At 42.6% G+C, this 144,179-nt stretch overlaps 1 protein-coding gene across 3 annotated transcripts; it reads left to right on the top strand.

Annotated features, from left to right (window-relative positions):
* Positions 1 to 25,567: 25,567 nt before the first annotated feature.
* On the top strand, positions 25,568 to 87,452 carry TNKS2 (tankyrase 2). 3 transcript variants are annotated; one of them, XM_040362134.1, is made up of 27 exons: positions 25,568 to 26,100; positions 39,089 to 39,313; positions 41,694 to 41,789; positions 42,758 to 42,794; positions 43,045 to 43,120; positions 43,424 to 43,518; positions 46,730 to 46,796; positions 48,760 to 48,946; positions 51,971 to 52,092; positions 56,390 to 56,481; positions 56,587 to 56,665; positions 57,906 to 58,077; positions 58,204 to 58,280; positions 59,244 to 59,389; positions 59,632 to 59,797; positions 62,120 to 62,339; positions 65,373 to 65,482; positions 67,430 to 67,618; positions 70,200 to 70,449; positions 72,042 to 72,124; positions 73,030 to 73,150; positions 75,342 to 75,439; positions 77,355 to 77,429; positions 77,544 to 77,649; positions 80,821 to 81,007; positions 82,721 to 82,877; positions 85,822 to 87,452. In XM_040362134.1, the coding sequence occupies exons 1-27, from the start codon at positions 25,905 to 25,907 to the stop codon at positions 85,882 to 85,884; spliced, it is 3,492 nt and encodes a 1,163-aa protein (XP_040218068.1). In that variant the 5' UTR covers positions 25,568 to 25,904; the 3' UTR covers positions 85,885 to 87,452. The 3 variants fall into 3 exon arrangements, with proteins under 3 accessions (XP_040218068.1, XP_040218069.1, XP_040218067.1); XM_040362135.1 differs by having other exon boundaries at positions 43,048 to 43,120; positions 58,201 to 58,280; XM_040362133.1 differs by having other exon boundaries at positions 25,569 to 26,100; positions 58,201 to 58,280.
* Positions 87,453 to 144,179: the final 56,727 nt, after the last annotated feature.

Raw genomic sequence — 144,179 nt, forward strand, 5'->3', positions numbered from 1 at the left:
CTGATCTCCCAGATTTTGGGGACTCGGTACCGGCCGACCGTAGGTCCCCTGGACCCCAAACCTGGCACACATGTAGCCCCACTCTTTCTCTACAAGTGTGCAAAGTTTGTTGTCTGGGGGACCTACGGCGAGGAGCCCTGATATTTCAAACCCGGGCACCCCTTCCATAGACTCCCATGTTAAACGTCAGTCTAGTCATGGACACAGTGAGGCATGGGCACAGTGAGGCATGGACACTGTGAGGCATGGACACAGTGAGGCATGCACATGGACACAGTGAGGCAAAGTGAGGCATGCAGATGGACACCCTAGGCTTATACTCGAGTCAATACGTTTTCCCATTTTTTGTGGTAAAATTAGGTGCCTCAGCATATATTCGGGTCGGCTTATACTCAAATATATATACGGTAATACAGATCTCTCCTGATTTGATGCTAGTATCCGTGAGTGCTGCAGGGCTTTAGTTTGAGTTGATGTTGCTCATGATACTATGAGCAAATACTTTTCAAACTGGTAATGTGGTATCTCCAAAGATGCATCCTTTTTACTAGACTACCCTGTTTTTTTTTTGTGTAATATAATACGTTCATGGGACCCTTTTATTAAAGTATACCTAAAGCTCAAACTTTTCTTTTATACTTTTGGTAAATGTAGACTAAGGCTGGGTTCACCCTTGTATAACACGTCAGTCGTACTACTTTGGATCCGACTTTGCCCTGCAACTTGAAGTTCGAAATGCGTCCGACTTCAATGAACAGGCATCCAACTTTGACCCCGACAAAACCAGGCACTGTGTCTGGTATGAATCTTTAGGAAGAACTCCATGCCAAATAAAAAAAAGTCATGAATTCCCCCTTCAAGAGCATACCAGGCCCTTCGGTCTGGTATGGGTTTTAAGGGGAGCCCCCTACGCCGAAAAAACGGCATGGGGTCCCCCAAAACGCATACCAAACCCTTATCCGAGCACACAGCCCAGCCGGTCAGGATAGGGGGTGGGGACGAGCGAGCGCCCCCCTTCCTGAATCATAACAGACCACATGTCCTCAACATGGGGGGGGTGGGTGCTTTGGTGCAGGGGGCGCCCCCCCACCCCAAAGCACCTTGTCCCCATGTTGATGAGGACAAGGGCCTCTTCCCGACAACCCTGACTGTTGGTGGCTGGCGGAGGGCTTATCAAAATCTGGGAACCCCCTTTAACAAGGGGGCCCCCAGATCCCAGCCCCCCACCCTATGTGAATGAGTATGGGGTACATTGTACCCCTACCCATTCACCTGGGAAAAAAAGTGTCAATAATAAAACACACTACAAAGGTTTTTAAAGTAATTTATTAGGCAGCTCCAGGGTCTCTTTTCTGACTTCTTCTTCTCCCTTCTCCGGCTCTACTGCCCCCTCCACTGACGTCTTCTGCCCTCTCCGACTCTTCTCTGCTCTCTTTCTGGTTCTTCTCACTCTGTCTTCTGCCGGGCCACCTCTGCTATCTTTTGCCCTCTCTTTTGCTTGCTCTTGCCCGGTCTTCTTCCCTCGGCTCTTCTTCTGATGTTGACACAACGCTCTCCCCCGCTCTAATGCCTGGTACGGAGTGTGCCACTACTTATATAGGCATGGGGAGGAGTCACCATGTGACGTCATCCAGAGGCCCCGCCCCTTATGACGTCACCGCCCAGGGCATGATTGGTGGTGACTAAAGCTGAAGAGTGCAAAATCTGGTGCTATTCTGCATTTAGAAACCAATCAGCTTCCAGGTTCTTTTGTCAAAGCCTAATTGAGCAAGCTATAGGTAGAAGCAGATTGGCTGCCATGCACAGCTGTACTAGATTTTACACTCTCCAGTTTTAGTAAATCAACTCAAGTATGATCTGTAGGGTTCAGAGCTCAGGGCATTGGGTTAATCTGTCCCCAGTAGCACATTCTCACTTTTTCCTGGAACTTCCAGGTATGGAGGAGCATGTGACATGAGAAGCACTAAGGTGGTCACTAAGCACTTGTGGTGTCACATTAGGAGAGTCCACATACCTGTGTGAGTTGCAACTTCAGGAACTATCAGCTTACACATTCTAGCCCCTGGATCCCAGCAGCTGTATAGAGCAAGTGGGGGGAGCAAAGGAACGGTGGCTATATGCTGTTAGTGAGGGTAATTAATGTGAACATATTTTCTGCCCTGCATGGATATTTATCTTATTTAATTCACTGGTAAAAATGAATAGAATACAGGGAAGATCATCACCCTAATGTCACATAAGAGCATTGTATGAGTGAAGTAGCACCCTGGATGTATTAACATGTCTGAGGAATGATGAGCAGGAGGGTACATAGTATACGGATGGCTGCCTGCTGAGACACTTTGATTTACTGATTTACTACTGGAGCTTCCTTAATGAGAACAGTTATTACTGTTAGAACAGTTAGTACAAAGCTAAAAATAATTTCAATTGCTATGGAACATCTATTTTTGGTATGTTCCACTTCCAGTGTTGGTAAACAAGTAGTATAATAGCATTATTACATAACATATTACTTTTACTGCCATGTGCAAGCTTGATTATCATACAACTGAAATTTTGGACATTTTATTTAATGTGTAATGGGTTGTACAGTAGATTTAACCAAGAACAGATGTATCACTTTCAGTAAGTTAACTACAGAGCCCATGAGGCCTTGTGCACACTGGATATTTTTAACGTGGCAGTTATCAAAACTCACAGCCAGCACATCAAGGAGCTGTGTTTTAGCAGAAGAAAACACTTGACATGTGTAATGGCATCTAGACACGTCTAAACACCCGTTAACGCTACGTGCATTTAGACGCTTGAGCGTTAATTCATTTTAAAGGTCAGAATAAATTATTACTCTGGGCAATTAAATAAATTAACACCCAATTGTTTAAAGACGCCTAAACACTTTACACCTGTTTACAAGCGTCAAACTGTTCTGCAAAAATGCTGCTCCCACGAGGAAAGGCGTGCATGAGGCGTGCAATCCAGAGTGCACGAGGCCTAACAAGTCTAATGTCATGTATTTGTTAGATGTAATTTTGACAATGGAAAAGAAAAGTGGGACTTTTAAGGTGCAGATTAAACAGAATATATATCAAAATCTGTTAAAAACAATGGGCCAGATTCTCTAATATTCTGCGTTGGCGTAGTGTAAGCCATTTATACCACGCCACCGCAACTTACTGGAGCAAGTGCCGTATTCCCCAAACACTTGCTCCGTAATTTGCGGCGGCGTAGTGTAAATGGCCCAGCGTATGGCCGCGTAATTCAAAGGGGGCGGCTTGTATTCAAATTAAGCGCGCCCCCGCGCCGATCGAACTGCGGATGCGCCGGGCGGAAAAAGAGCCCAGTGCGCATGCTCCAGCTCACGACGGAAAACGTCAATGACGCCAACGTGAGCGTAATGGACGTAAAGTCGTATTCGCGGACGACTTAGTAAAACTACGTAACCGACGGAAAAAGATGACGCTGACCCGACGCCATTCTTAACATGGCATACGGCGGACTGGCGTAAGGTTACCCCTCATATAGCAGGGGTAACCTTACGCTTACGGAAATGACGTAAGCGACGACAACGCGACGCAAATTAGTTCGGGAATCGGCGTATCAGGCTCATTTGCATAGTCAAATGAGAACTGAACATAAACGCCACCTAGCGGCCGGCGTTGCATTACATCTAAGATCTGACGGTGTAAGTGACTTACACCTGTCGGATCTTGGCCATATCTATGCGAAAATGATTCTAGGAATCACTCGCATAGATACCCGGGGCCAAAAACAGAGATACAACGGTGTTTCCTGAGTTACACCGTCGTAACTCTTTTGAGAATCTGGCCCAATGTATTTATAAGATCGCACAAATAAAGATAAAAACATTAATACAAACGAATGTCATCATCCATTGAGAGAGAATAGATGATTGTAGATTACATCGTTGTTTTCCCTGCTCTTATTTCAACATGTTTCGCCGTACCGGCTTCTTTAGGAAAATGTCTTTGTAAAATGGATACTGAACGAGTAAAGACATACATATCAGAAAAACATATACAAAAAACATTGCACATTTTATGACTGTTTGTGAATATATCATACAGCAAATTGCAGTAAAATACTGATATTCACAGGAGGTCTATTTACATACAAAAGTTATTGTAAGAACAGAGTCTGAAGCTGAAGCACACAAACACAATGTGTCAGCATGCTGCTAGGTATATATTCCTTTTAGAAAGAAAAAAATCTTGTTCCTAATGGTAATTTACTTACTACTGTATGAATCAGTCTATAGATGTAGGGAGCATAACGGTTCACTAGATGGCACTGAAAGTGCCGTAGTGAAATATCCACAGACACTGGAAAATATAATGTGTGTGTGTGTGTGTGTGTGTGTGTGTGTGTGTGTGTGTGTGTGTGTGTGTGTGTGTGTGTGTGTGTGTGTGTGTGTGTGTGTGTATATATATATATATATATATATATATATATATATATATATATATATATATATATATATATATATATATATATATATATATATATATATATATATATATATATATATACATATATATATATATATATACATATACACACACACACATATATATACACACATATATATACACACACACATACACATACATATAATGTTTATAAAAAAATTAAAAATAAATAGATTTTTCATCAGTTTAGGCCAATATGTATTCTTCTACATATTTTTGGTAAAACAATAAGCGTATATTAATTAGTTTGCGCAAAAGTTATAGTGTCTACAAAATAGGGGAAGGATTTAGGGACTTTTAATTTTTTCATTGTTTTTACTAGTAATGGCAGTGATCTGCGATTTTTAGCGAGATTGAGGCGGACAAATCTGACCCTTTGGTGACCAGTGGCACCAATACAGTAATCAGTTCTATAAAAAGGCACTGATCACTGTATAAATGGCACTGGCAGGGAAGGAGTTAACACTAGTGGTGATCAAGGGGCTAAGTGTTCCCTAGGGAGGTGCTTTCTGACTGACTGTCAGGAGGATGGGCTCACTGGGAGTAGAGAGATCGCTGTCCCTGATCACTAGGAACAGCTGATCTCTCGCTACTCTCCTGTCAGAACCGAGATCTGCCTTGTATACATACGTGTGAGTAGAGATCGCGGGTGGCCAGCGGATATAGCGGCCGCAGGCCACATGCATCGGCTCCCGCACCGCGAGAGTGCCCTGTATCTATTACACAAAACGACGTACAGGTATGTCATTTTGCGCAATAGAGCCGACCTGCCGCAGTATATATACTGTGGCTGGATGGCAGGGTGCCTTTGGCCAATCATGGGTCAGGGGCTAAGTCCACACCCCACACTATATAAGGCTACTTACACCGCGGCCGTGTATAGTGTTAATGAATGGAGAGAGATTAGGCAGGTTAGTTAGTGGATTGAGCGTGCAGTCAGTGTAGAATATATAATACAGTTCAGTCAGTGTAGAATATATAACCCCCATGGACTCGGCCCCTGGGAAACTGTGACATGATAACATATATGTTCCCACCCGCATTCCTGACTGTGTGTTGTTACTTACTGTATTTTGTGTACTTTATATACTTTTGGGGCCAAATCCTCAAAGATCCTGCCTAACTTATCTTTTCCCATTTAAGTTACACTGACTTAAAATTTCTACCTAAGTGCCCGATCCACAAAGCACTTACCTAGAAATTTCAGGCCGTGTAACTTAAATGTCTCCGGCGCAAGGCGGTCCTCTTCTGCAGGGGGCGATGACAATTTAAATGAGGCGCGCTCCCGCGCCGGCCGTACTGCGCATGCTCGTGACGTCATTTTCCCGACGGGCAGCGCGCGAAATTACGTTACGCCGGGCTTTGTGGATTGCGACGGGACAATAAAGTTGCGTCGGGTAAAAAAAAAAGTTACGCGCCGAAAAAAAAAATTCAAATTTAAAAAAAAATCGCGGCGATCGAAAAAAAGGTCTGTTTTTACATGGTGTAACTAGTTTACACTTTGTAAAAGCAGAACTAATTTTACGTATGCAAGCGTAAACTTACGCAGAAAACACAAAGCTGAAAAGCTTTGTGGATCTCCGTAAGTCCTCATTTGCATACGCTAGGCGGCATTTCGACACGAAATGCCCCCAGCGGCGGATGCTGTACTGCATCCTAAGATCCGACAGTGTAAGTCTCTTACAGATGTCGGATCTTCTGCCTATCTTTGGAAAACTGCTTCTGAGGATCAGTTCCAAAGATAGGCACAGGGATATGCAGGCTGAACAGCAGTTCCACCTGCGTATCCCTTTTGAGGATTTTGCCCTTGATCTTTACTTCCACTATGCTGTAATGTTGTGGCCCGCGGAGGCCGGTTTTTCTCCGCGCTGAATAAATAAAACATTTTAAGAATATATAACCCAGTGCAGAGTATATAGTGCTATCAGTGTAGTGTATATAACCCAGTGCAGAGTACATAGTGCAGTCAGTGTAGTGTATATAATGCAGTGCAGAGTATATAGTGCAGTCAGTGTAGTGTATATAACACAGTACAGAGTATATAGTGCAGTGCCGAGTACATAATACAGTGTATTGAAGTGGTTAAAGGGAACCCTATAAAACAATTAAGAAAAAAATGGCATGGGGTCCCCCCAAAATCTATACCAAGCCCTTCGGGTCTAGTATAGATTTTAAGGGGAACTTCACACCAAAATGTAAAAAAAAATGGACACAAAAAATAGCAAAAATGAAAACACTCCATCTCCATGGGAGGTCTTCCGCCAACTGCTCTCTCTTCGCTTTGACAGCTCTATAGGCAAGGGCAGGGCCACTCATGACAAACGTGTGACCCTGCCCGCTACCTGACAGCCACCAGCCAGGGTTGTCGGGAAGAGGCCCTTGTCCACATGGGCTCTATTTGGAGGGCACCCTCCTCATGTTGAGGGCAAGCGGCCTGGTATGGTTCGGGGGCGCTTGCTCGTCTCCCTCTTTCCTGGCATGCCAGGCTGCTTCCTCGGATTTGGGTCTGGTATGGTATGGATATTGGGGGGGACCTCACGCCAATTTTTGGGCCCAGTATGGACTGGGGGGGGGGGGGGTTCCACGCTATTATTAGAAAAAAATGTATATTGCCAGGAGCCGGCAATATATTACAGCCGCGAGCAAGTTTGATTTACATTTTTTTTGCTTTAGAAATGTCGTCATTGCTGCGGCATGTTCTATACATTTTACAGATGCGCCACTTTGCAGGCAGGCTAAGGGGACAACCTAGGCACAATATTTGACCGCTTTAAGACCAGCCATTGTGATAATACTGTGGCAGGTTGGCCGTCGGCCACTTTAAGAACAATAGGGGCGTGTGCGCCCACAGCGCGATACACGTGTCCAGTGGCCACAATTTCCGCCGGTCACCCACGATCGCTTCACAGAGAGACAGAATGGGGATCTGTCAATGTAAACAGGTAGATCCCAGTTCTAACAGGGGAGGAGAGCCATATCTGCTGTTCCTAGTGATTAGGAACAGCGATCTCTCTCCTCCTCCAGTCAGTCCCATCCCCCCACAGTTAGAAACACCTCCCAGGGAACACATTTAACCCTTTGATCGCCCCCTAGTGTTAACCCCTTCTATGTCAGTGACATTTACACAGTAATCCGTGCATTTTTATAGCACTGATCGCTGTATAAATGTCAATGGTCCAAAAAATGTGTCAAAGTGTCTGATCTGTCTGCCGCAATCCCGCTAAAAATCGCTGATCACTGCCATTACTAGTAAAAACATTTTTTAAAAAGGCTGGAAATTATATTCCCTATTTTGTAGACACTTTCGTTTTTTGCGCAAACTAATGGTCAAACATGTCTGGAGACTCTCTGCTGTGTTCCTGTTGAAGACTTGCCTGGCTGATATCCCTTCTGGTTCCTGATCCTGTCTGCTGCCTCAGACTAAGCTGATCTCTGGCGTTCTGATTTACTGGCTTGTTCTGACTACCCGCTTTGGCTACCGAACCCCAGCTATGTTTTGACTACGTTTACTATTTGTACAATTTTTACAATTTTATTAAAAGGTGTGATTTTTACTGCATTTTCTGTCTCTGTCTGATTCATGGTTCCTAGCACCCACTTTGTGCTAGGCACTGTTGTTTTCCCCCATCCACCACTGGACGTTGTGCTGTTGTACTCCCCACCGCTGCTGGCTGTTGTCCCCAAACTCTGCAGGGCACTGTTGTTCTAACCCCTCACTAGGCAACATTTCCTGCCCCACCCCCTTCACTGGGCACTGTTGTTCTTCCCCACAGCTTGGTGGACATTATTTTTCCTCCCCACTACTACTGGCCACTTTTTTTCCTTCAACATCTTTGCTGGACACTATTGCCCCACCACACAACTACTGACCCTGGATATTTTTTTCTCCCACTGACCACTGTCTACATTTTTTTTTCTTACTGACCCTTAATAATAGGTATTTTATTCCTCCCACGTCACCAAGCATTTTTTTTCTTCCTGTGACCAGCAACACTAGGCATATTTTCCTCTTGCTGGTTTCAGATAATTTTTTCCTCCCAGGGACCACTAACTCTGGGGCATCCCCTCCCATTCATCACAGGCTTTCTTTTGCACAATGGAGGCTTGGGTCATTTTTTTCTTTCATTGACCAGTTGACTCGATATGTAACAGGCCCTAGAATACATACTTCTTACTGCTCTGTACGCTATGTTTTACTACACTATATGTAGATGCGTGATCAGAAGCACATGGTGTCTTGTGTTGTGTCTGTATCCTGTGCCGAGTACCGGCCCTGCGATTTGGGAGCGAAGAATCTCTGAAAATATAGCAGTCCTGTGTGTGTTCCAGCACACTTCCACTTCCACATATAGGGACCATCTGTGCCCAGTGCATGGCAGCAGCCATTGTTACCTTATATATTGATCTGTGGAATATCAATTTCCCATTTTGCACAAGATATTTTACACTCAGCTTTTTGTCCATCGGGATGAGTATCAGTATTATTTTTGTTGATGTCCATGTGGGAAAAGTTTGTGACCATTGAGGCAATAGTACCAACAGGTGCATACATATTGGATTACTAGTTTGGGTTATATAGAGATATATGATGTACGTTAATATAATTGACATAATGTGTGTATGAGATCTGGCAGGTTTGTTTGTGCTGGTAGACTGTTGCTCCCAAACAAACAAAGCTTATCTTATTTTATTATTTATTTTATCCTAAACCATTTGAATTTTTTGGACTTGGCCCCTCCCTAATACCAAGCAGAAAGAGGGGCTTAATCTTTTTTAATATGATGTTGAGCTATTGAAACTGGTAGACAGGTTAGTTATGATAAAGAGGGTATACAACTTGAAATTCACTTATTTCTGTTGTGTGTTGTCCAGGTCCTTCTATCAAACTTGTTTTGGATCTGGATCTGGATTTAGAGGCTGGTGTCCCAGCAAGTTTACAAGTTTAGAACTTTAGTTTGTTTGTGAGTATAATTACATTGTGGGGATTGTGGATCGAAAGTTTGGGCACCCCAGGTAAAACATTGTATTAATGTGCATAACAAAGCCAAGGAAAGATGGAAAAATCTCCAAAAGTCATCAAATTACAGATTAGACATTCTTATAATATGTCAAAAAAAGTTAGATTTTATTTCCATCATTTACACTTTCAAAATTACAGAAAACAAAAAAATGGTGTCTGCAAAAGTTTGGGCATCCTGCAGAATTTATAGCATGCACTGCCCCCTTTGCAAAGCTGAGACCTGCCAGTGTCATGGATTGTTCTCAATCCTCATCTGGGAAGACCAGGTGATGTCAATTTTAAAGGTTTTAAATGCCCAGACTCATCTGACCTTGCCCCAACAATCAGTACCATGGGTTCTTCTAAGCAGTTGTCTAGAAAACTGAAACTGAAAATAGTTGACGCTCACAAAGCTGGAGAAGGCTATAAGAAGATAGAAAAGCGTTTTCAGATGTCAATATCCTCTGTTTGGAATGTAATTAAGAAAAGGCAGTCATCAGGAACAGTGGAAGTTAAAGCAAGATCTGGAAGACCAAGAAAAATATCAGACAGAACAGCTCGCAGGATTGTGAGAAAAGCAATTCAAAACCCACGTTTGACTGCACGATTCCTCCAGAAAGATCTGGCAGACACTGGAGTTGTGGTATACTATTCCACTATAAAGAGATACTTGTACAATTATGGTCTTAATGGAAGAGTCATCGGAAGAAACCCTCTTCTACGTCCTCACCACAAAAATCAGCATTTGAACTTTGCAAATGAACATATAGACAAGCCTGATGCATTTTGGAAACAAGTTCTGTGGACCGATGAGGTTAAAATAGAACTTTTTGGCCAGAATGAGCAAAGGTACGTTTGGAGAAGAAAGGGCACAGAATTTAATGAAAAGAACCTCTGTCCAACTGTTAAGCATGGGGGTGGATTATTAATGCTTTGGGGTTGTATTGCAGCCAGTGGCACAGGGAACATTTCATGAGTAGAAGGAAAAATGGATTCAATAAAATTTCAGCAAATTTTGGATGGTAAATTGATGCCATCTGTGAAAAAGCTAAAGAGAGAATGGCTTCTACAAATGGATAATGATCCTAAACACACCTCAAAATCCACAGGGGATTACATCAAGAGGCGTAAACTGAAGGTTTTGCCATGGCCTTCCCAATCTCCTGACCTCAACATAATTGAAAATCTATGGATAGAATCATGAGGTCAAAGGAACTGCCTGAAGAGCTCAGAGACAGAATTGTGGCAAGGCACAGATCTGGCCAAGGTTACAACAAAAATTCTGTTGCACTTAAGGTTCCTAAGAGCACAGTGGCCTCCATAATCCTTAAATGGAAGACGTTTTGGACGACAAGAACCCTTTCTAGAGCTGGCAGTCTGGCCAAACTGAGCTATCGGGGGAGAAGAGCCTTGGGTGAGAGAAGTGAAGAAGAACCCAAAGATCACTGTGGCTGAGCTCCAGAGATGCAGTCAGGAGATGGGAGAAAGTTGTAGAAAGTCAACCATAACTGCAGCCCTCCACCAGTCGGGGCTGAGTGGCCCGACAGAAGCCTCTCTTCAGTGCAAGACACAAGAAAGCCTGCATGGAGTTTGCTAAAAAACACCTGAAGGACTCTAAGATGGTGAGAAATAAGATTCTCTGGTCTGATGAGACCAAAATAGAACTTTTAGGCCTTCTAAGCGGTATGTGTGGAGAAAACCAGGCACTGCTCATCACCTGTCCAATACAGTCCCAACAGTGAAGCATGGTGGTGGCAGCATCATGCTGTGGGGGTGTATTTCAGCTGCAGGGACAGGACGACCTGTTGCAATCAAGGGAAAGATGAATGCTGCCAAGTACAGGGATATCCTGGACGAAAACCTTCTCCAGAGTGCTCAGGACCTCAGACTGGGCCGAAGGTTTACCTTCCAACAAGACAATGACCCTAAGCACACAGCTTAAAAATAACGAAGGAGAGGCTTAACAACAACTCTGTGACTGTTAGTGTATGACCCAGCCAGAGCCTTGACTTAAACCCAATGGAGCATCTCTGGAGAGACCTAAAAATTACTGTCCCCATTGTTTACCATCCAACCTGACAGAACTGGAGAGGATCTGCAAGGAAGAATGGCAGAGGATCCCCAAATCCAGGTGTGAAAAACTTGTTGCATCTTTCCCAAAAAGACTCATGGCTGTATTAGATCAAAAGGATGCTTCTACTTATAACTGAGCAAAGGGTCTGAATACTTAGGACCATGTGATGTTTCAGTTTTTCTTTTTTGATAAATCTGCAAAAATGTCAACAATTCTGTGTTTTTCTGTCAATATGGGGTGCTGTGTGTACATTAATGAGGAAAAAATTAACTTAAATGATTTTAGCAAATTAATGCAATATAACAAAGAGTGAAAAATTCAAGGGGGCCTGAATACTTTCCGTAACCAGTGTGTGTGTGTGTGTGTGTATATGTATGTATGTATGTATGTATGTATGTATGTATGTATGTATGTATGTATGTATGTATATATATATATATATATATAATCTATAGATGTAGTAGAACATTGAAGAAATTGCAGTGGCGTGGATTATCCACCTCTCCAGGCCTGGCTTGATCACTGCAAACTGTAAGTTGAAAACATTGGTTCACTCACTCCTAGTTGTACGAAAACTGGTGCATATATAAAGGAAACCCATGCAGACATAGCTATATGCACTGTATATTCATTAGTAAGTCGTATGTATTGGTAAATACTTGACAGAAAGGCTCATCCAGAAAGCTCTAGTTAGTAAATGTTCTGATTCAATGAACACTGTACGTTTGCAATGGACCTCTGCCATTAATATTGATATTTTAATGGAATGAGTGCCCTCTAGTGGAAAAAAAATAAGATTTTTTTTTATTTTATTTTTTGTGCTGAAACGCTTATAACCTTTTACATTGTAAACCATTTAGCTCTCAGGAAACCCCTACTAATACTCAATAAATCTACAGCTCACAGTACATTAGCGTGATAAGCAAGTTGTAGTTATAGGAAATAAAGGAGACGGCTTTCTTAACACATTTGACACCCAGCTTGGTTAATTTTTTATACCCTCCTGTTCTATACGATATAATGATACTCTTTTTTTCAGTAATAATTTTTAAAAATAAACACAAACAGTGACAATGTTCCTACCTTCTTATATCATTGGTCAGTGGTGAAGTTCCCCCTTACATTGGTGATCGCAGGAAATCTGCCCCTTAGAGATTTGAAAAGTGTCCCTTTTTATATCTGGTCAGTCTAGAAGGGTTTCCTTTATTAATGAAGGTCAGTGGGGGGGGGGGGCGCAGTCACGTTTTTACTGACATTTCACAAAAGTTACTAAATTTAATTTTTAGGTGCAAATTTCTGTATTTAGGCTACAAACAAATACGCTAGGCAAATAGCAATGTGATTTAAAGTAGATATTAAGGTAAGAAAAACATATTTTTGTTATTTTCGATATAATAAGGGCAAATTATTTAGTCACATCAACCCCTGCCTCCATCACCCCCTGCCTTCACCCCCCTCTGTGGTGCCACAATCTCTCCCTGCCTCCAATCTCCCTCTGCCTCCAATATCCCCCTGCCTCCATCGTCCCCTTCCTCCATCCCCCTCTGCGGTGCCACCAACAACCCCTGTCTCCATCCCCACCCTCTGCGATGCCACCACCCCCCTCTGCGGTGCCACCAACACCCCCTGTCTCCAATCATCCCCTGCCACTAACACCCCCTGCCTCCAATCTCCCCCTGCCTCCATCCCCCTCTTCGGTGCCACCGCAGCCACCCATCACCCCTGCCTCCAATCACCCCCTGCCTCCAATCTCCATGCGCAGTTCCAAGCCGAACCGATCTCGGCTTTTTTTACTGGCACATTTCCGCAACCTTGGACATTTACGAACGGGGGGAAAAGTGCCCGTTTTTACGAACTGTCCCTAAAAATTCAGAAGGTTGGCAACACTGCTCTCTGCACAGATCACCCCCTCCTGTCAATGATCAGATTACACTTTCGCCCTGCTGTGCTGCAGGCTTCAACCCCTCCCCTCCCACCAGCTTTCTGTTGCTGCAGTGGGGAACTAGAGAGGATCAGTTCTAGTAAATGCCCCCCTCTGCACCAATCCTGAAAATAACCTCCTTCCGCTTGCTGCCTTAAAAAATAAAAATAAAAATCACTGTGGGTCACAGCAGTATCCAGTTACCCACAGTAATTATATATTTTTTTATTTTTTAGTGTAGCACTCTTTAGTGCAGGGGTGTCCAAACTTTTTTTCAAAGAGGGTCAGATTTGATAAAGTGAACATGCTTGAGGGCCGACCATTTTGCCTGGCATTCTTTGAACCATTAAAATGTGTCTAAGTGTCTCTTGCCTTTACGGCTGTGTGAGTAAAGAGATGAGCTCTGTGTGTTATTTGGATATACCATATTTATTGGCGTATAACACACACCTTCATTTTAAGGACGTTTCAGGATTTTTTTTTAATTTTAAATAAAGAATCGTGAAGAAAAATAAGGATCAGTGCCCATTTGCAGCCTCACAATTGCCCATATGCAGACCCACCATTGCCATTAATGCAGCACCCACCATTGCCAGGAATGCAGCACCCACCATTGCTAGGAACGCAGCACCCACCATTGCCAGGAATGCAGACTTGCCATTTCCATCAGTGCAGCCCGATTAATGCCCATCCATCTGCAGCCTTGGAGGGGACAGGGAGGGGGCAGGACGAGCGCCAAAAGATTACATACAGGAGGAACTTCTGTTTACATGGCGGCCTCTTTAATAGAAAGTCCCGGCTCCTATGATGGACAGAGCCCTCCTATTACAGTGCCCGCCTGTAAACAGGAAATACTCCTCCTGTATGTATGGCACTCGTCCCGTCCCTGTCACCTCCAAGGCAGCCATCATACAGTATATATCTTTTGTGGCCCTGGTTCCGGGAGATCGTTGGGGGCCACAAAAGATATATATATGTCCAAATAACCAGGCGGGCCGTTCAAAACCGATTGGCCCGCGGGCCGGATTTTGGACATGCCTGCTTTAGTGTGATACTAGTTTTGGAGTACGCAAAACAATTGTTTGGCTCATAATTAGGTATGAGCCATGGAATCTTGGTCAGGGTTTATTTGAGTTCAGGGCTGGATGACTCCTACAGGCAGGTCTCTGGTGCCTTTCCCTGATTTTGGAAAGTTGAAGATCAATCTGGAGACTGGAGGGCAGATCCTAGGAGGGTCATTCTGCATACTCAGGGGAGCTTGGCTATTCCCCATGCAATGGGCCTGGCAGGGTGGTTGAGCCAGCCCTTAAGCATGGATAAGTCATGCTAGCAGGGTAAGTCAAGTGGAATATGGAGTGCTGAGGAGTCTGTCGGTGGCCTTTAGTTCGAGAGGTCCACGGGGTCACTGGTGGATCTGACATGGGGGGGCAGACGAACTGCTTCGGAGAGAGGTAACAGATGGTTCCGGTGCCAGGTCTTGAGTGGTCCAGTACTTCCTTCTTGCCTAACCTGGTATACTGGGAGACCGGGTAGCTACTTGCAGATAATGTATGGCTGAGACTTCCAACGGTCCGCCAGTTTGTGTTTCCCTGGCACACCCAAGTTCCTCAACAATACTCTGTCTCCTGGTTGCAGGTCTTGGACCCTGACTTTCAGATCATAATTTTGTTTATTCCTCTGTCCCCTTTGATCTGAGGCAGCTTGAGCCTTTTCATAAGCAGTTTTCAGGCTTCTCCTAAGTCTGTCCATATATCCCTTATGGGAGGTGGCTAAAGCATTGTCCCGGGAGACGCCAAATGCCAGATCTACTGGAAGCCAAGCTTCTCTTCCAAATATCAGCCGGTAAGGGGAGTATCCTGTTGCATCACTTGTGGTGCTATTGTAGGCATGCACAATAGCAGCTATGTGCTTACTCCACTGTTGATTCTTCTCTACACTCAAGGTTCCTAGCATGTCCAAGAAAGTGCGATTAAAGCGCTCCGGCTGAGCATCCCCCTGGGGGTGGTAAGGAGTAGTTCTGGATTTTTTTATGCCCAGCAAATCAAACAGTTTCCTAATGAGGTTACTCTCGAAGTCCCTTCCCTGATAGGAATGTATACGTTGGGACAATCCATAATGGACGAAAAACTTTTCTACTAGCACTTTCGCCACTGTGGAAGCTTGTTGATCCTTGCTTGGGCATATCGGGTAAAGTGATCAGTTATCACCAAGACATTCCCCAATCCACTCAGATCAGGTTCTAGGCAAAGGAAAATCAATGCACACCAGCTCCATGGGTCCTTGGCTTTGAAGATGGCCCATTAAGGCAGTCCGATGTGGCAAAGTCTTCCTTTGGATACACTGCATACAGGAGTGGCAGTAACCTTCGACTTCAGCCTGCATGTGGGGCCAGTAAAACCTGTCCCTGACTAACTGGAAGGTTCTCTCGGATCCTAGATGGCCATGGTTGTTATGAAGGGCGTTCAGGGCCGTCTCTCTGTATTTGGCGGGGAGGAACAGCTGCCATCTCTCCTCTAAACCATCAGAGGGGCCCCTTCGCTAGACCACCCCCTGATGTAACTGCAACCGGTTCCATTCTCTATGTACCACCTCCTTAGGGGAGTCTGTGAGAAGCACTTCTGGGCATTTCTCCTCCAGAGCTTTTAATATTAATCTTCCCAGGGTGTCTTCCTGTTTTCCCTCCTCAGCTCTTTTTTTGATAGCTTTGGGAGACCCTCTTCTCTCACTTGTGTTACTTTACAATAGCACTTGGGTACTCCAGCAGGTGAGACTCCAATCTCTTCAGCCATGGACCCTCCCCTGGCTTTGAGTTCAACCCCTTGGTATAGGGTCCGTACTCCTTCTGGGGTCAATTGAGTCCACTCTTCAGTAGAATCACCAGGACCATTAGGTCTTATGGATAGGGCATCTGCATCTCTGTTACCAGCACCTGGTCGATACTTCAGGCTAAAGGTAAATCCAGAGGGCGATCCATCGGGGTACGGGTAAGGACCTCCCACTGACAGACTCTATGAAGGCCACTGTTAAGGCGTGGGTGGAGGTGGAGAAATTGGCTCCCCCTCGACTCCCCTGTGGATGAACCCGAAGCTCCAACATTTTTATAAATTTGACGACGCTGCTGGCTGGGCGGTTAAGGGGGTTAAACTGCTTAAGGACATTACGCGTGATGGGGTACTTTTAACGTTTGACCAGTTGAAGGCCAAACATGATCTTGCTAATTCGCAATTTTTCCGGTATTTGAGACTGAGGCACGCATTTCAGACGCAGACAGTTGAATCCTTTCCTTCTCGATTAGAGGACCTCCTAATGACAGAAGACTTACCCAAAACTTTGTCAGTGACGTATAAAGAGTTATTTAAAATCAGTCCTAAGGCCTTAATAAAATGCAGAGAGCGGTGGGCGGCTGAGGTTCCTGGTATACAAGGGGAGGAGTGGGATGACATGTGGGACCGTCCATTTAAATATCTGGTTGCGGCTAGGGACCGGCTAATTCAGTTTAAATTCCTGCATGGGGTCTACTATACCCCGGCTAGGCTGGCATCGATATATCCGTCGGTGCCCCCTGAATGTTGGAGGTGTACTTTTTCGCCAGCGGACGCACATCATGTGTTTTGGGACTGCCCTCAGATTCAGCAGTTTTGGACTGGGGTCACGTCCTGTGTAGCGGGAGTACTGGGGGTACCTGTACCTCGGGAAATAAGTGTATGTTTGTTGGGCTTGCTGGAGGAGGTGGTCCCGTCCAGGGCACATAGGACGTTACTCAGCATCCTCCTGTTCTATGGGAAGAAATCTATTTTGCTTAAGTGGAGGAGTCCGGGGGCCCCAGAGATAGCATTCTGGAAGGGGCAGGTGAATGCTATGCTTCCGTATTACAAGGCAACATACTTGTCTCGGGGGTGTGTGGGAAAATTTGAAAAAGTATGGAGGGCCTGGTATGAATCTGATCAGACGGTTGGGTAGTGAGGAATGGTAAATAATTTCTGAAGTTTCCTGTTTTGTGTATTTGCATTAATTTACTCCAGGTGCATCGGGAGTGGGATCTGGGACGTTTATTAAGCGAGGTGGAGATCCTTCTCCAGAGGAGCCCCGCGCTAGGTTTAGCAGGGGGAAGGGAACTGAGTAGAGGGGGGAGGGAGGGTGGGTGTTCTGTTGGTTATTGCCATCTGCGATGGCTCTCTTCTTATGTACATGGTCATGTTGACCAATGGTATACTTGGTGTTGTACCAAGGGATGTGTGTTTTGTTATGCCAAAAAATTTTCAATAAACAGAAATTTAAAAAAAAAAAGGTAAATCCTGAGAGGGCTGCCAGCCACCGATGTCCTGTAGCATCCAACTTGGCGGTAGTGAGGAGGTAGGTGAGTGGGTTATCAGTTCTCACCACAAATTCGGCCCCATACAGATAGTCCTTCAGCTTATCCACAACAGCCCACTTGAGAGTCAGAAATTCAAGTTTATGTGTCGGGTAATTCTTATCTGCTGGGACCAGGCTCCTACTCACGTATGTGACGCAGGTGACCATTATATTCTTGGTATAACACCCCATCCAATCCATCTCGGCTGGCATCAACATGCAGTTCATACGGTCTCTTGGGATCTGCATAGGCCAGGACAGGAGCCGTGGTCAGGCTTTTTTTTAACTGGATAAAAGCCTCTTTACATTTCGGGTTCCACTGATCCTGGATCGACTCCTTGGATTTCCTGGGCCCTGAAGTGAGCTTCACGGGCTTAATTGCCTCTGGGACTTCATCTTCCCCTTCTATCTTCAGCAACTCATTCAAGGGTCTGGCTATCTTGGCAAATCTTATGTAGTAGGAGCAAAAACCCAGGAATGATCAGAGTTCGGTCACGTTAGTAGGCCTCGGCCAGGAGGTAACAGCATCCAACTTCTCTGGATCCGTAGCAAACCCTTCTGCAGACACAATGTGACCCAGGTAGTGGACCGAAGACTGATAAAATTTACACTTTTCTGGGGACAGCTTCAATCCTTCCTCATGAAGTCTCTTTAAGATCTTTTCCAGCCTTTCATCATGCTCTTCCAGGGTTTTGCCAAATACAATTACATCATCCAAGTATACCAAGACTTCTATCAGATTCATGTCTCCTACTGTCCTCTCCATCAGTCTCTGGAAAGTGGCTGGGGCACCCTATAGGCCCTGAGGCATGCGATTGAACTCGAAGAATCCCACTGGAGTAATAAAAGCTGTCTTCTCCTTGTCTCAAGGATGCAGGGGAATTTGTTAGTACCCACTCTTCAGGTTCATCACACTGAACCATTTGGCCCCCGATAAACTCTGTAGGGCATCTTCTATCCTGGGGGTAGTATACTGATCAGGGACAGTTCTTCGGTTCAACGTTCGGTAGTCGATGCACAATCTTAAGGACCCATTCTTCTTTCTAGATTCCCTGTTTATTCCTGTCCTCTTGAGCTCCGCCAGTTGTTCACGCAAATCTTCCAAGTCTCCTAGAGGAACCCGTCTGACTCTTTCCCTGAATGGTTTGTCTTCCTCTAGGCGGATCGTGTAAGTGGCACTCTTTGCACACTCCACATCATATTCATCCTTATAAAAGATTTTCTGCCATCTGGCCAACTGAGCTCTGGCCCTTCCTCTTCATTCTGGTGGGAGGGCCGTGTCCCCTGTGCAGAGGTTTTCCAGCATTCCTTCGCCCCCTTCTTCCTTCTTCCAATCAGATGGAGCGATTGGGGTGGCTGAGTTCACTTCACTTGAGCAATATCCTGGCCGGTACCTTCACTGGTGCGGTCGTGGTGTTTCTGATGCTCACCGAGACCTTCCCATGATCCCTCTGCAGTGCCTTCAATGGGACCACTTCAGGGACCACTTCTATCCCCTTACTGCTCTGTGGGTCTGCTTCTAGAACAACAAAAGGGCCTGGTTGCCTCCAGGTATGCTTGACAGAAGCCTTTAAGCAGGTCACTTCTGGCTGCAGCATCATTTCACTTCTTCCCAGTCTCCAGATCCTACCGACGCCTTCTGTGGGAGCCTTCTTTTCCAGGACTAGGCGCTGGTAGGCCTGCCTCAGCATTGGATGCACCCTTGCAGGTGGAGTATCCTGTTCTTGAGCTAGAGGTGCCAGGAGCCTCCGCACTAAGTCGGTGTTAGTCCCTATGATGAGAGAACTTTTTCCGGCTCCTGGTGGACGGGGTCAGACTATTGCCAGAGTGTTGAAGGTTTCGGTTTCCCCTGCCACTGAGGGGTCAAAAGTCAATTTAATTGGCAGGTATCCATCATAAGGAAAGTTTTGGGTGCCGATTCCCCAGATCTCCAGCTCTTCCAGCTTGCATAGCGGCAGGTGCTTAAGGTGTCTGTCATAGAAGTCCCTATATAGGATAGTCACTTGGGATCCAGTGTCAAGGAGGCCCTTGGCGTAGATTCCTTCTACTCAAACTGAAACTATCGGGAAGGCAACACTAATTTGGCAGAAAACTTCTTTCTTGGCACCTTCTCATTTGATTCCACCGTCTGTACCTTTACTTCTTTCTTCTGTGAATTCCTATTAGGTTTGAACCTTTGTTGGGCCTGGCGTGCATTGATCTCCCACCTTTTAGCAGCTTGGGTAGTGGGAGGCAAGATATTTGACTGCCCAGAGACAACAATAGGGGCACTTGACGGAGACTTGTACCCCCGACGCTGCTTTTTTTTTGTTAGAGAATGTCTTGGAGTCAACTGAGACCTGCGGACACCCAGTTGTCTCCTTCACCGGGGCCCTCTGAAGTTTTCCGCCGGCTGGCGATACTGGGCTGCGGCCTTCTCAGGACTTGGACATACTTCCATGACAAAGCATCCCTACTCGGGGTCTTGGTTGTTTGACTTGTCAGGGCAGTCACCAATTCTATCAACTGAGACACTTGGGCCTTCAAGAGCTCCACCTGATTGTGCCCCTCCTCAGCACACCGATGGTTCTGACTTTAGCAGTGGGTTCAGACTTCTGGGGTTCTCTCTTATAATCCAGCATAATTTCCTCTTCCCTGACTAACCAGATCAGATCAGGGTATTGCAGGACACTCCCTGTTGGAGAACAAGGGCGATGGGGTCTAAAGGTTGAGCACCCCATATAACTTGTTGTGTACGGACCTCATCGACCTTTTTCGGATCCATCCCGTTCTTCAGTAAGATCTGGTATATGATCCGGTCCAAACCTCTTATGAACTCCGAAATTTTCTCCCCTTCCTTCTGGTGACAGTGCTCCAACTGATAGAAGAGTTCAGTGGCCTTTTCAGTCCGACCGTACACATCTTGAAGGGGGCTCAGGTAATCTTGGGCGGTACAGTTTTTCTTACTGAGCTTGAGATTGCGTATGATCTCTAAAGCGGGGCCCCTTAAGCTCTCTGTGACCCTTTGATTCTACTGGGTTTCAGGAACTTCCCATTCTTCCAAAGCCTGAGTGGCGCAGTCTAACCACTCCTCGAACCCATCTTCCGCTGAGGACACCGGTTGTCTTCCTGAGAAGACCCTAAGCTTCCGGTACCCAGCCATCACATAGTCCGCAGGGTCTTTCTTGCAATTGGCAATAATTTCACCAAGGACAGCACACAGTTCTGGGTTAAGAGAGGCTAAAGGCGGGGATTTTGGTCCCACGCTTGAACTGGGAGTGGCTTGATTAGTGGATGTAGGACTCCCTATAGATAGATCTGGACGTATTAAAAAAAATTCAGTCTGATCAGCTGTTTTCACACTTGGACCCTTAAATTGGTCAGGGATCCCTTTTCTCCATTCACACAAGGCATAGGTGTATGGGACCTGAGTGTTTGTCTTTACATCAATCACCCGGGGCTTCCTACCCAGGGACATCGTTTTCAGAACTAGAGTCAATTCCTCTTCCGTCCAAACTTCCCCTTTTATCTCAACCACCAGACAGGCATTCTCCTCCTCACACCACTTGGTGATGGCAACAGGATCCTTTGTGGTGTTAGCAAGGGTTTTTTTTTTAGGGGGAGGTTAACCGCCAAAGCCCTAGAAATCCCGGACGAGCCCCCATGTGTAGAACTACCCCCGGAGGAGCTGCTGGTTTGTTTTTGGGTCTACACTCTGTGATCAACCCCTTAAAGTGGCTCAAAACCCTCCCTTGACATAACTGGTAAAATGGGAGTTGTGGACACCAGTAACTTGTGGGGAAGCACAATATCCTGTTACACTACAACAGATTATAAAAATTAAATGTTACCTTAAATGGAAGGGATCCTGCAGTATGAAAGATAGGCTGCACACAGACTTCAAGATAACCAAAGTAATACTTTACTTGAGATGGAAACAAAGGAACATGAGTAAAACAGTGATAAACTGCAGGGCCCTGCAGGATCAGTAACAATAATAACACAGGTGTGAGCTGAACTACAATATCATACAGACCTGTGTAAGCACACAGCAAGGGGAGCCCCTTAAACAAAACATACACATTGAAACGTCCCCTTGCCAAGCCTCACCCAGCTCTCTGTCTCTCTACAATGCTATACAATGTAATAGAACCAATTACTCAATCAACAAGCAATAAAATGAATATCAACAATATGCAACTCTAAATAGATAGTCTTCGAGTATTATAGCTATAGCTGATCAATATGGTTTGGCGGGCCAGGCCAAACCGCAATATAATTTATACTAATAATTTGTGCACTTATGCGTTGGAATGCGTTGGCGCGCAAAGAGCAATTTATAATCCAAAAGGGAAATAGTAAACTGGTGAAAGTTTCCTGAACAGTCAAACCGCAAAAATGGATATCAGCAATCCGCCCTCCCGCAAGAAAGTCAGTACTTTGGGCAAGTGCCCATCTCACCGAACCGGTTCAGGCCTTGTCTGTCTGTGGCACTCCGTCCCCGATCTCCAGTCACAGTCCTGTTAGCCGGCAGCCTCCGGTTCTCAGACAGGTGGCAGGGATACTGGAAGCCCATCCGATCACTCCGACAGAGGTTCCGTCTCTTCTTTTCAAAGGCGCTCCGCCCGGGCGTATGTAGGCCTCAGCTGCGGCCTACTCCCCGTGGAGACACTTCTGGCAGTGTCCTCCTGGGTTGAAGAGGCGGTCCTGAGAGAGCGCGCCAAACACGTCTTCTCCCTTAAATTACCTCCCCCAGCAGGCGGCGTGGAAGGCAAAGCATCTTGGGGTTGTACAGCTGCTCTCTGGGTAATGTAAAGGAAAGATAACCGCTCAGTAGTATTCAAAGAGCCTCCTCACTGAAACCAAACCATGGGTGCCGGCAACGCAATGGTAATGCAAAAATACGAAGGGAACTTGGACAGCCGCACTCCAAAAACGTTCCTTTTATTAAAATCGATCACAAAATAAACATGCCACAGCAAAAATTGGAACAAAATCTAACGCGCTTCGCACTGTAGCTTCAGTGCTTAGTCATAGCTAGTACACACACCAAATGAATATATACTTTACCTCACTGGTCACATGATCAGCGGGATGATAATTGGAGACCTAGTAAATGAGCAGTAAACTAGTGTCTCCTGTGAACCCAGGTGAATCAAAACATGTGATTGGAAAACCTCCCCCTCCCCTCCACACACACATACACTCCCTGCAAACCTATATATGTTATTTGTTTGGATGTTATGAACAAATAAATAGTGTGGTAATAAATGTGAATTGTGTGTTAATATGTTGTATGAGTGTTACGAATGAGATTTTAAGTGTTGTGATGAAGTGATCTCCGCAAATGTCATGTGGCAAATGCACGAGTATAGTGAAAAAAGAATATGTGAATTTGACCTACAACATAAAAATACAAATAAAAGAAGGGGGTGATAATAATTTGCGTAAATGTGATGCGGTGAAGTGTGGATATGTATATTGTGGTATCCATGGACCACTGTTCATATGTGTTATTTATGGATTGAGTGATGAAAAACAAAACAAAACAAACCAAAAAGATATACTGTATTTGCTGGTGTATAAGACTACCTTTTACATTTAAAAAAAATGGCCAAAAAGCAGGGGTCGTCTTATACGCCGGGTCAGCTGCTCGCATGCCTGCTGGATGTGCGGTAATACTGTATGTACATACTTGCCAACTGTCCCATTTTTAAAGGGACAGTCCCGTCAAATAGGACCTAGTCCCGGCATATTTAGCCTGCCGGGACTTGTCCCGGCTAGTGGGGAAGGCAGGTGCGGCTTCTGGGTCTCGGCAGGGCCGACACTTGCCTTACGGCGCCAGCGCCGACCAGGGGAAGAGGGCGTAAAACTCAGAGAAGATCCGAGGGTTTGCGCGGGGTGCAGTTCACCCAGGCGCCACAGAAGTGAGGGCGCTCAAGCGCCAGAGTGCTCACTGCTGCCCTCCCTCCTCCTCCTCCTCTCCTTGTCGGCATATGAGTCTCTCTAAGCCTGTCACTGTGAGAGCCGCTCTCACCGCCAGCCAGTCACCGACGCGACGCCGTGTCACGATATTCTTCTCCACCCGGGCGGCGCGGCGGCGGCTCCACACATTCCTCTCAGGCTCTCGTCTCCAGCTGCCGCCCAGGTGGGGTTGTCGCACTTGCTCTGTAGGAGGGCGAGGGGGGGGATGTCATTGTCTCCTAATGATGGAATGCACCAAAAATGTTTACTGCGGTAGTGCGCCGATTTACTCAAACAATATTTTTAAACATACTGAAAAATATATTAAATTCGATTAAATCCGGTAAAAGTGTTGCCCTATTCCTAAATTATGTACAACAAATGTGCAAAATAATATATATATCTATATATAAATATGTGTAAAATCACCCTCTTCAAATGCTGGGATGCAACCACCAAAATACAAAAATATGAAAATATAATGGTAAATATTAACATGCAATGTGCAATAAACCCTTATAAAAGGGAACTTTATAAGGGTTTATTGCACATTGCATGTTAATATTTGCCATTATATTTTCATATTTTTGTATTTTGGTGGTTGCATCCCAGCATTTGAAGAGGGTGATTTTACACATATTTATATATAGATATATATATTATTTTGCACATTTTTTGTACATGATTTAAGAATAGGGCATATTTGCACATTTTTCCTATGCTTATTTTGCACGTAACCTAATATTTATTAAGGATATATTTGCACACTGTGCACATTGTTCCAACACTTTCACCAGATTTAATCGAATTTAATATATTTTACAGTATGTTTAAAAAAATGTTTTGAGTAAATCAGCGCAGTAACATTTTTTGGTACATACTTTTTCACTTCCTTTTGGAGGTGCATATAGTACTGCAGCAGATCGTTAATATCAACTCTCTCTTGCGCCGGTGACATTTATATTATTTTGCTAATGAAGGAAGTCTATACTAATGAAGGGGGGGGGGGAGAGTCTGTACGGATGGGGGGATGAGTCTATACTAATGGAGGGGGCGGAGTCTGTACTAATGGAGGGGGGGTCTGTACTAATGGAGGGGGGGGGTCTGTACTAATGCAGGGTGGGTGGTTTGTCTGGGGGGGTTTCTACTAATGAAGGGGGGTGGTTTGTCCTGAGGGGGGTCTGTACTAATGGAGACAACATTATATCACAAGTAATCCATAATATACCTGCTCTAAACCTGTTGGCCAGCTAGATGGGGCCCAGAACCTTGGGTTCCATTCGATTGCATGCGGTTTTAGATGCAGTCCCATTGACTTCCATTAGACCATGCATTTTCTGAAAGCATCAAAGATAAAGTCAATGGGCTCACACCTAAATCCACCATGTGTAAGATGTGCAGACAGTTACGCTACGCCCCAAACGGCGGCACACCCATGTAAACCTGGCCTAAGCAACATAACAACGTTATTCCAAAAAACACTTCACAAAGTCTAGGAAAACGCACTGCAAACATGTAAATAGCGCAAACGCACCAAAACCATGTAGCAACGCACAGCGAACACAAAGAGGGTGATGTCTGACCCCTAGAGGAATATAAATGGTGGAATTCAGATACCAGGAATCATTTTTAGAACCCTCTTAGCCTGGTGTCAGAGTCTAGGCCCCATTCAGGAGGAGTAATGAGGGGGATGGACACGTCCTGTGTTCTGCCATTCCATCACAGAAGATGAGGCCTGAGGGACGTCGAAGGCGCGCGCGTGCCCATGTGTCGGTATGCGCCCTTGTGCACGCGCCCAGTCTGTGTTTTCCCTGGGCTGACTGCGCGTCACGTGACAGGACGAGGTGGCCGCTGGCTGGACTGCTTTTTCCCGTCGGTGTGGAAGGAAGAAGCGGAACGGTGCGGGTTCTCGCGGACAGGAAGCACGGCGCTGGTTATGGAGTGTGGCGAGCGGAGCGGCGCCCGGGTCTGATCAGCAGCGCGGACACGGCGGCTCGCGGGAGCCAAGCGGACTCCCCCGGGGATGGTCTCTGGGGGTCGGTGATCCGCCCCGGGGGCAGCAAAGCGGAGAGCGGCCTGGGAGGTCAGGCTTTACACGGGAGCCCCGGGCAGTGTTGGTGGAGGATGTCAGGCCGCCGCTGTGCCGGGGCTTCGGGTTCTGCCCATGGAGATATCACAACCGGAGGAGAGCCAGAACGGGAACTGTTCGAGGCCTGCCGGAACGGGGATGTGGAGAGGGTGAGGAAGCTGGTCAATGCCGACAATGTCAACAGCCGGGACACTGCGGGCAGGAAATCTACCCCGCTTCACTTCGCTGCAGGTAAGTAGGCCTCAGTCTTCACCTCATCACTGGGACCTCCCCCATCCTGTATACTACAAGTGGGACCCTCCCCACTCTATATACTACTAGTCTGACACCCTCACCCACCCTATATACTACTAGTCTGACACCCTCACCCACCCTATATACTACTAGTCTGACACCCTCACCCACCCTATATACTACTAGTCTGACACCCTCACCCACCCTATATACTACTAGTCTGACACCCTCACCCACCCTATATACTACTAGTCTGACACCCTCACCCACCCTATATACTACTAGTCTGACCCCCTCACCCACCCTATATACTACTAGTCTGACACCTTCTCCCACCCTATATACTACTAGTCTGACCCCCTCACCCACCCTATATACTACTAGTCTGACACCCTCACCCACCCTATATACTACTAGTCTGACACCCTCACCCACCCTATATACTACTAGTCTGACACCCTCACCCACCCTATATACTACTAGTCTGACACCCTCACCCACCCTATATACTACTAGTCTGACACCCTCACCCACCCTATATACTACTAGTCTGACACCCTCACCCACCCTATATACTACTAGTCTGACCCCCTCACCCACCCTATATACTACTAGTCTGACACCCTCACCCACCCTATATACTACTAGTCTGACCCCCTCACCCACCCTGTATACTACTAGTCTGACCCCCTCACCCACCCTGTATACTACTAGTCTGACACCCTCACCCACCCTGTATACTACTAGTCTGACACCCTCACCCACCCTGTATACTACTAGTCTGACACCCTCACCCACTCTATATACTACTAGTCTGACACCCTCACCCACCCTATATACTAGGGGTCTCCAAACTATGGCCCTCAAGTTGTTCAGGAACTACAATTCCCATCATGCCTAGTCATGTCTGTGAATGTCAGCGTTTTAGGCCCCATTCAGGTCCGCCTGTCATATTTTTTCGCGGACCTGAACTGCCACTCTATACTTCTCTATGGAGCGTCGCATGTCAGCGGAGACATGTCCACTGACATCCGACCCAATCCGATAAGATCAGACGGATGGCAATACGTCGCCATCTGTCCTTATCGGATCGGGTAAGATCCGTTTTCATCAGATCTCTCTATAGCAGACAGCGGTGCTCTCCTATAGAGAGATCTGATGAAAACGGATCTTATCCGATAAGGACAGATGGCAACGTATTGCCATCCGTCTGATCTTATCGGATTGGGTCGGATGTCAGTGGACATGTCTCCGCTGACATGCGACGCTCCATAGAGAAGTATAGAGTGGCAGTTCAGGTCCGCGACAAATATGACAGGCGGACCTGAATGGTCCAACCGTGTGAAAGGGGCCTAAAACGCTGACATTCACAGACATGACTAGGCATGATGGGAATTGTAGTTCCTGAACAACTTGAGGGCCATAGTTTGGAGACCCCTAGTATATAGGGTGGGTGAGGGTGTCAGACCACCACCCTGTATACTACAAGTCTGACCCTCCTCCACCCTATATACCAATTATGGCAACGGAGGAGGAGACAAATGAGTGGAAGTTCCACTTTTGGGTGGAACTCCGCTTTAAGACTGGATAGTGAAGGAAGGGCAGCTCACCAACTAGTTAAAGAGGAAGTAAACCCTCTTAAACATTTCCTAAAAAAAAAAACCCTGCAAGAGAAAGGCATAATGAGCTAGTATGCATAGCACATTATGAATTGCTTACCTCAGATCGAAGCCCTGCATCGGTCCTGGCTGACCTCCTCCGTTGCTGCCATAAAGCCCGGAGTGACTTTGCATGCGCCCCCACTAACGGCATGATCGCCGTTAGAAGCAGCAGCACGCTCAGTATGCCTGCGTCCGGTATTTTCTGCAAATATCTCCTAAACCTTAGAAGCTTGGACAAATCTATTTTGGCCCTACTTCTATGGATCACAGGCGTGCACTGCGTTCTGCACTCCTGTGACTCATTTTTAGGCGCATGCATAGGATGCATGAAGGTGAAAAAACATGAAACTTTACAACTCCTTTTAAGTGTTTGTTACCCCCGTGTTTCAAATTCCTGATATGTGCCTGCTGTACCATGTATGAAAAAGGCATCCTGTTTTTTTTCTTTGTGTGAAATCCTTGGTGTTCCTGCTAGTCCCTCTGATTTCCTGTTAAAAACTGACCATACTAGGCAGGAGAGCTCATCATAATCGGTTCTATAGCTACTTTGCTACTTTGCTCTCCTCCAACGACCAAACTTGTCCTAACATGTCTTCCCCTGCACAGCCTTTCACTATGAAGATTAGTGTACTGTTGAGTCTCCCCCCCCCCCCCCCCCCAGCTATTTTGCAGCCCAGAACAGAGGCAATGTGATCTTATATAAAAAAAAAAGGGGGGGGGGGATTTAGTGGGGTGTTTTACAGGGTAAAAAAGGGGAAAAAGGAGCTGCGCAAAATAATAAATTGAATGTACCGTAAAACAATCTAATGTCAATCACAAATGTGCCTAAAAAATCCAAAAAGAAAACATGAAAACATTTCCAAAACAAATGTAGTATGATAGTCCAATATAGATTGCACAGTGCGATATCCGATGAGAGCGATTCTTGTGTGAAGAAAGAATGTGATCACCAGTACACACGTGTGAACCACCAATAACATAATGGGGGGTTATTTACTAAAGGCAAATCCACTTTGCACTACAAGTGCAATTGGAAGTTGCTGTAGATCCAAGGGGGACATGTAAGGAAAATAAAAAACAGCATCTTAGCTCGCACATGATTAGATGATAAAATGAGCAGAGCTTCCCCTCATTTCAAATCTTCCCCTCAGATCTATAGTGAGTGCACTTTCAGTGCACTTGTAGTGCAAAGTGGATTTGCCTTTAGTAAATGACCCCCAATGTGCTTACCAGAGGTAAGCTGTATCAAGCCAAAGATCAAATTCGTGCTTCTGGTCACTGACCAACTCCAATGGCAGGGAAACCAAACTGTCAGATGAAACCCGATAATTCGCAGAACTCGGCATATATACCCAGAATGGAAAATAACTCGCATAGTGTGTATCGCTTGATAAAAGGATTTAATAACCAAAAAGTGGCAACTTACAATTGAGGCAATAAAAACATTCATGTAGGACACTTGGAGAGCCAGCCGGCTAGCCCGTTCTGAGCGATGACGTCAGCACGCCTGTTTTCCGACGTACATTTTGCTATAGGTAGCGTCGTCTGGGGAATGGATCACCTGCTGAATCTATACAATGAAGAGCCGATCAGGCCACTGAAATTTGGGGCTTTGGTAAATAAAACAGGGTCTCGGGAGGGGGGGGGGGGTGGGGGCGGTGACTGCAGGGTGTTTTTTCACCTTAATGCATTAAGGTGAAAAACACACAGGTTTACAACCCCTTTTGACTAACCTGACCACTTATTATTCTAATTAGGAAACCCTAATTTTGTTTGCAAGTATTAACCCTTTCGATGCCAGGCTCTGTGCTCCATTTTGTACACTCAGGTGGCCAAACCATATATTTTCTGAAAGCACATGATCAATAGAATAAAATTTAAGTTGCTACTGATGTTTTCGATCCCGCGGTATTTGCGCAAATGTTTATCAAACCAATATATTTGAAAAAAATACACTAAAACCAATTTGGCAGATAAAAACACAGCAACATATTACAAAATTCCTACTAAATATCTACTAAAAATAAAAGCTTAACCTATATGGAGTTAAAGTGGAGGTTCCGCGGTTTCTCAAATTTTTGTTGGTATGTGAAATGCTTAGTAATAGAGATAGCAATGTAGCACTCGCTTGTAAGAGCATCCGTTCGGTTTCCGTCATAATTAAGACGTTTTAAAAATTAATCTAGGGGTTTTCCATCTTGCTTGTGGGCATTGTGAAGCCCACAAGCAAAGACTTCCTGGAAGCGGTGATGCGAGTCACGTGACTCGCGAGATAGCCATAAGTGTATTCTCGTGCTATTTCAGATGGTCTCCTGTGAGTCTTGACACATCACTCCCAGGAGACATTGCACACAGCTCCCATAATGCACTGAGGCGTCGGGGGGGGGGGGGGGGGGGGGGAAAGGAGCGACATGCCCACTCTCGTGGGAACAAGACCCAGAAGCGAAGCTAATTGCATCTGAATCAAGGTAATAGTAGACACCAAGAAACAAAAAAAAACTCTGGATTTTACATTTATTAAGGCTGCGGTTCTTATTAATAGAATGTTCAAATTGAGGGTGAACCTCCCGCTTTAATAAATAACAAATATTTTCACCGCTTCCGGACCGGCTCGTGCCGATATACATCGGCACTTTAAAGAAGGATATCGTTGTTATGGCAGCAGCTAGCTACCTAACCCCCGGTACCCTCTTCTTCCGTGAGCGGTCCAGAATCAGATAAAAGTGGTCTCTGCGGCGGATTCTTATCAGCGCTTACCGGAGCCGTCAGTGGCAGCGGAGGCAATCGGGTCCTCTCCCTGGCTTGGTATGGAGACGAGTGAGGGGAAGATGACCCCACCTGTCTCCATACCATTGCAGAGTGGAAGCGACGTCAAAACGCGCCCATAGCTCTTAAAGGTTTTTTTTTTTTTTTTTTTGAATGGCCTCTTTTAAATCCTTCTTTTTTTTTTCTTCTTTTTTTTTTTTTTTTTTTTTTTTTTTTAGCATTTTTACAAAGCATGACAGGTTCTCTTAAATATGAGATATGGAGTCAAAAAGACCTCAGATCTCATATTTAAGAGGACCTGTCATGCTTTGTGAAAATAGAAGGTAAAATAAACAGGTTTTTTTTTTTTTTTGTTTGTTTTTTTTTAAACGCGCCCCATCCGCCGAGTTTGCATGCAGAAGAGAACGCATATGTGAGCAGCACCAGCATATGAAAACTGTGTTCAAACCACACGTGAGGTATCGCCTGCGATTGGTAGAGCGAGAGCAATAATTCTAGACCTCCTCTGTAACTCAAAACATGCAACCTGTAGATTTTTTTTAAATGTCGCCTATTGAGATTTTTAAGGGTAAAAGTTTGTCGCCATTCCACGAGCGGGCACCATTTTGAAGTGTCATGTTGGGTATCAATTTACTAGGTGTAACATTATCTTTCACAATATAAAAAAAACAATTGGGCTAACTTTACTGTTGTCTTATTTTTTAATTAAAAAGTGTTTTTTTTCCCCCAAAAAAGTGTACTTGTAAGACCGCTGCACAAAATACGGTGTGGCAGAAAGTATTGCAACAACCGCCATGTTGTTTTCTAGGAAGTTGTATGTATTTTTTTTTTTTTTTTGTTTGGGGGTTCAAAGTAATTTTCTAGCAAAAAAAAAAACTTATTAACTTGTAAACACCAAATCTCAGAAAGAGGCTCGGTCCTTAACCACTTCCAGCCCAAGGGTGTTATATGATGTCTTTGACTTTCAGTGGTGATATCTGAATGATGGGTGCAGCTACAGGCATCATTCACATATCCTCGTTTTCAGCCGGCGATTCTGTGCACCATAAGAATGATCATAGCGGCAGTTATTTTAAAGCGTCGTCTATGGAGGTTTTTAAGTACTGAAGTTTGGCGTCATTCCATGAGTGTCTGCAATTTTAAAACATGACACGTTGGGTATCTATTTACTTGGTGTAGCATTATCTTTCACATTATACAAACAAATTGGGATAACTCTATTGTTTAATTCATAAAACATTTATTTCCCCCCCAAAAAAATGTGTTTGAAAAATTGTTGGGCAAATACTGTGCGAGATAAAAAGTTGCAGCGACCGCCATCTTATTGCCCTGGTGTCTGCTAAAAAAACATATATAATGTTTGAGGGTTCCGAGTAATTTTCTAGCAAAACTTGGTGTCACAGGGCAGTAACTGTTTTTTTTTTTATTTATTTTTTTCCCCCCCCAGAGTTCTGCTTTTAGTAGGATGCAGGCTTTGTAGCAGTAAGTTGAATGTGCTTCATACTCAGAATGTACTTTTTAAACTTAGATTTTGTGTAATTGATATCACAGCATTTGTGTAGCGTTTTTTTTCTCACAAAAAGCTTACGAAGTTTATCAGCGTTTGGGCCATATCGCCTTGTTTTTAAAGCGGTTGTAAACCCGCATGAAATATATATATATATATATATATATATATATATATATATATATATATATATATTTTTTTTTCTCCTGTAAGGCAAAAGTCATAATGAGCTAATATGCACCGCATATTAGCTCATTATGAAATACTTACCTCGGAACGAGGTGTGTAGCACTTACCTGGTCCACGCCGAGCGAGATTTCATCTTGCCTTGGCGTGTCTTCCGGGTATCGCCGCTCCAGCGCTGTGATTGGCTGGAGCGGCGATGACGTCACTCCCGCGCGTGAGATTTAAAACTCGGCAATGTTTTTTTTTCTTAGTTTGAATTTCTCACTTCCTGTTTCTCCTCAGTAAGCTTTCCACCATCATCCGAGCGGTGGAAAGTCATTTAGAACAGCTTACTCTACACCTTACTGAGGAGGAACGGGAAGTAAGAAATTCAGACAAAGAAAAAGAAAAAAAAAAACATTTAGAAGGGAAATTTAAGGAAAAGGTAAGTGAACCAACAATGCACTAGCTTAAAGTAACTTATTTAGAAAATGAAAAACAAACCTTTACAACCCCTTTAACCACTTCCCGACCCGCGTATTGTAAATGTACGTCCTCTTTTTAAACATGGATATCTCAGTAACGGCAGCAGCTGCTGCCACAACTGAGATATCCATGTTTTCAGCGGGCGGCCGTGTAAACGATAACGGCGGTCTCCGCGGCGGATTCGCCGAGAGATCGCCGTTATTGGTGGCGGGAGAGGGGCCTCCTGCCGCTTACCGGAGCCGTCGGTAGCGGCGGAGGAGATCCGATGCTGCCGCCTTGTGTGTGAGGACTTGAGTGAGGGGAAGATGGCCCCAACCGTCCTCATAGCTCTGCTGGGCGGAAATGACGTCAAAACGTCAGTCCCGCCCAGCCTCTTAAAGAGACAATTTTTTTGTTGTCATTTTTTTAAATGACACATTTTCCTTTTTCTTTTTTTTTTTTTTCTCTTGCATTTAAGCCTAAATATGAGATCTGAGGTCTTTTTGACCCCAGATCTCATATTTAAGAGGACCTGTCATGCTTTTTTCTATTACAAGGGATGTTTACATTCCTTGTAATAGGAATAAAAGTGATAATTTTTTTTTTTTTATATATATATTTTAGTGTAAAAAATAATAAAATCAATAAAATTAAATAAGAAAACAAAGCAAACATTTTTTTAAAGCGCCCCGTCAAGCTCGCGCGCAGAAGCGACCGCATACGCGAGTAGCGCCCACATATGAAAACGGTGTTCAAATCACACAAGTGAGGTATCGCCGCGATCGTTAGAGCGAGAGCAATAATTATAGCCCTAGAGCTACTCTGTAGCTCAAAAAATGCAACTTATAGAATTTTTTAAACGTCGCCTATCTAGATTTTTAAGGGTAAAAGTTTGACGCCATGCCACGAGCGGGCGCAATTTTAAAGCGTGACATGTTGGGTATCATTTTACTCGGCATAAAATTATCTTTCACAATATATAAAAAAATTGGGCCAAATTTATTGTTGTCTTATTTTTTTAATTCAAAAAAGTGATTTTTTTCCAAAAAAAGTGCGCTTGTAAGACCGCTGCGCAAATACGGTGTGACAAAAAGTATTGCGATGACCGCCATTTTATTCTCTAGGGTGTTAGAAAAAAAAATATATAATGTTTGTTTTAGTCTTGCAAACACCAAATCTGAAAAACACCTAAGGTCTTTAAGTGGTTAAAGAAGCTGGGGCTGCTGAATTTGCTACGTAATTGTTTTGGGGTATTTTTATTAAAGTGATGCTAAAGGTTAGTATTTTTTTTTCTTTAAATAACAAACATGCCATACTTCCACTTTGTAGCTTGTTTTGCACAGAGTGGCCCCCAACATCCTCTTCTGGGGTCCCTCGGCATCTCTCGTGTCTCCTCCCCGCATCAGATAACCCCCTCTGGGAAGCGCTCTCCCGAGGAGGTTACCTTGGGGGCGTGCTCCTGAGTCATTCATTCGGTGTCCTGGACGCCGAGTGTATGAATCGGCCCCGGTGTCCGCGTCATTGCATAGGATGCATTAAGGTGAAAAAACTTGAGCCGTTACAACCCCTTTAACTCCATGAAAGATCTATCTACAGTGCCTTGCGAAAGTATTCGGCCCCCTTGATCTTTGCGACATTTTGCCACATTTTAGGCTTCAAACATAAAGATATAAAACTGTAATTTTTTTTTTTTGAAGAATCAACAAGTGGGACACAATCATGAAGTGGAACGAAATTTATTGGATATTTCAAACTTTTTTTAACAAATAAAAAACTGAAAAATTGGGCGTGCAAAATTATTCAGCCCCCTTAAGGTAATACTTTGTAGCGCCACCTTTTGCTGCGATTACAACTGTAAGTCGCTTGGGGTATGTCTCTATCAGTTTTGCCCATTCCTCCTTGCAAAACCGCTCGAGCTCGGTGAGGTTGGATGGAGAGCGTTTGTGAACAGTAGTTTTCAGCTCTTTCCACAGATTCTCGATTGGATTCAGGTCTGGACTTTGACTTGGCCATTCTAACACCTGGATATGTTTATTTGTGAACCATTCCATTGTAGATTTTGCTTTATGTTTTGGATCATTGTCTTGTTGGAAATCTCTGTCCCAGTCTCAGGTCTTTTGCAGACTCCATCAGGTTTTCTTCCAGAATGGTCCTGTATTTGGCTCCATCCATCTTCCCATCAATTTTAACCATCTTCCCTGTCCCTGCTGAAGAAAAGCATGCCCAAACCATGATGCTGCCACCACCATGTTTCACAGTGGGGATGGTGTGTTCAGGGTGATGAGCTGTGTTGCTTTTATGCCAAACATAACGTTTTGCATAAAAGGGGGCTGAATAATTTTGCACGCCCAATTTTTCAGTTTTTTTATTTGTTAAAGTTTGAAATATCCAATAAATTTCGTTCCACTTCATGATTGTGTCCCACTTGTTGATTCTTCAAAAAAAATTACAGTTTTATATCTTTATGTTTGAAGCCTGAAATGTGGCAAAAGGTCGCAAAGTTCAAGGGGGCCGAATACTTTCGCAAGGCACTGTATATATCTCTGTAATGACATTTCTTTATGGATTATAAGATCAATATCTGTCAGGCTTTTGCTACTAGAAACTATTTTAGTTCATTGCTTTTCATTGATTTCACAGTTCATCTAATTGCTGGGAGAATTGGCTATATTCTCCTAAGCTCTCTTTTTTGCTGACGCTTCTCTGAACAAGATACTGTAAAGGTATCTGTAGGTTGCAATTGGTAGCTAGCTGTATTTACTTTTTTGCTTTCTAAATGTTATTGTTACATATTATTGTCCTTTTTTGTAATTTCCTGCAAAATTACAATTTTTGGTATGCTTATTCCAAACATTGGTTGCAACATCAGCCATTGAAAAGTGTTTATTAAAATGAAATTTGTTAGATTTTTTTTTTTTTTTTTTTTACTTTAGGGGTCAGCTGCACGGGTGTTTTAAAACAAAGCTGTGTACCGCAGGGCTCAAAATTTCAAGTCCTGAGCTACTAGCTCAAGTGTTACTCGCCACCAGTTGCCCCAATCGCTAATTTCACCCCTAAACATACCCTCATAAAATTACACTTAAAAGTTGTTTTGGCAGAATTAAGTTCTAAAAATAAATATTAACAATTTTATCCATGCCCACTAATGCAGTCTACCTGTGTCCTCCAATGCAGGCTGTGCCCATCATGCAACCTACCTGTGCAGGGGAGGAGAGGAACAGGTGAGCCACCCGGATGATGGAACACAGCGATAATGGCTTGTATTTCAATTGCTGTGTTCCTGCCGCTCGATGTCACATATAGTCCCGGGTTTGGATAGGTGATCTGTCTATCAAAGTCCCGGGACCAGGAGGAGGGGCTGTATGTGACGGCAACCGGCGGGGAACACAGCAATTGAAATGAAAGCTGTTATCGCTGTGTTGCGGGCGGCTCTCCTTTCTCTTCCCTTCTGCGATCGCTGGACTCCCATTCAACCCAGGCTCCCATGCTCCCAGGCAGCCAATAGCTCGCCAGCCCTCAAAATGCACTCACCAAATGCGAGCAGGCGAGTGGGATTTTTGAGGACTGGTGTATAGCATCTAGTTTTGAATCCATCTGTACTTGGCAGTATGCAAATATCTTTGTGACAAAAAAAACAAAACGTCAAAGACTCCAAATCCCCCTTTGCACTTAAAAGTATTCAAAATGCCCAAATTCTGTGTATTGTTTTTTTTATTATTTTATCTGAGCCATTGGCAGCCAATTAAACCGGAAGTGACATTGTGATGTCGTTTTCGGGTTACTACATAGCTGAGCCGCATCAGTTGTCATCAGAAACCTCCAGCTCTTAAAAACGGTACTGAGGGGGAAGCCTGCAGCTGCAAGCTTCCCCCCCCCCCCCCGATTCAATCACTTCCTCAAGACCACGTACAGGTACATCATTTTGCATGAAGTGGTTAAGCCTCTCTAATCGGACCCCGCCCAATTTCCATGGAACACCACAGACTTGTATAACTGGTTTCTACACCATGTAAAGCTTGCTTTTAACCAGACTTCTCCTTTTATTTTTTTCCATTTTTAAAGCCCGTCTTGTAGACACCACCTCTCTCCATAAAGAGGACCTGTCATACCCTATTTTTATTAGAGATGTTTACATTCCTTGTAATAGAAATAAAAGTGACAAAAAAGAAAAAAATTGACCACTTGCTGACCAGCCGCCGTCGTCATACGGCGGCAGGTCGACTCTCTTGCGCGAATCGCCGTAGCTGTACAGCGGCTTGCGCGAGCTGGCGGCATGCTGTCCCCGTTCTGACAGGGGACATGAGAGATCTACTGTTCCCAGTCATCGGGAACAGTGATCTGTCATGTCCCTGGCAACCCATCCTCCCTACAGTTAAAACACACCTAGGGAACACATTTAACCCCTTGATGGCCCCCTAGTGTTAACTCCTGCCAGTGTCATTTATACATTGATCAGTGAATTTTTATATTTGGAAAAAGTGGATAGGGGGCGCTAGTAGGCAAAAAGTGAAAATCCAAAAAACACTAACGGTATATAATCACAATAAAGTGCATGTGCAATAAATGGCAATATAAAGGGCAATATAAGAAATGCAAAAATATTATTATGATCTCATCCGTGAAATGAGTACACAGGAAAATATATATGTAATGAACACAAAAAACAGTCCATATATTGGATGAACTAAACAGCAATAAAGTGCATGTGCAATAAATGCCAATAGGAAAAAGTGCAAAAGCCTTAGGATCTTATCCGTGCAATGAGTGCACAAAAAGTATATTGGACACAAAGAGAAAAGAACACACAAAAAAAGTCCATTAATTGAATAGGCTAAATAGCATGTGTCCGTTTGTTCCTTGCTTATCACTGTGCATGTGATAAGGTAAGATAAGATAAGCAGGATTCCACCTTCACCGATCTATATCACCCAATAGTGCATAAAGGATGGCCCCTTACCGCATGTAGTTGACCTATTTTGCTAAAAAAAGGTCAAGTAAAGCTTGTTGTCATCATGGACAAAAGAGTGGACACCTGAAGTTCCTGTGGGTCAGAAAATGAGTTTTAAACAGCGCTTGACAGACAATACAACTGGTACACAACATCGCCAGAAGAACACGGTGACAACACGGATCAGGTGGTATCAGACCGGCGATATGGCTGACGCATTTCAGAGGCGAACCCCTTTCCTCAAAGCCTTATTGTTCACCAGAATATGTAGGTCCTTCTTTTCCCTCTTTTATGGTGCTTCCAGCGCACCACACTACAGCAAACAGACAGTAAAATCCAATGCAAAAGGCTTGAAAACTTGTGTAACAGCAGCTGCTCAGAGAGCTTGTGTGCTGACCAAAGTGAATTTTTATAGCACTGATCAATGTAATAATGTCACTGGTCCCCCAAAAAGTGTCATATGGGGTCAGATTCATCTGCCGCAATGTCGCAGTCCTGCTAAAACTCAGATCGCCACCATTACTAGTAAAAACAATAAAAAATAAGTCCCTAAATGTATCCCATAGTTTGTAGACGCAGTCACTTTTGTGCAAATCAATCAATATACGCCTATTGCGATTTTTTTTTTTTTTTATTTTTTTTTCTCCTTTCCTTATATAATGCACACAATTTTTTGGGGATATGTATTAGAGCAAAAAATATATATATATTTTTTAAATTGTCACTTTTGTTTATAGTGCACAAAATAAAAACCGTAAAGGTGATCGAATAACACCAAGAAAAAGCTCTATTTTTGGAGAAAAAAATTACGTACATTTTGTTTAGGTACAGAGCCTCACGACTGCGCAATTGTCAGTTAAAGCGACGCACTGCTGTATCGCAAAAAAATGGCCTGGTCAATAGGGGGCAAATCCTTCCAGGGCTGAAGTATTAAAAAAAAAAAAAAAAAGGTATCGCAGAGAACGTTAAAATGAGAGCAATATTTCTAGCACAAGACCTCCTCTGTAACTAAAATAGTAACTTGTAAACATTTTTAAAGCTTGCCATATGGAGATTAAGTACCAAAGTTTGGTGCCATTCCATGAGTGTGTGCAATTTTTAAGCGTGACATGTGGGGTATCTATTTACTCGACGTAACATAATTTTTCACATTTATACAAAAATATCGAGCTACCTTATTGGTGTTTTTTATTTTTTTTGTTTATTCACGAAAATGCTTTTGAAAAAATTGCGTTTGAAAAATTGCTGTGCAAATGCCATGTGACATAAGTTGGAACAACCGACCTTTTATTCCCTAAGGTTTCTGAGATATATATATATAATATATATATATATATATATATATATATAGCTAGCAAGTGGTTAAAGGGTGTCTCAGATTTGCTGCAAGCTCTCGGGACGCATACAAGCCCAAGCACACTGCCAAACTCTTCTGTTGAATTCTTAAAGCAGTATTATTATTTTCTTTTTAAGGATTTGGCCGGAAAGATGTTGTGGAACATTTACTGCAGACTGGTGCCAATGTCCATGCCCGTGATGATGGTGGCCTCATCCCTCTCCACAATGCCTGCTCTTTTGGTCATGCTGAAGTTGTCAATCTCCTGCTGAGACATGGTGCCGACCCTAATGCCCGTGACAATTGGAATTATACTCCTCTCCATGAAGCCGCTATAAAGGGCAAAATAGATGTCTGCATAGGTAGGCATATCATCTTGTTATTTAATGACACAAATTTGAACTTGTGTACATTTCTCATAGTGTATAGATCTAAATTTGAATACTAGTTGATACATTTTGAAATTCTTGTGTTAATATATGCAAAAAAAACATGGCAAATGAAAGATGGGCTTCTGTTTGGCGGTGGAAACCACTGTTCCTACACGTTTCTCTTTAGCAGGACAGTTTTTTAACTTATGGGATTAGTAAGAAGTAGAGCTGCATGATTCTGGTCAAAATGAGAATCCCTATTCTTTTGCTTAGACTAAAGATCACGATTTTCAAAGCCTGAATGCCAGAACCCCCCCCCCCCCCAATAAATCTGTGATTTATCTGAAAATATGAATATATAAAAAACAGACCAGTGATATGTCTATAATGTTAAAGACCATACAACTCCTATGAAAAAAGCAGAATCAAACTTTGATTCTGCTTTTTTCATAGGAGTTATATGGTCTTTGACATTATAGACATATCACTGGTCTCTTTTTTTATACATCAGAAGCAGTACCGCCAGCAACCATTGGGTGGCGCATGGATACACACAGTTGTACAGAACTGTGAGAAAGATTAATACATCAGAAGCAGTACCACCGGCAACCACTGGGTGGCGCATGGATACACACTACAGTTGTACAGATCTGCAAGAGAAGCCCAGGCATCCATCCAGCGGCTGCTGTCTGTTCCGATATCGGCGCCATTTGCGTTCCACGCTGGTTACGTGGAACCGGCCGTGAAACAGAAGAATCGCAGGTCATCCCGCGGGGAGAATCGAGATTGCGATTCTCTCCGCGATTAATCGTGCAGCTTTAACAAGTTTCTAAAATATTGCCAACCAACATCCTGAGAACGGTAACCCCAGGGAGACAGCCAGGGGCAGTGTGAGACTATATCAGTGCATGTTCCCTTTGGGTTTAATAACGTGTGAAACCTTTCAAGAAAAGTTGTTTCCCTAGATTTTAAAGTTGGTAGACTGTCTCCAGCACTGAAAATCAAACCTAGCAGTGCATGCATATGCACGTTGCTTGCAGGTTTCTATCAGCTGTGAAACCCAGGGCGCTGTTATGCAGATACCCGCTTCCAGTCTGGACATTGCATATAAAGTGAGGTCGGTAGAATTCCGGCCACAGCTGCGAAGTAAAGCATTGCACCCATGGCATGTGTACACCCCCAGCCGCTTCTTCCAACTAAAGGGGGGGAGCAGTTTAGGGGCGTGAGTTTTTACCACCTCCCAATTTCATTGTTGATGAACAAGCCCTAATAGTGGAACCAGTCAGTGTCCCTAATCATCTCCATTAATTGGTGCTTCCTCACCACATACTTTAACCCCTTGGACCCCGCATAAGTAATGTGATTTACTTCAATGTGTCACGATCGTCAGGCACTAAGCTCGCTGAACGGAACTGGGTGTATACCTGGCATGGCTGTGAAACGAAGCATTGCGGCTGTAGCAAGTGTACACCTCTGACTGCTGCCTCTGCAGCTAATAGGAATAGCCACTGGGGGCTGAAGAACCGCAGCTCAATCACAAGGTTTTTCTGCCCCCAGCAACCTCATGGGTTAACAAGCCCTAATAGTGCAGGAAGGGGGTGGGAGTAGTAAATTCGAAGTATGCCTATGCTGTGCGTTTAAAAGTAAATAACTTGTTAAAATGTCAAATGCGTGAAAAATTATTTTATTTAAATATTTATTTTTACAAAATATGTGACAAAAGTTACAAATTCTTACTCAATACCTTGAACTGTCTTCCTTCCAAAGATGATACATTTTGAGGGCATTTGTGTACTGCCTTGGCAGTTTAGTGCTTCAATAAATGGGGCTGTCAGTACTTTAGGATTGATCAATTAAAAAAAAAAAAAAAAACACCTCCTCTTTTTTTTTTTTTTTTTTTTTCCCTATGAGTTTTTAGTTTAGGGGTGGTCAGGAGTTTTTTCATTCATGAAACCTTGTGTACTACTGAGATGCTGTGATGGATCATGGTACCATGTGATCGCTGTGGCCAGACTCTGAGATCACACAGTAGTTAAAAATGATCGTTGTTTACTACTGTTTATGTGCTGATTGTGATTGGTCACAGCAATCACATGATATCAGGGCTGCTCACACAGTGGGTCGCCGTTTCCTCCGCTGCTAGCGAGCGTAATCAAGCGATGCGGAACATATGGGTACGCCAACCTGCATCTGCGCTGCACTAGTCCAGCCGGCTGGACAGGAAGCAGTTAAAAAAAATAAAACATTTTGTATTGAAATAGCCACTTTTATGCCCTATGGGAAATGGGCGATTGCTTTCTGTCAAGATTGGGAACTGTTGGTTTAGAGGAGTGATTAAATAAATCTTTACAATAAGTCTCTCTCTTTAAAGTTCTTCTTCAGCATGGTGCAGATCCAACTATTCGTAACACAGACAACCGGACAGCTTTAGATTTGTCTGATCCATCGGCTAAAGCAGTGCTGACAGGTAATAATGGTTTTTGAAATGTCTTTCTTTTGCTTTGTGCAACATATTTTAGTAGATACCGTTGCATACACAAATCAATTCCCTTGCCATGGTATCATCATCCGTGACAGGTGATTGTATATTGTCATTTTTAAATCTCCGTATCGCCTCATCTGCATTTTTGTTTTGTTGTTTTTACTGTGCATGTGAAAGTTTTTGTATGCTTTTATATTTTCATACACAGCATGCTTCTACTTTTCTTCTCCTTCTCACAATGCAGGTCAGAGTCATTCAACGCATTAAAAACCCATACACTCCCTATATGACCTGATTTATTTTCTTAAGTGCCACTCTATCTCTGAGGGCTAATCCACAAACTATATTTTAGAGAAGTGTGGGATTTAAAACCAAAAACTATATTCTCATCTAAGTGGATACTGCATCTGTCCCCGTACTGCCTCTAAGACTGAGAAGCGAGCAATCAGACTGCTGACCGCTCAGTTCTCAGTCTAAAGGTAGCAAATGGCCGGCTCTCTGCTCTGCCCCTCCAGTACTTACTGGAGCGCTGGGCTGTGGAGGGAGCAGAAGCGGCTGGCTCAGGTGCTCAATGGTGGGCTAAGAGGCCGAGCCAGCTACTGGTCCTGGCATCTGAGTGGATCCCAACATTTAAAATCAGGATCTCTCCAGCGCCTGGACCCAGCTGAGTTTTTTTCAACCAATCAGACTTTAGCCTGCTGTTGGCTGACTACAGTACATAACTAGGTGCACTCCTGTGACCTACAGGAGACGTAGGGCCAAAAGAGCTTTGGCCCTACTTCTTTTAATATAACAATATTATGAAAGAATAGTGACATGAGTAACAATGAATGATTGTTCTTAAATGTATGCACTGCGATAGTAACTCATAATATGTGCTCACTGAAAATGCACTAAACTCGCCCTGTGGTCCTAAAAGACTGTGTTATGATAACTATTATCTGTATCTGCAGGGGAATACAAGAAGGATGAACTTTTGGAAAGTGCTCGGTATGTATCCTTAGATTAAATATAATGATATATTTAATTGTTTATCTTCTTTAAAAAAATAATAATGCTTACTCTGCTGTCCATAGTCGACTGGCAGTCTGACACCCAGAGCAGCCAGGAATTGATCCGTGACGATTTTCAAACCAGCAGAACTGTTTAATGGACTTATTTTGTAAATGATGGGTGAAGGGTGCATACCTAAATAAATAATTGTTTTCTGCACTTTTTTTTTTTTTTTTTTTCCACATAGCAGTGGAAATGAAGAAAAGATGATGGCATTGCTCACTCCACTTAATGTCAACTCCCATGCAAGTGATGGAAGAAAGGTAACCAATAGTTTGCTTTAATGGCATATTCTGCAACTTGTTTTTTGTGAGCTGCCTTGTCTGTTATTTCCAAAATCCCATGGTAAAGTGAAAATATTTGCTAATTAATAAATGTTTTTAGGGATTCAAGGCTGTGTTGCCTGTTGTATGCAGTTTTATTCTAGCTTTTGTACATTTTTAATAAAAATTGTCATTGCCTTCTCTTAGCTTTAATACTATAATTGTATTTATTTATTAAAGACTAAACCTCTTTAAATCTGGTGTTTTGTGTCTTTTGATAGTATCCTTTTTCTATTTCTACAGTCAACCCCTCTTCACCTAGCTGCAGGCTATAACCGTGTGAAAATTGTACAGCTGTTACTTCAGCAAGGAGCAGATGTTCATGCCAAGGATAAAGGGTATGGCAACACACATCCCTGTCAGCCAATTTTTGTTATAAGGGCAATGCCAGAATCAAGAGTTGCATGTTAATGTAATGCTGCTGTGATCCAGTTGGGCATGTTTATGGAAAATATCTGTGGATTTGCATTTTGTGTTTTAATTTGCAATGATTTGTCTACATGGTTGTTCAACTCCAATTGCTTATTCATAAGAAAACACTTTCAGTTCATATACTTAGTCAGTTGTGACCATCTCTAGTAAAAACATTTCTGTTCCTCCCACTGTCAGCTCGATTACATGCAGTACCTATCTAGTCGTTTGTTCAATTCAAGCCACAACATTTTAGGCCAAGCTCACACTCTTATGCTGCGTACACATGATCAGACATTCCAACAACAACAACCGTGGATTTTTTTTTTCCAACGGATGTTGGCTCAAACTCGTCTTGCATACACACGGTCGCACAAATGTTGTCGGAAATTCCGATCACCAAGAACGTGGTCATGTACAACACGTACGATAGCACTATAAAAGGGAAAAGTTCAATACCAAGTGCGCCACCCTTTGGGCTCCTCCTGCTAATCTCATGTTAATAGAAGTTTGAGAGAGACGATTTGCGCTTATGTCATCTGCTGCTGTTCCCAAGAAATCAGTTTCAGGACTCTGTGTGAATATCAGCAGCAAAACATATATTTTTTTTATTCTAACATCCTAGAGAATAAAATGGCGATCGTTGCAATACTTCTGTCACACCGTATTTGCGCAGCGGTCTTACAAGCGCACTTTTTGGGGGGAAAATACACTTTTTAAAATAAAAAAACAACAGTAAAGTTATCCCAATTTTTTTTTTTTTTTATATTGTGAAAGATAATGTTACGCCGAGTAAATTGATACCCAACATGTCACGCTTCAAAATTGCGTCCGCTCGTGGAATGCCGACAAACTTTTACCCTTTAAAATCTCCATAGGCGGCGTTTTAAAAACTCTACAGGTTGCATGTTTTGAGTTAGAGGAGATCTAGAGCTAGAATTATTGCCCTTGCTCTAACAATCGCGGCGATACCTCACATGTGTGGTTTGAATACCATTTACATATGTGGGCGCTACTCACGTATGTGTTTGGTGTTTGCTTATGTGCGCGAACTTGGCGGGACGGGGCGCGTTTTCTGGCTCCTAACTTTTTTAGCTGGCTCCTAGATTCCAAGCAAATTTGTCAAACCCTGAAGTAGGGATGCACCGAAATTTCGGCCGCCGAAACATATTGGCTGAAAAGGGCCCTTTAGGCATTTTGCGAAAAGAGAAATCTCGCCGAAAATGGTGCCGCCCAGTACAGGGGTGTCGTTCTGGAGCGTCCCGGTCCAGTCCTCTCCTCCCTCCCTGACAAGGCGGCTGAAAGTGCTCTATGGAGGAAAATTGTCGGGACACACACACCACGTTAAGGAGCAGCTTTTCGGTATGATCAGCGGGAGGAGCATTATCGATGTGCAGCCCCGCGGGGGTTAAGAGTGCAGGACTTGTTTGAGGTCCTGCACTCTTAACCCCCGTGGCGCTGCACACTGATGATGCACCTCCCGCTGATCATACCGAGAAGCTGCTCCTTAACGCGGTGTGTGCTGACCGCTTTCCTCCATAGATAGGCAAAGAACACTGCTCTTGCTAACACTGCCCTGTCCCCTTTACTGACCTACTAAGGCAGGCTGCTGGGCGCACTGGTAGGCTGCATTGATCTCCTGTACCACATCTGCAGTCTCTGACCATCTCCTGTATAACATATTATTATTATTATTTTTTTTTTTTTTATATATATATATATATATATATATAAACGGTCACTTTCGGTATCGGTGCTGTTTCAGTATCTGTTTCAGTATCTGTTTCGGCACCAAAAAACACATTCGGTGCATCCTTATATAAAAGCAATTGTATTTGGACAATGCCCAGAACCGGGATTGGATCCCTGTCCAATTAATAATACATGGTCAGAAATTGTACAATTCCATCTTGTGAAAGTCAAACAAGGCAACCTTCCCGTGTGCTATTTCAACGAGTTTCGCAGAAAATACCACTTCTTCAGCGCAAGACATTCATATGATATACTACATATTTATGGGGGGGGGGGGAATATTACCATCAATTTCACATTCAAACTTTTTTTTTTGTCAACATAACAGAGGGAAAATATGATCACATGTTAGGGCGGTGCAATGACCATACAAAAATGTTCTCAGGCAGACACAGGAATTAAGGGAGCCACATCATACACAGACCCAGAAAGATGGACCATGGAAGGGCAGACACCCCAAAATAAAACCATATCAAGAGGAACTTAACGATCCTATCCCCGTTCAAGTGCATAATCCCATCAATGTTGTACAGGCTATGTACTTACAGGTTAGATAGGAGGGACGGAAGGAGGACAAGGTGAGCAAGTGAAATCTATTTGACCTTATCTAACACCCTTGTTAACATGTTTACATCCTACAAAGACCGATTGTTGGGACCCCTCCCAAAGGATATGCAACTGTAAGTAGGAAACATAAAGCGGAACTCATTACAGGGCATATAGATTTTATATACATCTCCATATAATCTCACTTGCCCATGAGGGCTAACACAGGTGTCGGTCATGCCACCAATTCCTGGCCTTGGCATTTGACCTGATATAAATTACTGTCAATCAGTCCTAGTCGGATATCATAAGAAAACTCCCAAAACCAGGCATTTGGTATATATCCTCATTTCATCGCCTTGTCCTGAAGAAATGGTATTGACACGGCACACAGGAAGGATGCCTTGCCAGTATTTTTTTACAAGTTGGAACTGAAAAATCGCTGAACGTATATTATTAATTGGGCAGTGTCCATTTATGATTGCTTATATATGTATTTAATACATCTGTGTTAAATAACGTATTAATAAATTTGTATGGTTTTAGACTTTAGTATTGTTTTGTCCTATATTGTTCCTGTAAATTTTTTTTTATTTTTGTGCAGAAATCAATATAGAATATATATCCTATTGCTAATAGATTGTTGTTGTTTTTTTTGAATGATTTTGCTGCTGTCTTTATTTTTAGTGTTTGTTTTCACATGAAAGTGCTTGGAAATTGATAGGTCATGTAGGTCTTAATGTAGATATAATATTGAGCATTTTCTTGTGTAGACTGCATTCATGGGCTTTTGGCCACAGCCAACATTGTTGCTCAGGTCTTCTTTTTCTATTCCTTTAGTGATTTGGTGCCACTTCACAATGCCTGCTCATATGGCCACTATGAAGTAACAGAGTCGCTTGTAAAGGTAATTGTGTCTTAATTTATTTACATATGTCTGTCATGCTGGATTACAGTGAACATTTAACTACCGTATTTATCGCCATATAGCGCACACCGGCGTATAGCGCGCACCCCCAAACCTAGAGGAGAATCCTAGGGGAAAAAAAAGGAATACTGACAATTTACAGATAGTTACTTAGTTGCCCGGCGGCCTTGTCCGGTCCGGCGTCCGTCTACGGCATTGGTGGTGTCCTCGTGGTGTCCTTCCCGCTTCTCCCATGCTGTTTTTGAACGCCGCCGCCGACATATACCGAGTACAGTACACTCGGCTCCTCTCGCGGAGCCGATCGTGGCCGAGTGTACTGCACTCTGTATATGTCGGCGGTGGTGCTCAGAAATCCGACCTATACCGAGTGTCAGAAATCCGACATATACCGAGTGAAGTACACTTGGTATATGTGGGCGGCGGTGCTCAGAAAGCGGGAAATGGCGTATAACACGCACCCACGATTTTTCCTAATTTTAAGGGGAAAAAATTGCGCGTTATACGCCGATAAATACGGTATATGTTTGTTATTTGAAATTTTTTTTTTTTACAAAACATGGTAGCATTCCAAATGTAGGAAAGAGTACAAAATTTCAACAATAAGTGCTAGCGCCAGTCCAAGGCTGGGCCGGCATAGGAAAGGGAGGGACTAACACCCTCACTCTCCACCGCCGGCCCCTCCACCAGTAGCGGAAATTTCTCAATAGAGTCAAGTGGTATAGGACCGTGCCATAGTAGTTTCATGGTTATTCGTACACTTGGTAACTTCTATAGTAGCTGAGAATCAAAGAGAAAGAAGACAAAGGGGAAAAGAGAGAAGGGGGGGGGGGCGGGGGGAGAAGGCAGGCTAGAGGAGTGGAGATGGCAATGTACCTCAGTATTCTGGTCGTCGGCTCACGGCGGGTCCTCCCTGGCATGCCACCTCTCCCAGACAAGGTCATGGTTGTCCAACCTGTCCCGTCTGTCATCTTTTCCATGAGTTCTACATCCTTTTAACTATATGTTTTAATGTTTATGCTCTTAGTATTTACTAAAAACACAAACTAGAGAATTTGCTATGCCATGGGAGCATTTGTGTTTGCCTGCTCCCGAGCCCCGCTCTGTGTCCTTATGGACACCTGCCCCAAGCTCCCTCCTCGCTGTATGTGATTGAAGGCAGTGGAAGCCAATGGCTTCTGCTGTTGTGTCTCAGTCAATGAGGAGGCAGATACCTTGAATAGCAGCTGCGCTTATGTGCATCACTTGATCGCGATTAGTCTCAAGTATTAGCAGGGGCTGCCTGCTGAAAGGGTGTGGGGTGTTTTTTTTTTTTTTTTTTTTTTTTTTTTTTAATAAACCTTCTGGTAAAAAAGCTTAAAAAAATATAATATAATTAAAAGCTTGGTATCACGTGTTTGTACATATCCTGAGTAGTGATTACCAAAATGGTGAAGGAAAACCATTAGGCTTCATGCACACTGTTGTACAGAGGCTGTACAGTGCGCAGAGCCTGCGTACTGCTTCTCCCAGTACCCTCTGTCACCGTGTTCAGCCACCCATTGAGATGAATGGAAAGAGGCAGTTGTGTACCGGAGTTTGCGGAAAGCTCCTACATTCACACCGATGTAGAGTGCGCGTATATAGCATGTGTCGGGGTACATGCGAGTGCTTTATGCAAGCCTTGACACCCAATTGCCTCTTCCCATCGGTTCACAGTAGCAAAGGGTCACAGGAATGACATTACACAGGCTCTGTGCTCTCTACAGCCTTGTGCATGACACCCTAAATATGGTTTATTTTTATTCATGTATAAAACGATTATCGTTTGGTTTTTAAATAAACTTGTTTTTTTTTTTTTTATGTAAGCTTATTATATACCCTTTAAACTTGTATAATTTCTAGTTAGGATTTGATCATAATGGGTGACTAAATATTACAATACAATGTTTTTATTTTTTTTCAGCATGGTGCCTGTGTCAATGCAATGGATCTCTGGCAATTCACCCCTCTTCATGAAGCGGCATCTAAGAATCGTGTTGAGGTATGCTCCCTCTTGCTTAGTTATGGAGCAGATCCCAACATGCTCAACTGCCATAACAAGTGTGCAATAGATCTGGCCCCAACACCGCAGCTTAAGGAACAATTGGCATGTAAGTTGCTTCATTTTTATTTGTGACAAATCCCCAATGGTTTTATTTCTGTTGCTGTAGTAGTAGTCAGTGGTGACACACACACACACACACACACACAAAGATCGTCTAATAGCCTAGGTTCACACTGATTTTTTATTTTTTTTATTTTTATTTTTTTTTCCAATCTGAGTTTTCAGTACTATTTCAAGGGGCAGTTGTACGGTGAGTTGATGCAGTTAAGATGCCATTTTGATGTGAGTTTTTTTACTACTATGGCTCAATCCCGTTGTCAGCAGCAGGTATGAGTTATTGGTTGTTAAAGAGCTGGCACCTGCCAGCTTCCTAGAGAGTCACCCCTGCTGTCAGCTGGGTTCAACAAAAGAGCCGTAATAAAAAAAAAAAGCATAGGGGCCCTCCACCGATCCTTAGGTCTGGGGTTTAAGGGGAACTCTGAAAGAAAAGGCGTGGGATTGCACCCAAAATCCATACCAGACCCTTATGCGAGCATGCAGCCCCACAGGCCAGGGAAAGGGAGGAGACGAGTGAGCAGGTGTCAAAGCCTAACAACCAATGACTCATCCCTGCTGCTGACAGCAGGGATGAGTCACTGGTGGTGCCGGTGATCTGCCGATATGGTTCCCCCTCTTGACTGCGCAATCCGAGCCGACGGAAATCAACGACCCTGATCAGCTGTAGCAACAGGTCCAGGGCGACGTGGAATTCGCTGTAAGTGGTGAGTTGGCCTCGCTGCACTCGCTCAGCCTCCTGGCTCTTCTTCTTCTTTTTTTTTTTTTAACATCCTCCTATCCACGGGGATGGTAAGGAATGAGTCTGGATGCCGCCCCGAACTGCGGGGCTTTGTCTACGCCTGCAACTAGCTCAACAAGACACTGGCTACTAACCACAACATAAAAAAAAAACGGCTGTGGTTTTGATGTGTCCATTGAAGTTTATGGAACACAAAATCGCACTGCATCATACCCAAATCGCATCAGTTACACTACATTTATATGAGCAGGTTCCACAGAAACTTGTGTTATTTCACTTGTGCAATTCCTTGTATTCTGAACGTTTCAGAAATGTATCCGTGTGAACCAGGGCTTTACTGGTCATCATTGACGGCAGTATAGTTTAAAAAAAATAATAATACATTTGGGACATTGTCATTTTAAACGTAAAGGAGTATAATAACTGGAATTTTGAATGATTACTACTTTTGTCAACAGCCTATCAGTTGGAAAGTTGTACTTTGCCAGCTTTCTGTGGCGGTGGGACTATCTAAGGCTGTTTTGTCAGATGCCAGCTAAGCTGGTGGTTTCTTGCCTGTCCTGGGGGTGTAGTATTTTCCGTATAGTTTATTTAGTGTAGTAATAAGCTTTGAGGATTCAATGATTTGGTAGTGTCATGTTGGCTAAATCTGACCAATTTTCAATTGGGGAATTTATTTCCTTTTTCACAAGGTACTTGCCCAGCAAGGCAGTTTTATTTTCTCTGTTTTAGTAACTTTCCTGTAAAGTCTAAAGAGATCATCTAGGTGTGTAGCTTCAAACTGTTTACATTTATTTTTCATTTTTTTTTGGCAGTCATGATTCCATGTTCACTGAGAAACTGTTTTAGTGAGCTTCTCATGTTTTACTTCTTTGTGGGCTGCTGAGACCAATAACCTCCTGACACATTTTGGTCATATGCCCCTGCAGTTTCTGTGACTAGCTCTGTCCAGGTGGCTCTTTTAAAAGTCAGTTTAATAGTCTTGCATAGTGATCTATGTTGGAGAGGCATACTTTGTTTTACCTTTTCTTATACTGGAATGGCCAGGTTTCAAGTTTGTTATAAGAGTCGGTTCACACTAAGGCGGCACGACTCCGGGGGCGGCTCTGCAAGTCATCCTGAGGACGACTCCGGGGGCGGCTCTGCAAGTCATCCTGAGGACGACTCCGGGGGCGGCTCTGCAAGTCATCCTGAGGACGACTCCAGAGGCGATTTGCAAGACGACTTCTGTAATGATTTGCGTCGCTCCGATTAGAACGCTCCCATTGCACTGCATGGGAAGCGATTCGTCAGGAGGCTAAGCCGCCTGACGCGTCGCCCCAGTGTGAACCAACTCTTAGTGTATGACCATTTTAAATATTTGCATTGTGTCAAGATGTCTTTGGTCACAGCATATGCTTTTATTTTATAACCTTTAGCATTGTAATAGGAATATGCTTACTGAAAATATGTCTTTAAAGTGTTAGTAAAGGATTTTTATTTTTTCATTTAAAATAACAAACATGTTATACTTGCCTCTACTGTGTAGTTCGTTTTGCAGAGTGGCCCCGATCCACGTCTTCTGTGGTCCCTCAGCGGCTGTCTCTGGTTCTCCCCGCAATTACTCACCACAGTCAGGCGAGAGCTCGCATGGTGGTCAGTAATTGCGGGCGCGCTCCCGTGATACAGAGAGCAGCCATAGCCGCTCACTGTATTACTCGGCCCCGCCCCTCTGCGTCACTGGATGTGATTGACAGCAGCACCAGCCAGTGGCTGCGCTGCTCTCAATCCATCCGCTCTAGCCAATCAGCGGCCAGGCTAAGTGGCTAAGAGGATCTCGGGACCGAGCGGGACTTTCGAGGGGTCAGGTAAGTATAACGGGGGCTTGGGGTGGGAGCATCCAATGTTGTTTCACCTTAATGCATAGATTGCATTAAGGTGAAAAAAAAAATTCTTTACAACTCCTTTAAGGTGTTGATAGGCATGAGATGGTGGTCAGATGATCCAGTGGAATAGTGTTCTTTTGAGTGCATATTTATACAGTTGTCCCAAAGACCAAACCTGGCTATTAAATTCTAGACCCCCCCCCCCCAAAAAAAAAAAATCAAAGCTATTCAGCCAGGGAATTGTATGCAGAGAGTGCAAATAACCCATAGTCCCAGGTTGTCTGCAGTCCTATTCAGACCAGGTCTCATGTTTTCATTCATCTTGCACCAATTAATCTGAAATGTCTGTAAAGGAGTTCCTATCTACACTGCTAACACAAAACTGCATTTTGTCTGCTTCCCTATCTAGATGAATTTAAAGGTCATTCATTGCTGCTGGCAGCAAGAGAAGCAGATGTAGCACGTGTGAAAAAGCACCTGTCACTGGAAATAGTCAACTTCAAACATCCTCAAACTCACGAGACCGCCTTGGTGAGTTTTTTTCTATAAAGCTTCTGCTTTAAAGCCACTGGAACATTACAAGCTTAAAATAAATTTATATGAACAAAACTTTCAAAAAGAAATTCATTGATTTCTCCATGGTAAACAGATTCTCAAATTGTTTTACATTTTGTATTTCATTTAATTCTGATTGAGGCAAAACTAACAGGTCTGAAATGCTAAGCTTCTGCAGATCACTTCCATGAATGGGCTCCAGATCTGCTAAATCGGACCTTTTGTGTTGGTGGCATTATAGTGTTACTAAATCCACAACAGTAAAACCAGATTGTATATGCAGTAAAGCATGCTCGTTACACTTGCTGTGGAACCTAAAGGGGGGCTGCATTGTGTAAAAAGATCCTGTCTTCTCTGACCCCCCCCCTCTTCTTCCACAGTCCTCAAACCATTTCCCAATAGCATAGAGCTATGGGGGCAATCTGCACATATTCAGTTTGGTGTTTTTGTTTTCTTGGGAGGGTGCATGTGATCAGCACAGGGCCAATCGCCATTGTCCAGACAGGGTCGGGGGTCCTGCAGCCTAATAGGACAGTCAGAGCAGAATGAAAACTCCTCTTGCAAGTGCTTTAACCAGACACTGATAGAAGTCACAGGACTGCTCTAACTGCTGAGAAAAACGTATTTAGCAATTTTATTTTATATTGACTAAAACTATTGCATTTCCATGTTCTGTGGGAGACCAAATATAGTGAATATAGGGTCCTGGATTTAGTATCACTTTTAAAGGCATTTGGCCTGTTTTGAGGATCAACTAGTTATACTAGCATTTCTTGTACAGAAGTATATTAATCTACATGACAAAAAAAGAACAGCGTAGGCCAACCAAGTAATAGTGGCTTTTCTTTTACCAAATAAGTATAAAGGCTTTAGAATAACTGGTCTTTACAAGCTCTTAATTTCCTGCGTTACCCTTAAAGTACCTCTAACATAGGACAAGTTTCTACTTTCTCATGAGAGAACTGCATACCGCCTCCGCATGCCTGGAAAAGCAGTGTGTGTCATACTGTAAAGTGAAGAAACACAGACTCATGTTTTTCAGCTTAAAACCATCATAGGTCATCTGTCTGACCCAACTTTCCAGTAAAATGACTCCAGGGAACGTTTGCTTATCTTATAAACCAAAAAAAGAGAAATGTTGCTGGATATTTTTTACAATCTAATTTTGGTTAAATATATTAAAATGCTTAATAAGAATTTTATAAATGCGTGCAACCCCCCCCCCCCCCCCCCCAAAAAAACAATATTGTTTACCAAATTCCTAAACTCTTGGCCTGTTGCCAAGAAGTCAACAGTGTTGCAGCTATTTTGCAGAAAGCCTTGGTTACCAAAAGAGGAGACTACTCTCTAGATTTAGTTCCCATTTAGTTCTGGAGTTTCAAGTTTGCAAATGGACTTGTGCATTTGTAAATACCTTTCTCCATCCATTAAGGGACACAGGGATTTGGGTACATCTGAGGTATATGCCTACAGAAGGTTAGGAATTTTTAAATGGGAAAAATCATAAGTGTGTGTGTGTGTGTGTGTGTGTGTGTGTGTGTGTGTGTGTATATATATATATATATATATATATATATAATTTATTCTATCCTTGTAATCCGTCAGATTTCCATGTTACACAGCTGATCGCTGTATAGCAGCTTTCTAGAATGACAGTTCCTCAGCTTTAGGTGAGGACTCCACCAGGCTGGATGTGCAGGAAAAGCCTAGAACAGGTGTGCCCAATCAGTGGCCCGCAAAGCCCTCTGATGTGGCCCGCGACCTCCTGATCTGGGATGGACTAGAATAGAATACTGTTATTAAATGTGATTTTAGTAATAAACTGACCATGTATATATGGGAATATCTGTTCTGCAGTGGTTACCGGGCTGTTTTCAAACTGACCCACAGATGCAGAGCAGTGCACCTGTGGGTTACCTGAACTGAGCCATAGACTTCTGTTGATAACTGCGAGTTTGGTGATGTTTCTGAAAGTGCACCACACCTGCAGAATATAAAGTCTATTGCAAAGTGCAGGAAAGCCAAAGGGTACACTGCGTTGCACCCGCGGTGTGGGTAAACCACAGCGCATCAGTGTGAAAGCTGCCCTGGGCCCCTTTCACACGGTCAGTTCGACCCAATCAGACCCTCCATTCACCTCTCAGGAGTGGCAGATGTAAACCAACTTGTGTCCTTTCTCCAATCCTTTAAAAAAATAAATAAAGGAGTATAGTGGGTTGTGTCTGTATCCATATGCAGAGCGTACATGGACCTGCCATCCGCCCGTTCCGCTCAATTTGGCACGCAACCGGTTACCAAGTTGCTTATGTGGCCCTCATGCTTTAAATGGTTGTGCACCCCTGGCCTAGAATGTGATCTTAATGCACTTTCTACTTTGTGGCACTTTCCAGATCTTGGTGTACTGTGTGTATTTATCACTGAGCCGCCCCTTCATGGTTCAGAGCTGTGGCACAGACACAAGTGTAATTCTGTTACTGATGACTCCTTTTGGGTGAGCCCCTTCAGGCCGAGGCATCGGGAGCCATCTCATTATTCTGCTTTTAAGCCCTGTTTCAAATTTCCTACTACCGCTAGTTTTTACTGCAGTAAGGGTTTAGTCCCAGAGATCAAGCATGGATGTTGGAATTTATCCCGCTGCTTCTGGAGCACCTAACACTGGTCTGTTTCCACTGCTGCTCTACAGTGGCTTGGTTTGTGAGTGTGTAAAGCTTTTCCTCACCTTGGGGCTTGTTCCCTACTGCTATGTGACACAACATGTCTGCCCGCAGAGGCTTTAAGTGTGCTTCAGTGCCATCCCTGGCAGGGTGTGTCTGATTCTCCTGAGCCAGTAAATCCATGCCTGCAATCCCTGTTGCCATGTTGGGTTCAGAGACCCAGCAAATTTTAGGTAATGACAAGTCTCCTGCAGGTGAGCAGTAGTATATGCAAGAGGTTGTTTCTAACCTTATTGATGCAGTGTGTATTACCATGCATCTGGAGGATCAGCCAACAGTTCAAGGCCTTGGGTCCTTAGAGCTCTTGCAGCTGCATATATGCTGGTTTGAGTAATTTTCTTTATGTGGACTGGAAACTTCCAAAGGGGTTCTGGGCCCCAGCTGATAATATGCCAGAACATTTCCCCTTTAACAAATGATACATGAACTGTTTATGTTTTCTGTGTCCCCTGTGGAAGCTTCCAATATCCACATTAAACACCACTAAATACTAAAAGGGTGGAAGGTGTGCTCACCTTTTGTGGATTTGCTGACAATTAAATTCCATCTTTAGATCCCAGTTTGATTTTACCTGGTTTTGCTTTCTGTCCTGTATGGCAGTAGCCATGATCTGTCAATTGTCAGTGGGTAGAGTCCATAAAGGCAACGACTCCACTTTGGGGTTAGGCTCTTGTTTCATACGGTGGCTGAAGCAAATGTCTGAAGACTTGTACTTTTAGGTGTGACTTCTTCAAAACCTCAAATCTTGCCTCTTGCAATGGGACTGTCAGCTCAAATGCACAGGGCACTCTGGCTACGTGCATTCGACATTGTGGAGATATTCAATTAACATCTGATTTGCCTACCCTTCAAGGGATTCTGGGGTTCATTTACTAAGACTGGAGAGTGCAAAATCTGGTGCAACTGTGTATGGTAGCCAATCGGCTTCTAACTTCAGCTTGTTAAATTTAAGCTTTGACAATAAAACCTGGAAGCTGCACCAGATTTTGCACTCCAGTTTTAGTAAATCAACCCCATTGTCTCTTTGGACCTGCTCTTGACACAATCGCATGCAACGCCATGGGTGGCCATAGTGCACTTGTGTCATTGCAAGAGTTAATTGGAAGAAGCAAAGGTATTCCACCCTTTGCACTCAGCTGCTTCTTTCTTTCTTTCTTTCTTTCTTTCTTTCTTTCTTTCTTTCTTTCTTTCTTTCTTTCTTTCTTTCTTTCCTTCTTGTAGCCAGGGGTCCCTAGCACAGGTTTAAATGCCTACCATAAAATTCTAATCTTACATTCTGTGTCCAGTAAGGGGTAGTTTCCTGGTGTTATTTTCTCACAAAACGGAGACATGCTTGATTGAGGGGATATACAGGGGCTTTTATGACTTTTCTGTATGCCAGTGTCACTGCCAACCTAGGTGACTGTAACCTGACTCCTTTTTGCATTCCTGTGCTCCTCAGGGGCTTGAAGAACAAAATTATGGTAAATGCAAAAACCAATTGTTTGACAAGCCAGCGAAATATTTTGTTCTTTATATAACAAAAATTGTATTTATTTTTTTCCCTCTCTGATGTATAGCATTTTGCTGGCACATCGCCGTACCCCAAGCGAAAACAAGTGTGTGAGCTGCTTCTAAGAAAAGGAGCAAACGTCAACGAAAAGACCAAAGAGTATGTTTATTTTTTTTCATTTTTTTTTTTTTCATTTAACCTTCTGTTTATGACATTCAGTTGTGCAAAATTTTACATCCATGATTCTTTGCCTCTTTCTTCAAGCTTTTTGACCCCACTGCATGTTGCAGCTGATAAAGGCCATAATGATGTTGTAGAGGTGTTGCTGAAGCATGAAGCCAAGGTTAGTTCTGATTTCTACTCTTTATCAGAAAATAATTTTGCTTGTGTTTTGGGCTTTAAAGTGATTATAATTTATATTACATTTTTTTAACCACTTCAATACCTGCCACTTGCACCCCCTTCCTGCCCAAGCCAATTTTCAGCTTTCAGTGCTGTCGCTGTTTAAATGACAATTGCGTGGTCATGCTACACTGTACCCAAACAGAATTTTTATCATTTTGTTACCACATATAGAGCTTTCTTTTGGTGGTATTTGATCAACTCTGCAGAAAATGTTGAGAAAAAAAGTTTCTTTTGTTTGTTATAAAATTTGGTAAATAAGTTTTCTCCACTGATGGGCACCAATGAGGGGCCACTGACAGACGGCACTGATGGGCGGCACTGATATGCAGCACTCATGGGTGGCACTGGTGGGCACCCATGTTGGCATACCTGGTGGTCCAGTTTTGTGGCCATCCCTGGTGGTCCTGGGCGGGCATCCGAGGGGGGAGCTGCGCTAATAAACAATCAGCACAGGCTCTTTACCGAGATCGGTGTAGCGGACTGACATGCCGCACCACCGATCGCTGCGATGCGCGCTCCCACGGGTGTTATCCTGTGAAATGTCATATGACGTCCAGTTAGGATAACTGAACCACCACCCGGCCGTCATTCTGCTATAGGCCAGGTAGGAAGTGGTTAAATAGCAAACCTGTCTATACTTACCTGCTCTGTGCACTGGAATTGCATGGAGTGGCCATGAACCTCCTTGTTTTTGGGTTCCCTGCCGGCGCTCCTGGCCCCTCCCCTCTGTCCAGTGCCCCCATAGGAAGCTGCTTCCTATAGGGGGCACTTGGGACAACGGGACTTGGCCCTGCCCCCACTCCCTCATCACTGGTTTTGATTGAAGTCAATTGCTTCCGGTGCCCCAGCAGATCCAGTGAGACCTGGAAGTGAGGGGAGAGAAGAGTTGCAGATGTGCACGGCGCTGGATCAAATGAGGATTCGGGTAAGTAAAAGGGAGGATTCTGACTTCTAAACATTCATTGCATTAAGATGATAAATGTATAGGCTTTACAATCACTTTAAAGAAGGTCACTGGGGATGATTACAGGATAGGAGTTTAGCAGTACATAGCAATATACGTTCAGTGTTGACCTGGATGGAGTTTTCTTTTTTCAACCAGACTAATAATGTATTGCATTACTGTAACCAATGTTGCATACACTGGACTGTAAATGCGCCTTGTTTTGTCTGTTTAGGTCAATGCTTTGGATAACTTAGGACAGACCTGTCTCCATCGTGCTGCTCATTGTGGTCAATTGCAAACCTGCCGGATTTTGTTAAACTCAGGTTGTGACCCGGCAATTCTATCGCTTCAGGGTTTTACTGCTCTTCAAATGGGGAATGAAAGTGTACAGCAGCTTCTTCAGGGTATGAATTATCCATCAGCTTTTTATATGAGAAGCAGTTTTGATTGTTATATATGTTGTCATTTTGGTATGTGGTGTTCAATTTCAAATGCTTTGCATTAATGTCAGCCTTTATTTTTACCAGAAGGCTTACCGCTTAGTAACTCTGACACTGACTGCCAATTGCTGGAGGCTGCAAAAGCTGGAGACCTAGATATCGTCAAAGTGAGTATGGTTGTAGAGTTTAGGTTGTGTCCTGTGGCAAACTTGAGTTTTTTTTTTTTTTTTTTTTTTAGTTTCAGAGCCTTTTTTCTTTTTCTTTTCTTTTTCTTTCTTTCTTTCTTTCTTCCAGATGTGTCATTCATGCACATAGTTCTGTGAGTGGGAAACGACAAGTACTGACGACCTTTGCAGCTGTCGCCTTATAGTTCTCAAACTACCAGGGTGCTGTTGAGCGCTTTGGTAGTTCATTGTCTCTTCCTGTCTGTGTATTTGCCTGCTCATAGGAGCTACGAGCAGACGGATGCACTGATCTGTTGATCGCAGATTCAATGCTTTACAGGCTCCTAGCAAAAAAAGAAAATTATGCACATTTGTGCACAAGATGTGCGTTTTTTTTTATTGGTGTGTTTTTTTATTTATTATAATGAAGGTGAAAAACATTTTAGGCCTGAAAATTACCTAAAACGCCTGTAAAATAATATAGTGGGAATTCCAAATGAGATCATATATGAATTTTATAGCATACGTTGGTTGCAGTCAGAGTAACAAGAACATTTGTTTTTATTGTAATATGTACCAGAAAATACTTTTTTACTGTTCATGTTGGTACATTTGTAGATTTATAGCGTCTTCCATTAGTGGCTCTTCATTTAATATGATGTTTAATTCACTGTGCCTTTTGAACAATTGTTGCAATAAGATGAGTTGTATTGTGTTTACTTGGTCAATGCAAGTCTAAAAGAAAAACAATACAACACAGGTACTGTACAGCACTAATGAGCAGGAAGCACAGCCTGCATGTATAATGTGCAAACTGAAGAGCCTTCATGTTTGTTTATAAACTCTGCACAGAAACAAGGTTTGAAAGGTTGAAATATTAACCCGCCTTGATAAAATGATTCATGGTAACCCAATCATAGTAGTTGCCCTTTTAAAATCTGATCTTTTTTTGATTTTTTCTTTTAGAAACTGTGTAACTCACAAACTGTAAACTGTAGGGATATAGAAGGCCGTCAGTCCACACCCTTACATTTTGCTGCAGGGTACAATCGGGTCGCTGTGGTGGAATATCTTTTGCAACATGGAGCAGATGTCCATGCTAAAGATAAAGGGTAAGCATTTGATATTGGTTGAGAAACTGGACCACAACGTGTAGTAATTTTTGTGTTGCTATTAGCTGTCAGTTACAAAAATAATCTGATAAATTGGATGTTATGGTTGCAATAGCAAATTCAGTTCGAGATTTTGTTCTATAGTAGACATGTAGCAAATTATGAAGATCTTTTTGTACAGAAATTTGTGCAAAGGTCTTATAGCCATGTGCCTAAATAATATTTGTAATTTGTGTTTTTAGCGGCTTGGTTCCATTACACAATGCGTGTTCCTATGGACACTATGAAGTAACAGAGCTGCTTGTCAAGCATGGAGCAGTGGTTAATGTATCCGATTTATGGAAATTCTCACCTTTACATGAAGCTGCAGCAAAAGGGAAATATGAGATTTGCAAGCTTCTCCTACAGGTATGGTCCTGGCATCCAATGTCAAGTGAAAATGTTTGCTTTTTTTTAGGTCAAAATTTAGACCTTATGTGAGATAAATTGATGTCTGTTGTATATTCAGTACCTTCTTTTTATTCTTTAGTCGAGCAACGCATGCGGCGATACCTCACGTGTGGTATGAGCGGCGTTTACATACGTTTACACACTTTTATTCCTATTACAAGGAATGTAAATATTCCTTGTAACGGGAATCTATCGTGACAGGTCCTCTTTATGGAGAGATGCGGGGTCAATAATACCAGGCTGGAAAGCATGAGATCGAGAAAAAAAATCCACTGATCTCATGCTGACAGCCGCAATCGCGGCTTTTGTTTACATCTGGGAACCCGGACATGATGTCATAATGTCACGCCCGGACCGCCGATGGTCATAGAGATGACTGGAAAATCACTATGGTCGTGATCCGGCACTGGCCAATTGTTTCTCCGGGTCCCCGAAGGCACGGGAGCGCCCGGAGAAGCACCGGATGGTGGCGGGTGGTTGGGGACATCCCGTCTCCTATAAGAGAACAATCAAGCGGTGGAACTTGCGCCATAATCACTCTTTTCGTGCACATAGTCGCTGGCTGGTAATAATATCTGAATGATGCCTGTAGCTGCAGGCATCATTCAGATATCCCCACTGAAAGTCCAGATGTCATATGACGTCCTTGGGCTGGTGGTTAAACCTAAAGTGGTTGTAAACCCTCGTTTACAACTTTATGCTACAGGTAAGCCTACAATAAGGCTTACCTGTTGCTAACAAGGATATCTCCTAAACCTGCACGGTTTAGGAGATATCCCTGTATTTACATGTGCCGACGTCATGCAGCACATGCGCACTTAAGCCAACTGAAGCAATGGCACTACGTGTCGTTGCTTTAGTTGTACTGTGCTATTCCCGACGCATTCACAATCACAGCGCCGGAGCTGCGATATGCGGAAGTCACTGTGGGACAACATGTCCGCGGACTGGAAGGGGGGGGGGATGGTTGGCTGCGGGCGCCTCGATCGGCGCCATAATGCTACTAGCTCATTATGCCTTTGTCTTGCAGGGTTTTTTTTGGGGGTTTTTTTTCCTAAAGGAGAATTTACTTCCTCTTTAGGATTGAAACAAAGTGGCAGAAAAGACTTTGGTCTTCAAGTGCTTAACAAACAAATGAACAGCAGGACAACAATGTTACCTTTTTTTTTTTATATCAACCCATCTGAAAAAAATAAGTGTTCTACTACTTTTGGTTTTACTACCTTGGTTCACATTTTCCTTGCTTGTTCCACTAATTTTGGTTTTCTTAGGCTGGCCAATCTTAAACCTTTTTATAATCTCCTTTTAGACTTACAAACAACGATATAACATGAAGGACTAGTAAATCTTTTTAAATCTTATACATCCAGGTTGCTTTTGCACTCCTAATTGTTAAACCTAAAAATTATTGTAAAACCAAAATGTGATGAGCGGGGCCATCTTTAGAATGCCGGCGTTCTGCTTTAAAGGTGAAATATTTGCCAAGTGACTATGTGCTTTGTAAAGAGTTGCACAGGAACTGCTTGCACAATATTTGACAATTATTGTAAAATGTTTAGGTGAGAGAGAGAGCTCAATTACGATTTTGTCAAAAGGAGATGCCGGGCATTAGGGTTACTACCTCATCCTAGCGAGTTTTTAAAGCATTACGCAACATTGAACAATGACAGTACTGTTTTAGTATAAAGGTACTTCCTGTTAAGTGAATGTCCCATCCTAAAAATGGCGTTTACCCAGAAAATTTCTGTTTGGATATTTGCATATCTGCATAATCTTTCCAATAAGCAATACATAGCTTTTACTATAGATCATTTTAGCTGCTGGCTGCACATAAATGAATCGCTTTTGTATCCTCACAAGTCGGTGTTCTTTCAGCCACAGTCTGCAGTGTCAACTCCTGTTTGTTTGCTTCACTGCTGAAGCAAACAGGAGTTTGTATAATTTTTTAAAATCTGCACCCAGCCTCCACTAGAGGGGGCACTTCACACAGGAAATTAACTCTGTATTTAACTACATGCTGTGATGCTGGGAACGGGCGAATTTTGTTTTTTTTTGTGCAAGAACAAAAAGTGCAGTTATCCTTTTGTTTTCAATGCTGTACTTCAGTTACTAAATATAGTATATTGTGTAGGAGTAGCATTGTATGGCTCCTGTGTAAATCTGTTGCATAGACTATTATTAGTCCCCGAGGACCATGGTTGTAAATTAAAATTGGCCTCATTTTTTTGTAAGTAAATCACTATTGTTCATTAAGTGTTTAAATGGTTTTATTATAAACAGCATGGAGCTGATTCAACAAAAAAGAATAGAGATGGAAATACACCATTGGACCTGGTTAAAGATGGAGATACAGACATTCAGGATCTCCTCCGTGGAGATGCAGCCTTGTTGGATGCTGCCAAGAGAGGCTGTGCAGCTCGAGTGAAAAAACTTTGCACAGCTGAAAATGTCAATTGTAGAGATACACAAGGCAGACATTCTACCCCGTTACATTTAGCAGGTGAGTGTGATTATGCTTTCTCATAGGTATGTTTTGCAGCTGTTAACAGTAGTTTTTAGTCGAATACAGTAAAGAGTTCAAAAAGCAATTTGCTAATTCTTAAAGTAGAAGTAAACCCTCCTATCATTTTCAGCCCAGGAAGCTGCCATCTTGGCCTCTGTTTAATCTTCAACTGCCATGGTGCTGCACATGTGATCAGTTATGACTCCAGTCATTGGATAGTTTGACAGTTTGGTAGAGAGCACAACCAATGAAATGTTACATTTCTGGCACATGCCATAAATGTAACCGTTTCATCCATGGGTTTACTTCCGCTTTAAGTGCAGAAACCTTTAGCTCTTGTTCAGAATTCTTATTGTACTGGTCTTTAGCAGAATTGTCAGATTAGTTGCTAAAGGTAACTGCACATAAGAATGACCATTGTTTGTATTTTAAAAAGCCTAACATTCTAAAGAAGACCAAAATGTCTGTAGAACCTTTTCATTATGAGAGGTTTCAAAGCATTGTGATTTGTATTTTCCTCCAAAAGAATTGCGACTGTGGTAATTTATTTTTGAAATAGGTGTTGCAGATCACTGGCTCTATAGTCATTACAAACCATTTCTGATACCTGATGTGGCCAATGCAAAGATCCTATACTAACCATACCCTACAGACAGTACTTTTTATTGGCTTTGATTCCCATAGATCCTGGCCTATTTTTCTATCTCCAGGCTGCAGTAGACCCTGGCTTAAAGGATAAGGTCACCTTTTATTTAAAAAAAATAAAATAAAAATAATCGCATCTTTTTGCAGGTTAACATTTTTTTTTTTTTTTCTTGGGTACAGTGTACCAGGTGAGCTCATTAGCAGGGTGCTCTACAGGTCCAGGTCAGTGACCACCTAGGGGGGAGCGGTGTCCTTAAAGATCCTGCGGGGGCACACCCGCTGTGATGTGCAAAAGATCTGCCTGTTTGCCCTGCTACATAGCCCAGAGGAACTCGCCAGCCAATGTGAAACTAATGGGCAGTCTTTCTCCCTGGGTGTCCCCTTGCATTCTGGGGCTGTTTGTACACAGTGCTCCACCACAGTAGTGGTGCTTAAGAGTTGTGTGTGATGTGCAATGTAAGCGCAAGGATGACAAGTCCAGTTTTTCCTGTACCTATTGACAGGCAGCAGGTGTTGCAGCTTCATACAATCAGTGATTCTTGTCAGAATACAGCACAACGCCACAACTTTGTTGCAAATTCCTATCTCTTGTTAGTCTGAAGAAATCCCTGTTTTTTTTCCTCTGTGCTAAGTGAGGTCTAATGGGAGTGGTTTCAAAATTATCAACCAGCTGCTGCAGAATCGGGGAGGCTCTAATTAGGAAAGTTCCAGAGTCTGCATCCTGCATCCCTTTTAGACATTCTTTTCTATTGGGAGTATGTAAAAATTGAAATTTTTGTTGCATGGGTTTCCAAAAATATGACCTGTATCTTGGTATAGACTTCTGAGCTAATCACACAAGCAGAAAATGTTTCTGGGGGTGGGGGGTTGTTCTGCATTGCACTTTACAGAAAATTACAGAGCTGCAGATTGAAAAGAAAAGGTAATTTTTTTAATACCATTCAATTAGAATATTACTTGTCGCAATTGTATGAGAGATAGAGAGAGTGATCTCTATCCAGGACCGGACTGGGAGTAAAAACCAGCCCTGGAAAAAATTTCACACCAGCCCCATAGCATTACTATACCAGCCCAACATCATAACGTCATTATTTTCTTGTTCATAAAAGGGAAAACCATACATTTTGAAAGCACATTTGAAGAGCGTATTGTATAAAGATAAGACCGATATGAAAGCACAAAGGGCTAGGGAGAAATATATATTTATATAAAATTCTACAGGTTGCATGTTTTGAGTTAGAGGAGGACTAGGGCTAGAATTATTGCTCTCGCGCTACCAATTGCGGCGATACCTCACATGTGTGGATTGAATACCGTTTACATATGTGGGCGCTACTCACGTATGCGGTCGCTTCTGCGCGCGAGCTCGGCGGGACGGGTGCGTTTTCTGGCTCCTAACTTTTTTAGCTGGCTCCTAGATTCCATGAAAATTTGTCAAAGCCTGGGTTATTGACGTGCTGATAATTTTCAGCTGAAAATAGGATCGTCGGTGCAGATAATGACCGAATAATGAACTCTTATTCATTTAAATTGATATTAAAAAGTCGAATATAATACAATTTTGTATATAAAAAAAATGTCCATTTCGGTTTTGGTACCAGAATTTTCATTTTGGTGCACCACTACTTGCTACAAAACTGAGACATTGAAGTGGTTAGTTGTAAAGGCAGAAGGCTTTTTAATGCGTTCTGTGCAGAAGTCCCCCTAATACTTACCTGAGGTCATCTATTCAGTGATGTTGGAGTGTCTGCGCTGCCTGGGACACCCCTCCTCATTGGCTAAGACAGCAGTGTGGAGCCATTGGCTCCTGATGCTGTCAGCCAGTGAGGAGAGAAAGGGGGTTGGGCCGTGGCTTTGTGTCTAAATGGACACAGAGTTGTGGCTTGGGTACCCCCATAGCTTGCTGTGGAGGCACTCAACAGGAGGGAGGGGCCAGGAGAGCCATAGAGGGTCTCAAGTAGAGGAGGATCTGGGCTAATCTGTGCAAAACCACTACACAGGACAGACAAGTATAACATGTTTATTTTTAACAACAACAAAGCTAGTCATTGGTATGACTTAAACTGAGCTAGGAGGGGTTATGCCTGGACAAGAATTCTAGATTTATTTATTTTTTGGGCTAGAAGGTGCCAGAATAACCCAAGTAGTCATGAATTCTGTTCTCCTGTGCTGTAAAAGAAGGGGATTTTAAATGTACGCAAAAATCCTAATTTCCAATGGAGTTGCAGCATGAAATAAAGTGCCAGACAGGTGCAAGAATGTAAAGGCATTTATAATACTGACTTTTTTTTAATTTATTTTTTTATGTTAAACATTGACAGTACTGAGAAACCGCGTCGCACATCTTTGGAAACTGTATGCTTAAAATGTATTTCTATTTTTCAGCTGGTTACAACAACTTGGAAGTTGTGGAGTACCTGTTACAACATGGCGCTGATGTAAATGCACAAGATAAAGGGGGACTTATTCCACTGCACAATGCAGCATCATATGGGGTACATACAATTTTTTTTTTTTTTATCAAACTTGATTAATGCCTGGTTTGTAATTTTGAAGTTTTTTTTGAGAAAAAATATATATTCATGGTTTACTACCTGGCAGTATGACTAGCAATGTCGTATTACACCGCACTTAGAAGGCAAGCGTTGACTCTATGGCTGAATTGGTCACACAACAGAAACCCTAATTATATTGTTGGTAGGAAAAAAACATACATACTCCATGGAGAGAAGTCCTGGGATTGGCTTTGGATTGGACTTCTTGCAGAAGAAACACACCATGAGGACAATTCACTAAGACATTTTAAACCATTTTCTGGTACTGTTATCATATTAGAAAGCCATATACAATAAAAAATAGTCATTGGGACCTTGAACAAATTTAGTCTCAAAAAAACTATGCTATTTAACCTGGTTAAAAGAGCATGCTATATAAAAACATCAACCTATTAGGGGGCTGGTAGTCCTTGTCTCAGTACATATTTTCCACTGCAATTTTTTTCAATGTATGCGTTTGCCCCTCTCCCCATTAGGTCGTCACCCATGCATCCTTGGGACCTAAACCTGGTACTGTCTGTGTTGGCAGCCCTTTTCGTACAGGGAACCATACTTGATTCTTCACCACGACAGGGTTGTGTTACGACCTGTTCCATCCTTTTTGCCAAAAGTGGTGTCTGCCTTTCATTTCAATCAGGACATTCTTTTGCCGCCTTTTTTTCTCTCTGCTTCATTCGGCGGAAGAGAAACGAATGCACTCCTTGGATGTAGTGCGAGCAATCAGTTTATTTGTCTAGATCTGCAGAGATATGGGGATCAGACTCCTGGTAAAAAAAAGACCAGAGGAGGAGCAGGCAGCTTCTAAGACTTCCATTGCCCATTGGGTCCGTCAGTCATTTAGAAACGTAAAGCTCCTCCCTTCAGGCGAGAGATCATTCTACCAGGGGTGTAGAAACCTCCTGGGCTTTTTGCCATCAGTTATCTGTGGCTCAGATTTGTAAGGCTGCTACCTGGTCTTCAGGGCGTATTGTTCACAAAATGTTATCAAGTGGAAATTCGAGCAGCCGAGGATTCGGCTTTCGGCCACATGTGTACTGCGCTGCTGCCGTATAAAAACAAATGGCTATTGTTTGGCAGGGTGTCTCCCTCCCCTCAAGGCTATTGCTCTGGGACATCCCAGTGGGTAATGAATATTGGCCTAACCCTGTGTCCCAGAATGTCTGTAAAGAAAACTATTTTACAGGTAAGTGTGACAAAAAAATCTTTTTTTTCCCCCACATGCTTTTGGGAGACTTCTGATGTGTTTTTGCAAAATTTAGCAGGGCTTGGATGTTTTTCCTTGTATAAAAAGGCTTCAGTCTTGCCACTCTACCCCATCGCCCAGACATATGAAGAATACGGGAGATTGCTGTCACATGTACCACACAGCCAGTACTTGCCAGATATTCCTGCAGCTCCTCTAATGTTGCTGTAGGCCTCTTGGCAGCCTCCCCGACTAGTTTTTCTTCTCATATTTTCATACATTTTGGAGGGATGTCCAGTTTTTGGTAAGGTCACTGTTGTGCCATATTTTCTCCACTTGATATTGACTGTCTTCACTGTGTTCCATGGCATATCTAATGCCTTGGACATTTTGTACCCTTCTCCTGACTTATACCTTTTATCAATGAGATCCCTGATTTGGATGCTCTACGTGGCCTGGGCAGCAAGGGGGGTGTTGGTGCCCAGTAGGCAAGTAGTTAAGGTTTTCTTGCTACTTTTGTGAGTACAAGTATTTTGTTTTGTTGGAGCCAACACTGACTTTGTGTATTTTGTATTTGAATTTATTGATGGGTTCTCTAATGTGTAGCAGCCAAAACCCTAGCCTTACTTTTGTCTCCAGTATGGTATACCTTTGCAATGTTGGTACATGTTCCAATAACAAAACTTTGTAATTTTTTTTTTCAGCATGTGGATGTGGCTGCTTTACTTATTAAATTCAATGCTTGTGTGAATGCCACTGATAAATGGGCTTTTACCCCACTGCATGAAGCTTCTCAGAAAGGAAGAACACAGCTTTGTGCATTGCTTCTGGCACATGGTGCCGATCCTACACTGAAAAATCAGGAGGGGCAGACCTCCTTAGATCTTGTTACAGTGAGTATTCAAATTCCTTTTTGTGTTGCATTGACATTTTCTTGTTTGCAGTATTCCCCTTTTTATGATAGATTCTGAATAATCCTAAAACAATCAAGTTTGCAATTGCAACTCATCAAATTTCCTTTTGGCACAGGTTTTTTTTCCCCAAGGACATGCACATATTTTGATCCTCATGTTGCTAATTTGTGGGTTACTTTTGGATGTTGGTATTCAGATACAACTAGCACACCTTTTTTTTTGTTATTTATTTTTTAGTCTAACTGCAGTCTAAACATGCTTCACTGGTTTATTTTGCCTTATTTGCCTGTTCTAAAAACATAAATCAGAAAAAAAAATCTGCTGTTTACTTGGATGTGGTAATTTCTTCTTAGGCCTCATGCGTGCACGCGCACACACAGGGCCTGGATACAGCTTTGCGTGGTGGTGAACGACTTCATTGTGGCTGTTGGCCCCATGGCTCCCTGTACACTCGGTCTGCCTTGCGGCCTCCATGCAGGCTGCATAGCTGTATTCAGGTCACCAGGGATTGGGGGTTTCCCTCCTCCAATGGAGACCAGTGCTGTTTGTCGCTGTGGACTTCCACAACAGGCTCCTTCTCTCCCAATCATCGTGATTGTCATACAATCGGATTGTCCGATCCTAGATCTCGGTTTGTGAGCCCCTCATGGTCAGTCCAGGAACTTTTTATGGTTCATTTTATCACATCAACCATTTGGTTTCATAAGAACCTTGGCGACTGTGGTTAAGGCATCAATTGCGCGGGACATTGGTATAGTGTGTTGCGGTTTGTTTTTTGGTCCTGACTTCGTGGACACTCCTACGGCAAGATGCTTACCCAGGGTGGCACGGCTGAATGTGTTGCACTGATTTTCCCTCCCCCCATGGGTTAGGCTTTTTTGCTGTAGTTTTTATTTTTTTGCATTTTTAATTTTGGTATGGGGTTCCCTTCATGATCCTCGGAGCACAAGTCGGATCAGTTAAGATGACTCTCGTAGGGAACCATTAATTTTGACATGTCTTTTGACCTGTGCTTGGTAGTAATTGTATTTGGGAGTGAAAAATAGAGGCAGAGAAACGCTGCTAAACGCGCATTAACGCCAATGCAAAAGGCTACTAAGCACTTTTTTACAGCCAATGTTTCCTGGTGTCTGTACTGGCTTTGTAGCTTGTTTTTATTTATTTTTTTCTTTTATATATTTTTTTTTTTCCTAACGCCCTGTGTGCACGAGGACTTCTAAAATGCACTTGAACAATAGCTTTAATTATGTTGCTGGTTTCATAAAGTGACCAGTTATTTAAATTGGTAAATTAAGTAATTTTATGACAACATGTCTTCGGCATGTTTCTCTAGATTTGTTGTGTTTTTTTTTGTTTTTTTTTTTTATTGTGAATTTGGAATAGTAACGGTTTGGCCCTGACAAAAATGTAGCAATAATGTCATAATGCCTTTTTAACCCCCCTGGCGGTAAACCCGAGCGTGACTCGGGGTTGATTTTTTTTGCTAGGATCGGTAACCCCGAGTCACGCTCGGGCTGGACGTGCAGAGTGTGCAGCGGCGCGGCTTACCTTTCGCTGGATCCACAGGCAAGTTACTTACCTTGTCCCTGGATCCAGCGATGCCTCCCCGCTGTGTGAGCGAGCGGGACCTCCTCGCTCGATTCACAGTGTCCCCGTGTGCCGCCGATCTCCGTTCCCTGCGACGTTACGACGCACGGGAGCGGAGAACGGCGCCAAATTCTAAAAATTAAACAAACACATTACATACAGTATACTGTAATCTTATAGATTACAGTACTGTATGTAAAAAATACACACCCCCCCCCCCTTGTCCCTAGTGGTCTGCCCAGTGCCCTGCATGTACTTTTATATAATAAAATTTTTTCTTTCTGCCTAAAAACTGTAGATTGTCCAAAAGTGTCCCTTTATGTCAAAAATGGTTTTAGATCAGCTAGAAAACAGCGATAATAAATTATAATCACTTGCAGAAATGTGCGATAGCGATTTGTGGGGAAATTCGTCATAAAAAATAATAATAATGACAGCGACAATTCTGCAACTGAGCAAATTTCAGTGATTTTGAGTTGATTACATTATTGAATAATTTTTATTATAATTATATTATTATTTGTTATAATTATTTATTATATTATAATTTTATAATTTTGTTTTAAAAAAAAAATCATACCCGGGATGCCTACAAGACTCTTGCTTGGTCAGATTTAAGTGAGTTATTTCTAAAAATTACAGGCCTACAGTATAAAATGCCAAATTTCCTTGCAAAATAATTGTATCGCTTTTGGTACGTAATTCCAGACAGAATCATACCGCCAGGGAGGTTAATACCAAGATTGCAGGGATCTCATAGCAACTTAAACCTTTCATAAAGTAGAGCCCCAGTTTTGTATTTTCTTCTACAGCTTAATGCCAGGGATTAAAACATCTTTCAGGATCTGCCACTATACTTGTGTGTTAGAATTTGATATAGCTATTGTAATGTATAACTAGGTTTAAAAATTGTCAGATCTGTCAGGCTTTGGATTTGTGGCCCTTTTTTATTAATTTTTTGTACTTTGAACAGGCTGATGATGTACGTGCACTTCTAGGAGCAGCTATGCCTCCTGCATCTTTACCAGCATTTTATAAGCCGCAGCTTATCAAAGTTTCCCAGCCCACATCAACAACAACAGGAGTCTTGTCTTCAGTATCCTCAAGTCCACCCACTCTTTCTGCTGCCAGCAGCTTGGATAGCTTGGCCACCAGCTTTTCTGAATCGCAGTCCACAGCTAGCGGTGGAGCTGAGGGCACTGTAGCTTTGGAGAAGGATGAAGGTAACACACTTTTGGTGTTCTTTTTAAATATTTTTTAAGATATTCTGGCACATCGTGTGTGTAGATGGATAAATTAGATTCGTTAGATTGAGATAGATATACGAGGTGTGTCCAGAAAGTAATGACAATGCCATTTTAAAAGTTCCTTTTTATCAGGAAATTTTACAATAGAACATGGTCTCCTTCAAAGTATTTATCTTGTGAGTATACACAATGCTTCCAGCGATTCCTCGACTCTTTATAGCATCTCTGGAAGTCGTCAAGTGTAATTGCTTTTACAGCCTGCGTAGTGGCTCTTTGGACGTTATCCACATTGCCAAAATGGTGTCCTTTCACACCCTTCTTCATTTTTGGGAATATAAAAGTCACAAGGAGCCAACTCTGGGCTGTAGAGTGGATGAAAAACTCCAGTGACCAAGAACTTTCAGGTAAAATCTTTGCTTCACAGTTTGACTAGTACCGTATTTATCGCGGTATAACGCGCTCTGGCGTATACCGCGCACCCCCAAAGTGGCCCCCAATCCTGTGGGAAAAAAAGATTTTTTGTTTTTTTGTACTTACAGTTTTGGTGTCTTGCGCGGCGTCCATCTGCGGCCTCGTCGGGTCCGGCGTCCTTCTGCGGCTTCGGGCGTCCATCTTCGGCGGGTCGGGCGTCCATCTTCGGCGGGTCCGGCGTCCTTCTGCGGCGTCCTCCCGCTCGTTTCCCGCCACGACTTTGAATACTGCGCATATAGCGAGCGCAGTACACTCGTGAATCTTCGGGCAGGCTCGGGCGCCTCTCGCACTGACGTCCTGTACGCTCAGGACGTCAGTACGAGAGGCGCCGAGACTGCCCGAAGATTCACGAGTGTACTGCGCTCGCTATATGCGGGCGCAGTATTCAAACTCGTGGCGGGAAAGCGGGTATCGGCGTATATCGCGCACCCACGATTTTGCCCTGATTTTCAGGGCAAAATAGTGCGCGGTATACGCCGATAAATACGGTAGGTACAAATTACTAACGAACAATTCCACGAAAAAAAAAAAAAAAACAGTGATAGTGAGCCGTCAGTCACGGTTTGAGAACAGACCTCACTGCATTTATATTTTGTCCTGTTTTTGATGAAGAGGGTCATCCTGATCGTTGTTCATCTTCAATACCTTCCCGTCCTTCCTTGAAGGCCTTGTGCCATTGGTACCCATGTGCAGATGATAGCGCAGCTTCTCCATAGGCTTTCCTCGCCATTTCCTACATTTCTCATGCACTTTTACTCAACTGCACACAACATTGTATCATGTACTGCTGTCCCAAACTCGCTTGCGTTTTTCTTAAGGCACTTAAATAGGGCCTCACAAAGTCTCAATTCTGACAGGGCTGGAAAGCAATTGGTCAGTGTTATAACGTATATACCTGCCAGCTTCTTCCTTCACAGAGCCCAGGAAATTCTCATTATATTCTGGACACACACAGTATAGAGAGCAAAAGATATAGGTATATATGTTTTAATAGTGCCATGTATGTATTTATGTAAAGTTGAAACTACCCATATCGAGCAAGTCTGAAACGGAAGCTTCATTTTGTTCACTTTTTTTTCTCCATTTGTCTTACAAAGTTCCAGGAGTTGCTCTAAGCATTAATCATTTTTTGCGGAACCTTGGACTTGAACACGTGATTGAAATCTTTGAGAGAGAACAGGTAAGTTGTTATATACGATGGGTCTCAAATGTTTTTATTATCTTGGCATGGACTGAGCATTTGTTTTTCTACGTTATATTGCAAGATTTGTATGGAGGTTTTGCCCAAACAATTTGTTTTACTTCAGGTGTTTTGCCTTTTTAGTTTTTGTCTTGGTGACTTTTCTTTTTCTTTTGTTGGCACTGAAAAATGCATTACCCACCTTTTTGTAAAAATATAGTTGATGCACCCACAATGTTTTTTTTTTTTTTGCTAATTCTTTGCATTTAAAGACTTCTTTGCAATGTGTATCATAGATGCAAACTGCAGGCTCCTGTATTGTTTAGATTCCATCCGAGGTCCATACGGATTTACAGACCTACTGTTATAGGGCTAGAGGGAAGTAATCAATAGTGAATCAAACAATAGACTATGAGCTGGCGCTGTGTAAGTCCCTCTGCTTCTGTAGTCCTCCCACTCACATATTCTGTGAATGGTTGGCAGGGTCATGCACAGCCACGCTAAAATGTGTGTGTGTGTGTGTGTGTGTGTGTGTGTGTGTGTGTGTGTGTGTATATATATATATATATATATATATATATATATATATATATATTACAGTGTGTGCGTGTAGACTACTACCGGGATAAGCACCCCCACAATTTAGGCGAGGAGCAGTTTGATGGGGTTGTGGAATGTGACCTTGTCACACCCTGAAGATTTCATGTTAATGCTGCCATTTTATATTTTAGCAGTATTTTAAAATGCTTCATTGGTTTGTTCAAAAATCATTCTATTCTATATTTTGCAGCATACATTTTCTTTTAATATATCCACTCCCATTTGCATGATAAACACAGGAATGCTTGAATTTGGTCTAAAAATTTTTATATAAAAACATGTTGCCTGCCATGTCTGTTTTATAGATCACTCTAGATGTTCTAATTGAGATGGGACACAAGGAGTTCAAGGAGATTGGAATTAATGCTTATGGGCACAGGCATAAAATAATCAAAGGTGTGGAACGGCTCGTATCAGGCCAGCAAGGTAATTTAATATTTCTTCCAAAGTCTGGAATAACTTCTCAGAAAGTATCAGCGTGGAAAAGGTGGTTCTTTGTGATCTAATGACATTTATACCATGAGTCTGGCTCTTTTAACACTGTTGCTAGATAAAGCGAAAACAGAAGAAAAATAGGTTGCTCTTGCTGTAGCTGGTCACACTTGCATGCACACGTGCATATGATTGATGCGTTGTAGTAACAGGCGGTAAAATGAATGTGGTTTACCTTAGTGCCCTAACGGTGCCATTCAGTTTGAATGGCACTCGGCATACTAGTACAGAAGAAGTCAACACATCTGCACCAGAAAGCATGGCATGTGCATTGTTTTGTGGTGCATTTTTTTTTTTCCAAAAATCTTTTATTCATTTTTTTACAAAACAGTACAATTAATACAACATAAAATCAATATACAGACTGACATATATGGTCTCAAAATGTACCCTTTTCATTGAAAAAACATTAAAAACTGTATCTTCTTCTACCAGTACTACGTACTACTCCTGGATTTCTCCATTATTCCACCCCAGGGCCAATCCTTCCCTTTCCACTCTCCATGGGAGATACCCAGAGATAGGGCCACACTACCTGTACCTACTGTGAATGGAGGGGGGGGACATGTAAGAGAGAGAGAGAGAGAGAGAGAGGAAAGGAGAGAGAGAGGAGGGAAAGAAAAAAAAAAAAAAGCACTAAGTCCTGCTAGAATATAGTGAAAAGTGTAGGGATTAATCCCCTTATTGTGTATTTACTTGAGTGTACAAAACCAGGGGGGGTTATAAAAAAAAAAAAAATAAATAAAAAAAAAGAAAGACCCTAAGTCCCTCTAAAATATAGTGAAAAATATAGGGGTTAATTCCCCTTATTGTGCATTTACTTTAATATACAAAAACAAGAAGGAGTTGTGAAAGGAAAAAAAAAAAAAAAAAAGGAAACACTAAGTCCTACTAGAATATAGTGAGAAATGTAGGGGTTAATTCCCCTTATTGTGTATTTACATGAGTGTACCAAACCAGGAGGGAGTTGTAAAAAAAAAAAAAAAAAGAGAAAAAATGTGGTGCATTTTGGCAGAAAAAAAATCATCCCTGTTGGTGAGAACGGAAGCCATAGAACATTAGTCAGATTCCTTTTGTTCTTGCTTTGGAACTACGTTGGGTAGTGCTGCTGGTGTGAACAAGCCCTTATGGGAGTGCTCTGTGGGCATAATTGCTCATCTCACAAACTGTACCAGAACAGGTCAGTGGTGGTTGTAAGTTTTATTCAACTCTTTCAATTCTCTCATATCCAGGGCATCTTATTGAAAGTCTGTAAGTAACTTGCACCAATACATTTCAAGTATCCTTGAGCAATACCTGACCAGCATAGGTTGCACTGGAATACTCTTCAGGAAGCTTTGTCTGTAATTCTAGTAGTCATTCCCGATGCGAACATTGAATTGGTGCATGTTCAAAAATGTTAAATGTGGTTCTATAAAACAATACAAAGCTAAAATGTAAAATCGATATGAACATTCCCAGAAAAACATTGCACTAGCACTGCATAATTGATCCTTAAGCCCTGGGTAACACTGACTGTGGGAATGAAATCATGCAAATTCAGGCGAACTCGCACGATTTCATTCCTGCATGTCAGTCCCGATTTCAGGGGTGATTTCAGAGACATCTGTGTGGGTTTCTGCACAGATGTCAATGGAAATCACACCCCAAAATCGCCAAAGGTAGTACAGAAACTACTTTTGGGAATCGGTGGGATGCCGCAAATGCGGCGTCTCCCTGATTCGGACGGTGCAAATGCCACCGATTTTGGCATGCAATTTAACATGACATCTCCTCTTTTGAGACAGATAAAGGGATTGAGAACAGATATTCCCCAGTCCCATTCTCTGCAGCCTCAGCTGCACTGAAGATGAATGGACAGGAGACACAGAATCCTCCTCTATTCATAAACGGAAGCATCGTAAACAGTTATGATGCTTCGTTATGAATGGACAGTTGGTAATCACTGACTGTTCATTCAGAAAAGGAAAGAGCCGGTAAATGCGATTTACCAGCTCCTTCCTCCATTCTCCATACTGACAGATTTAGGACAGGAGTGGACCAGATATCCAAGAATATTCTGGACCTTTTTAGATTATTTATTTATTTTTATGTTTGATTTTTGATCCCTGTGCCTCCTTTTTAGGTTTGAACTCTTACTTGACGCTTAACAACTCTGGCAGCGGAACTATATTGATTGACCTAGCTCCAGATGACAAAGAATTCCTGTCTGTAGAAGAAGAGGTAAAAGCCTTTGTAGCCTTAAGATACTGCTAGATGGTAGAAATTGTCTTACCAGAATTGTTTCCATATAAATAACCAAAAAGCTGGCCATACATGGGTGTGTTTTTTTTTTTTTCTCCTTCGTTCAGCCAGCGGGTGAACTGACACTCGAGGTAGGTGGGGGAAACCTCTCCGCTGTGTCATTGTATTCAGACAATGGAAAGATTCAACTGCAGTGGCAATGCATGGATTGTAACTCGTCCATTCCCTGCTGAACAGGCCAAGTCTTGATACATATATGGCCAGCTTAACTTTGGCAAAACAATTATGCAAACTGCCAATAATTGTACGTGGCTATTTGAGTTTTTCTTTAAAAAAAAATATTCTCTCCACATACCTGGGCAATTGAAAATGAGCCTATTGTAAACAAATCTATAAGCAGAGAAAAAAATGTAAGTGACAACTGCACATGTAAAGTCTTAGTAGATTCAGTTGGCAAAATCTTACCTTTTCTGTTGAAATAAAGCTTGGCCACACCCCTTTCTTGAGCCCTCTATTCTTTAATATGATGGTGACCTCATTGACCAGTAGGATGGATGGGAGCTGGGAGGAGCAGGACCAAGCCCAGCTTTTATAGGAAATGTTGAATTTTTAATAATGCCTTCAGCAGGGTTTGACAAATTTGCTTGGAATCTAGGAGCCAGCTAAAAGTTAGGAGCCAATAAATGCACCCCGTCCCGCCAAGCTCGCACGCAGAAGCGAACGCATACGTGAGTAGCACCCACATATGTAAACGGTATTAGAACCACACATGTGAGATATCGACACGATTGGTAGAGCGAGAGCAATAATTCTAGCCCTATACCACCTCTGTAACTCAAAACATGCAACGTGTAGAATTTTTTAAACGTCGCCTATGGAGATTTTAAAGGGTAAAAGTTTGTCGCCATTCCACGAGCGGACGCAATTTTGAAGCGTGACATGTTGGGTATCCATTTACTCGGCGTAACAATATCTTTCACAATATAAAAAAATGGGGCTAACTTTGCTGTTGTATTATTTTTTAATTAAAAAAAGTGTTTTTTTTCCCAAAAAAAGTGCGCTTGTAAGACCGCTGCACAAATACGGTGTGACAGAGTATTGCAACGACCGCCATTTTATTCTCTTGGGTGTTAGAATAAAAAATATATATAATGTTTGGGGGTTTGGGGGATGGCAGTGAAAAACACATCAGAACTGCTGTTTCTTGCTACTTGTAATGTAACCTGTAATGCCAACGGCCACCACAAGATGGCCACTCCTAGATTCCTTCTGCTGGCTTCAGCTTCCTTCTGTGAAGGCCGCAAAGCCACGGCCTCAATTACCCGCCGCGATCATGCCCCGCGCCGGCCGGTAATTGAGGCCGCGGCTTTCTGCAGCCCTAAGCTTCCCCAGGCGCCAGGTCACAATGTCGCAATTGTGACCTGGCGCCTGGATTTTGTCGAGGCCTGGCCTTCAGCTTCCTTTTTATCTGGATCTCCTGGTCCTGTGTATATACTTTTATTGGAAAAAAAATATATATTATATATATATATATATATATATATATATATATATATATATATATATATATATATATATATATATATATATATATATATATATATATATATATATTTATATATATATTCTTTCTTTGTTAACTTTCACAAAACTGAAAGAAAAAAAAAACATTACAAATATACTACTTTTGTTTAAATCATTATGAAGTCCTGCCTGATCCTAATTTGCTCTGTTAACTTGTCAAATTCGAAAATGAACGGTTGATCTTTTTAGTCTGTTTGCTTGAAATTGGTGCCTTCCACATCCTTTTTAGTTCTCTAGTCATTATTTCAAAATCTTGTGCTGTGATATCTGAAGTGAAATGTAATGTTAGAATGGGTTAATGTTTTGTCAGATGCAAAGTACTGTCAGAGAGCACAGGGATGGAGGACATGCTGGCGGAGTCTTCAACAAATACAATATATCAAAGGTATGTAGATGGATAATAATGCTTTTCTTGTCGTGTGTGTGTGTGTGTGTGTGTGTTTTTGTAAAAAAAAAAAACAGCAACTAACCCTAGTACTATGTTCCAATGTTGCTACAGATTCAAAAGGTATGCAATAAGAAACTTTGGGAGAGATACACACACCGGCGAAAAGAGGTTACAGAGGAAAATCATAATCATGCAAATGAAAGGATGCTATTTCATGGTAAGCCTAAAAATCTGGGTTGAAGGAAACTACTACACATTAACCACTTCAATATCTTCAGCTTTCAGTGCTATCACGTTTTGAATGACAATTGTGCAGTCATGCGACGCTGTACCCGAACAATTTTTATAATTCCCCCCCACAAATGGAGCTTTCTTTTGGTGGTATTTGATCACCTCTCCTGCACTGATGGACACTATTGCGGCTGGCACTGATGAGATGGCATTATATGTAGCACTTTTAGGCTGCACAGACGGCCGCTCGTAGGCAGCACGGACGGGTGGCACGGATTAGGGGCGCTGGCAGGAATCACTCTTGGGCACACAGTGCCATCCCTAATGGGCAATGATTGCCACCCCTGGTGGGCATACTTGTGGGGGGGGGGGCTGCACTTAGGGTTGTCCCGATACTAGTATCGGGACCGATACCGAGCATTTGCCCGAGTACTTGTACTCGATGCAAATGCTCCGATGCTTCACCTCACACATGTGCCATGAATGCAGCCTCACATGTGCCATGAATGCAGCCTCACATGTGCCATGAATGCAGCCTCACATGTGCCATGAATGCAGCCTCACATGTGCCATGAATGCAGCCTCACATGTGCCATGAATGCAGCCTCACATGTGCCATGAATGCAGCCTCACATGTGCCATGAATGCAGCCTCACATGTGCCATGAATGCAGCCTCACATGTGCCATGAATTCAGCCTCACATGTGCCATGAATTCAGCCTCACATGTGCCATGAATTCAGCCTCACATGTGCCATGAATGCAGCCTCACATGAGATGGGACTTCCAATAGAGACGCTGCTGAGTAAAACAGGAGCTTCTCTTCATGTAATCTGACGGCGCTTGTCCTGTTTCCTCCAAGGCAGCGCCAATAAATACAGTATATATCTTTTGTGGCCCTATACATATATCCAAATCCCCAGGGGGGCCATATTAAATGGGCCGCATTTGGCCCCCGGGCCGGACTTTGGACATGCCTGGTTTAGAGCCACCACAGCACAAGCTGCTACCACACGTGCACAGCCACCAGCAATATGGTTCCCCTCTAATGCCCTGTACACACGATCGATCAATCCGATGTGAACGGTCTGATGGATTTTTCCATCAGTTAACCGATGAAGCTGACTGATGATCAGTCGTGCCTACACACCATCGGTTAAAAAACCGATCGTGTCAGAACGCCGTGACGTAAAACACAACGTCGTGCTGAAAAAAATTAAGTTCAATGCTTCCAAGCATGCGTCGACTTGATTCTGAGCATGCGTGGATTTTTAACCGATGGACGTGCCTGCAAACGATCGTTTTTTTTTTCTATTGGTTAGGTATCCATCGGTTAAATTTAAAACAAGATTGACATTTTTTTAACCTATGGATAAATAACTGATGGGGCCTACACACGATCGGTTTGGTCTGATGAAAACGGTCCATCAGACCGTTCTCATCGGTTTGACCGATCGTGTGTACGCGGCATTAGACTGCTTTCGCTGGGGAAGAGCATGCACCACCAGGAGGCTGTATATTTTGTTGGTCTGGGAAAGTCTGTGGCCGCCTAAACAATCAGAAGCTTGTGTCTAACTTAGGTCTGTTATACAGTATTTGAAAATATAACTTCAAAGTGGGGGGGAAGAGGAATCGTATATGGAAGGTTGAACTTCTGTTACCATGTAGAGTCCTTTGGTACTGTGCCAGATGAGTTATCTCGTTTTCAACAACTGTTTCTATAGTTAATAGTTCTCTGGTCTTGCTGAGTCTGAATCAATTTCTAAATAAAACAAAAATGGTCATGACCATCTATTCACAATGATTGCCATACTTTCGTTAGTCTGTGTTGCGGGCAACAAAATATTCAAGATTTTGGAGACAATTGATTAAATGCTTCTGATTTGTATGCTATAAATCCTGATACACGGCCTACTTTGAAATATAAAACAAGTACCGGTACTTGGCATATGAGCTTATGTTCCTTATCTTGGCAGTTTTCCAAGTTCCTTTCCATTTAAAAAAAGACAGATAATGTCTGACTTCTGTCGTAAAAAAGAATACATGCACACCCGCTAGGGGTGCAACGGATCAAAAAACTCTCGGATCGATCCTCTGATCAGAGTCACGGATCGGATCATTTTTCGGATCAGCAAAAAACAAATCTTGTTACACCCGCCGGAGTTTTCAGTTATTTTCACAGTTCTTTTCAACACAAAAACGGAGCTTATATACAGTGTATGTAAATCTGACGGACTGTTTACATGTTTAAATTTTAAAAGCAGCATCAAACCTGCTGACCTTGCATGCTTCCTAATGTGACAGAACACCTCTGATTTTGACATTTACCTAAATGTGAAATATGAAAATCAGAGGTGTTCTGTCACATTAGCAAGCATGTAAGTTTTTCTGCTGCTTTTAAAATTTGACATGTAAACAGTCAGTTGGATTTCCAAATACTGTATTTAAGCATATAAGCTCCGTTTTGTGTTGAAAAGAACTTTGAAATCTCAAACTCCGTTGGGTGTAACAAGATGTTCGCTTGCCCCTTCTCACTATCATTATTGTGTGGGGTGGAGCAAGATGGCGGTGACGAAACTTCACTTCCTGACGAGACAGCCGCCAAGTGCACCAAGATGGCCGGAGCTAGGCCGAAGCCAACGACTTTCCTATGGCCGAAGCTGCGGAGCGCTCCGGATTGCGTGGTGTGCCGATCCGAACAGGGTGACCCGTTTGGATCACGGATCGGTCACGATCCGTTGCTCCACTAACACCCGGTTTGCTGAAGCAGGCACCATCATAGGCCAGCCAGCCACTGTGACATTTCTTCTTTATCACTCCAGTTGAGGGCATTGCTGATTGGCTGAATTTGAAGTGAGTCCACTCCGACAAACAGGTAAGTATTTCAGAACTCAGGTGTTTTTCTTCGTTTTGGGAACAGTGGGCTGAAAGTTCTTTTTGACTCAGATTTGACAACTGTTTGTCCTGCACTGTTGAAGTGAAGTTCTCCCATATGGACTTTTGAAGTGATGATGCTTGAATGAAACAGACGTTGCAATAGCTTTCATGCACATTAAGGCAGGTGCCCACAAATACACCCAATAGTGGTAGCTTATGCTGGTTGGAAAAAAATGTGGTGTTTGCTGTAATAACGTTTATTTTATTTATTTTTGTTACAGGTTCTCCATTTGTAAACGCAATAATTCACAAAGGGTTTGACGAAAGACATGCTTACATTGGTGGGATGTTTGGAGCTGGTATATATTTTGCCGAAAACTCTTCAAAAAGTAACCAATATGTCTATGGGATAGGAGGTGGAACGGGCTGTCCGGTGCACAAAGACAGATCTTGTTACGCTTGTCACAGGTGTGAACATTTGCTGTAAATGTACATATGCTGGGATTTTATCTCATCAGCGTGTATTAGAATAAGTGCTGAATTAAATTGCCATAAAAAAATAAAGATTTTAAGTCCATTGAGGGACAAAAGTATAGCTTGGTCTTGTGGGTTATACTATAGGTAGCAACATAGCCCACACGAATTACTAATTCCTCTTTCCCTTAATGGACAGTAAAAAAGATGAACTGTAGACATCTGTATAAGTAAAACAGCTGGACCTGGTTTTATGAGTGTGGCAGCCATTTAATTTACCTTGCCTGGCTTCAGTTGTTGTTATGAATTGGCTTCTGTGTGTTTTGTATATGCTTTGTGACCTACATTCCAGTGGAATGTCTCTGTTTAAGAGTACAACACCTTATAATGAATAGAGATTGCAGGTGCCACGTTGCCAGTAATATGAAAACAAATAAAAAAAGTGATTTCACAAGTGACATTTGACCACCATGGCAACCTTTCGGTGGTGTTTTTTTTTTCCTTTTTTCTTTCTTTCCTTTTTATTTTGTATATTGCCGACCTTGGTTTTTATCTCAACAAAGAATTAACCGTATATAATATATAATTTTATTTTTTTCTCGTAAATATAATTTCTGAACAGGACATCAGTCTATCTCTAGAACAATTTATTTTCATACAATATAGGTTTTATTTCTCTTAACATAAGGAGGATTAGGGCCTTAAGAAGTCTCTTAAGGAGGATTAGGGCCAGGACACCCTTAGATAGTTGCAAACTCAATTGACAGACTCTTGAGACTTCAATAGGAGGACAGCCATGCAGGGAAAGGCCTCCAGCAAGAAGCCACCTCTGCACGTGCAGGAATGCTGTCTCCTATGGCAACAGTCTTTAACAGTTCCTAACTCGCCGTTAAACAATTCTTTCAGCTTCACTACAACCTCTCCTTGTAGTTCTTCACCACTGAGCTGCCTATCTCTCACTAGACCCTCTGATACGCTAACTCTGAACCGTACGTGCCACTATCCATGTTGTATAGTGATCTAAATGGTTATACCGGCTGGGCACTATGCAACCAGCCTGTATGAACATAGAGAATTGTTTTTTACCCAACGATTAAAAGTGTCCCTAATTTTTCACACACATTCTTTTTTTATACCCACTTTAATTTCCAGTTATTAGCCCAAACAACAATCTTTGAAATCTTAAGCACATGATTACAAGACTAGGCACATATCTTGGTCAAAAAACAGTGCCAATTTAATCGTTGATCGTTTTATTGTGGCTCCAATCACATCTCACTTCCACGCCATGTAGGGCTACCATGGCCAGTAGGCTTCCTGATGACGTAGCAATCCTGACACGTCACTTCCGGATCCCAGCTTCCAGTTTCTCTCTCGTAGGGAGTGGAACGTACGCCGGCAATTATTTTGACGTATGGATTTATCATTTCACCAATTGGTTTAATTATTGTTGCACTATATTATATATACTATGTTGCACATGTTTACTTTATTCCATGGTAAATGGTCTTAAAACAGCATGTACATAAATTCATAGACCTATTTAGTGCCCCCTAACATCACTTTTCAAACTGAAGGGACATTGCAAATAGTTTCCCAAGTCAAATTTCTGAAGGATTTTTGTTCACTATGTAATGTATGGTATAAAGTCTAAGTATTTGTTGTTCATGAAATAATATATCTTTTTTTTTTTTTTTTTTTCCATAGACAGTTGCTGTTTTGTCGCGTGACATTGGGAAAATCATTCTTGCAGTTCAGTGCTATGAAGATGGCACACTCTCCTCCTGGTCATCATTCAGTAACTGGGCGGCCTAGTGTTAACGGTCTTGCTCTAGCAGAGTATGTCATCTACCGGGGAGAGCAGGTAACAAGGAGTTTTATTTGTAACGCTTAACATTTTGACAGAGTTGGATTAACGTGATTTGATGCCACATGTGTGTAATATAATCTGTGTGTGTGTGTGTGTGTATGTATATGTGTGAGATATATATATATATATATATATATATATATATTAAAAAAATATATATTACACACACCCATGCTTATGCTCATAAGTTTATTTACCCTGGCAGAATGTATGATTTCTTGGCCATTTTTCAGAGAATATGAATGATAACACAAACTTTTCTTTCACTTATGGTTAGTGTTTGGCTGAAGCCATTTACGATCAATTAACTGTGTTTACTCTTTTTAAATCAAAATGGCAACAGAACTTGGCCAAATGACTCTGAGCAAAAGTTTACATACCCCAGTTCTTAATACCGTGTATTGCCTTTAACACCAATGACAGTTTGAAGTCTTTTGTGGTATTTGTGGATGAGGCTCTTTATCTTCTCGGATGGTAAAGCTGCCCATTCCTCTTGGCAAAAAGTCTCCAGTTCCTCTAAATTATTGGGATGTCTTGCATGAAGTGCATATTTGAGATTTCCCCAGAGTGGCCCAATGATATTAAGATCAAGAGACTGAGATGGCCACTCCAGAACCTTCACCTTTTTTTTGCTGTAACCAATGACAGGTCAACTTGCCCTTTGTGTTTTGGATCATTGTCATGTTGGAATATCCAAGTACATCCCATTCGCAGCTTCCTGGCTGATGATTGCAAATGTTCCTCCAGTATTTTTTTTGATAACATACTGCATTCATCTTGCCATCAATTTTTGACTAAATTTTCTTGTGCCTTTTGTATCTCACACTTCCCCAAAACATCAGAGATCCACCTCCGTGTTTCACAGTAGGAATGGTGTACCTTTCATCATAGGCCTTTTTTACATGAAGCGTTTCTGGTTGTGGCCCAAAAGCTCAATTTTGGTCTCCTCGCTCCAAATGACTTTATGCCATAAGGTTTGAAACTTGTCTCTGTGCTGTTTGGCATATTGTAAGCGTAATATTTTGTGGAATTTGTGTAGTAATGTCTTTCTTCTGGCGACTCGACCATGCAGCCCATCTTTCTTCAAGTGTCTCCTTATTGTGCGTCTTGAAACAGCCACACCACATGTTTCATTTGAAGTTATTTGTGGGGTTTTCTTTGCATCCCAAACAATTTTCCTGGCAGTTGTGGCTGAAATTTTATTTGGTCTACCTGACCGTGGTTTGGTTTTAACAGAACCCCTCATTTTCCACTTCTTGATTAGTTTGAACACTGCTGATTGGCATTCTCAATTCCTTGGATATATTTTTATATCCCTTTCCTGTTTTATACAGTTCAACTACCTTTTCCCGCAGATCCTTTGACAATTCTTTTTCTTTTCCCAAGAGTCAGAATCCAGAAACATCAGTGCAGCACTGGATGAAAGATGCAAGGGTCTGTCAGGAGTCAAGAAACGCATTGGCCTTTTTTACACACACACACACACACACACACACACACTAATTACAAGCAACCAGATCACAGGTGAGGATGGTTACCTTTTAATAGTCATTCAAACTCCTTTGCCCTGGTTCACATAGATGCTACTTTGAAATCGTGCTACTTCACTTGAAGTAGCATGATTTCAAAGTAGCAAGATCAGTGCAATTTCAGCTGCTACTTGATAGACATCCGTGTGGCTTCATGCATAGATGTCTATTGCAATCGCACCTGAATTCGACAAAAGTAGTGCAGGAACTACTTTTGCAAATCGGTGTGGCACCGATTGGAACAGTGCCATTGCCTCCAATAGTCTGCATCTTGTCATGGGATTTGATTTCTCAAATCGCATGACAAATCCCTCCAATGTAAACCTAGGCTTTCTGTCAACTTGTGTGCATGTTATCGGGCCAAAATCACCGGGGTATGTAAACCCTTTGATCAGGGTCATTTGGGTAGTTTCTTTTGTCATTATGATTTAAAAAGAGTAAACACAGTTGATAATAAATGGCTTCAGCCAAACATTAACCACGAGTGAAAGAAAGGGTTTTTGTTATTCATATTCTCTGAAAAATGGCCAAGAAAGCATCAATTCTGACAGGGTATGTAAACCTGTGTGTGTGTGTGTGTGTGTGTGTGTGTGTATATGTATGTGTGTGTGTATGTATGTATATATATGTGTATGTGTGTGTATATATATATATATATATATATTCTCTTCCTCTTTCCATGAACGGGAAACGGTGGTGCATAAAGAGTCATGCACAAATAAAAATGTTTATAAAGCAGTGAATGTGGCTGTCTGCATGTGAATTACTGTCATTTTAAAACTCTTGCATCAGGAGGATACATCTGCATTTTTTTTTATAGTTACTGTATTTATTGGCATATAACACACACTTTTTTTTACCCTGAAAATAGAGGGTAAACTGTGCCTGTGTGTTATACGCAGGGGGGCTGTGGAAAGTTATTTTCCTGAAACTTCCCTCTTAAAGTTAGGGTGCGTGTTATACGCCTGTGCGTGTTCTACGCCGATAAATATGGTAAATGGTGTATTTCTGTAGTTTTAGCATTTTTTTTCTGCCATCATTCTTTTAAATTGGAAACGTACATAATTTCCCGCCTCGCGCGCGGCTGAACCCCACTTTCCTGAAAAAGGGTTCCTCAAAGTCTGCTTGGAAATTGGCACTTCCAGAGTGTCCATCACCTTGGTCTCTCCTGCTGACTTTTACATCACTACTGTAGCCTAGAATTCTGTAGAGATCAGCAGGAGGAACCTATGAAATGCGGCTCAGAAGATCAACATCTTAAAAGTTTCTTGGCTTAGGACCATTTATTAGCATCAGTTGGTAGGAAAGGAAATTACATGTGGACCTTTTTCTTGGAAACTAGTATAGTGACAGGGTTGCTTGAATGAACACATGTATAAATGGACTAACAACCTCTGATCTCTCTATAGGCCTACCCAGAATACATAATAACATATCAAATAGTGAAGCCTGACACTGCAGCAGAAGGATAAGTACAAAGCCCTGGAGCAGCCGGACTTCCATGTGGAACCAGAATGTTTGTTTGTGATGGCCAATCGGAAAGACCTAAATAAACAATGTGAATACATTGTGATATTTTCAGAGACTAAAGCTTTAAAAATGTTTAGTGTATTTCCTAAACATTCACAAAATACTTTATCAGCACTTTAACAGACACCATTCTTGATATAAAAATGGGTTTGTCTATATTTAACTCTACACAAAGAAACCTATTTCGTTAACTTGAATTTTAAATCCTGTCTTTTTTCTTTTCCTTTTTTGTTTTAATACAACAAATTTAAGCAACTAACTGCATTCATTATAATTCCTGTAAAAAAAAAAAGAAGCAAACTCGCATTACTGAGACTGTGTCTTTTATAACACAAATCTTTACACTGAATACAGTTAGTTTGTAAAACTGTAAATAAGAGCTTTTGTACTGGCCTTGTATTTATTTACATTGCTTTGTAATATAGTCTTTTGAAATGGCAATCTTGTACAAAAAAATAAACGTGTATGTAATTTTATGGGATTGAAGCTTTGAGTACCACGTGCTGGCCGTAATGTATTAAGGGCAAGGGCAGATTCATTCATTTCAGATACGACTTGACCCTGACAAAATGTACTTGATGTTTCATATGTGATCTTTTGGTATAAAAGTACACCATAAAGCAAGACTGGTATCAATTTTTAACTTCAGCACATCAATCAAATCTAACTTTCTTTTTTTTTTTTATTGAGCCTTTTAAAAACTTAAAACTACCAGCAGATATTGTCTGTTTTATCCCTCTTATGGTGGCGAGTATAAGGAACATGTGTCAACAGGCTTTGTTTGCTGCAGACAAATTCTTATACAAGATTTGGGATTGTGAAAAAGGTTATGGAGGTCAAATGCACCTGTCAGATTCTAATCTCTGAAGTGTACGATTATGATCCTATCTTCATAAGCCCAAAGCTGTTCCAGGACCTTTTGACGTACAAATAGGAATTTTTATAAGAGCCATACAACCTGAATATACGTTGTTCTTTAAAACCCACTTCTACAACAGCAAGTATACAAATAAATTGATTAGTTGTGGCTTGTCCTATCGAGGCATTTTCTGCTGGCATCCACCATATGTTACTGGGAACCCACAGATAGGTAATTATTGTTCAAGCAGCAATAAAAAGGATAGGGGCATGGCTAGGATCTCACTAGATTTCTGCCTGAAGGAGGAATATTTGTAATTGACATAGGGAAGAATAGTGGACCTTTTCATTTCCAATAAACCCAAAATCTACCGCATTCAAAATAATGTGTTTTTAATGCATCTAAAAGTCCAAATTAACCCTAGATTTGGCCATACTGTCTTCTTTTGTTTAGCTTGTTAAAGGCCCTCTGCTGAGCTGTTGTATTATGACAACTGCTGCCAGAGGTTGTCAGAATTCCCAAACAGCAGCTTCATCTGATTGGATGCTTCTGCTATCTGCAAAAAAAAGGAGCAGCAGGCTCCTTTTGCCAATTGTTGATTGACTTTTCCTGAATGGAGCTGCCAGGGCCAACCACTGAGTTTTTTTTTTTTTGTCTGGTTCATCAGGAACCGGCTGAGAAATTTGCTCCGCGTATGGCCAGCGTATGTAACTAACTATAGAATTGGAGACTGTTGGGGTCATCCGCCTTGAAATGTAGAGGAATAGTGTTAAGCATAGACTTGGTACCAGCCTGAGGCTGGTTATTTCTTGCCAATGCTTAGGGACGTGTCGGCAACTGATTGTAGCCAAGCAAGCAGATTATTATTATTTATTTTAATCTGGTGATTTAAAACTTCCCGATTGTATAGTTGGGCTGCTTTTTGTTTTTTCAGGTACGTTAATACCATTTTTATTTTATTTTATTTTTCTGTGCCTCAAGACCTCTTCCTAAACAATCATAATCCTGTATTTGAAAGATGAGCTAGGTTTGACCAGTGGTTGAAAGGTTTTGGTTACAATGTGACTGATCTCTTTAAAACGCATAGGAATTCATGTTTTGGGTTTTTTAACAATGCGATTTTGTAACGGTTTTCATCTCGTTATCTGTAGATTTAAGGTACCTCTAACCCAATGTACTGACATTTCCCCCCCCCTTTTTTATTTTACCTTTTCTGTAAATTTTTGTAATGTAACACTAAATAATAATAAAAATATACACACAACTTTTTGGAGTAATCAACATTCAATTTTAACATCTTGTTCCAATTTTTATTTCAAATTTTTTGTACATAGCAGCCTAACAGGCATCCTTGGTCCATTTTGACACAGTACTGCAGCGTCACCAAAGGGAATTAAGGGTGCAATTCTTTTAATGCCAATTCAAACATTTAGAAGTGTCACATATCAGTAAGGTTGCTTTGACATGCTTTGACATAACAGTCATTTGTATTGGGTGAAAAAAATATCTTTGTTTTGAAGCAAATGAACATAAAATTTACATACACTGTTGGATCTATAGTAAAATGCATCTCCTCTATTGCCATATTGTATCTTAACATTCTGATGGCTGAGGGACTCTGTTTAAGACCCCAGACATCTTGAGTCCCCTTACTGCAAGGAGGAAGCTGACTTATTGTACTAGTTCAGTTGTTTTTGGGGTACCCCAGGTCAACCTTGTAGCAAGGGGTGTGACAGATGATATTGTGGGGGTCTAAACCATGTTTTTTTGCCCAGGACCCAATTGCTTCTCACTACTGATAGAGCTTGATCTTAGGGTAAAGGCTACATTTTGACTATTCTGTTTTAGGATGGTCTTTCTGTGTCCATATCCAGTGAAGAACATGACATAACTTGGTGGATATGTTTCAGTTGATAAACTATATATACATACTGTATAGACTTTGCTTTGCAGTTAGTCTGTAGCATTGGATGACTGTTATGTGCTTTCCTGTGTTCAGTAATACAAATATTTGCATCTGTCAAATTTATTGAAAATTGTGATGTTGAAAAAAAAAAAAAAAAAAATTGTAAACTATGGAAGAGGTTTCATAGAATTTTTACATTTGTGCCTGCCTGCTCTATTAAACTTTTGTGATGTTAAAAGCTGGTTTCTTATTTCTTTACACTGTAGGATGGTAAGATTCGTTACCACAAGAAACCAACCTCATGGCTTGTACTAAATCTGGTTTCACAGACAAATAGGTGGATTCAGAAAGACTTAGGCCAGCGTATCAGTAGATACGCCGGCCTAAGTCTGAATTTGCGCCGGTGCTAATTTAAGTGTATTCTGGAAACCAGATAGCTTAAATTAGGCTCAGATACGAGCGGCGTAAGTGTCTTAAAGTGTAATTTTTAGGCTGACCGCTAGGTGGCGCTTCCATTGCGGTCGGCGTAGAATATGTAAATCACTAGATACGCCTAGTCACGAATATTCACAAATACGCTGTTTACGTAACGCATTATCAGGCCTAAAGTTATTCCATCAAATAGCTGGAATAGTAATGTTAAGCATGGCCGTCGTTCCCGCGTCGAAATTCGAAAATTTTACGTTGTTTGCGTAAGTCGTCCGTGAATAGGGATTTACGTCATTTACGTCCACGTCAAAACCAATAGGACTGTGCGGCGTACTTTGCCGCAATGCACACTGGGATATGTAGGCGGACGGCGCATGCAACGTTGGTAAAATACGTCAATCACGTAAGGTCACCCCCCATTACCATAAAACACGCCCTCTCAGCTTAATTTGAATTGGGCGCCCTTATACCCGCCCGATTTACGCTACGCCACTGTAACTTAGCAGGCAAGTACTTTGTGAATCATGTACTTGCCTCGCTAACTTACGGCGACGTAGTGTAAACACGATACACTATGCCGCCGAAATGATGCGCCTGCCTACCTGAATCTAGCTAAAAGAAATTTGTCCTGATTGTACTGCGTTAGCTGGACTTTGCTGTATCTGACTTACCTGGTGAGATATACTGTGCAGGCTGAGCAATGAGAGCACATCTGTGTTAAATCCACTGAACATCATTTGAAATCCCTGCTTTCCATCTGTTTATAAAAACCACCCCGGTAAAGCATCTGGTCCCCATGTTGATGAGAACAAGGGCCTCTTCACCACATCTCTTGCCTGGTGGATGTGAGGGTCTGCAGGGGGGGCTATTTTAAAATGTCAGCCAGCAGATTCTTGTAAACCTTGATGAATGATGCCATGTTCAATCCTGACTGCTTCCAGGCTGACGGCTAAACTGTAAACAAAGGAGTAGGAGGGTGGTTGTCATTGGCCAAATATGGGCAAGAAGTGGGAAGCACATGCTTTCACCACCCCTTCCTTTCCTGGCAAGGCTGTATGCATGAATAAGAGAATTTTGAGAAGGGATGCCACATTGTGTTTTTTTTTTCCCCTCCTTAAAAGGATAGCACAATTTTGTAAACTGTGTACTTTTTCTTTAAGGAAAACAGTAGGGGTTCCCCTTTTGTCAAGATAAGGGTCTGGTGCAATACCTTGTGAAAGAATTCACCCCTTAGTTTTTTTTTTTCCTTCTGTTTTTGCAATAAAAACTTAAATTAAAGTGGTTCTGACTAAAGCCTAAATTATTTTTTTGCTACAGGGCAGCCGTTTTGTTCGGAATGACGTGTGTGTATATATACAGAGTAGGGAGTTCGTACTACTTCTGCTGTGATTTGTCATAAGCCACTCAGCAGGTGCTGGCCAATGGATGTCTTCCGGCATCGCATCAATTTGACACAGGCTTTTATGCTTGGATAAATGGTACCCGAGCCTCGCAAAGCCCTAGCCGAGTTAGGCTGCATTCACACCTAGGCGACAAATTGCGGCGTTTTGTACCGCGATTTGCGGCGACAAAACGCCGCGATTGTGAATGCAGCCTCACCCCCTCTATGGAGATGGTTCACATCTCCTATGCCGAACGTCGAAAGCCGCCTGAAAAAAAGGTCCGGGACTTTTTTTCAGGCGGCAGGCGTTCGGCGTGGAGATGTGAACCATCTCCATAGAGGGCAATGTGTTTTCATCCCTCCAGCGTCTCGGGGGTGCTGCGGCGTCACACTACAGGCGACAAAACGCCTAGGTGTGAATGGGGGTTTAAGAGCACAGGATTGCTGGTATTATTGCCTCCATCATGCAGGGTGCAGAAACTGGAGCCTCCTAGTTTGTAGCAAGAATGTATTGAGAATGGGGAAGAGCTAAAAAGCTCAGGATTCAGTGGAGTACCCGGCAGATGAGTCTGCTTCCGAGCAATCTGGACAAAGGGCGATCCAGTTGATGTCTGCCTCTCAGTCGCAGAGACTTTCATCCTAACTCTGACCGAAATGGTTCGTTCTGCCTTTTTTTTCCACCAAAAATTGTTTGTCTTTTTTGTTTGTTTTGTAGCGCAAAAAATAAACGCAGTGGTGATCAAATGCCACCAAAAGAAAGCTCTACTTATGGGGAAAAATACATATATTTATATTTTTTTGGGGGGGTACAGTGTCACACGACAACGCAATTGTCAGTTAACTACTTGCTGACCGCCCACCGTCCTTTTACGGTGGCAAGTCGACTCCTTTGCGCGAGAGCCCATAGTTTAACGTCAGCTCTTGCGCAGGCCACTAGGGGCGCGCACGCTCGCCCCCGACTCCCGTCACGATCGCTGCTGGGCACACGCGATCGCTCGTTACAGAGCGGGGACCGGGAGCTGTGTGTAAAGACACAGCTCCCGGTCCTGTCAGGGGGAGAAATGCTGATCTTCTGTTCATACAATGTACAATGTATGAACAGAAGATCAGTCATTTCCCCTAGTGAGGCCACCCCCCTACAGTTAGAACACACCCGGGGAACATGCTTAACCCCTTCCCCGCCCCCTAGTGTTAACCCCCTTTCACTGCCAGTGGCATTTTTATAGTAATCTAATGCATTTTATAGCACTGATCGCTATAAAAATGCCAGTGGTCCCAAAAATGTGTCAGAAGTGTCCGCCATAATGTCGCAGTACTGAAAAAAATCGCTGATCGCCACCATTACTAGTAAAAAAAAAAAACCAATATTAATAAAAATACCCCCTATTTTGTAAACGCTATAACTTTTGCACAAACCAATCAACGCATAATAAAAAGTGCAGCAGTCATGAGGCAAATAATACTCTCCCCCACTTGACCCTTTCAACAAAAATACCCCACCCCCTCATGCAAAATAATCTGTACACTCACTCCTCTCAGAACTAATCTTTGCCGCCCCCCCCCCCCCTTCCATACAAGTCATCTCCCACTTTTGGTATAAATATTCTTCCCGACCACCAGCATAAATCCTCTTTCCCTTCTGGTACAAATCTTCCTCTACAGTCTACACTGTCTAATGTTACCCCCACACCCAATCCAATCTTCTACCACAAATCCCTTTCCACCTCCCAGCACCAGCAAACCCCCCCCCCCCCCCCTCACAAATCCCTGTCCCAGGCAAAAGCCTAACATTTGCATGATTTCCCCATTAACACATACTGTGTTATAATTGTAAGCGAATCCGGCAGACTGGTTATACCCAAGTTGATCGATCAACGTGGTATATTCAGCCTGCTCATTACCAGTTTGAATCTCGGACGGTTCCTGTTAAATTGAAAATTTAAATTGAGATTCAAACCATATATGGCCAGCCTTACTCTCGCAAACCTCCCCTAAATTCCCTTTTCCAGCATTAATCTTCCTTCTCCCACCCTCGCAGCACAAAACCTCTTCTTCCTTCCAAAACCCCTTAATAAACAAAGTGACTTTCCTCCAAACCACCCAGTCATGTGTATGATCAAACTACTTTTCCACAAAACGTAGGCCTGTTGGGAGTAGTAGGAGCTATACTAGGCTGGCCCTATTTTTTTGGTTTACCAGTATCCAAATCCTGCTGTAGGTGGCAGTAGAACCAAACAGTCCCCTTTGCCATAATTAAGACCACATTAGACGACTACATAAAGGCCTGACAAAGGGGACCCAATGTATTCTCAATCAGGCTGGCAATTGTTCAGTACAAGGCAGCCTGACAGAGCGTTCAATCTGGTCCTCTGAAGTATTTATTTATCTACAAATGAAAGCTTAAAGTGTATGTAAACCCAAATATAAAAGTTGTTAACTCTATTTTTAAATTGTTAATGTAGTATAGGCATTTTTTTTTTAATGTGTAAATAACCACTGATCCTTCCAATTTCTGATCTTTTTTTGGAGGCTCTGCAGGCTGGTGGTTCCCCATACCTTTATCCAATCTGTAGCCATTGACAGCTGCTGTGAACGTTTAGCAGCTGAGGCAGGGACTTCCTGTAAATATAATTGCCTCTTTAACACTGGACAGCTTGACCAGTTACAGTTAGAGGGAAAATAACTCAACTGACAGGATCAACAAATAAAAAAAATTGTTAGTCGAGACTAAGAAAAACACTTCTGTATTAATACCAGACATAACCTGCACATGTCATTTTTAAAAGCTTTGCCCAATGTTGCACTTTAAAATGAGCTGGAGGATATTTACACTATGCTGAACCTGCAGAGGCTGGGTACTTTGAAATAAGCATCCCCCCCCCCCAGCTACATAGTACAGATAAAGTTTGACTTAGCCAGTTTAGGAGACCCTTCCTCAAACTGTATGTTTACTCACAAACGAATGTTTGTCTATCGTTTGACTAAAAAGATTTCCTAGTGCCACATGTCCATGGATTCTAGTAGTAATGAGAGTGGCAACCTCAGCCTGGGCACCGTTGTTTGAGTGGGAAGAGCCATGAAGCGTGACCTTACCAGCAGGTGGCAAATTTGGGGTCACTATTCCAAGGGATGGTGATATCTCTCACAGGCCCAAAACTAGGGGGGTTGCATCTGCATTGAGAGAGGGGCTCCTTTCTCCTCCCCAGCTCTTATCGGCTCTGTTAGTGAAACTGCTGCCAGCTCCTGTAGTGGAGGACAGTGAACATGTCCCACTCCATGCTGAGCCTAGTCAGCAGAAGCTCACCTGACTCCACCATCAAGAAATTAAATGGGGAGCGGCCGGGGATCTGCACACAAAAGGGCATAGATGTGCGCTCTGTGTGGCTGCAATGAACCCCTCCTCACCCCAGGTCCCTGTGAGCAGCTGGTGTAATGCACAGGAAAGGAGGGGGCATCCAGGCATTGCTGCCACTCGCTTCAATGCTGGCTGCTGCCTTTGTAACCGAGCCACGGAAGCTTCAACTAGGCTCTTCGGCTCTACCCTGTCTTATGACAGACCGTGAGGAGGCATAACATCTCCCGCTCGCATCAAGGCATGCTGTATCTGAGGTCTGTGTTGCATTTGTACAAGGTGGAGGTGGGGGGGAGAATAAGATTTACACTGGATACGGGGATTACATGGATGGAGATTTGGTGGTGGCAGAACTCTGTACTAGGGGAGGAGGGAAGAGGAGTTGCTTTTGCTTTAAGGTGGCCAATGAGATACACACCCCTGAACCCTGCACTCTGTACGTAGCACACTCCTGGTATTTATTGCCACTTTAAGACCCTCCCACTCTAATTTGATCAAACCCACCATTTGTTTCAGCGTGCTCTCTTGCTCCCCTGCCCTGGGAAAAGTGGGGGATGTGGTTGAGTTCCTGCACCTAGTCTCAGAGTAAAAAAAACATGCACATGTATGTACATACACGTACACCTATGCACGGGGGGGGGGGCTCCTGATAGAGCGGACATTCGAGATTGGGGAGAAGAGGGGCCCAGACTATAGCCAGGGGGTAATGGAGTGCAATTAAGAATTAATGGCACTGCAAGCACAAGGTACATTTTTCCCATGCATGGGTAAATGGCGCCTCAGGGGTCATTTACACACAGCCATACTTTGTAAAAATAAAAAATTGAGGGTGTTAGAAAAAAATATCCTTGCACCAGCCCTGCGGCCCACTTTTAAGGTAGGTTAAATTCAATTTTTTTACAGTGACATTTGTTTTATTAATCTAAGCATATATTATGGGTGCATTTGTTTTATTCAAGCATGCTGCTTTAAGCCCATCCCACTGTTAACACAATTTGGCCACACCCACTGTTCACACAATTTGGCCACACCCACTGTTCACAGCGGTGCAAATACTATTCTCCTTGGGACACCAAAAGGCATTCCAGGTCTTTTACAGTCATATAGTGTTCCTATAGTTTCAAGCCTCACCTCTGCAGCAGATTATGAAAGGTGTCACTGGGAAGGAAGAAGAGCACAGAGAAGCAAGCTTTGGCTCACTTTTTCTTATTCCAGCGTCACCCCTCCTAATCTGTTTTGGATGTGAAGATTGAAATTGCTCAAACCTCACCTACTCAGATTGTAAACACACAGATTCCGGTTCTTTCAGGGGAGAGGAGACTGATGGTGTGTTCATACAATGATCTTTCTCTTCCCCTAGTTAGTCCCACCCCTGCTACAGTTAGAACACAGTGAGGGAACACATTTAAACCCCTTGATCGCCCCCTAGTGTCAACCCCTTCCAGTGACATTTATACAGTAATCAGTGTATTTTTATAGCACTAATAATCACTGTATACTTGTCAATGGTTCCAAAAATGTGTCAGAAATGTCCAATGTGTCTGCTGCAATATCGCAGTCTCGATAAAAATCGCAGATCACTGTCATTACTAGTAAAAAAAAATATATAATAATAAAAATGCCATAAATCTATCCCCTATTTTGTAGATGCTATAACTTTTGCACAAACCAATCAATACACGCTTATTGCGATTTTTTTTTTACCAAAAATATGTAGAAGAATACGTATCGGCCTAAACGGAGGAAAACATTTTTTTTTGGAAAAGAAAATTGAGATATACAATTATAGCAAAAAGTAAAAGATACTGGGCCAGATCCACATAGAAATAGATCGGCGCAGCGTATGTGAGATACGCTACGCCGCTGTAACTTACTTTTGGCTGCTTTGAATCCTCAAAGAATTTGCGCCGTAAGTTACGGCGGCGTAGTGTATCTCTGGCGGCGGAATTCAAATCGGCGATTAGGGGGCGGGTTTCATTTAAATTAAGCGCGTCCCCGCGCCGAATGAACTGCGAATGCGCCGTCCCGAAATTTCCCGGCGTGCATTGCGCTAAATGACGCCGCTAGAACATCATTTTTTTTAACTTAGATGGGACTTACGCAAAAAAAAAAAAAAAAATTCAAATTTCGACGCTGGAACGACGCCCATACTTAACATGGCAAGTCTAACTATACGCCGCAAAATACCAGCTTTAACTATACGCCGGAAAAAGCCGGCCGCTCGTACGTTCGTGGATCGTCGGAAATAGCTAATTTGCATACCCGACACGGAAAATGACGTGAAAGCCACCCAGCGGATGCCGAAGTATTGCATCTTAGATCCGAAGGCGTACGAAGCCGTACGCCTGTCGGATCTAACCCAGATGCCGTCGTATCTTGGTTTGAGGATTCAAACTAAAGATACAACGCGGGTAATTTGAAAGTACGCCGGCGTATCAGTAGATACGCCGGCGTACTCGCTCTGAGGATCTGGCACATTGTGTTTTTCTCAAAATTGTCCCTCTTCTTTTGTTTATAGCGCAAAAAAAAAACACAGAGGTGATCAAATCACCAAAAGAAAGCTCTATTTGTGGGGAAAAATTGTCAGTTAAAGCGACGCATTGCTGTATCACAAAAAATGGCCTTGTCATTGAGCAGCCAAATCTTCTGGGGCTCAAGTGGTTAAACTGGAAGAAAAAAAATGCTCTTTGCTTTTCATTAACTGACATCCACACATTTATTATTCATCTCAAATCTATAGTCCCAGTCTCTGCCAAGTGTCGCACTGAAAATATACTGTATCTTTAAAATCTAGAGCCGTACATCATTTTCCAGACTTCATTACAGAATGGAAGATAATTTTACACAAGTGCCAGCAAAGTCTATAATCTATTTTCCAGTCATCATCAAAAATCACTTGTTCTTTTCCACAATTAAAGAAATGGCCATGAAAGTTATAATTTTGAAGCCCGTCTAAATCACTTCTTGAAATGAAATCTCATGTAATAGTAAAAAAACAATTTCTGATTGCAGCAGTATAAGAGGAGATGTCTTGAAAAATGAGAACAAGCCACATCTAGTCTCATATCCTTATTATAAAAGGTGTGATTTACTATAATGGACTGGGTGACCCTTGGCAGCCAGATTTGTTCAACTTGCAGAACTTCAGCACAAGCTAAAAACATTGTAAAGAAACTTTTGGTATCAAAATGTTTGTGAATAAAAAAAATGTAACAACCAGAATAACCCCGACCCTCTAAGGCCGCGTACACACGATAGGTTAACCAGAGGACAATAGTTTGATGGACCGTTTTTATCGGTCCAAACCGATCGTGTGGGGGCCCCATAGGTTATTTAACCATAGGTTAAAAAAAAGCCAACTTTCTTTAAATTTAACCGATGGGAAAAAAACGACCGTTAGTAGGCACAACCATCGGTTAAAAATCAGCGCATGCTCAGAATCAAGTCGACGCATGCTTGGAAGCATTGAACTTCGTTTTTTTCAGCACGTCGTTGTGTTTTACGTCACCGCGTTCTGACACGATCGTTTTTTTAACCGATGGTGTGTAGGCACGACTGACCATCAGTCAGCTTCATCGGTTAACCTATGACCAGGGGTGTATTTAGGTTTTGTGCTGCCCTAGGCCTGACTAAACTCGTGCACCCCCTAATTTAAATATGACCCACCCCTTCCTGTCAAGGCCACACCTCTTGCGGTTTAAGACCCACCCTGAAATTTTCAAGTGGGGACACTAGTTCTGATGGCCTGGGGGGGGTAGTGGATTACCTTAATTTGCATAGATTTCCTCTCACTTCCTGTTTGGCTATGGGAGTGAAGGGAAATCTCTGCAATGGGGCAGGAATGGTAAAAAATTTGAAGCAACGCCCCCCCCCCCCCCCACCCACAGTTGCAGAATGCCAACCGCCCACATACTGGAAGCAGTGCGGCCGATTTATGGGGGTGCTAAACTAATTTGCCTAACAGTGTAGTGCAAGCTGACGGGGACACCGTCTGTGCTGCCCCCCTGCAAAGTGCTGCCCTAGGCCTAGGCCAGGATACAGCATTGCCTATGACAACGGTCCATCAGACCGTTCTCATCGGATGGACTGATCGTCGGCTTTATTCTTCTGGAATATGAAAGGGGAATCAAAGCAATTAGGAACAACTTTTTAAACAATATTCATACATAGTTATCCTTCCTACTATAGCTTTGTTGTGAGGATTGGCCACTGAGGAATAGAGTGGCAGTTCAGTATCAATAGACATGAAATAATTTTTGCCAGAGAAAATGCAGGCAAGACTACTGTATCTGTCACTATGTTGGCAGGTGCACTTAGCTTGCCTACCATTAGATGGCTTTGTTCCTATTATAGTGTGGTCGAGGGGAAAGTTGTAACTGGGTGTTAGGTTCCCTTTTAGATAAGTCCCTCCTTGATGATTTCAGGGGTGTAGTAAGTGCTCATATAAATGTAAGGAGCAACAATTCAGAGATTGTTAAGATGTTGTCTCCTGCAGAATTGATCTAAAGGGCCCAGTGCTGATGGTTCAGATGAGGAGGTACGGAACATGGGAGGAATTGCTGTAGTTGCCCATTCTCCTGACCGTCTTCTACATGTCCTGTGATGGGGTACATAAGACCTTGGAGGCCTGGACAGAGTCCTCTGATGTAATGGTGAAGCCTGGGGAGGCAGTGTGCCATTTGGAAGCATGCCAGGCAGGGCAGATATTTGGAACCAACATTGGGAAGAGAATGGTATACTAAACAAAGCACATTCACTTCATCCTGATCCTCAGCTGAGGGTCTTATGACTTTGTGATGAAAGCTAAATGCTGTACACACAGGGAAGTGGTCCCAAGTCTATGGTACTCCCAAGGTGAGGGATGGAGATGTAAAGGGAAGATGGCTTAAAAATGCGTGCCTATGCTTTGTGTTAAAATGACTGCTGCCAGCGCACATTGCTCACTCCCAAACTTAACCACTTGCCAACTGCGGCACAACAATATACGTTGACAGAATGGCACGGGCAGGCATATGGGCATATATATACGTCCCTGCCTCCCAGCGGGTGGCCCCCCATCCCCCCCGGAGCCTGCGGCTGTCGGAATCATTCCAGGAGCGATCTGTGATGAGGGGAAGGCCACAGATTCATGGCCACCCCCTCACAATCGCTCTTGGCGAATGAGAAGCTTCCTCTGATTCTGTAACTAGGGATCTAGGGTTCCCACCATTTCTTCAAGCCAAACCTGAACACTTTAGCACCCTGTGACACCTTTGGGAGCCTCAAGGAGAGTAGTAATGCGGTACGCATAGTGTGACGCAGCAAACAGTGGGTGTGGCCAAAGTGCTCTTGCTGACATCATTGCCCTGCCCCCCCCCCCCCCATTAATTTTCTTAAAGTGGAAGTCCATTCAAAAACTAAAATCTCTGTGTTTATAGCCACCAACATTCTAACACTAACCTATCTAGCCCTGTAAAGAAAAACTCAGCAGATTACACGTCCAACAAAGGCTGTGAAATGAATGGGGAGTGACGTCACCCATAGAGTTACTATGTGGCTTCCGTTGACGGACGTGTCCTCTGCACCCGCCCATACAGCAAAGCCATGGCTGACAGCTCAGCTAGGGATCAGAGCTGGAGATGGGGTCAGATCGCCTGTAGAAAAGGTATGTATAATGAGTTTTTCTTTTCAGGGCTAAAGAGGTTAGTGTTAGAATGTTGGTGGCTATAGATACAGGGATATTAGTTTTTGCATGGACTTCCACTTACAGGCCGGGTTCACATATGTGAGGCCACGGGTTTGCACCTGGGGTCTTGTGCATGTCTATTCACCAGTAGTGTTGCTCACGAATATTCGTATTGCGAATATTCGGCTCGAATATGGCATATTCGAGTATTCGCGATATATTTCGAATTTCGCGGTGAATATTCGCGATTCCGAATATTCACATTTTTTAAATTTTATTTTTAAAACAGATCACATCCTAGCGACGTCTAAAAGCATTGCTGGTATGATTAGAGACCTTGGGCCTAGTAGCTAAGCTGAGGCGATCCTTTTATGTTTCCGAATTTAAAAAAAAAAAAATTGCGAATTTTCGCTAATGCGAATGCGAAAATGATTGCGAATTTTCGATAACTGTGGTAGGAGAACTCTGATTGTCTCTGATGCAAAAGGGGGGGGGGGCTTTGTGTATGTTTCTGTTATGAATATTTGTATGTTTGATATTATTTTTTTTTGTAAGAAGGAAAAAATTGCGCATACCTTAAAAAAAGGGGAGAATACAGCAGCAACTCAAATATGTTATACAACATAAATTAATACAAGACAGAAAATGGAGTCGCTCTACAAGAATAAAAAATATGTCTAGTGACAAGACATGTGGGCAAATTATAAAATAAGCAAGCGCAAATAACTTGTGAAATACACAGTGAAACAAATATATAAAGAAATATAGTCCCAATAATAGAAAAATAATCTTTCATAAAAATGTCTTTGATATGTGAAGTGAAAAAAAGTCCAAAGCATGCAGCATGAACGTGTTCAATCTTCAAGGTGTTTGATTGACAAACGGCTGTGACAGATGGATAGAGTAAAGAATCACCACCAATGCAAAACACTTTTTATTTTCTATTGTAAAATATCAAGAATATTCTGAGCCAATCAGAGTGCTCCTTCCGCATTTGCCGAATATTCGCAATTATTTTGTATTGTAAAATATCAAGAATATTCTGAGCCAATCAGAGTGCTCCTTCCGCATTTGCCGAATATTCGCAATTATTTTGTATTGTAAAATATCAAGAATATTCTGAGCCAATCAGAGTGCTCCTTCCGCATTTGCCGAATATTCGCAATTATTTTGTATTGTAAAATATCACAAATATTCTGAGCCAATCAGAGTGCTCCTACAGCATTTGTCGAAATTGCGCAGTAAATATCGCATTCGCATTTTGCGAAATTTCGAAAAAATATCAAGAATATTCTGAGCCAATCAGAGTGCTCCTACCGCAGTTATCGAAAATTCGCAATTATTTTCGCATTCGCAATAGCGAAAATTCGCAATCATTTCATTTCGATAAAATATCACGAATATTCGAATTTAGCGAATATATCTCGAATATTCGACTATATATTCGAGATATATCGCGAAATCGAATATGGCGTATTTTGCTCAACACTATTCACCAGTTCAGGTGCGGTTCCGATCAAAATTTTTGCCTGAATTTGCACCTAAACCGGACCCAAACATGCACAGGATCCTTCTACAATCCGGACCGCGGCCGATCCAGACCTGTGTGAACTCCATTGAGAGCCGGTCACACTTGCCTGTCATGCAAATTGGATGCAGGGAAATCCACATCCAATTTGCATATATGTGAACCCAGCCTTACACATTACCTAGCTAAAAGATGCTTACAGATATCAGTGAACATTCGCTCAATCCATTTATTTATGATTAGATCAGGGAGTAATCACATGTCTTTCGGTGATGCTGATTGGTGTGATGAAAAGATTGTCTGTGTTCAATTTCCCTGCGTGATTAATATAGTTTTCTCCCCTGGAAAGCAAGACTCTGCATTTCCGTCTTCATGAGCCAAAATTTGCATGTTTTCTTCAAAAGATTTTTTAACTGTTAGTGTACGCATAGTCAGACAGCACCCAATGGGGGGTTATTTATTAACCACTTAAGACCCGAACCAATATGCAGGTAAAGGACCAGGCCCCTTTTTGCGATTCGGCACTGCGTCGCTTTAACTGACAATTGCGCGGTCGTGCGACGTGGCTCCCAAATAAAATTGGCGTCCTTTTTTTCCCACAAATAGAGCTTTCTTATGGTGGTATTTGATCACCTCTGCAGTTTTTATTTTTTGCGCTATAAACAAAAATAGAGCGACATTTTTGAAAAAAATGCAATATTTTTTACTTTTTGCTATAATAAATATCCCCAAAAAATATATAATTTTTTTTTTCCTCAGTTTAGGCCGGTACGTATTCGTCTACCTATTTTTGGTTTAACGATTGGTTTGCGCAAAATTTATAGCGTTTACAAAAAGGGGATAGTTTTATGGTATTTTTATTAATATTTTTTTTTTTTACTACTAACGGTGGTGATCAGCGATTTTTTTTCGTGACTGCGACATTATGGCGGACACATCGGACAATTGTGACACATTTTTGGGACCATTGTCATTTTCACAGCAAACAGTGCTATAAAAATGCATTGTTTACTGTGAAAATGACACTATGGGGCGGTGTAGGGGTTAAGTGTGACCTCATATGTGTTTCTAACTGTGGGGGGCGGGGGTGGACTTGTGACATCACTGATCGTCTTTCCCTATATCAGGGAACAGACGATCAGTGACACTGTCACTGTGAAGAACGGGGAAGGTGTGTTTACACACACCTCTCCGCGTTCTTCAGCTCCTGTGATCGATCGCGGGACACCGGCGGCGATCGGGTACGCGGCTGGGCACTTAAAGAGGATGTACAGGTACGTGATTGTGCCCAGCCGTGCCATTCTGCCGACTTATATCGGTGTTAGGCGGTCCTTAAGTGGTTAAAGGCAAATCCACTTTGCATTACAAGTGCACTTGGAAGTGCAGTCCCTGTAAATCTGAGGGGTAGATCTGAAATGAGGGGAAGCTCTGCTGATTTTATCATCCAATCATGTACAAGCTAAAATGCTGTTTTTATTTTCCTTGCACGTCCCCCTCGGATCGACAGCGACTGCACTTCCAAGTGCACTTTCAGTGCAATTTCAGGTGCACTTTGCACTTGTAGTTTGCACTTGTAGTGCAAAGTGGATTTGTCTTTAGTAAATAACCCCCAATGTCTCAAAGTACAATTAATTAGGATTTTTCAACTTTATATTTTCTGTAGACTACAATGTAGTGAAACGACTTGTTTTTAGAACATACCTTGCTATATATTGATATGTACAGAATAATAGAAATATCACCACTAATAATTATATATTATATAATTATATAATAATTATTTGTGTACCAATAATGAACTAATTATCTAAAATAAAAGAAAATAGTTATATCTCGCATATATGGCTCCTTTTTGCTAACTGAGCTGTTCTGGCAAATTCCCTGTGTTTGCCAGTTGTGAAAATTCCTAAATGTTTCCTTTTTAATCATAATCTGTGATAAAAATGCAGGGCTGTGAGAATGCAGTGTGCGTTCCCAGCACAAAGTCTAGTGTGAAGTGAGGGGGAGGGGCTCCCTAGTCTTAGGGGTGGTCAGCAATGAGTAAAATCACGCCATACTAATCAGACCATTTTGTCTATTCATTAAACCCAGGGGTGGGCTGAGTTATGGAGACTTAGTTCAGCCCCTATGTCCTTATTCCACAAGCCATACGCATTATTAACCACCGGCATGCCTGACAATAAAATTGCTTTTCCCACGGTCTTTTACAGGGAATAACACTGAATCACTGGTTCTGGAAAAAGAACAACGTACATATCGTATTTTAGCCATAAGTGGATGTTTTTACAAGTACGTTTAACACACTGAACTGCAGAAGTCACAGCAATCCGCAGCAGTCAATTTACTTGTTTTTACTGATTTACAATAGTGGCATGCAACTGGCGACCTGGCTTAGATTTTTCCTTTATATTTAATTCACCTTTTTTATTGAGAGTTAAGAGGATACAGTATATTGTTTGGCATTATTTCACTGGTCATATATGGCCTTTAGGGCATTAAAAATGATGGGGCATCAGGCAGTACCATTAAAGTACCCCTCATCACCACCTGTCAATTGCCTCTGAAAAGCGATCGACCACATCGCAGACTTGCGTTTTCGGTGCAGCTAGTGAAGTCTATTACACGCGAAACCCAATGTGCTGCGGGCAAAAAAGGCCGGACCCTTTTCAAAAAACGCAGCGCCACAAAACGCACAGATGTGAACTAGACCCATAGGAAACCATGTTAAATGAACTGTAGTGCGTTTCTGAAAAACACAGATGGCCCCCAAAAAACACCTACCGTATTTTCCGGTGTATAAGACGACTTTCTAACCCCTTAAAATCTTCTTAAAAGTTGGGGGTCGTCTTATACGCCGGTAACCTAACCTTAACTTATCCTAAGACATGCAGAATCTCGGCCGTACGTTTTTTCAAAAGCCGCGCCTCCTACGTCTTCTGTTCCGTGATAGGCGGAACACTCAGCTTCCCAGAAGACATAGGAGGCGCGGCTTTTGAAAAAACGTACGGCCGCGAATCTGCATGTCATTGTCTTAGGATAAGGTAAGGGCACAGCGAGTCTGGCATGAAATTGGGGCACAGTCTGGCATGAAATTGGGGCACAGTCTGGCATGTAATGGGGCACAGTCTGGCATGTAATGGGGCACAGTCTGGCATGTAGTGGCACAGTCTGGCATGTAATGGTGGCACCGTGAGGCGAGTCATGACTAGTAGGAAGGGGTAGTCTTATACGGCGAGTATATCCCAAAACCAACATTTTGGCTGGAAAATTAGGGGGTCGTCTTATACGCCCAGTCGTCTTATACACCGGCAAATACGGTAGGTGTGAATGTAGAGTCAGTGGGCACTCCTACAATGATCAGTGTTGTCCTGATACACCCTGTTTTGCCCATACAGGGCAGAGCAACATGTTCACCCTAATGCAGACCTCTGCAGATGCATTCATTTACATTCCTTTCTCTCTCCATTGTATCATTCAGCTGCAGGGTCTGAAAAAGAAATTCTTGTGTAAGCCACACGTCTCCAGATTCGTAGTTCACCCAGGGCTATGGACTCCTTGTTCTGTCACATGCCTCTCTGTGCCTGGAATTACTTATTATTCTCTTTGGCTCCTGCCATTGAATTTAGTTTTGGGGAAGAGAAGAAAAGGTAAATATACAGTATACTGTGGTGAGGTTGGGGGTAATAAATAAACCTGTTGCTTTGTCCTAAATGAGCAAACACAAATGCAGTAAAATTTAAATTCCCAGGCGCTTGCTGGGGATTCCGATTTTTTAAATACCTTTCTCCTGTTCCCATAACTCCTAGATTCTCTGGGACCCTGCCGGGATTTGATGTAAATCAAGTTTGAATCTTGGAGCAGAGACAAGCGGTGGAGAAAACTGACTTGCCTGACAGGGTTGGGCTAGGGTTGCCACCTCATCCCTTTAAAAAGGAACACATCTGAATTACACAGGTTCTGTGGCTGATTAAGGTGGTAATTAAACTCACTTGGTGCCTTATCTGCATTAAATTAGCCTCAGAACCTGTGTAATTCAGATGTGTTCCTTTTTAAAGGGATGAGGTGGCAACCCTAGGTTGGGCTAGTGTGGGCACCAGTGACACCGCCTGCAGCTTGGGTGTCTGAGGTCCCACACACTGTGATTGTATCTCTGAATGGCAGCTTCTGGCTGCATCTCACATTAGCACATGCAGAGCAGACTGAAACCGCCTCCTCCTCCTCCTTGGCTCTGATGTTTTCCTGTACACAGACAGGAGGAGGAGCACGGGAGGAGGGATATGTTGTGCTGGTCTGAGGTCTGTGATAAATATATTATAGATGACACAGGGAAGGTGGTGAGGGGGGAAGTTGACAATGAAGTATGCTTACAGTGATTTGGGGGTGGTTTAAGGGGAGGTGTTCTGAGAATACTGTATGTGCTATGGGGCGCTTTGGAAGGGGAGAGGGCTTTGTGATAGAAGGGGGGTTGGATATAAAATACGATCCCCCCACCCCCCTAGCAAAAGTCCTCTCCCCTCTGAAAGTGCCCCATAGCACATACAGTATCCTCACATCTACCACACCCAAATCAAAGACATGCTGGCTGCTACAGAGGGGACAATCATGGTGTCGTGGACCCCTGCTATAGATGGGGAGAATCTCCCCAGGTTAAGGTGACCAGATTTTTAAAATGAAATCCGGGGACATATTTTTTGTTTACTAGTAATGGCAACAAGTAATCAGCGACTCTCTGCCTGCCGCCGCCCGCCTCACAGCCTCTCAAGTCTTACTCTTCGGGCCCCGGCTACTACTGGATGGGGAGCTGAAGAAGATCACTCTGCCAGGGAAGGCAAGGAGATAGGCAGGTGGTTGGCCAGGATTTGAGCCAAGGCAGAAGAACATGTGAGCGAAGCTGAAGAAATATTCCATCCGCTCTGACCAGCACATGATCATCAGAAAGGGGCACAGATAATGGGAAAAATACAACCCCCCTATGCTTGTAGGCATGGTGGAGTGGGGGGGTGTAATTCCAATTTTTTTTTTAATTCTTCACTGACTGTCTTTGAAATTGCCCCTGCCCCCTATTAAATCTGGGGACAAAACCAGGGACAGACTTGGTCCGGGGACAGTGTCCTCAATTAGGGGACTGTCCCCTGAAACCGGGGATGTCTGGTACACCCTACCCCAGGTGCCCACGCTAGTGCCCCCCTGCCAGGCAAGTTAGTGGAGCCAGGTGGTGGAACTTTTTTGCAACACTGTGCTCCAGTTCCAGGACTCAGGGGTGGTTCACACCTTGAATCACACAGGAACACGCTTTGTGATCCTGTACAATTCACATGCATTGAAGGTGCAGTGGGATTTCAGCCTATTCACGTGACCTCACCAAGAGTTGTGCATGCACTATTTTATAAAATGCACAGGAACCGGATTGCATAGTACTACTATACCATACAGTCCACTGCAGGCATACACATTGCGTTTGTGACCTACATTTGGGGTGTCATTAAGTTAACACTGACAGTTGCTGCAGTGCGTTTTAAATGTGGTGCGGAAAATGCCCACGGGACGTGGGTTTTCCGCACCGCTCTCTGGTGTGAATTGGCCCTTAGTCCAGATTTGTTTGATTTTTCAAATGATTGTGCTGGGGTTAATATGTATTCATGATACTCTTGCTTGTGGCATAGCAGTCACAGCATATTTTGTAGGTACAAGGAAGTCCGGGTTTTGTTTAACCACCTCCTGTCCACGCTGTATCTAAGAGACGGCTACAGTGCAGGCCCTAATTTCCGGGAGGGCATCCATATATGTCCCCTCGTGCATGAGCTGCCTACATGCCCCCTGCGAGGTGCACGCGGCATGCTCTGTGATCAGCGAGTCAATGAGACTCGGCTGATACGTCTGCTCATGTGATGTAAACAGAAGATCTGCTTTTTTTTTTCTCACGCTTAAAGCCAATCACCGGCTTCTGTCAGAGGGACAGAGACACTGCCCCCTCATCTGTGCCCACCAGTGCCCCATGCCAGCGCTCGCCAGCGCCCACCAGTGCCACCCACCAGTGACACCCATCAGTGACACCTATCTGTGCCATCTCTCAGGTGGCACTGAGAGATGGCACAGATAGGTGGCACTATCAGTGCCCATCAGTGGCACCTCATCAGCGCACATCAATGAAAAAATTACCTGTTTGCAAAATTTTATAACTATGAAACTGTTTTTTTTTTTGTTTTGTCTTTTGAATTTTTCTGTCTTATTTTTAGCCAAAAATAAAAAACCGAGCAGTGATTAAATACGACCAAAAGAAAAAAATTCTAAAAATGTCATATGGTTACAGTTTTGCATGACTGCGCAATTGTCATTCAAATTGCGTCAGCGCTAAAAGCTGAAAATTTGCCTGGCAGGAAGGGGGTTTAAGTGCCCAGTAAGCAAGTGGTTAACCATGCCCCTTACGCCCCTCCCACTGTTAATGGTTTTGCCACATTTTGCTGTCACTTCCCCCTCAAATGTCCCTCACTCAAGTTCAGAAGTTGGGAGGTATGCATTCTCCCTGGTAGGAGAGAGGACGCAGCGTGGAAGCCTTATGCCACGTACAGACGATCGGACATTCCGACAACAAAACCATGGATTTTTTTCCGACGGATGTTGGCTCAAACTTGTGTTGCATACACACGGTCACACAAATGTTGTCGGAAATTGTGAACGTCAAGAAGGCGGTGACGTACAACACGTACAACGACGCGAGAAAAATTTTGTTAAATAGTCAGTGCGGCTCTTCTGCTTGATTCCGAGCATGCGTGGAATTTTGTGCGTCGGAATTGTGTACATACGCTCGGAATTTCCAACAACAAGTTTTGTTGTCGGAAAATTTGAGAACCAGCTCTCAAATTTTTGTTGTCGGAAATTCCGACAGCAAATGTCCGATGGAGCCTACACATGGTCGGAATTTCCGACAACAAGCTCCCATCGAACATTTGTTGTTGGAAATTCTGACCGCGTGTACACGGCATTAGTTTACCTCACCTGCCAGCAGCCAATAGCCAGTGAAAGGAATGCATAACCCCCCCCCCCCCCCCATCAGTACACACTGCTGTTTAGTGTTAGTTCAGTACAGCTCAAATTTTCAATGCTGTGTGACGTCCTTCTTGCTGCGCCCCATCACACTACGGGTGCAATGTGAAGGAAGTAGCAGATAGTGGGGGTGGGTGATTGCATTGTGGAGGGGAGAGAGGTAGCAGGAGGACCATGAGGGGGCACCAAAATCACTTCTACTTTGACAGATCATATAAAACAATGCAATTTGCCCTGGGGACAGATCTGTATACTGATTTTGGACTGCAGGGCTAGAAGTTGATCTCCTGTGTACAGATGACTGGAGATATCCTGCATCATAAATAAACTGTCTCCTAACTGTCTCACCTAATTGTGGGTCACTGTAGCCTCAATGACCTTACTGACTTTGAAATTGCCCATAAAGTATGTTTGGTGGTCCTGAAAAGTCTCCACTTGTTCATAATTATCCCAATCTCTGCTAATCGTCTAGTCAACACCAGAATTGAAAACATTTAAAAAATGTTTATAGATAAAGCAAAAGTATTTTTTTCAGAAATCCAAAAATCACACTTGTATGTTCTTCTGGGGAGACTAGCATTTTATACTTTCAGGTAAAATTGGTTCTTTTGGAGCCAAGTCTGGCGTGGCACATGAAATACTGCCTGTCATTGTAGGCCCCCACTGACTTGAATACCAGTAGAGATATGAATTGCTTGTTATTAATTTGGACCTGTCAGTAACTCTTTACATTCCCAATTGGGAAATCAATTCTTGACATGTCACAATATACAGTAACAGAATCATTAAAGTGGATGTAAAGCCACTCTCATCCTTTCTAAACTACTGCCATAGTGCTGATCTATAAGGATATAGATGCCTCCTGCATGTATCCTTACCTGTCAACTGTCTCCCCTCTGTCTGTTATAAGAACTGAAAAACTGCAGATTCTGTGGGTGGATCTGTTGTCTGGAGCTCGGTGGGTGGAGTCGTGATGTCAGTAGACTCCCCACCCTCCTCTTCACTCCCCTTGTCAACATGCACTAAACACAACACTAAATTCAGCTATGATTACTAACATCCAGTCAAAATTCAGAAAAGTAACCACATGACTTTGGAAAAGGAGTGGGGTGGGAATTAAAAAATAATGTTTGTCTCCAGGCTAGTGCATGAGATATGTAAATAACCTGTCACTCACAGCAAAGGGGCGGAACGGACTAAGGTTTTTCTCTGTAACTCCGTTTTATTTCACTGAACAATAAAAGAGGATTGCTCAGAGCTGTATTAACTCTGTGTGGCAAGACTGGGCACAGATGATAGGAAATCTTATACTGTACATTGTGACATCAAAAAAAATAAAAATACATATTTTTGGGTTTACATCCACTGTACATCCAGCTGTACCTTTTTATCATTATAAAATAGACCTTAAAGCAGAACTTCACCCTCTCAACACTATTTTAAAACCTTATGCTGCTAGCATTAGGAAATACATAGGAAAGTTTATCATATTTACTGTACTTGTTTTAAACAGTTTTTTGCATATCTTTAGTTACTTCCTAGTTTCCAAGCCTAGGCTAATTATGTCACACATCCCAGGAGTCTTCAAAAGGGGAGGGGGTATTTTCTCAGCTAAATACACCCTCCTGCATGCATGCCTGAGCTAGGGGCAGTAAATGCTACATGAATCATCTGCTCTAACTCAAGATGGCCACTGCCACAAATGCTAGGGGAGTGTTTTTCTAAGTGATTTCTCTTTGAGTTTGCTTTGAATATTAATATTAATGAATTAAATAGCGCTTTTGGTTTGTATTGCTCAGATACAATGTAGTTCCACTTTCGACAGGAGGGAGGGGCCAGGAGCAACAAATAGCGACCCGAGAAGAGGAGCATACAGGCTGCTCTGTGCAAAACCACTGCACAGAGGAGGTAAGTCTGACATGTTTGTTATTTATATTTAAAAAAACAAAACAAAAAAACTTTTCAATCACTTACATTTTATGTATGTTGCATAATGCTATGTAACTATGTAATTAAAGTCCATTTCCATCGTTTGTGGACTTCCTCACCTATTGCATTGCTTGCTTCCTGAAGCCCCTCCCCATGCTAGTCCAGGGACAGCACAGGTCCTCCCTCTTCTCCTCTGATCGCGGTGGTGGACACTCCTTCCTCCCAGACAGCCTGGTATCCACATAATGTCCAGAAGTACTGTGAGCTGGTGTGATGATGTCTGTCCATGTCTTTGAAGTCCTGAGTTCACAGGAAACGTAACTATACGAAGCGTACGTAGGCGGCGGAACCTGGTCACGTGTACTATGTCCTACGTCACTTCCCGATCGTTTGGATAGTATCAGCAGCTGGTGGAACGCACGCCGACACGGAGGTGGGAGAGCCAGTGTTTTTTTTATCAAAGCTTGCAGCCCCAGTGTCGGGAGAAGGGCACTTTTTATGTGAGTAGCCAATTGGCTGGTGTTTTTATTTCATTTTAATAAAATAGCGTTGCACTATGGAAGCTCTCTGTTTGTATTCCATGTTCTAAAATCTCAATATTCCAAGGGTGAGGTATCGTACATGCTCCAGTCGATTTATATATCTGCAGGCATTATCCTGCTCAAGCACATCTGACCGTCTTTTTCATTAAAGAGGTCAACCAGGTCTGGTAAGCACAATTTACTACTTGTGCACATTGGGTGTCGTACTAATTATCCAGGTGGTGGAAGATCAATTAAATTTGCACGACCGGAGACGGTTTTTGTATCACAGCAAGAAATATATCTAGAGGATATTCGAGCATTAATGTTGTATCTTTGTTTGCACCAATGGGACTTTATTATTTACTATTGATTTATTGATTGATTTATCACATACAACAGGACACATTTTTATTAATTTACTTGTTGTTGCATATTATAGGATAAGTTGTGTAATTACATATTACTCCATAGCGCCCCCAGTACACTTTTTAGTTCACAGGAATTGCAAGTAATGCACTATCTATAATTTAGTCCAGAAGAGGAGACAACCAGGAGTCTTTTTGGGACACTGCCTGAGAGGCAATGAGTACTCTAGCAGGGGCTGATTTTTACTTGATGTTCTTACATGGTAGGAAATATTTAAAAAAGAATCATAAAAAAGTAACAGAATAGAAATGCATCATCTTCTACAAAACATATTAAATGTATAATATACATATTCTAAAGGCATGCTTTTAGAATTTTAAATGCCCAGAGGCACCACAACTTGAATATTCTGTGCCTTGAAAAAGTATTCATACCCCCTTGAAATTTTCCACATTTTGTCATGTTACAACCAAAAACATAAATGTATTTTATGTGATGGTCCAACACAAAGATGCACATAATTGTGCAGTGGAAAGAAAATGATTAATGGTTTTAATTTTTTTATTACAAATAAATATGTATTCAGCCCCCCTGAGTCAATACTTTGTAGAAACCACGTTTCACTGCAATTAGAACAGCTGCAAGTATTTTTGGGGATGTCTCTACCAGTTTTGACAAAATAGAGTGTGACATTTTTGCCAATTCTTCTTTGCAAAATAGCTCAAGCTCTGTCAGATTGGATGAAGAGCGTCTGTGAACAGCAATTTTCAAGTCTTGCCACAGATTCTCAAATGAATTTAGGTCTGGACTTTGACTGGGCCATTCTAACACATGCATATGCTTTGAACTAAACCATTCCATTATAGCTCTGGCTGTATGTTTAGGGTTGTTGTCCTGCTGGAAGGTGAACCTCCAACCCAGTCTCAAGTCTTTTGCAGACTCTAACAGGTTTTCTTCTAAGATTCCCCTGTATTTGGCTCCATCCATCTTCCCATCTACTCTGACCATATTCCCTGTCCCTGCTGAAGAAAAGCATCCCCACAATATGATGCTGCCACCACCATGTTTCACGGTAGGCATTGCATATTCAGGGTGATGTGCAGTGTTAGTTTTTCGCCACACATAGTGTTTTGCTTTTAGGCCAAAAAGTTACATTTTGGTCTCACCTGACCAGAGCACTGTCAGGAACGATTATGGAGATCGAGATGCTAAGAGGGCTCCCCTTGCGGCTGAGTGCAGCGCAACCCTGGAGTTGGGAACAGGAAGCGTGGTGCCCACCGAAGCACGGTAGGCCAGGTGCTTGCTTGCAGTCTGATGAGCTTAGCCGCTGAGGGACGGCTGAGGCAGGCAGAACTGAACTTGTAGTATTTAAATGAACAGAGATACCAGAAGCCAGGCCAGGGGTCAAACACAGGTAGGTCAGTCCAGAGCATATATGGGGGCGAGCCAAGGTCATACACGAGCAGGGTCCAGGTACAAGCCGAGGGTCAAGCCGGGTGATCAGAAAGCAGAAGTAGAGTCAAGAAGCAGGCCGAGGGTCAAACATAGGAGATCAGGAAGCAAGGTTAAGGCAAGCCGGGTCACAACAGATAAGCATGGATCAGGAGACAAGGTCAAGGTACACAGGAGACTGAAGAGATAATCCAACAATGAGCAGCTCCAGCAGCAGGCTTAAATAGACCAGGAAGTTGGTTAATGTGATCTGTTCAGGTTACAAGGAGGAAGTACCGCACACCTTAGTCACCATGGCGGCCATGATTGTCCTGGGCGGAATTGCCAGTCCTTCTTCGGCCATTTCCCTGACAAGCACCTTCTTCCACATGTTTGCTGTGTCCCCCACATGGCTTCTCACAAAATGCAAATGGGACTACTTATTGCTTTCTTTCAACAATGGCTTTCTTCTTGCCACTCTTCCATAAAGGCCAGATTTGTGGAGTGCACGACTAATAGTTGTCCTGTAGTTCTTCTACCTGAGCTGTGGATCTCTGCAGCTCCTCCAGAGTTACCATGGGCCTCTTCTCTGATTAATGCTCTTCTTGCCCGGCCTGTCAGTTTAGGTGGGCAGCCATGTCTTGGTAGGTTTGCAGTTGTGCCATACTCTTTCCATTTTCAGATGATGGATTGAACAGTGCTCCGTGAGATGTTCAAAGCTTGGGATATTTATTTATAGCCTAACCCTGCTTTAAACTTCTCCACAACTTTATCCCTGACCTGTTTGGCGTGTTCCTTGGCTTTCATGATCCTGTTTGTTCACTAAGGTTCTCTAACAAACCTCTGAGAGCTTCACAGAACAGCTGTATTTATACTGCGATTAAATTACCCACTGGTGACTTCTGAAAGAAAATTGGTTCCACTAGATTTTAGTTAGAGGTACCAGAGTAAAGGGGGCTGAATACAAATGCACTCCACACTTTTCATTTATTTATTTGTAAAAAAAAATTAAAACCATTTATCATGTGCCACTTTGTGTTGGTCTATCACATAAAATCCCAATAAATACATTTGCATTTTTGGTTGTAACATGACAAAATGTGGAAAATGTCAAGGAGTATGAATACTTTTTCAAGGCACTGTATATACAAAGCCAATTTTAACGTTTCTGAGATTTTAATAAGCATATTTTTAATGATCATATTTTGCAATTATTTTCCACAATGTGACATTTATTGCAATACACATCCCGTGGAGCAATTTCTAGCAAATAAATCCAGTTACATATTTGAGAGTCACATAGATGTGGTGGCTTTCAGCCCAGGCATTCAGATCCCTTCCCTCCCCCTTAGAACCCTTTCCAAAGTACAAGCTCTCGTCACGGTCCTTAGAGAAGTAAATGTCCGCTATATGCATTGTTCTAACCAACAAAAGAATGTATTGATCAAAGTTATGGGGCCCACTAGTTTGAAGAATTCATGGTGTGACCACCCAACACACAACTTGCACAACAAGATCTCTTTTAAAGGGTCTGTGCAGAAGGCATGACAATGAATCAGTCCCAGGGGGAGGCACACACGTAGATCAGAGTGCTTTCAGCTGTATGATGTTTTATCATTTATTTTATTTATACTTCAATGACACTTTTTGCAAGTTTAGGCTCCATGCACACTGGCTTAAAAAGCGTTGCTTCTACAGGAGTTTTGTGTTCTGCCTGTAGAAGCTACTCAGTGATATCCTATGTGTCCATACACATTAGTATGTTAAGAGGCATATCTTGAGTTTAACATTTAGAGGCAGAAAAAAAAACCTTCAGGTTCGTGTTTCTGATTGAAGCTTGGAGGCAGAAAAAAAAGTAAAACTCTCCTAAACTCGTCTAAACTTTATACATAAAATGCTCTACATGCGCGTTTTTTACGAGAGAACAGACCTTTTTTAAGCCCAGTGTGTATGGAGCCTTACAGAGGACTTTATGAATTACTAGGTCTTCCTTCATTGTTTCTTTTATATTGCATGCTTATGGTGCTTATAAAATAGCTTAGGAATGTTTGCCTTTATATTTATTTGGGCGTAAAATAGTAATTTTATTATTTCCATTATGTTTCCCATGGAAACTACTACAGCCAAACAGATTTCTGCTGCTGTATTGCTTTTAGAGGTTATAAAATAAAATTAAGTCAAGGCAACATATTCTCTTTTTGCTTTAATTTTTTTATACATATGACCGTGTTTGTTTAACCACTTAAGGACAGCCTAACGCCGATATACGTCGGCAGAATGGCACGGCTGGGCACAGGCTTGTACCTGTACATCGCCTTTAAGAAGCCCAGCTGTGGGTTGCGAGCACGCCGGCGGTGGCGCGCTTGCACGCAACCCGGTCCGAAGCTCCGCGACGTGGGACCCGCGGACCCTAGCGCCGCTGGTGTCCCGCGATCGGGTCACAGGAGCTGAAGAACGGGGAGAGGTGTGTGTAAACACACCTTTCCCGTTCTTCTGTGTGGCAGTGTCACTGATCGTCTGTTCCCTGTTATAGGGAACGACGATCAGTGACGTCACACCTACAGCCACGCCCCCCTACAGTAAGAATCACTCCCTTAGGGCACACTTAACCCCTTAGCGCCCCCAAGTGGTTAACCCCTTCACTGCCATTGTCATTTTCACAGTAATGAGTGCATTTTTATAGCACTGAAAATGACAATGGTCCCAAAAATGTGTCAAAAGTGTCCGATGTGTCCGCCATAATGTCGCAGTCACAAAAAAAATCACTGATCGCCGCCATTACTAATAAAAAAAAAATTATTAATAAAACTGCCATAAAACTATCCCCTATTTTGTAAACGCTATAACTTTTGCGCAAACCAATCAATAAACGCTTATTGCGATTCTTTTTTACCCAAAATAAGTAGAAGAATACGTATCGGCCTAAACTGAGGAAAAAAAATAATTCGATCTTTTTTGGGGATATTTATTATAGCAACAAGTGAAAAATATTGCATTTTCTTCAAAATTGACGCTCTATTTTTGTTTATAGCGCAAAAAATAAAAACCGCAGAGGTGATAAAATACCACCAAAAGAAAGCTCTATTTGTGGGAAAAAAAGAATGCCAATTTTGTTTGGGAGCCACGTCGCACGACCGCGCAATTGTTAGTTAAAGAGACGCAGTGTCGAATCGCAAAAAGGGGCAAGGTCCTTAACCTACATAATGGTCTGGGTCTTAAGTGGTTAAATGTAAAGGCTGGGTCAGATTTGCCACTGTAAGTGGTATAAACAGAGGGGTAGCTTTTCAATGTAAAGTTATAATTTTTCCAGTAAAACGCAGACTCTCATAAAAGCTTACTTATATATGGTCACAATATTCTCACTCGGGTCAAAAAGAGAGGAACAAGAAATAATGCTGTATAGCATCTGCAAATAGATTCTGTTCATACCAATACCGCCAGATCGTTTTTATTAATATTAGGAATTTGTTTTTTACCGTCCTCCCTGAATGCGGGCACCAAAAGGGTAAATCCTTCCATTTTATATGAAAAATTCTCTCCTTATATTTCAGAACACAGCATTTCATTGTCATCGTGTGTTCTCCCTGTTAGTATACTTTAATGTTTTGTTGTTACTCTCTATTGGTTGATAAAAGACTGGAATGCACATTGCGATTCTTCTTTCAGCCTACGAGTTAAATGAGGACAGGCATTATGCCAAACAGCTAGAAACCTTTGAACGTCTCCACCAGCCTTTAATTGGGCGGAAGCCCTATTGGCGCTCTTTTAGTCTGAGTGAATCCCACACAGCTTAGTATTAGTGACATGGCCACACAGTGACATGTCTCAGCTGTCTCCTTTAGGAAAGCATTTTGTTATCATGAATAGAGGCATTAATAAGCCCTGGGGAGTACCTGTTTTATGTCAATAATTAAAATGAGGAACACACCGATACTATTCCATGGAAATTGGACTTTTTAATTGTTTTTCCTTGTGTATGTTTTAGTAAATTCATCATGGTAATTCAGTGAATTAAATTTAAAGCCCAGCAACTTCCTAGTCAAAGACTAATATAGATATAAAGAACCGCGAAGCAATCCGGCAGCGTTTTGCCTATCCTGCTCAAACTTGTTACTGTCTGCATTCTCCTGCTTTTGAGTACCATTTAATTTGGTGCACCAAAGTCTTTATACATGTGTTGTAGTGCAGCCATAGAAAAGGGCAATCATCTTGGGTGCATGTTGTGGGTCTGTCATTACACAATCAGACCTAAAGGATGTAAACACTATCTGGCTGGAGTCACTAAACATTGGAATTGTTGCAGATCTACATCTGAGATTTGTGTTTCATTTAAAGCCAAGTTGATTTTCAAGTTTAAATCGGCTAAATACATTACGAGTGCATCAAAACAATATGTGTAGGAAAGTCTCATAGATCATTTTATTTGGAAAGCATCCACAGCCTAAGTAGAAAAGCCTTATTCAGTATGAATCAAGAACCATTGCTCTCTGTGGGGAAGCAAGTGGTACCTCTGCAGAGGTCGACCAGCCCATTGCTTCATCAGACCGACAGTTCTGCAATAAACAAGACTCCCACTGCCTGCTGATTGAAGAGCTATAGCTCTGACTCAACAGGAGGAATGCTGGACATCTGCAGAGATACCACTTCTATACAGAATGCAAGGATCATTCTCTACAACAGCATGATTGCTACTTTCCTACTCGGGGGGATGCTTTCTGCTTTGATGTTCCTGGAAGGAATATATTTACCTGATTTAAACTGAAAATGCATATGAGCAGATTTTATTGAAGAGGGAAGTTGGATATTGGAGTGTGGTTTCAAGTGTTTTCACACTTAAATTTTATTTAACACCTTCGCCAAGGCCGCCATCAGCGGGGTACAGGCAGTACACCTGTAAGGAGCCCAGAGGCCCATAGGGCCCCATATGGCAACTCCCCTTTTTTTTATTTATTTTTTATTAAAAAAAAAATATATATTTTTTAATATATTTTTGTTTTATTTTTTATGCAAGGGCCAATTTTTTTTTTTTTTAGAGGTCCGGAGGTCCCCAGGGGCCCCGAATGGAAACCCCCCTTTTTTTATTTTTTTTTTATAAAAAAAAAAAAAAAAAAATTCTAATATATTTTTATTTTATTTTTTATTAAAGGGACACTTTTTTTTTAGGGGTACGGGGGGCCCGGAGATCCCCAGGGCCCCGGATGACAACCCCCCTTTTTTTTTATAAAAAAAAATATATTTTTTATATATTTAATTTATTTTATATATATATATATATATATATATATATATATATATAACATTTATTATCAGTATATTATTATTATTATTAAAGGGCCCAGAGGTTTCTTTTTTTATTATTATTATTAAAGGGCCCGGATGGCAACCCCCCTTTTTTGTAATTTTTTTTATAAAAAAAATAATAATTTGTATATATATATATATATATATATATAGGAGGTCTAATGGTCTTTGAGCCGTGGATTTTTATTGTTAATTTATAGTAACAACAATAATTTTTTAGTAATGGTGATATTTACTATGTTGGAATATATTACTATTGATAGTGACACTTGTCATGATATTTTTAATGTCAATGACTTGAGATGGATCTACTCAGTTGCACTCATGAGCCTTTTTTGTTTATTTTTACATTATGTTTTTGATTTGGTTTTAAGTCCCAGTCTGTGATTGGTTGACTTAACGATGTTCCGCCCTACATCAGTAAGCGTCGGATCTGTTTATTTTTATTCTCTTTTGTGTTTTTAGCCTTCTTCTGCTCTATGCGTGCTCAATAAAGCGCAGTTCAGTGGTAGGCATGGATTATCGTTAGAGCGATACTTCCTGTGACAACCTCTATTTAGTACTGGTTGCCCTGCTCCAATCGGTGACACTGCATTAACAGTCATCGTTTGTTTCCATCAACCAAGATGGAAGATGTGAGGCTGGCGTTGGGTACATCTCGAGGTCAGCCCCTCCCCTTTTTGCTTCATTACGCGGTGACTCGGAGCGCCTCCTCATCCCGTGAACAAGTCCCTGTTGAGACGAAACGTCGGGAGGCGGCGCTTTGACGTCACCGCGTTACACGTGTGAGGACCCGGATATCTCGGGCACACGCTCCTAAACAGGCCGGCCGGCTGTTTTTTATGTCTATTTTACCCTGGATTGATGTAAGTGCACAATCTATTTTTACCTAATAAACCATCATACAGTGTTATGCTATGAGCTCTCCTTGGTTTTTTTACATACTCTGGAGCACTGCATCGGGCTGTCAATAGAGAGAGATACTCATTGCCGTGGTGTTATTATTGGATGGATGCTTGAACCTGTTCCCGCTGTGGAGAGTGGAGGTCTATTTTATCTTGCTGTTTTAAACTAAATTTTTGGTAAGAGTCAGCGTTACTCGTGGGTCGAGGTCTCCAGTCCGTTACCAATCACTACGTTGTGGATTCGTCCAGCACACTTGGGACTCACTGCTCTTTCATCACTGTGGACTGTGTTCATTTTTCTGCTCATTCCTTTTTTCATTAATTATATTGTGGACTGTTTTGATGCACTGAACTGTCATAAGGATTCCAGTTCATGCTATACAGGAATTCACTCATATATCTATTGTTGTTCACGTCACATAGGTGTTCACATAATTTCTCACATTATTTAGCGCGACTCCTTTTTTTCTATGTACTTGTTTGATGTTGTATGACATTTTTGAGATGCAGCCGCTACACATTTTGTTTATTTTGTTTATTTTGGTATGCGCAATATTTTTTTCTGTTTTCAAAAAATCCTAATGCCTAAGCACAATTTTGTAAATTTGACATGTGTTAGTAAAACTACATATCATCACAACTACTTCCAGATACCTTTTTCAGGACAAATTGGGGTTTCATTCGGTGGTAAATGGTAATGTATATCTCCTGGTTGTTTCATTATCAAAGGAAAACTGTCCCAAAATAGTAAAAAAAAAATCATGCTTTTTAATTTAGCTGTATATTTCTTGCTACTACCACAGCCTTCCACCAATGAACAACCAAAAATAAATTCTCCATCTCCTGATGATCGCAGTGATACCACATACAGTATGGGCTAGATTCATAAAGCCTGCCGTAAGTTTGTGCGGGTGTAGCGTATCTGAGATACGCTATGCCGCTGTAACTTAGTGAGGCTGAGGCTGGATTCACAAAGAACCTGCGCCGTAGCGTACATCTGCCGGCGTAAGCGCGCCGAATTCAAATTCTGAAGAGGTGGGTGTGTTTTATGTAAATAAAACATGACCCCACGTAAATGACGTTTCTCATGAACGGCGCATGCGTCGTCCGTGAACATATCCCAGTGCGCATTCTCCTAATCACGTCGCAAATAGTCAATGCTTTCGACGTGGACGTAATTTACACAAAGCCCTATTCGCGAACGACTTACGCAAACGACGTAAAATTTTCAAAATTCTACGCGGGAACGACGTCCATACTTAACATTGGCTATGCCCCACATAGCAGGAGTAACGTTACGCCGGAAAAAGCCTTACGCAAACGACGTAAAAAAATCCGCCGGGCGCACGTACGTTTCTGAATCGGCGTATCCAGCTCATTTGCATATTCTACGCTGAAATTGACGGCAGCGCCACCTAGCGGCCAGCGTAAATATGCAACTAAGATACGACGGCGTAAGAGACTTACTCCAGTCGGATCTTAGCCTAATTTCGGCGTATCTTGCTTTCTGAATACAGAAAGAAGATACGCCGGCGCAGCTTTGAATTTACGTGACGTATCAATAGATAAGCCAGCGTAAATTCTTGCTGAATCTAGCCCTATGTGTATGATAGTTGTTGTTTGTACCCGTGGTACAGCCCAGAAACAATAGTTTTCATTTTGCTTATTTTTTTCATCCTACCTAAAACACACCGGCACTAATTGAAAAATAAAATACTGACCCTGACCTTTAACTCTGACCTTAACCTTTGACCCTGACCTTGACCCAAACACTAACCCTGGAAGTGACCTAGATCAAACCTTGATCTAGGCATTTTATATTTATTTTTTAATTTTATATTTTTATTAATCATTTTTTATTATATATTTTTTACACACACTTTTTTTTCTCTCTCTTTAAGGAACGAGAGAGACACAATGTATCTCTTTCCTCCATTCACAAAGAGAGAAACATGGGGACATGCTTCAAGGTGACTGATCACTGTGGTAGCCAATCAGGGGCTATCACAGCATTCAGGTGACCCGGAATTGGGTGTTCCGGGTCCCGATTGTTAGCTCCCCGCACTGTGTGGCATGCTTCCAGTACAAAGGGAGATACGCAAATATGTGACCCCACGGGAAAAATCCCAGTCTAGTTGGGCCGCATATTTGTGTGAGGTCGACGTCAAGGGGTTTAAGCTGACTTCCTGGTATGACTGTTTTTACATAGTTACATTGGTCCAGCTTGGACAAATGTTAGTATGTATGTGCTATACCTGAGATCCCCACAGAATCTGGAAATCACTGAAGTAGGCACCACTGCCACAGTGATAGATTCCAGATCCTGTGCCTAGGCTGTTCTTCTCCTTACTGAACACAGGAAATTACCTGCTCAGCAAGGGTGCCATTTAGCAAACACTTTCTATTTTATCAATAAATGCAAAAAAAAATTCTGATTGGTTGAGATAGATAGTGTGACATCAAAGCCCTGCCTCCCCAACCCGTTTAATAAGAGGATGATTTGCATTAATTGAGAAAATGGTGCTTGTGGTGAGTGAATGACCTCCTGTTTTCACAATGCAGCAGGGCAGCCCTTCTGCACAGGGCCTAGATCAGGGATCCTCAAACTACGGCCCTCCAGATGTCGTAGAACTACACATCCCATCAGGCATTGTAACACACTGACATTCACAGACATGACTAGGTATGATGGGAATTGTAGTTCCTGAATAACTGGAGGGTCGTAGTTTGAAGACCCATGGCCTAGATACTAGTGGAGATCATTGTAGTAGCCGTGTCTACCAGAGTGATTTCCAGCTTTCACAGATATCCTGCAGGTATAGCACATGCATACTTACATTGGTCCTAGATGGACCAATGTAACTATGTAAAAATTGCAAGCGGAAGAATTTTGGATCAAAAAGCTCACTTTGAGGGGAATTTACAAAGACTGTTGGCAGCCGGAATCTAGTGCAGCTTTACTAATTAAACAATCAGCTTATAGCCAGAGCATGTTCAGTTGAACTTTAAAAATGAAAGCTGACTGGTTACTTAGTACAGCTGCTTAAAATTCTGGCTACTCCAGTCTTAGTAAATTTGAACTATAAAGGCTAGTGTCAGGCTCTTCCATAATCGTAAAGAGAGAGTGTGTGTGGAGGGTGCTTTCTATTACGTTTGGCTTCCAGTGGCTACACACTTAAGTTCTCAGTAGAGGGGGGACCGACTAGTCTAAACTCTGGTTGCTGGTGAGGAGGTGACACCTTAACCTAACTTTGAAATTCAACCCCTAACCTTTAACATTAACCCTAAACTTTATACATACAGGGGTTTATTTACTAAAACTTTGAGAGCGCAAAATCTGGTGCAGCTTTGCCCAGAATCCAATCAGTTTCCAGTTATTTTTTCAAAGCTTAATTGAACAAGTTAAAGTTAGTATCTGAATGGCTACCTTGCCCGGCTGCACCAGATTTTGCACTCTCCAGTTTTGGTAAATCCACCTCACAGTAATCATTTCTCTCAGCTAAATCTGTATACCAATATAAAATGATCAGCTGAGAATAGTGTATGCCTCCACACTCTTCTGCCAGAGCCTCGTTGTTCAGGAGACAAATGGGGGACCTTATTCTATCTTCTATGGGACCCAACATAAAGGTGCATATCCCAAGATGGTGGCCTTGCAATAAAGTACTACTTGTCATCCTTGATCCTCTTTGAAAGCCTCAGGCCTCGTACACACGACCGAGTTTCTCAGCAAAAACCAGCAAGAAACTTGCTGAGAGATATTTTTTTGCAGAGGAAACCGGTCGTGTGTACATTTTCGTCGAGGAAACGGTCGAGAAACTCGACGAGCCAAAAAGAAAACAAGTTCTCTATTTCCTTGATGGGAATGGAGAAAATTGGCTTGTCGAGTTCCTCGACAGCCTAACAAGGAACTCGACGAGGAAAACGATGTGTTTCGCCCGCCGAGTTCCTCGGTCGTGTGTACGAGGCCTCACAGTAATAGATAAATCCATGGACAGGCTGACAAATGCTTTTGAAATGATCTAATATTTTGTAGCATACCAACTAACTTCTTTGACAGTATAAAATATCCCGTGGAACACCTATCAATCAGATTAATAGGAATTTGTCAAATTTTGTCAATTGAAAGCTAATTAAATTGGGCTTGTTATCTGTCACTAGTGCCCATCACAGCTAGAAGGAACATTGTGTGTATAGCCAGATCTCTAAATCTTTTCGAATTTGTGTGGATAGAATATATACACATATATCTTAAGCAGGGGTCAAGTCCTGGGGAAAAAAGTGTGGGAACTCCCACCCAAGATCCTCTCCCCCACCAACAAAAAAAAAATTATACGCTCATATGCATAATTACTAAACCGCAAGTTCTTTCTAAATCCCGAGATAACTCGCGACAGACCTCCTCAATGTCTCCTGGGAACAATGACAAAAGCTCCCAGGAGACATTGTGGCATCGAGGAAGTGACAGAATACCCGCACACTACCCGATGAATCCATATACAGGAAGCGGCCAGTAACATAAAGGATTACTAAGGTTCGCCTGCCCCTGACAGTGACTCGAGCTGGGCATCGCCGCTTAGTGAAGGATTGGCTCGGGCTGCTCGGCTGCTCTAGTCCTGCAAAGGGAACTGAGTTCCTGCTGTGAAAAAAGTGCAGGAACTCCGTTCCCACGTGTTCCCGCAGGACTTGAGGCCTGATCTTAAGAGAATTACGGACCCCCTCTCACACACACTCGGAAACATGAATGTTATGCGAAATTGATAGTTTTGTTGTCCTTTTGTTTTCCATGCAAGCTATCTATTAGTTTGAGTTCTGGAATTTGGTGTGAGCTGGATAACAAACTGTTATGTATTTAGACTTTTTTCCCATGAGCAGTGAATGTGAAGAGCACAAGAAAATCATTCAAGCATTGCGTTAGTCACACACTTTTAAAGCCACCATTTAATGAATGGAGTGTATATTTCAAAGTTCTGCTAAAGGGAATAAAAGACAATTTGAGAAGGGAAAAAAAAGATAAAACAGTAGAAATTGCATTTTAGGAGATTATTGGATGGCCCTTTGATGCACTTGTCATTAACAGCTGCTGCCAGGTTGACTTAAACAAATACAAAGTTCTTGTACTGTAGACTTAAGACGAACGTATATTATTTGTGGTGGATGTGCATGAAGTGGTATATGTATTAAAGGATCCATTCATTCATTGCAGCTATTTCAGATAGAAGTAGATGTTGGTGATTTGAGTTGTCTATTGCTTCCTTATATTTCTTGGGGGCTGCTTTCAATGTATCAATCTTCCTGACATAAGACTGTGAGCCCTCCAAGAAGATATCACATTTGCAGTGCCTAAAAAATATAAGGAGGTAGCATGTGATTCAGCCTCCAGCTTACACCCATAACTTAAATATAATTTAGGATGGGCTTACTTATTGTTAAGCCTAAGATTAGGGATGAGCTTTGTATTCAAGTCGAACTCACGTTCGACTTCAACATCGTATGTTCGATTGTTCGTCGAATTATGAACGTTTTGGGTCGTTCAAGCCAAATTCGAGTGGCGTTTCACGGCCCATAATTCACTGTGGCATCGCAGTGCATTGCTGGCTGATGATTGGCCAAGCATGCACTATGACCCGCATGCTTGGCCAATCACAGCTTGCAAAAAACGGAGAGCCATAATGGGCCAAAGCCAGGGTGGCTTTGGCCAATTATGGCTCAGGGGGTTTAGTACACGCCCCACACTATAAAAGGCCGCCTGCAGGTCGGCCTTGTGTAGTGTGTTGCGGTGGTTAAGAGAGAGAAGACAGAGGGAGAGAGAGTGTAATTTTTAGTAGGTAGATAGAGCAGGCAGGCAGACAGGCTAGTCAGTTAAAGTTACAGTGTGTAGAGGATATATATGCATCCCAGGTGTTGTATATATATTTATACACTGTATAGTTTAGCTAGATCCGCTCTTCCTAATTTACTGACAGGTAGGCAGGTGATTGTGCTAGCTGCAGTATACTCACGTTGTGTGCTGTCTGTGTCCTCTGCAGTGTGCACCTAAAGCTACGTGGTGTGTGTACTGCCTGTGTCCTCTGCAGTGTGCACCTAAAGCTACGTGGTGTGTACTGCCTGTGTCCTCTGCAGTGTGCACCTAAAGATACATGGTGTGTGTACTGCCTGTGTCCTCTGCAGTGTGCACCTAAAGATACATGGTGTGTGTACTGCCTGTGTCCTCTGCAGTGTGCACCTAAAGATACATGGTGTGTGTACTGCCTGTGTCCACCGATGGGAAAAAACTGATGGGGTCCACACACGATCGGTTCATCTGATGAAAACGGGCCGTTTTCATCAGACGAACCGATCGTGTGTAAGCGGCATAAAGGCTCCTTTTTTTACCCTAATATAAAACAAATTATACTTATCTGCTCCCCAACTGGCTATGTGAGTCTATAGACACACACACACACACACACACACATAGGCCCGGATTCACAAAGCATGTACGCCGACGTATCTCGAGATACGCCGTGTAAGTGTATATATGCGCCGTCGTATCTATGCCCCGTGCCCATAAACTGAGATACGCCTGAAAATAGGCTTCATCCGACCAACGTAACTTTCATACACCGGCGTATCGTGGGAGCATATTTACGCTGGCCGCAAGTGGCGCTCCCATTGATTTCCTATTCAAATATTAAATTGAGGGAGATACGTCGATTCACAAACGTACTTGCGCCCGGCGCATAATATATGCGGTTTGCGTAAGTCGTATGTCTGGCGTAAAGTTATTTCCCATATATGAGGCGCAACTCATGCTAAGGTATGGACCAGGGAACACAGCCGTCGTATTTTACGTCGTTTACATAGTACGTGAATAGGGCTGGGCGTAGGTTACGTTCACGTCGTAGGCAGTGACCTGTCGAATCTTAGGGAGTAGTTCCGACGTGATTCTGAGCATGCGCACTGGGATGCGTCCACGGCCCATCATTTGCATGGGGTCACGCCTCATTTGCATTGCTCACGCCCACTTACACTTACGACGACTTACACTTTCAAAACCCAGCGTAGATTCGGAAGCAAGTGGGAGCAAGTGCTTTGTGAATACTGTGCTTGCTTCTCTGCGCTGTGTCGGCGTAGCGTATATTCGATATGCTACGCCGGCATAAATATGCGCCGATGTATGTGAATCCGGGCCATAGTGCGGCTATGGTCTTTTTGTCAGAAAGGTGAAGGATATTTATTTCAATTGTCTGAAAAGTTAACAATTGTTCAGAGCACTTAACACACAGCTACACTATTATTCCTCACATGGTGTTCTAAAAGGAGCAATTTTCAGTTGCATTTCTTTCTTATATATAAAGGCTTTGAAAACTGCTGGACAGGGTGCCAAGACTTTTGTTAACATCCAATTTATTTGTCATCCAGTGTATCTGTTGAAGGTCACAGTCATTAGGCAGAAACTCATTATCTAATGGTATGAAGCTGATTTTATCCTCATCTTCCCTGCAGGTCATATGTAAACCTGGCTCCATCTTGTAAAATGTTACAGATCTGCCTGAGGCTTCTGTGTTAATCTAAACGTTCAGCTATCAAATCTCTCATATGACTGCGGAGTGCCATTTTTGCTTGGGGTTATGTCTCAGGATAACGTAATTCCATTTACCACCTTCCCCCAAGACTCATCATGTAAAAAAAATGTATTCATTGTTGCTGGCTGATACCATCTTGCTATAATAAGTTATCTTTTGTATTGTGGTGTTGGTTGCATTTCTGGAAAATGTAGCTCTAATATACATTTTCTTGGAAAAGACTACATTTTATTGCCTTTTTTTTAAATCTTTTTTTATTATTATTAATACTACCATATACAACCAGATTAGGCCACTAATCACTTGCTGTAGCAGATCCAGAGGCGGCTCTCTAATTAGGCAGTCTCCTTAGACCTCGCCCCCACAGGGGCCTCGCAGCCACATAATTTGCCTAACGAATTGGTTAGAGAAAATTCTATAAATGGTGAATTCATAGGTCATAGGTTTTAAAACTCTTAATATATGCAATTTATACAGTTAATTTTTATTGCTTGAATTATTTTTCTCATTATGGATGTGAATGGGGCCTCATGTCTCAGATTTTCCTAAGGCCTCACAAAGCCTAGAGCTGCCTCTGAGCAGATCCATGGGGATGGCTATCTCGGCAAGATATGGTGTAGGTGTTGTTGAGTTATGCCGCGTACCCTGGACCGTTTTCATCAGAGGAACCGATGAACCGATCGTGTGTGTGCCCCATCAGTTTTTTATCCATCGGTTAAAAAACTAGGAACTTGTTTTAAAATGATCTGATGGTTAAAAAACCAATAGAAAAAAAAACGATCATCTGTGGGCACGTTCATCGGTTAAAAATCCACGCATGCTCAGAATCAAGTCGACGCATGCTTGGAAGCAACTTCATTTTTCTCAGCACGTCGTGTTTTATGCCACCGCGTTCTGACACGATCGGTTCTTTAACTGATATAGGTAGATTCAGTAAGAGTTAGGCCGGCTTATCAGTAGATAAGCCGACCTAACTCAGAATCTACGCCGACTTATGTTTAAGCGTATGCTCAAACAGAGATACGCTTAAACATATCTAAGATAGGACGGCATGCGCCGTCCTATCTTAGATTGCAATATTTTGGATGGCCGCTAGGTGGCGCTTCCATTGCGGTCGGCGTAGAATGTGTAAATGAGGAGATACGCTGATTCACGAACGTACGCCCGGCCGACGCAGTACTTTTACACCGTTTACATAAGAGATAGGCCGCGTAAAGTTAGAGCTAGGCCCTATTGGAAAAGTAATGTCAAGTATGGCCGCCGTTCCCGTGTCGAAATTCGAATTTTTTACGTCGTTTGCGTAAGTCGCCCGTGAATCTGGATTTACGTAGTTTACGTCCACGTCAAAATCAATAGGCCCGTGCGGCGTACTTAGCCGCAATGCACACTGGGAAATGTAGGCGCCTGGCGCATGCGCAGTTCTCAAAAAACGTAAAAAACGTAAGGTCAAGCCCCATTAACATATAACACGCCCCCCTCAAACACATTTGAATTAGGCGCCCTTACGCCCGCCGATTTAGGCTACGCCGCCGTAACTTAGCAGGTAAGTACATTGTGAATCATGTACTTGCCTAGCTAACTTACAGCGGCGTAGCTTAAATGCCTTAAGCTACGCCGCCGCAAAGTTAGGCATAGGTACCTGAATCTACCTAATAGTGTGTAGGCAAGACTGATGAAAGTCAGCTTCATCAGATATCTGATGATAAAATCCATCAGACCGTTTTCATCGGATGAACCGATCGTGTGTACAGGGCATTAGAACAGAAGTGGGTATTTGAGAGCAGCATACATGCAGAAACATGCCCCTCCAATCACCTTATATTTTACTTTGGTTCTTTGATAACCATGAAAACCAAACAAGTACATTCCCACTTTCAATGTCAGAAATGGTCCACAGGGCTGCTGTAAAAATTATGGAGCCCTACACCGTCTGCCTGAAAGTCCCCCCCGCCTTCTGGCTGAAACTGAGGACATATATTTATCAGTCCCTTTCTCTGTAGCCTCAGCTGCACAGATGAATGAATAGGAAGCTATCTGAGGATTTCTGCTCATTCACAAACTAAAGCATAGTAAATACAGTTCACTATGCATCAGGGATGAATGTACAAAGAAGCGATTGGTACTGATCGCTCACTGTGTTCATTCAGGAAAGAAGAAAGGGGCCATAAAATGACATTTATGGGCCCCTTTCTTCCCGCTCTTAATCCTAAAACATCCATCTGTATGCCTGCAGCAACTGCTGATGGGAGAGGAGGGAAGTCGGCAGCACTGCAGGGGGAGGGGGCACACAGGGGTGCCCGGACAGCAGATGGAAGCGGTGCATGTACTAGAATCAATCCCCCTGCAGTGCAGCCAGAGGGAGGTAGAGGAAAAGAGGCTGGCCAGGGGGAGGCAGAAGAGGATCGGTGTCTGCAATAAGACAGTACAGCTGGCCCTCCTTCTCAACAGGTTCCCAGGCCCCCCTTTTGCACTGATGGGGGCAGATCCACAAAGAAATTACGCCGACGTATCTATTGATACTCCGGCGTAATTTCAAAATTCCTGCGTCGTATCTTTGTTTTGAATCCTCAAAACAAGATACAACGGCATCTCGGCTTGATCCGACAGGTGTACGTCTTCGGATCTTAGATGCAATTTTTCGGCGGCCGCTGGGTGGCGTTTCCGTCAAAATCCGCATCGAGTATGCAAATTAGCTATTTACGGCGATCCGCGAACGTACGTCGGCCCGGCGCATTTTTTTCCGTCGTTTGCGTTCGGCTTTTTCCGGCGTATAGTTTAAGCTGCTGTTCTAAGGTGTACTTAATGTTAAGTATGGCCGTCCTTCCCGCGTACAATTTTGAATTTTTTGCGTCGTTTGCGTAAGTCGTTCGCGAATAGGAATTTGCGTAGAATGATGTCACCGTCGTAAGCATTGGCTGGTTCCGGTTTAATTTCGAGCATGGGCACTGGGATACCCCCAGGGACGGCGCATGCGCAGTTAAAAAAACGTTGTTTACGTCGGGTCACGACGTATTAACATAAAACACGCCCCCATCACTTCCATTTGAATTCTGCGCCCTTACGCCGCAACAGATACACTACGCTGCCGTAACTTACGGCGCAAATTCATTGAGGATTCAAACCAAACAAAAGTAAGTTACAGCGGCGCAGATGTATGTGGATCTGCCCCATGATGTCCAGGCCCAGTACAGGAGGGCTGGCTGTACTGCCTTATCAGCAGCCCTGGTGGTAAATATGTAAGCCAATTTTTGAAATAACTGGGCTCAATTCACTAAAGAATATCTCATGTGATAATGGAATCAAGTGATATTTTTCTCAAATATCTCATGAGATAATGAAAATGTCAATTCACTATTACCTGAGGTATTTACCTTAAAAAGCAAAAAATATTCGGTTAAAACCTCACAAAACGGTATTAAAGTCAATGCGCTAAATAAAAAAATAAAAAAATAAATGCATTAGTTAAATAAGTAGTAGCCCAGGAATGCTGTATTTAACCAATTGCCGACCGCTGCAGCCGATATACGTCGGCAGAATGGCAGTGGTGGGCAAATGGACGTACCTATACGTCCCCTTTAAGAAACCCCTGTACTCTCCGTGCCCGTGCCCGCGGTGTCCCGCGATAGTATCACAGAGAGGCAGAACAGGGAGATGCCTATGTAAACAAGGCATTTCCCTGTTCTGCCTTTTGACAGGACAGTGATCCACTGCTCCCTGTGATCGGAAGCAGTGATCACTGTTGTGTCACTTGTAGCCCAGCACCCCACACAGTTAGAATTACAAAAGTGTCTGATGTGTCCGCCATAATGTCACAATAAAAATCGCAGATCGGCGCCATTACTAGTAAAAAAATAATAATAATAAAAATGACATACAACTATCCCCTATTTTGTAGACTCTATAACTTTTGCGCAAACCAATCTATATACGCTTATTGCAATTTTTTTTAACCAAAAATATCTAGAAGAACACATTTCCTAAACTGAGGAAAATTTTTTTTTATATATTTTTGGGGGTTATTTATTATAGCAAAAAGTCAAAAATATTGTCTTTTTTCTTCAAAATTGTTTCACTCAGAAGGCAGTGGGGGGGCGTATATTGCGTAGATTGCCACACAAGATTGCAGTGATCCTACCTGGAAGTGGGAGCGGATAATAACCAATATAACCAATTTACATAGCTCCCAACTGTCCTTAATTTGGAGGGACTGTCCCTCTTTAGGAACCAATCCCTCTGTCTTTATTATTTCTCTGATGTACATGCAGAAAGTAAACATAAACAATTATTACTATATGTGTTTTGTCTGCTCTCAATCTGTCATCAAACCTTTAAAATATTTCAAACTCTGGAATAAAGGACAATTATTTGTGAAAATAAGCATAATTTGGTTATTAGCTCTTTAATTCAGGCAAGGTGAATATAAATGCAATTGGATACACCATGTATAAAATGTTTCCAATGTATATATACCTCTTTAATCTGTAACGATAGATATAATGTAAAATTATTTATTTTCTCATCTACACAGTAAGGCCTGCCCCTTTGTGTGTCCTGAGGAAGCGGACCAGCGAAACACGTTAATGCACAGAGGCTCACTTATCTGAGATCATGTACCATGGATCATATTCTTGAAGTACCCGGCCGTTGCTGGCCGATTGTGCACATATGTGAATACATGTTTTAAAATGAAATTTTGGTTTCTTTGTATATGCAAACTCTTTTTATATTTTCTATGCACAAATAAAATATGAATCGTTTTACATAAATATTGTGGTCCAATCTTCCTCTAAAGTCAGACCTAGTGGTTTTCTTTTTGGTTTATAGCGCTTAAATTCTTCATGATCTGTCTAGGAGCATGGCCTTTGACTTTTTATTTTGTGGCAAATTACTTTATATTTAAGAAAAATAAAGAACATTTTTTGGATGTACAATAAATATTGTTAGCAGATAAAACAAAATCAGCACGCAGCTTTACTTTTTATTTTATACTAAAAGGTGTCCCCCTTTCTCATCCCAAAAAGTTGGGTGGCACAAATTTACCTGTGTAGAGCAAAGCAACAAGCTCTAACTTTGCCCTAATCCAGGAGCACATACCTTTCCTTCTCTCTTCTTCCACCTTCTCTGTGGTTGAGATTGAGAAGGAATGTCAAAAACAACATTGTCACCATGACAGGAAGTGAGGACAAATCTCCAGTGGGGACACAGCAATAACATATTGACAGGTGTTCAGTTGTCCATTTATTAGCTACAAATAATATATTTTTATTGCTTTCTGTGCTCCTGTTACAGATTTCTCCTTGCTTCCCATCCTGGGGCCAGATCCACGTACCTCAGCGCATCTTTCCGTCCGGCGTAGTGTATCTCTGATACACTACGCCGCCGTAACTTACAGCGTATTTTCTGTACCCTGAAAGAATTTGCGCCGTAAGTTACGGCGGCGTAGTGTAACTTCGTCTGCGTAAGGGCGCGCAATTCAAATGGATGAGATGGGGGCGTGTTTTATGCTAATACGTCTTGACCCAACGTAAATGACGTTTTTTTTAATGGCGCATGCGCCGTTCGTGGGGGTATCCCAGTGCGCATGCTCCAAATTAACCCACAACAAGCCAATGCTTTCAACGTGAACGTAATTCTAAGCAAAGCCCTATTCGCGAACGACTTACGCAAACGACGAAAAATTTGCAAAATTCGATGCGGGAACGACGTCCATACTTAACATTGAGTACGCCTCATATAGCAGGGGTAACTTTACGCCGAAAAAAGCCTTACGAAAACGACATAAAAAAATGTGCTGGCCGGACGTACATTTGTGGATTCGCATATCTAGCTAATTTGCATACTCAACGCGGAAATCGACGGAAGCGCCACCTAGCGGCCAGCGTAAATATGCACCTTAGATCCGACGGCGTACTAAGACGTACGTCAGTCGGATCTAGCCCAGCTTCAGGCGTATCTTGTTTTGTGGATACAAAACAAAGATACGCCGGAGCAACCTAGCAGTTACGCGGCGTATCAATAGATACGCCAGCATAACTGCTTCGTGGATCTGGCCCCTGGTGTTTTCTATAAATTTAAAGTACAACTAAATGAAAAAAAAAAATGTTGTTTTTTGTTTTGGATAGTGGAGCGAGATTAGAATACCTGTCGTTTTTTATTGCTGTCTGTGTCCCCATTAGGGAGATTCAACCTCTCTATTTGTCCTGTTTTTTTTTTTTTCATAAACATTCATATTATTTATTATTATTATTATTATTATTATTATTATTATTATTATTATTATTCATTGAAAGTGAAAGTTGTCCCCCCCAAAAAAGTAGTAGAGGGTAAATCTTCAAATGGGGACACTACTTCTATTGACCAGGGGGTTCCCATAAGATACCCCTAATTTCCAGGGATTTCCACTCACGTCCCGCTTGTCTATGGGACAGGAAGTGAAGGTAAATCTCCCCAATGGGACAAAGATGGCACAAATAAACCTTACAGGGGTTATAACCCTCCCTTGCTCTATCCCAAATGAAAAAAAATAAAATAAACATTTTGCCTACAGTTATACCTTAAGATATGGTTCAGCCTTTTTACAACTTTTTATAACTTCCCATAGAATGTATGGCATCTTCATGCATTAGATGTTATTATACGGTATCCAGGAAACTGGTACGATGGCTTTCGACTGAGTTAGCAGAAGCCTCTGAAGTCTGTCCTGCTGATAGTGCTAGCCCCCAGCATGAATAATAAAACTTGCTTTAGATGTTATTTTGTACCATGAGCTTACTACACTAAATAAAAAAGAAAAGAAAACGCATTGGTGCTCCACATTGATACAGTAAAAAAAAATATTATTCTAATGAGAACTGTATTTTTTAAAGCAGTATTAAACCCAAAAGCAAACATGTATTATATTGCAGCTTACCAACTCTTATGCCCGTACACATGATCGGAGTTTCCGGTGGAATAAACTCAGATGGAATTCCGTTCAAGCTGTCTTGCATGCACACGGACACACCAAATTCCGACCGTCAAAAACACAGTGACGTACAATACTACGACGAGCCTAGAAAAATGAAGTTCAATGCTTCCGAGCATGCGTCGAATTGTTTAGGAGCATGGCCTTTGACTTTTTATTTTGTGGCAAATTACTTTTTATTTAAGAAAAATAAAGAACATTTTTGGATGTACAATAAATATTGTTAGCAGCTAAAACAAAATCAGCATGCAGCTTTACTTTTTATTTTATACTAAAAGGTGCCCCCTTTCCCATCCCAAAAAGTTGGGTGGCACAAATTTACCTGTGTAGAGCAAAGCAACAAGCTCTAACTTTGCCTTAATCCAGGAGCACATACCTTTTCTTCTCTTTTCTTCCACCTTCTCTGTGGTTGAAATTGGGAAGGAAAGACAGGTATTTGCACCCACTTCCAGGAGTCCTCACTGCGGGGATTCTACGGGTAGTGCGTCACTTCCTGCCCCCGCCCGTTGTGTTCTGGGAAACACACGGCTCCCAGAACACAACAGGGACCAGTGAGGACGCCGCTGCGTGACTCGCACATGCGCGGTAGGGAATCGGGCAGTGAAGCCGGAGCGCTTCACTTCCTGATTCACTCACCGAGGATGGCGGTGGGGGCAGCAGATCGACGAGCGATTGCTCGTCTTCTGCTTCAGACGTCGCTGGACTCCAGGACGAGTAAGTGTTCTAATATTAAAAGTCAGCAGCTGCAGTATTTGTAGCTACTGGCTTTTAATATTTTTTTTGCAGTGGAGCTCCGCTTTAAAGTCTTGATTTTTTTTGTTTAAAAAAAACAAACATGTTATGCTTACCTGTTCTGTGCAGTGGTTTTGCACAGAGCAGCCCAGATCCTCCTCTTTTCTGGTTCCTCGCCGGCACTCCTGGCTTCTCCCTCCTGCCGAGTGCCTCCACAGCAAGCAGCTTGCTATGGGGGGCACTCAAGCCAAGATGCAGCTCTGTGTGTCCATTCAGACACGGAGTCCCACCCCCCTCTCCCCTCATTGGTTCACCAAATTTGATTGACAGCAGTGGGAGCCAATGGCACGGGAGCGAATGAGGAGGTAGAGTCCCAGACAGCCAAGGCTCTCGTGCAACATCGATGGATCGAGATAGGGCTCAGGTAAGTATTAGGGGGGCTGAAGGTTTTTTACTCTTAATGCATAGACTGCATTAAGATTTAAAAAAACTTCTGCCTTTAGAACCGCTTTAAAGCAAAACAAAAGGAAAAAATAATTACCTATGTTCCGATGCCATGAAAGTCACTTACTTCCTCCAGGTGTTGGTTTTTGGCTGGCATGGGTTGATATCACTCCCACGCATGCACAGGAGTATTCTGGCACACAGGCAGTGCGCTGGAATGTAAACTGTCTCAGTGTACATTCTACAGGGGATTGCGATAATGTATCGTGCTGGGTCTTCAAATTCCATGCCAAGGGGTCTCAACCAGTGGGTTATGAGTAGTTTTATCTTGTTTTCCTTCTACTTAATTGGTCTAGGGTCACATCACCCTGAGTAAGCGTGAGCATAAATGGGAAGTGGGCTTGGTTAATACTTGAATGGGAGACCACCTGGGAATACCAGCTTCTAATGTTGTGAATACCATACACTGTTTCTTCAGCCACATCGATCAATGTGAATTGAGGAATCTGTTACATTCTTTTGTTCATTATATGTGTACCCAACATTAGGAGTGTGGCAGAAAATCATAATACTGGCAATACATGTAATGTTTTTAGAGGCCCTAAAATGCCAGGGCAGTTCACACAACCCGCAAAATACCCCTTTTTGGAAAGTAGACACCCCAAGGTATTTGCCGAGAGGCATGTTGAGTTCATGGAAGATTTTATTTTTTGCCACAAGCTTTTGGAAATCCCCTCCAAGATTTTTTATTTTTTTTCCACACAAAATTGTCACTTTAACTGGTTAACGCCCGCCGCATGTACATGTACGTCCACAGAATGACACGTACAGGCATATGGGCGTACATGTACGTCCCCGCCTTTCCGCGGGTCGGGGCTCCGATCGGCACCCCCCCCCGGTACATGCGGCGGTCGGTAACCCGCAGGGAGCGATCCCGGACGACGGCGCGGCTATTCGTTTATAGCCGCTCCATTGCGATCGCTCCCTGGAGCTGAAGAACAGGGAGAGCCGTATGTAAACAAGGCTTCCCCGTGCTTCACTGTGGCGGCTGCATCGATCGAGTGATCCCTTTTATAGGGAGACTCGATCGATGACGTCTGTCCTACAGCCACACCCCCCCATCAGTTGTAAACACATACTAGGTGAACCCTAACTCCTAAAGCGCCCCCTGTGGTTAACTCCCAAACTGCAACTGACATTTTCACAATAAACAATGCAATTTAAATGCATTTTTTGCTGTGAAAATGACAATGGTCCCAAAAATGTATCAAAATTGTCCGAAGTGTCCGCCATAATGTCGCAGTCACGAAAAAAATTGCTGATCGCCGTCATTAGTAGTAAAGACAAAAATAATTAATAAAAATGCAATAAAACTATCCCCTATTTTGTAAACACTATACATTTTGTGCAAACCAATCGATAAATGCTTATTGCGATTTTTTTTACCAAAAATAGGTAGAAGAATATGCATCGACCTAAACTGAGGAAAAAAAAATGTTTTATATATGTTTTTGGGGGATATTTATTATAGCAAAAAGTAAAAAATATTGCATTTTTTTCAAAATTGTCGCTCTATTTTTGTTTATAGCGCAAAAAATAAAAACCGCAGAGGTGATCAAATACCACCAAAAGAAAGCTCTATTTGTGGGGGAGAAAAGGACGCCAATTTTGTTTGGGAGCCACGTCGCACGACTGCGCAATTGTCTGTTAAAGCGACGCAGTGCTGAATCGCAAAACCTGGCCTGGGCATTTAGCAACAAAATGGTCCGGGGCTTAAGTGGTTAATGAGATATTTCTCACACATGCCATGAGTATGCATGAAATTACATGTCAAAACACATTTTTTTTTTTTTTTAACAATAGATTTTTATTGAAAGTATTTACTTAACAGTACAGATTAAAATTGTCACATTAATCCTTAGTAACCAACCGAGTTACCTTGGTTCATAAGATTGAAACTATCGGGTTCAATCTGTAGGCATGGCTAGGCCCCCAATTGAGTTAACTATTTGTATATAGAAAATCATAAAGAAACAGAAAATGTATACACATATATACATATATATATATATATATATACATATATATATATACATACATACAGAAATTAAATGAACATAACAAAACTTGCTACACAGATCAATAAAGTAGGTCCAGGATAATATATTACAACTGGGGTAAGCATATATATGACTTTGACGTATTTCAAACTTGACAATAGATTGAATATTACACTCTTTTAAGTATTTGAATGCTCTAGGATGGGTGATCCAAACTAACCATTTCTTTCTTAATGTAGTAGTGGAATAATTTTTATAAGCCAGCATTCTGTTACTTCACTCAAGTATGAGGATACCACTTTGGCAGCCTGGCCACATACAGGGGCAAAATCCAAAGAGCAACTTCAGGCTTTCAAGGGGCATTAATACCACATTGGATTTCCTGACTACCTATCACATTTTGAAGTCCCTAAAATGCCAGGACAGCATAAACACCCCTCAAATAACCTCTTTTTGTAAACCAGACACCCCAAGGTATTTGCTGAGAGGCATGTTGAGATTTTGGAAAATTTTATTTTTGGCCTGTTTTTGGAAAATGAAGAAAACATTTATTTTTTTACATAAAGTTGTCACTTTACTGAGATATTTCTCACATACTTCATGGTTATACATGGCATTATACCCCAGAATAAATGTTGCTACTTCTCCTGAGTATGGGGATACCACATGTGTGAGAATTTTCGTAAGCCTTGCTGCATATGTACAGATCTCATTTGTTGCCACAAGTTTTTGGAAAATAAAGAAAGAAAACATTGCCACAAAAGTGAGATCTGCAAAATACCCACCATGCTTCTTATCAAATACCTTGAAGAGTCTACTTTCTAAAAAGGAGTCACTATCTGTGATATATAAAGCTGTGATAGGAAACTGTGATAGGTACCGTATTTATCGGCATATACCGCGCGCCGGCGTATAGCGCGCACCCCAAGCTGAGGAGGGAAGTTTAGGGAAAACGTACATTTTGGATGTCTTGCACGGCGGATATCGGCGGCCTTGTCCGGCGTCCGTCTGCGGCCTTCCGCGGGTCCGTCCAGCCTTGCGCAGGGTCCGTCTGCTGTCTTGACCGGCATCCATCGGCGGCCTTGTCCGGCGTCCGTCTGTGGCCTTGCGCGGGGTCCGTCGAGCCTTGTGGGTGTCCATCTGCGGCGGGTCCGTCGAGCCTTGTGGGTGTCCGTCTGCGGTGGGGTGCGTCGAGGGGTTGCAGCGTCGTGTGTTCGAATTTGGCGTGCTGTGCAGAGCCGGATTTCCTGCGCACTCGGCTTCTCTCGGCTCCTCTCGCGTGGCTGCGGGCGGAGCCGAGTGTGGCCGAGCCTAACCGAGTGTGCAGTACACTCGGCTCGGCTCGGACAATGTCGGAGATGTCGAAAGACAATGTCGGAGACAGCGGGGATCGGCGGGGTATTGGCGTATATCGCGCACCCACGATTTCCCCCTGATTTTAAGGGGAAAAAAGTGCGCGTTATACGCCGATAAATACAGTAGTTAGGAAATGAAATATGCAAGTTAAGCCCTTTGAAACATGTACACCCGTATGCGGCTAGGCTTCCAAAAAGTTTTACACATGTAGTATCCTCATACTCCAGAGAAGTAGCAGAATTTGATTTGGGGTTCGATACCTTGTGTACCTGTGCTGTATGAGAAATATTGCATTAAAGCAGTGTTTCTCAATTCCAGTCCTCAGGCCCCCCCAACAGGTCAGGTTTTCAGGATTTCCATTATTTTGCACAGGTGATTTGATCAGTTTCACTGCCTTAGTAATCACCACAGCCTTTTCATCTGAGGGAAATCCTGAAAACCTGACCTGTTGGGGGGGCCTGAGGACTGGAATTGAGAAACACTGCATTAAAGTGACAACTTTTTGTAAAAAAATAAAAATAAACCTTGTGGCAAAAAGTGAAATCTTCAGAAGACTCAACATGCCTCTTAGCAAACACCTTGGAGTGTCTACTTTCCAAAAAAGGGTCATTTGGGAGGTGCTTGTGCTATCCTGGCATTTTAGCACCTCAACAAATAAGATAGGCAGTCGGAAAGTCAGAGCTGCTTAACCGCTTCCCGACCGCCACACGCATATATACGTTGACACAATGGCACTCCTGGGCAGAAGAGCGTATATATATATGTCCCCTTTAAGGAAGCGCCATTGTGCACGTGCGCACGCCGGCGGCAGCACACGCGTGCCCACCACAAGCTCCATGAACCCGACCACGGGTCCCACGGACTCGAGCCCCGCGGGGATACCCGTGATCGTCTCACGGAGAGATAGAGCGGGGAGATGCTAATGTAAACAAGCATCTCCCCGCTCTGCCTAGTGACAATGACAGTGATCACCGCTTCCTGTAATTGGAAGTGGTGATGACTGTCGCACACAGCCCATCCCCCCTACAGTGAGAAACACTCACTAGGGCACACTTAACCCCTACAGCACCACCTAGTGGTTAACCCCTTCACTGCCAGTGTCATTTTCACAGTAATGAGTGTATTTTTATAGCACTGATCGCTGTAAAAATGACAATGGTCCCAAAAATGTGTCAAAAGTGTCCGATGTGTCCGCCATAATGGCGCAGTCACAATAAAAATCGCTGATCGTCGCCATTACTAGTAAAAAAAAAGAAATTATTAATAAAAATGCCATAAAACTATCCTCTATTTTGTAGACGCTATAACTTTTGTGCAAACCAATCAATAAACGCTTATTGCGATTTTTTTACTAAAAATATGTAGAAGAATACGTATCGGCCTAAACTGAGGAAAAAAAAAGTTTTTTTATATATTTTTGGGGGATATTTATTATAGCAAAAAGTTAAAAATACAGAATTTTTTCAAAATTGTCGCTCTATTTTTGTTTATAGCGCAAAAACTAAAAACCGCAGAGGTGATCAAATACCACCAAAAGAACGCTCTATCTGTGGGGAAAAAAAAATGTCAATTTTGTTTGAGAGCCACATCGCATGACCGCACAATTGTCAGCTAAAGCGACGCAGAGCTGAATCGCAAAAAGTGGCCCGGTAATTTAGCAACAAAATGGTCCAGGGCTTAAGTGGTTAAAGTGGAGTGAAGTTTAGAGGCGCTAGCTGATAATGTGTGTACACTAAATAAATAATAAAAATTGTATGCATCAATGATTAAATATAAATGAGTGAATGAATCAATAACATGTGAATTAATTAAAGTGGTCCATTATTTGCGGTAAGGTGCCATCCATGAGCACTTTTGGTGGTCTTTCTTTATCTTGGTGAAGGTGGAAGATCTTCTGTCTATGTTTTTAAAAATTCATCACTTATATATATGGACTCTATTTTTAGTTTTGGCACAATTGTTCTCTTTTATTTTTTGTGCACTACCACATTTTGAATTCCAAATATTATTGTGGTTTCTATTTATTATACATGGTCACTATTTATTCACATGTTATTGATTCATTCACTCATTTATATTTAATCATTGATGCATACAATTTTTATTATTTATTTAGTGTACACACATTATCAGCTAGCGCCTCTAAACTTCACTCCACTGTCTACAATTGCATTTATGCAATTTCACAGAGAGCAGCTTGGCTATCTACATATTGTTAACTTAATTTATTTTACTTATATTGGCGCGAGATTCCATTTCCTTAAGTGGTTAAAAGCTGCATACATTCAGTATATATACCATCGTTTGTAGACGTTATAACTCTCACACAAACCACTTATGGGAATTTTTTTTACCAAAGACATGTAGCAGAATACATTTTGGCCTAAATTTATGAAGACATTTGATTTTATTGGATATGTTTTATAACAGAAAATAAAAAATATATATTTTTTAAAAAATTTCTGTATTTTTTCATTTATATAATAAAAAAAAAAAAATGTAGTGGTGATCAAATACCACCAAAAGAAAAAAACTCTATTTGTGTGTAAAAAATAAAATGATATAAATACAGTACAGTGTAGCAAAAAATGGTCTGGTCATAAAGGGGGTACAACCTTCTGGTGGTCAAGTGGTTAATTACTATATACAGAGCAGAACTGTCTTCATTAGTTAGTTCGGTGTTCGTTTTTGGCTGTGTTCAGTCAATCAGAACTAGGCATTGGCTCTTTCGTGTGAGAAGAAATTTAAAATAGTTAAAGGTGCGTTTTAAAACCATATACTTATTACGCATTAGTGCTGCACAAGTGGCTAAAAAAAATCAATTATACATTAAACATCTAGTTCTAGCCAGATTAAATGTGCAAGCTGCAGTATTCCTGATAACCATTCAGAATTATTTTGTTGCTCTGTCTGCTCTTTTCTAAAATCTGATTAGATGTTGATGGCTACTGCACTTTGCAAATACTTTCTTACTAGATTGCTAAAGCTGCCTGACTTCAGTGCGTGAATTAAACCGATACCGAAAATAAAAGCAATGCAGTTGTTCTGCTTTATAAATGAGTTCCTAGTTCGGTTATTGGCAGATGAGCAAAGACAGAATTTATCACCATAAATCACACGCTTATATTCTACTTTTTAGTTTTACATTGTCTCTGGAATAGAGAATGGGACTGGAGGATAGAATTGTAGCGGCTGCTAGTACTGCATGCACCAATGACTATCACCCAGAAAATAATTTTTTATATGGACTTTCTCTGTACTGATGACAACAGATAGATACAGTAAAAAAATCATTTATTATACATAAAAAAATTCAAAGTTTTAAAAACAAGACCATATAAATCAACCTCACACTGATTGCAGCAGTATATTATTAACGGAGAACTGTATAGTATCTGTTGTGAGGAAAGATCAGAGGAGACCTCTACTGGTTTCGCGGCGACACCGCTTCTTCAGGAGGTAATCTGTATAATGAAAAACATCATATCATAACTAGCAAAAACAAGGTAAGAATAATAGCAAAACAACATTGATAAATTGCAAGAGATCAATTGTGCAGATTAGTACAGGTCTGCTTACCACTAGGGGGCCGAGGACCACCATGGGGCTCGCCAAATAATCCCCCCACGGCGAACACGGGGAAAAAAAGTTTGTTCTCTGGTAGAATAATAATAATGGTATTTTTTTAGAAAAAGAACAATAATTCATGTTACTTTATAGAAGACGGGACACCGCGTGAATGGAAAGGGTAAATGGAGACAAACAGGGAGGAGGAATAGGGGGGTAGAGAGGGAGGGGGTTGTGTGGGGGGGGGGGTAGGGTGAGGGATGGGAAACGGGGGGGAAGGGGGGGGGGGGGGGGGAAGGGGAAGGGGGGGGGGGGAGGAAAGGAGAGGGGGGGAAGGAGTGGGGGGATAAAAGGGAAGGGGCAGAGGGGATGAGAAGAGGTGGACGGGGGGGGGGGGGAGAGGGGGAGGGGAAAGGGAGAGTGGGGGAAGGAGGGGAAGAGGGGAAGAAGGCAGGTATTTGTCCTCCATTCCATGGTTTTGGACCCCAATCTCCCCATGTTTTTATCCCATTCAGTATGTGGCGATCTTCAGGCCTGTTTCCTAGACCTGAGGCTATTTAACTTTCATTTTAAATGTACTATTTCTTATGTTTATATATTATGCTAAATGCTCGATTGTCATTATTGTGTTGAGGTTTTTTGTGTGCAGTATAGGCCTTCTTCCTGCAGGGGCTTTGTGGCTGCTGGAGTCTGCTGTCTTTTTTCCCCCCAATCGGCGGACGTGTACATCCCCTGGCTGGGATGGTCGGTCTCTGACCTATCCCAGCTTGCCTCTATAGACCAGGCCTCCTGGCAAATGGTCTTACTTGAGGCGCACAGGCGTAGCACCGAATTGTTGCTTCGCGCTGTGTGGGCATGTTGACCCTGTGACGCCACACGCGTCTCCGTCGGAGCGGCGTGTGTTGACGGCGGGGTTGGGGATTGCATTTAAGGGCTCCTGTTGGAGCGTGCAGTGTGAGCCATTCGTGACTCCTGGGGCTAAACTCCTGTGATCCTAGCGTTGGGTAAGCTGCCTCTATTTTTCTGTAATCGGTTACATCTCTAGGTTCTCAGATGATTCTTCTTACCTGGCTGTTTTTTGTCTTATTGGTTTTTACCCCCCTAGTGTGGTCATCAATTACCTGGTTACCAGCACTGTAAACCTGCATATACCTGTGCTGGGATGATATGCCTCTGGTTGTGACCAGCTGACTACCCTCTGCTGCTTACTAACACCAGAGCTCCACACACGCCTTCCGCCACTATCACAACCCACCTGCCCCACTCAACACACGCCGCTTTCCGACGGAGACGCGTGTGACGTCACGGGGTCAACACGCCCACACAGCGCAAAGCAACAATTCGGTGCTACGCCTGTGCGCCTCAAGTAAGACCATTTGCCAGGAGGCCTGGTCTATAGAGGCAAGCTGGGATAGGTCCGAGACTGACCATCCCAGCCAGGGGATGTACACATCCGCCGATTGGGGGAAAAAAGACAGCAGGCTCCGGCAGCCACAAAGCCCCTGCAGGAAGAAGGCCTATACTGCACAAAAAAACCTCAACACAATAATGAAAATCGAGCATTTAGCATAATATATAAACATAAGAAACAGTACATTTAAAATTAAAGTTAAATAGTCCAAAACCCCGGAATGGAGGACAAATGCCTGCCTTCTTCCCCTCCTTCCTCCACTCTCCCTTCCCCTCCCCCTCTCCCCCCCCCCCCCGTCCACTTCTTCTCATCCCCCCTTCCCTTTTACCCCCCACTCCTTCCCCCCCTTTCCTTTCCTCCTCTCCCCCCTTCCCTCCCCTCCCCTTTCCCATCCCTCACCCTACCCCCCCCCCCCCACACACAACCCCCCTCCCTCACTACCCCCCCCATTCCTCCTTCCTGTTTGTCTCCGATTACCCTTTCCATTCACGCGGTGTCCCGTCTTCTATAAAGTAATTGAATTGAAGTGAATTATTGTTCTTTTTCTAAAAAATACCATTATTATTATTCTACCAGAGAACAAACTTTTTTTCCCCGCGTTCGCCGTGGGGGGATTATTTGGATAGCCCCATGGTGGTCCTCGGCCCCCTAGTGGCAAGCAGACCTGTACTAATCTGCACAATTGATCTCTTGCAATTTATCAATGTTGTTTTGTTATTATTCTTACCTTCTTTTTGCTAGTTATGATATGATGTTTTTCATTATACAGATTACCTCCTGAAGAAGCGGTCTCTCCGCGAAACCGGTAGAGGTCTCCTCTGATCTTTCCTCACAACAACAGATACTATACGGTTCTCTGTTAATGATATATTGCTGTAATCAGTGTGAGGTTGATTTATATGGTCTTGTTTTTAAAACTTTGTATTATTTTATGTATAATAAATAAATTTTTTACTGTATCTATCTGTTGTCATCAGTACAGAGAAAGTCCATATAAACAATTCTTTTCTGGGTGATAGTCATTGGTGCATGCGGTACTAGAAGCCGCTACCATTCTATCCTCCGGTCCCATTCTCTATTAACTCCTGGATGATGGTACATTACATGAGTTATTAAATAATTGATCTGAGGCCATACTCAAAATGTACTCATTGTCTCTGGAATGCAATTCATTTGGGAAAATTACAATGCAATAATCGTTGTTGTGATTTTGTGGTTTAAGAGAGGTCCAGAGCCTTAAAGGTATACTAGAGGTTCATTTACAAAAAAATAAATTAACAAACATGTCATACAGTACTTACCTCCACTGTGCAGTTAATTTTGCACAGAGTGGCCCCGATCGTCCTCTTCTGGGGTACCACGGCAGCTGCCTCGGGTTTCTCCCTGCAATAGCTTACCCCCTCTGGGAAGCTCTCTCTCAAGGGGGCTGCCCGCGCGCGCTCCCGTGTGATACACACAGCGTACATCACCGCTGAGTGTATGACTCTGCCCCACCCCCGGCGGCTGCGTCATTGG

This window comes from Rana temporaria, chromosome 8, assembly GCF_905171775.1.
Source record: "Rana temporaria chromosome 8, aRanTem1.1, whole genome shotgun sequence".
NCBI classification, from domain to species: domain Eukaryota; kingdom Metazoa; phylum Chordata; class Amphibia; order Anura; family Ranidae; genus Rana; species Rana temporaria.

Excerpts from the sequence above, each read along its gene's own strand:
- TNKS2 (XM_040362133.1), top strand. The coding sequence starts at position 25,905 with ATGTCAGGCCGCCGCTGTGCCGGGGCTTCGGGTTCTGCCCATGGAGAT. Across the intron at positions 73,151-75,341 it reads GCTCGTATCAGGCCAGCAAG|GTTTGAACTCTTACTTGACG; the intron begins GTAATTTAATAT and ends CCTCCTTTTTAG. Across the intron at positions 77,650-80,820 it reads TGAAAGGATGCTATTTCATG|GTTCTCCATTTGTAAACGCA; the intron begins GTAAGCCTAAAA and ends TTTTTGTTACAG.